Here is a 144,179-nt window from a genome sequence, read left to right as displayed (position 1 = left end):
TCAAGGGAGTAGCAATTGGGCATTGTGTGTGCACGCGTTGATATCCTATTCTTCAGTCTACTAATACAACATTCCTATACACATAATCCATACAGGGGTTTATTTATCAAGCTATTAATTTTATGCAAGCTAATAATAATAATAATAAGAATAGGGAAGTGGGGAATATGGGGAAAGGAAGAGTGCCCCTGGATACGATCCAGTTTATAGCTCAAAGGCAGGTACTCTGGATGGGAAAGATTAAGGAAATAGGGAGAAAAAGAAGTACAGGAGAAGAATAAAAGAGAAGGGCAGACCCTCTTGCGATATTAGATCGCTTAGATTTTTTTCCCTAAAAAACTTTCATTCATTTCATGAAAGGTAATCTGATAAGATCCATGACTATTTCGAAAAAAATTTTGCGGCTTCGGGGCAAATCCTCTTTCAATTTTCCATGTAATAAAATCTACACGTTAAACCGACAAAACAATTTTCAGGAGAAGCGCACACGATGAAATATATATTTATAGACCCAAATCCTACCAGCGCTTGTTGTAGATTCCCAAAGTGATTTGGAAGCTAGAATATACATTCGCTTGCTCTATTTCTCCATTTTTGTTATTCGGACGAGTTTGAGAAAAATATACTTAAAAGCAGAGGATTTGGTTTGGACTTTGTTGCTGCGAAGGCTTTTGCGAAGTAAGATTGGAATTTGCTCTGAAGTATTTGGGGAATTGTTTGTTTTGTTTTAGAAATTTTAGTGTTCGCTTTCATTCTTATTTTGTACTGTCTTTCCACGTCGCATGTTTTCATATTTTTTATTATATGAATATTGATGGAGTTTGCTGTCGTTTAGCATGGTAGAATGTCAAAAAGCAATTTACCTTTTCTCTCTAACAGTTGCTTTTCTCTAGCTCGTAAAATCCACTTTCAGGTGTTTCTTTCTCATGACGTAATATTTTAGGCGGATTAAAGATCACAAGATAAAATTCTACATCAAAGGGGAAAATAAGTTTGTTCCAAATGCAACGAAAAAGTACATAAATTTCGAATCCTTGTTAAGCAACCAGTTTTAATTTAATGATTCAATTCGAGCTAGGTATTGAAAGGAATGTGGCTCATGACGTAATATTTTAGGCTGATTAAAGATCACAAAATAATATTCCCCATCAAAAGGGCAAATAAGTTGGTTCCAAATGCAACGAAAAAGTACATAAATTTCGAATCTTGGTTAAGCAACCAGTTTTAATTTAATGATTCATTCCGGGCTAGGTATTGAAAGGAATGTGGCTTATGACGCAATATTTTAGGCTGATTAAAGATCACAAAATAATATTCCCCATCAAAGGGGAAAATAAGTTTGTTCCAAATGCCACGAAAAGGGCATAAAATTCGAATCCTGGTTAAGCAACCAGTTTTAATTTAATGATTCAATTCGAGCTAGGTATTAAAAGGAATGTGGCTCATGACGCAATATTTTAGGCTGATTAAAGATCACAAAATAATATTCCCCATCAAAGGGGAAAATAAGTTTGTTCCAAATGCCACGAAAAGTGCATAAATTTCGAATCCTGGTTAAGCAACCAGTTTTAATTTAATGATTCAATTCGAGCTAGGTATTAAAAGGAATGTGGCTCATGACGCAATATTTTAGGCTGATTAAAGATCACAAAATAATATTCCCCATCAAAGGGGAAAATAAGTTTGTTCCAAATGCAACGAAAAAGTACATAAATTTCGAATCCTGGTTAAGCAACCAGTTTTAATTTAATGATTCAATTCGGACTAGGTACTGAAAGGAATGTGGCGTTGACTCTACGATAATAAGCAGGTTGCATAATTAAACAACTGATGAGGCATTGCTATACGGAGCAGACAAGCATTGCAGTTTGCCATTTTCGTATTCAGCATTATGCATTGCATACAAAGCATATAAACATTGCATATTTGGCGTTTTCGTATTCAGCTTTATTCTTGATTCCTGGTTTCGAGATGAATGCACAACATGTTTGTGAGGGACGGTATTCATTAGGGTAGTGTTATTCATCATGAGTGACCTTGGCAGCTGCGACGGCAGTTGTCCTAAACTAGAATCATGTCAATTGATCTCTTGGTAATTTACCCATTGGTGGTAGTGATCGTTACAATTGTGTGTATTATGATTTTAGAAAAGGTTTAGCATTTCTCCATCATTATCATTGCCATTTTTCCCATGTTATTCTGTCATGATTATACGATTTGCTAAATTTTTGTTTTTCTATTGGTAGTTATATCCGGTTCAAAGCCTTGGCCATGTACAAGTAAGGTGGTTAATTATTCTTCTATATCGAACCATAGAACCTTGTACTTGAAAAAAAAAAAAAAAAATCTGGCACTGGCAAAAACTAGCACAACAACAGAGTCGTCCTCACCATAAGTTTTGCGTAAAAAGGAGAATGGATTGAGATGATATACTGTAGATAAAAAAAAGAAGATTGCCTTCGACACCTCGGGGACACCAATTTCTTTTTTTTTATATATATACTCCAGTGTAGCATCAAACATACAGTTCCTGGTTGTACCGTTTAGCCTATGTATGTAAATTATTTTTTTTTATTTAATGCCTCTGCTAGGTTCAAGATCTAGAAACATGGACATTTTCTTTGAAAAATATAATCCTAGATAGGAGTGCCACTGTTGATTGTCAGTAATTTAGTCTTATTGTGGTTAAGAATTATCACCTTTTATATTTTCTTTATATAAAAGGTGTTATTTTTAATAAAATAACATACATATACCGATATATATATATATATATATATATATATATATATATATATATATATATATATATATATATATATATATATGTGTGTGTGTACAGTTAAAACGAAGCCATAGCATGTATTCCTTGTATTAAATGTTATGCTGGTAGATAACTTGATATATGGGGCTTACTGCATATGTAACCTTGAATTTATATTGCGTTTCGAATATTAAAGTAGTCAAGTAGTTAGGGTAGGGTTGTTTTTGGTACAAGTTTGGACAAGGTCTGTTGGGAGGGGCAAAGGGGATAAAGGGGGATGTTTTGTTCCATAAAAAAAAGAGAAAAAGGACGAGTAGCCTGAAGATGTTAGTATCTGATTTGAGATGGATAAATAGAAGGGTGTGGCCATATTTTTTTAGGTATGGTTTAATGAGGTAGATATTTTTTTTTTAATGGAGTGAGGCGTTGAGACTTTGTAGAATAGGAAAATAAAGACAACACCATCTTTGGTAAGAATACAAGGAAAATTAATGCTAAGGCTGTCTCGGTGTATTGTGTCTCCTCTTGTCCCATTTTCCTTAAAACGAAATTGCTTCAGATTAAGGCTGTCTCGGTGTATTGTGTCCCATTTTCCTGACAACGAAATTGCTTCAGATTATATCTATATTTTAGATTATGTCTTTTACTTAATGGAATATAAAGATGTACTTCAGCTGGGAATGCACTAGATTTATGACTTATCTTTAAAACCACACGTCCTGTGATCGTTTAAGGGGTTCTCTTCAGAACACCTGTGCTGAGGTGATGAATATGACCTTGGTGTGTATCGAGGAAGAAATATCTAATGAACTTTTAAGTCTTTACGAGAGTAATTAATGCATAAGAACACGTCCTGCCTGTTCATACTAACACGCAACAACCTTTTCGAGTTGCCACAGTGTACTATAAATAAATAGCAACCAATTTCTAATCCATGAGTAACATATACCAGGCACTAGAGTATTTTTAATATCTGCATGATTAACGGATGCGTAACGTGTTGGTGTTTTAGAGTACTTATGATTAGCAGTATACAAAGATTCTTTCTTTTTTTTTTCATGGGATCGTTTTAGATTTTCTTTGATTTATACATTACCTTCGAAATCAACCTACTTTATAATGTTGTTGGCATTGTGAAGGTCGGTTGTTGATAGTATCAATGACTGGGTCAATTTTGTGGATGCTGATTGATGATGATAGTGATTGGAAAATTTGTGTGGATGATGTCAATGACTCGGATATTTGTGGATATCAATGACTGGGACATGTGTGGGGATGATGTCAATGACTCGGATATTTGTGGATATCAATGACTGGGACATGTGTGGGGATGATGTCAATGACTCGGATATTTGTGGATATCAAAGACTTGGACATGTGTGTGGATGATATCAATGACTGGGATATTTGTGGATATCAATGACTGGGGCATTTGTGTGGATGATCTCAATGACTGGGATATTTGTGGATGTCCGTTGTGGATGATATCGATGACCGAGATATTTGTGGATGATATCAATGACTGGGATATTTGTGGATGTCCGTTGTGGATGATATCAATGACTGGGATATTTATGGATGATATCAATGACTGGGATATTTGTGGATATCAACGACTGGGACATGTGTGTGGATGATATCAATGACTGGGATATTTGTGGATATCAATGACTGGGGCATTTGTGTGGATGATCTCAATGACTGGGATATTTGTGGATGTCCGTTGTGGATGATATCGATGACCGAGATATTTGTGGATGATATCAATGACTGGGATATTTGTGGATGTCCGTTGTGGATGATATCAATGACTGGGATATTTATGGATGATATCAATGACTGGGATATTTGTGGATATCAATGACTGGGACATGTGTGTGGATGATATCAATGACTGGGATATTTGTGGATGATATTAAAGACTGGGATATTTGTGGATGATATTAATGACTGGGATATTTGTGGATATCAATGACTGGGACATGTGTGTGGATGATATCAATGACTGGGATATTTGTGGATGATATTAAAGACTGGGATATTTGTGGAAGATATTAAAGACTGGGATATTTGTGGATGATATTAATGACTGGGATATTTGTGGATGATATTAAAGACTGGGATATTTGTGGATGATATTAATGACTGGGATATTTGTGGAAGATATTAAAGACTGGGATATTTGTGGATGATATTAAAGACTGGGATATTTGTGGATGATATTAATGACTGGGATATTTGTGGATATCAATGACTGGTACATGTGTGTGGATGATATCAATGACTGGGATATTTATGTGGATAATTTCAATGACTGGGATATTTGTGTGGATGATATCAATGACTGGGATATTTGTGGATATCAATGACTGGTACATGTGTGTGGATGATATCAATGACTGGGATATTTGTGTGGATAATTTCAATGACTGGGATATTTGTGTGGATGATATCAATGACTGGGATATTTATGTGGATAATTTCCATGACTGGGTTATTTGTATGGATAATTTCAATGACTGGAACATTTGTGTGGATGATTTCAATGACGTGGATATTTTTGGTTGTCAGTTGTGGATTGTGTCAATGACTGTGACATTTCTGTTATCTTTCTTCCACCTTACTGTCCAGCCTCTCAACTTTTACTTCACAGTGCCACTACGGGGGGTTCCCCAAGTTGCACTCGATCGCAGAATGGCTTTCCAGGTCACAGTGCCGAGTTATGTGACCCAAATTCATAAAGGAAATAAAATGAGATGTGTTTTAGGGTCTAAGTTGTAGAGTAGATGGCATTTTATGGTAATACATAAAACAGCTTTAAGTGGTTCTCTTCTTTTTGTACTTTTTTTTACCCTCTATAGTTTCAAGTCGTCACGAGCCAATATAAGAGAAGTTTAACCTTCAAAATTAACATGCCATGCTAAACCGCTTCGTTCTCGTTTATCTCTCAAAAGAAATATTCCATTTTTTGCACCCCTATACGAATTTGCAGGTTAGCGAGTCTTGTCACAGTGACATAATAAGAATTTTGTTGAGATTGTTTCTTTCTGCTCATACCGAGTTTCTCACCCGGCTGTTAATATGACAGGTGCTTACGTCGACTTAGTTTATGAGGTTAAGACACGTTCGGTGAAGGTCAAATGAACAGTAGAGTTGAGAAAGGGGAAGTACAGTTTATAGGATTTATTTTACGTTCGGGTTGCTTTGCTGGAGCCACGTACAGAGAAATCTTAAATTTTCAAACATTTTTTGTGCTTCTGTACTTCGAGAGAGGGGTAGAAAGGTAGTATTAAAATGAATTAGAGGATCAGACCTAAAAATACATGAGAGAGAGAGAGAGAGAGAGAGAGAGAGAGAGAGAGAGAGAGAGAGAGAGAGAGAGAGAGAGAGAGAGAGAGAGAGAGAGAGAGGTAGTATTAAAAAGGAATTAAAGGATCAGACCTAAAAATACATGAGAGAGAGAGAGAGAGAGAGAGAGAGAGAGAGAGAGAGAGAGAGAGAGAGAGAGAGAGAGAGAGAGAGAGAGAGAGAGAGAGAGTATTGAAAGGAATTAAAGGATCAGACTTAAAAATACGGGGGGAGAGAGAGAGAGAGAGAGAGAGAGAGAGAGAGAGAGAGAGAGAGAGAGAGACTATAGTTATAATACTAGTTGAAAGACTGATTTCAAATTGTGTTTCTTTTATGCCGCGTGAAATGTTCATGTATATCTTCTATTGTTTAGTTTAGTTAGTGTTAAAAGGGGGTAAAGAAGGGAAACCCGTGTAATGTGACGCACCAATATTTTCTATTTTAAGGAAAGCGGAATTCTTGTATAAAGGGAAGCCATATTACTGGCAACCGCAGTAGTTTCTTGTAGGAAATGTTTTGTAAGTAAGCTATCTCTTAATTATGTTTGGGGGATTACCGTATGTCCTTCATTTATGATTGCTAAATCCTTCGGTCAGTAGATCCAATTGAAGATGTGGATCACCTCTGTATTACAAACGTTGGGAATTTGATTATGTGATCCAATCCGTTTTGTCATTCATGAATGAAGGGATTTTGTAACGTTTGTATAACAGTGTGTGATGTCATGTAGCAAAATTTTATTTTTGGACGTTTTTAAGAAAAAAAATTGGGAATTATCCGAAAAACATTTTTATATTACTTTTTTTCATTTAATTTTCAGTTGATATTACTATATTTTATTTAATTTTCGGTGGATATTACTATTTTTTTAATTAATTTTCAGTGTATAATATTACTATTTTTTCATTCAATTTTCACTTGATATTACTATTTTTTATTCAATTTTCTGTTGATATTACTATTTTATTTATTACATTTTCACAGTGACTTGGGAAAAAATATTTAATGTGCCCATAAGTGATTAACTAGTGTTCATAATAAGTGCTTAACCTGAAGTGTTTGTCTTGGACATAACCTCAATTACATACCCATACCTGTTGGTGTTATAGAGAACGGAATGCCGTTGAAGAAATACATGCGTGCCCCGGTGGAGGAGGTACCCAGTATCAAGGGCAAGCTCGCCTTCTTCGAGAAACAGGGCAGAGGTAACGCCTGACAAGTGAACTGTCCCCCCCTTTTCGAGGAGCACCTGTTTTTTTTTTTTTTTTTTTTTTTAGTTTGATGTTGCTGTGTCTTGTTGGCAACGTTTATCTTTTTAACCTTTTAAAGCAATTCCCTCCATGTGGAAATTGGTAGTGTTTCAGAAGTCGTAGTATTTAGTTTTAAGATTAGATACTATAGTCAATTCTTTTTAGTGAGGCAGATTTGCCCCGACTCGAAGCATTCCCCTTTTATCTCGGAAAAGTATCCTGGTCGCTGATTGGTTGGACAAGATAATTCTAACCAATCAGATAGCAGGAAACTTTTCCGAGCTAAAAGGGCACCGCTGCGAGTCGGTGCTAATGCGCCTCATTAAAAAAAATTGAGTAGAGTTTATAGAATAGTCACAGTGGATGTAAATAAATTAATTTAGTAATTATTTATGGAATTAATATTACCCTAATGAGGAGAGGAAATGTACTTTTACTTTAGAATATGGATGTAACAGTTAGAAAAATGTTTAGGATAGAAAACGAGAACCATTACCAGTTTTCTTGGAGTTTGAATTTTAAAGAAAGTAATTGGATCATGTATTTTAAATGCACGACATTGTCGCTTTAAATTTTCCACTTATGGCTGTAAAGTTATTTCTCTGTTGGTAATTACCTTATATAAAATGTTGTGCAGGTATTGGTAAGTTTAAATGTATAAAATCTAGTAATGGTTAGATTACGGTTCTACTGAAAATGACTGATAAACCGTACAAATAAGTTTGAGAGATGGTAGCTCACTGACAGGAAATATATCATCATAATCCTGTTGTGTCGAGGAAATAACTTGAAATAGAAGTTTTTCTCTATTGAGGTTTTGTTTTCTCTTTCGTGGACCCATTGGTTTTATATAGCAATCCACCAACCCACTGATTGGCCCCCCTCTCGACAAATTGGCTTCCCAAAATTTTTCCCATTTCCTTTTTCTAAACACCAGCGATTCAATGGAAATCGGTTTTATTGGTAAATCCCACACCCAATTGGCACCCCCGAAATTCTAAAACCCAACATTTAAGCCCCGGAGGGAATGCTGGCCTCCGGGGAGACTATAGTCCATTTCTTTTAGTGATGCATATTTGCACCGACTCGTGGCGGTGCCCTTTTAGCTCGGAAAAGTTTCCGGATCGCTGATTGGTTGGACAAGATAATTCTAACCAATCAGCGATCAGGAAACTTTTCCGAGCTAAAAGGGCACCGCCGCGAGTCGGTGCAAATATGCATCGCTAAAAGAAATGGACTATAGTAAAAATATTTTCTATCAGCAAATGTTATTTATAGAACCGTAGTAAACCTGATGTACTTGAATGTTTAGTTTTACCCATTGTAGAAGAGGCTGCATTTGGATTGCATGTCTTAGATGTGGGTCTATGATTACTGCATTTGTTGGATACGCTTGTGATGTGATCAAACTGATAACTGAATGGCATTTTATTTATATTTCAAATATATTTGAATCATAGGCTTGAATTATGAATGTCTTTTTTCAGTACTTCTTCGATACGGTCGTTTGTTCATATTTTGAAATAAGATTTGCATCTTTGTAGAGAATGCCTTCCATTACTGTGTATGGTAGAATGTTCCCTCTTTGATAAAATTCTAATATAGTTTGCTTATATGTTTCAAGCTTGAATACATAGGTATAACGTTTGCATTTTCAGTGACAGGTACATTATTTCTGTCCGCTGACAAAGTTGGAGAATAATGTTGTAATTTGCAAAAAAAAAAAAATGTAAATTCTATGGTGGTTTGTCTCCACTTTTAAGTATTTTTTTTTATATTTTAATGCTTGTCCATTTATTATTTCCTTTGATGTTAGTTTATGCATTTTAGAAATAATTGCTGGCATGGTCATTAGGAATATCGGAATAATTTCGTATGCATTTGAACTAGCCGTGCTAGTTACTTAGTTCATAAAAGCATATTTACACATAAGTATATTTGTGATTACTAGCATTTTGTTCTTTGCCAAAAATAGAGATTATGTATTTAATCATTATTCTCACGTGCATTGTAGATTTACAGTGATATTCTTTCCTTTATTTTCATATCAAATGATATTTAGTGATCTCTTATTTGATCTTAGCTATAGTCCATTTCTTTTAGCGATGCAGATTTGCACCGACTCGCAGCGGTGCCCTTTTAGCTCGGAAAAGTTTCCTGATCGCTGATTGGTTGGACGAGATAATTCTAACCAATCAGCGATCAAGAAAATTTTCCGAGCTAAAAGGGCACCGCTGCGAGTCTGTGCAAATCTGCCTCGATAAAAGAAATGGACTATCGTCTATTCACATTTTTTTAAAGGACAGTTTCAAGGTTTGAGGGTTTTTAATAGACTAGCGGACAGGTATTTGAAATGTTGAGAGATTCAACACATTATATTATTTGTATATTATTTGTCTTGAAGTCCCATCGAAAAAAATAAAAATATGACTAACTTGTGCTTTTGTTTCGACAGAGGTTGTCTACGGCGCCATGATCCCCGAACCAGACTACAGCGATGATGAGAGTGAGATAAAGTCCACCAACATGGTCGCCAGAAACAACAAAGTTAATTCGTAAGTTTTTTCTCGATTGTCGTCGTAGTCGTAATTTAACTAGTAGAAATCTTACTTATTGAAAGGTATTCTTAGTTTAAGCAGTTTGCCGGACTTTAAATGTTGCGTATCTGCTAAACTTGACTGACTATAGTCAATTCTTTTTATTGAGGCAGATTTGCACCGACTCACAGGGGTGCCCTTTTAGCTCAGAAAAGTTTCCTGATCGCTGATTGGTTGGACAAGATAATTCTAACCAATCAGCGATCAGGAAACTTTTTCGAGCTAACAGGGCACCGCTGCGAGTCAGAGCAAATGTGCCTTATTAAAAAAAATGTGTATAGTCGGATGAACTTGTAAAACACTGTTATGTAGCGTATAATTGGATACTTTAAATTTATGTATCAAATATGTAAAATGCTCATAATTAAGAAAATTTAGCTATGATATGAGCAAAATAAATGCTCAGCTCATAAGAGCAGCAGAGACATATTTTGTCTGAAATTTTAATCCATCTTAAAAAAAACTCAGATTTTTAGAACTCGAAGTCGTTTTGCTGTAGGTCAGCTTTTGGTAAACTACATTAAAGCGGATTCAAATAGGATCACACTCTTTCAATTCGATAGAGATATGAGATAGTGAAAACAGGGCCAGATAAAAAAAAATATATATTTTTTTCCCTCCGATGTGGAATCGGATTTGTTTAAACTTGATGCAGAAGTGGGGTCATTATAGATGACTAAATTTTGATTTAATTATACTATAAATGTAGCAAGATGGTTTAGGTGAATAGTGGTGACCCCCCTGGACCTATTGTTATTCTTAGGATGAAAGCAATGAAGGAAAGTCAGTAGTGTTCATGTCAAGGTTAGTGAGATGGGTGGCTGACAATTCCATAATTGTTAAAATTTGTTCCAATGATTTTTATTGAGTATGAAATTTTAAAATCCCGAATTTTTAATTTATCATGTCTTTGGTTTGACATGAAAATAGTTTTGCTATAGATAAAGTTAACAATTTGTGTTATGTTGAGAAATTTAACATTATTTATTTGATTAAACATAAGTAAATCAACATTGTAAATTAAGGCTAGAAACATGAAGATTGTTACGATTTCTGTCATCTTCTCTCCACATCGTTTTAGCATTGTTTTATGTTTAAAAGTTTGGGAATCACGAATGTTGGTAATAACTGCAAAAAAAACCTGAAACGGTGTCTCCTTTCTCCGTTTTTGGCACTTTCTTGTTTTGCTGTAAAACTGTAAACATTCCCAAGATTTCCATCTCCATTTAGATTCTCTTCTGGAGATTTAGACACACTCGTTTTAACTGCAGTTGCATGTTGTTATGGCAGCTAAATTTTCTTAAAAACCAGCGATTATACATGCCCAATGTATTCACCTCCATTTTTAAGAAATGCCAAATTTTAAATGCCTAGATCTTTACTGGTTTGAAAGGTTTATCTATATAGAAGTGTAGGTTGCTTTAAAAGACTTTGCTGGAAATATTCACTTCAGTAGTTACCAGGTATTTTTATTTCATAATAGATTTCATTAAGATTGTCTATGATCTTCATTGCATTCCACTGTGTTGTCTTGCAATTGATTTATTTTTGAAGCTTGCCTGTTAATTTATCTGCAGAAGAATATTACGTATTATTTGTCACTGAAGACTAGTTATGCTAGTTAGGTTTTTTATTTTAGTTCTACCCTTGTAGATTTACAAATGGAAGCAGCTTATATATATATATTATATATATATATATATATATATATATATATATATATATATATAAAATTCCGATTTAGCATTGTATAGTTAATTCGCACCTCTCTACTTTTTTAAGTTTTTAAAATACTTGAGTTTAGTTAACCACTTCTCTTGAAGTATATTTATTTCCTTATTTCCTTTCCTAACTGGGCTATTTTCCCTGTTGTAGCCCTTGGGCTTATAGCATCTTGCTTTTCCAACTAAGGTTGTAGCTTAGCAAGTAATAATAATAATAATAAATAATAATAATAATAATTATCTGGTTTTCTTACGTTTGTATGTTGATGGTACAGTATAATTTATCAACATAATGATATTTCTCGAAACTAAGGAAAGAACACAAAAGAATATAGAGGAAAGTAATTATTCCCCTCCCTTTTAAAACAGTTACCCAAAATATTATGATAATCTATTTATAAGAGCCTGGATCACATGTAATTCTACTACACTAATGAACTCTAATTGTGAATGTTTTTCTTTGTCATGGCCAGACGTAAGTGATTTACAAAAATTCATGTATTGAAAAATTATAATTATCGACTAATAAAAAAATTACAGATAACCATTACTATATTTACAATACTAAGCCTTACATTTGGCAAAATTTCATAATAAGAAACCCATATAACCTTGCTGAATAAAAACACCATTAGGACCTGCTTTAAATACAGCTTAACTAGACCATTGAAATAAATATCTTGACTGGATATTCCAAAGGTTTAGTTCCTTCAAAATGAATAAAATAGATAAAATTTAGCAAATTAAATCGTTTTGTTAGAGCTTTACTAATTGGAATAGCTAAAACTGATGAGCATTTAAAATTTACAAAACCTTTCATAATGTCAATTTTAGTGTACTATGAACTTGGTCATGAGGGTTAGCCATTAAGTAAGCTTGTGGAAAAGGTATTTTTGCCTTTCTCAGACATGTTAATATCCTTTCTATATTATCATCAGCAAAGTGTCAGATACGATAATGTCCATTCCATATTGTCCTTTCTTAGCATTTGTACATCAGCTCATCCTTATATGGTGTTAAACAACACGTGAAATCAATTCTTCAGATTCTCTCAATGCTGTTTAGAATGGCACACTCTTCTTTAACTCAGATTAGGTCTAGGCCTTCATCTATCCTCATTTCTATGATTTCCTAGGCCTTCCTATATGTCCTCGTCTTGCCACTTACATACTGTACTTGCTGCTCTTGTGATAAAGATCACATCTCGTCCATACAGCTTCCTTTGGCCTTTTATTTTTCTTTATAGTTTCATGGCCACATCTCGTCATCAATTCATTCTTAAGCCTTCTGTACCCCAACCATGAATCTTATTATATTAAGGTCACCCTTGATCCAAATTTCCTAATTTTCTATGTCAGAGCTCATGCTTCTTTTACATAAAATAGTGCAGACCATATGTATCCATCATAGGTCTTTGCTGTCTTAATTATCATTAGTTGAATAGTATTTCATCCATGCTGCAGCCGCTTTCACTTCCCGTCCTCCCACCTGCCTCGCAATCCAGTCTCTCATTTGCAACAGAGTTGTTCTATCTTCACTAAGACCTGTCGTCTATTGCAGCAGGGGTCTTGTATCTCCTCTCGCCTCATTTGCTTTTGTTAAACATTTGGACAGTAAAATCTCTTTCAAATGTAGATTCTGTAATCCGAAGCACCTCTTGTGTAACCATTTGTTATATTTGGTACACAGTTAAGATTTGCCCCACCTTTCTCACATCAAATGCATAGCCACTTTCGTGAATGTATTTTCACCTTTTTTAACTTTCCAGTACAATAGCTTAATCTTGTTTGTCAATTTTCCGTGGTTTCCTTTAGCAGCTTCTTTTTGTGTATGCTGACTTTGTCCTTTCATTTCCATTCTACTATTTCACCATATTAAACATGTCTACCTCCTATCCCCAAGAGTCTGTGGTAAGGACTTGGTCATTTACTTGAAAGATGTTCCTTCCCGTAGGCCCTCGCCCTGGACTTTTGCAACTTCCTCAATTACTGTGGAAAACTGCAAAGGGTTCAGCATTGATTCTTGATGGATGAAAAATTGATATAAAACTTGTTCAGCACGCTTACCACAGTTTTCTCTTAATCCAGTATCACAGAAGAGTAACATTAACTTGTCTTTCTGGTATCCTTTGCCATTTTAATGGCCGTTTAATTATTACCTTATTGCTGTCATTCCAATATTCACTAAAATGTAAAATGTGTCTTCTTATTACCATATTTAAACAGCCCTTTTACTTGTTTTTGTAATGGCTGCCGCAACTTTACTAGGAGTTTCTTTTACTTGAATCTGTTTCGGTATTCCAAGAATCCTGCCCCTTGATGTAACACACAAGTAGATTTAAAATTGTGATAATTTTTAAGTTTAAGCTCATACCTGTTGCAGACTTATTGCTTTAACTGCATCTTAATTTTCTGTAATATTCATAAGAGCAGCGATAGTAAAGCTCTGTATCTATACCAGCCACCTTTCATTCACGAAAGGAGTACTGTATTTGAGAAGTTCCATTGTGAAATATTCAGGTGTTTCTTTATCCCTTGTAGGATTGCTTAAAATAGCAAAACTTTTCTATGAAGGTGAATTTTTAAATGAGGATCAGGTAAGATAAGATTGTAGACTGTAAAAACTGAGACTGTATTTCTTGATAATTAGATTAAGGAGTGTGACTGTGCCCCATTAGAACAATGCTATTATGGGGTCACTTCAAACTTTGATCTACATTTTTGTCTCAACCAATTTCTTTCGTTTAAAAAGCATTTGAATGAATTTTATGTTAAGAAAGAAAAAGGAAATTTTGGCTTTCTAAGAAAGAAAAAGGAAATTTTGGCTTTCTTTTATTTATTTTATCATTGTAAAGAAGACAATTTCAGTTGGGACTTTTTCATGTTAGTTTTTTTTTTTATTTTCAAAATGATTTTTCAGAATTTAGGCAATAAAATTCCCTGTCTTTTCATGAGAAAACAGACTTCAAATTATTTTTGTAGGGATATATTGAATAGACATTTGCATGTACAAGTATGGGCTTTTATGGGTAATTTTCCTCACCACATTATGCATCTTTCAGCATTATTATAACACAAATTGTAAATATACAAAGCCTATACTGTACAAAGAAATAAGAACATTGTGATGCCAACTCTATTTGTGACTGCCTAATCGAATATAAGAAAAGTGAAATCTTGTTCTTCCTGGTTCCTGGTTCCTTATTGTTCACCCCGCAAAGTAAGTTTGCGGGCACTCTATCTCTTTATAGATAGGTGCAAAGCTTCTAAGCTTATTCTTATTATTGTTATTAAGTTTATATCACCTGTGCATTAAATAAATTAATATCATAATGAGGTTCTCTATCTTTACTTTTATTCCCTTCTACTTTGAAATTGGATAGGATAACACCTTGCTATCATCAGTTTTGGCAACCTGTTGTGGTAATCAGTTTGGGCTTCCTAAACTCTTCTTTTATATTCATTGCCCTATCTATAAATGCAGCCAGATCTCTGCTAGGATTTTTCAGCATACCTAAACTTATTTCTACATTCTTTAGCTGTTCTAACTTTGGGCATAAAAATAAATGTTCGGTGGTGTCTTCTTCCTCTTTGCATAAATCACACAAATTGTCATCATATTTTCCCCTGAAATTTGCTTTTAAGTTGAGCATATTTAATCTTGCTTTCATCACAAGGGATGCCTTATCCAGATACATTTCTCTGATATAAGGTAGGAAATCATAGAAAATGGTAGAAATACGGTGTAAGGGATACAAAGATAAATAGCTCTCCTTGGAATTTTTGAAGAAAAAGTAAATAAATACGTACATAACCAGATCAGAAAATGGCTCCATACAGAAATGGGCACGTTTTTCCGAATATTCTACAAGGACTTTTAAGCAATAAAACATTGTTTTCATCTAAAATAAAATATATTTGAGACATGATTAAGTTCTCTTAGGAAAATAAGCAATAATCTGAATTTAAAAAATTCCAACCAAAGGTCGTGAGTAACACTCTTACATTATCTGGAAGTATTATAGCATAACTCTCTCATTCCCACCCCCCCCCCCCCTTTTTAGAACCCAGGCCTTAGTGCCTTGTGGCCCAAATTCAGAAATCCAACTCAATCACCCACTTAAGAATAATTGAACCTATCTGTGTGTATTGCATTGTCAACTTTTTGGCTTGAAAGCTTAATTTAGAACTTGAAGTATAGCTGGGGACTTTAGTTTATTGAATAATGGATACATTGTATTATAACCCATACAGGTACAGTACTGTATTACCCACCTGAAAGTGCAAATTGGGGGTGTTGTTAACTACAACAGTTTTGTATGATTAGTTCAAATAAGCTAAACTTGAAACTGATTTAAAAGGTAATCTTATCTATGAAACCTACTTGTTAAATTCAAACCTTGAACAGTTACCAAATTGGATGCAGTTTATATCATCATTAATATTACCAGCTAAGCTACAACTGTCCTCAGAAAAGCAGGATGCTATAAGCCCAAGGGCTCCAATAGGGAAAAAGAGCCCAGTAAGGAAAGGAAATAAACAAACTACAAGAGAAGTAATGAACAATCAAAATAAAATGTTTCAAGAACAGTAACAACATTAAAATAAAACTTTCATATATAAACTAAAAAATGGAAAACAAGAGGAAGAGAAATGAGATAGAAGTGTGCCTGTGTACCCTCAAGCAAGAGAACTCTACCCCAAGACAATGGAAGACAATGGTGCAGAAGCTATGGCATTACCCAAGTCTACAGAACATTTGTTTAATTTTGGAATGTCCTTAGAAGAGCTGCTTACAATGGCTAAAGTCTCTTCTACCCTAACCAAAAGGAAAACAGCCACTGAACAATTACAGTGCAGTAGTTAACCCCTTGAGTGAAGAAGAATTGTTTGGTAATCTCGGTGTTATCAGGTGTATGAGGACAAAGGAGAATGTGGAAAGAATAGGGCAAACTATTAGGTATATGTGTAGGCAAAGGAAAAATGAGCCATAACCAGTGAGGGGTATCTAATGTAGTACTTGGTTATTACCGTAGGTGTATATGGGTTTTGTATACCTACTGACAGTCATCATTTATTCATTTAAATTTATTACACTGGTTTCAGAATATTTTTAGTGAGTTTTGAGTACTGGGTATTCAGGAGTGCATTATTAAAAAATAGGCTTAATTTTACTTGTACAGGTATACATAATAAATTATACAGCATAGTAGTGTACTGTGTACAGGCAATCAAAGTACAGTACATCGTACTGTATTTTGAGGAAATTCTTGTGATTTTAATTCTTAATAGGTTTGATGACATGATTGAATACCATCTGTATTGCTTTCTGTATGGGCATTATTGCTAATAGTGACAGTTTCAGTATTATGAGGTTGGGAATGAGAAATAATCACTAACCAATCCCATGACAAGATTGGGTAATGGGTTAATTATTTTGGAGAAATAGTTAATTTTTACATGAGGAAATAACCTTCTATAAGGACATTTTATTGTAAATTATCTTTTTGTTATATTTCTTTCAGAACCAACAGTGATAAAGAACAGCAGAAACCTCCTCCACAGACTAATTCTAATGGGAGATTAGATGATAAGGGCCTCATTATGCCAAAGAAGCTAATCAACCCTTGTATGGAGTCATCGGAAAAGAAGAACCTTCACAGAGAACTCATGTTTAATCAAAAAATGTAAGTGACCTACACCTTTTTAATATTTATTAATATTAATTACAAGGTTTTGCTGTTTTCACTAGTTGTATAAAATTGAATCAGTCACCTAATTACATTTGTCATAATAAAGTATTTTCCTTCATGCATTTTGATATTGTCATGAAAGTTTATAACCCATTTTTTCAGGGGTGTTAAGGTTCTGAATCAAAAGACAGAATTGCAAAAGGCAATGGAAAAACATAATGATAAAAAGATTCTCAAAGAGCAAGAAAAGGAAAAGAAGTCTCAGTTAACACCTTTCCAAAAAGCCCTTGATGAACGAGCACAGAAGATTGAACAGGTTAGTGAAAAGTTGGTTTTATTAAAATTTTGGCCAAATTTTTTTCTATAACTCTGCGAAGTTATTTTATTACCAAGGGGTTACTAAATAAAACATTGTATTCCCTAATTTTATGCATACTTTGAAGTTTGTCCTATTGACAATATCTGATGTTTTTTTTTTTCAGAGTAGATTAACTATTCTAAATTAAGATATCATTTTATATATATCATGCAGTCATTTAATTTGTAACTTTTATCCCGTAATTAAATAGTCATACTCAACAGTAGTAGTTACATTTCATATTACAGTACACATGAAAAATTGACAAAAAATATTCTAAATTTTACGAAATAATGGCCACTTGCGATGTTGTTTTAATTTTCTAAAGGAGAAAACTGACAAATGTCATATGATGAAGATAAACTTGGTATAAAGGGTCTATTTGACAGATTGTACTACAATAATCAAAACAGGTAGATAGCAACTTCAACATTACAGTTATGCTCGCGTCTTTATGTACAGTAGTAGTTGTATAGTGTCTTAGAAGTGGATATGTTATTCCTAGTTTGATATTAACTATGCAGTTCAAGGACCTGTACTAATGAACTGGAAATTACAATGTACAAGTTAATAAGTGTAGGATGGAAAGAATAAATACATTCGTAATTTTTTTCTTTGTTTGCAATTAGTACTAGAGTTTACAGTATCATGAATTACATCAACCGTGCAAGGTTTGAAAATTATGCTAAGACTTATTCAGGGGATTGAATTGGTGTAGCCTCTTCATACGCATAAGCTGATACTGCCAGTTCTCTTTTCAAATCGGATTTTTCCTTTTGCATTGTGACAGGAAAAGCCTTTTTCCATTGTTTTCTATTTTGAATAATTTTTGCTTGAATTCCCATTTGGGTAAAGTCTTTGTCATTGCCATTTTTTCTTAAATATCAAGGCTTCCCTATTTTCATATCAATGTATTTTAATTTTTGAGATCTCCAACTATTATCCCGCTGCTGGTCAATACAATCTTAACTTTATTTGAAATATGATCATCCTACTACATCCCAGTCATGATTCTTATTCTGTACTGACAAATTTTCAAAAGAAACTTTGTCTTTTTTGTCATGCCTTATGTCTTGGCTGCATAGAATAGTATAGGCAATATGTACATCACAAATTTTTGTCGTTTACATCACACATTTTTGTTGTTTACTAATGGGATATTAGTCCCATTGTGTCTCCAAGGTAACAATTTTTTTTTTACCTCTTAATAGAGGGCCCCTTATGCCATAATATTGTGCTACTACTTCCCTACTTCCTCTCCCCTATTCATGTTAAACATTTGGGTTTTAGAAATCCTTCATACACTTATATTTTATACCCTAAATAACAGAGATGTACATTTCTTTATATGGTGCTGTAACTAACAGAAATACTCCTTATACTAAAGCCTCATAGGCAGTCTTTGCTTATTGGGAAGGTAGCATTGTCAGTGCATCACATGTAGAACACAGTAGGATTAACTACGGTATTGGGTCTTTGCAGCATCACTTCAGCCTCTAGATCTGCTCTTTTTATAACCTTTACTCTACCTCCATTTCAACTTGCTGTCCAACTTTTTTAGCTATCAATTCATAGTGAAATTATTGGATTCTCCACCCCCCCCCCTTCAATCAATATGAAATTATTGGATTCTCCACCCCCCCCCCTCAATCAATATTTTTCACCACTTGGTAGAAGCATTAGTTAATTAAATGTACAGTAATTAAGGGAGTTAAGGGAGTAGTAAAAAATAGAGGGTTGGGCATGAATATAAAGAGAGTTCTTTATGAGAAAGTGATTGTACCAACTGTGATGTATGGATCGGAGCTGTGGGGAATGAAAGTGATGGAGAGACAGAAATTGAATGTCTTTGTGATGAAGTCTCTAAGGAGTATGGCTGGTGTATCTCGAGTAGATAGGGTTAGGAGCGAAGTAGTGAGAGTGAGAACGGGTGTAAGAAATGAGTTAGCAGCTAGAGTGGATATGAATGTGTTGAGGTGGTTTGGCCATGTTGAGAGAATGGAAAACGGCTGTCTGCTAAAGAAGGTGCTGAATGCAAGAGTTGATGGGAGAATTACAAGAGGAAGGCCAAGGTTTGGGTGGATAGATGGAGTGAAGGAAGCTCTGGGTGATAGGAGGATAGATGTGAGAGAGGCAAGAGAGCGTGCTAGAAATAGGAATGAATGGCGAGCAATTGTGACGCAGTGCCGGTAGGCCCTGCTGCTTCCTCCGGTGCCTTGGATGACCGCGGAGGTAGCAGCAGTAGGGGATTCAGCGTTATGAAGCTTCATCTGTGGTGGATAACGGGGGAGGGTGGGCTGTGGCACCCTAGCAATACCCTCCGAACTCGGTTGAGTCCCTTGTCAGGCTGGGAGGAGCGTAGAGAGGAGAGGTCCCCTTTTTTGTTTCATTTGTTTGATGTCGGCTACCCCCCAAAATTGGGGAAGTGCCTTGGTATATGTATGTTCAGTAATTTCTTCTGCAACTGGGTATAATTGGTTTCTTAGTGGTTCAATGTAAATTGTATTAAATTCAAGATATCTATTTTAAACTAGAAAGTTTTGTACAGTATTCTATTTTATTCTGCTTTATATTCTAATTTATCTCCCTTCCTGCTTCCTTTCTTTAATTTTACTGCCCAGCCTCTTTCAACTCCCAAGTTCATAAATGCAATCCAATAAACACAGTTTACAGTAATAATACCTGTACAGTAGTCTGGTTGTCGTCCTTTTCCTACAGTAATGTAAAATTTTGTAACTCCATTTGGTGATGACCTTTAGTACCACAAAATCCTTGTGACTCGCTTGAAACAAAATTTGTAAGCTGGAATCAAGAGGAATAAGATGAACGATTTGATAAGAGAACTATAATTAAAGAGAAAATATTTACTGTAATCCTGAGAAGACGCCACCCTTTTTCTGGTCATAGTTAAATGATCTTTCACAAAATCTTAAACTAATGCTGTAGAAACCAGGCAAAACTGATCTAGTAGAACAATAGCCTCCTGGATAGTACAGTAGTAATGTGTTAGCCCTACCTTCGCGCTGGCAGTAGATCGATCCCAACCTGGGACAGAGTTTAAGCTCTACTGGGGAGATTACTGCTATGGTTGTTCACCACAAAGGGGAGAGTTTAGGCTTGCCCGGCTGAATTTTTGGTATGCTCTCTTTATATGATGCTGGAACAGAAACCATACATGTTTAACCTTTTTCTGCCAGTCCTGACCCTGTCAAGTTTCTTTATAATTCATTTAAAAAAACTGGTTCTGCACTTTTGATCATGGTGTTGCCAGTGATTCTGCCTTGAGAAATTAGCACTTAATTTTAAAAGATGACTCTGGAATGATAAATGTTTTCTCCATCACCATTTCCAATGTTGAAAATGCCTATTTGGTCCTATGTTATTTAAGTAGCAGGACAACATAAAAGAAGGATAAATGGCCAGATTAAAGAACATAACTTGTACTATCCACACAATCTAACAGCCCTAAACATTGCATCATTTAGAAAACTACTGGTGCAGCTAGCTGAAGAGCTCTAGTGCAGGATATCAGAGAAGGTGCATTAGAGGCTAAGTCAGCTTATTGGATTCACTCTGCTCTTCAATTTCATCAAAAGTAGAGAAAGTAGCATGTCAAGCCGCAGCCAGCAAGAATTTGATCAACTACTAGATCATAGAGGTAGTGGTTGGTATACTTGAGAACCTAATGATTGGCTCTTCCTTAGAAGATGGAAAGACTTCCAAGTAATAAATGTGATGAAATTGTCTGCCATATTACCAGAAATATGAGAACTTAAGAAAAAAAAATCTTTAATGTAAAAGGCTGCTTTCTTGAGTCATAATGGGAGGATTATGCTATTGCCATCTCAAGTCAGATTGACCGAGTCCTTATTTCTGTCATTTTTTTGAGAATTGCTATCCAATTAGAGAATTCCTTGGGAGTCCAGTGTGCCATGAATGCCACAGTGAATAAGGGGTAAATATGGACGATAGTATCTAAAGAACTGGTTTTTGGCCAAGAACAGCTTTATTGGAACAGAGCTTGGAGGTGAATCCAAATAGTGAGTTTTCAGTTAGTTATGGTTACACCAAGTAAAACCCAGTTTGAGTTAAGAGAAGGGGAGAGAGAAGAACAAGGGGATTTTAATATCTTGGACAAATCGTAAGTGTGAACACCAAATAACTATGGTCCCAACCAGACATGGACTCGGACCAGACATGATCCGAGTCCAACTAACTATTCCAGCTTAAAATCTCTTCCGATTCAACTTTTTTGGGTGGGTGTTACGCCCCAACGGGATGCTGGGCAGTGGTAGTAGAGACTGTGTGCATTAAATGGATTTTCTCTTGTGCCAAGTGTTAATTTGACTTGGGCTGCTGGCCTTCCTCCCTCTCTCACCTCAACCAGAGGTACAACAAGAGACTGAAAGGCGCATTTCTTCCCGCAAATCCACAAAAAACTCCGCTATTGCTGGAATAGTGGCATTGTGTGGAGAGATACCCCTTCCACGACACCAACCACAGAAGACTTTTCACTTTGCCTGGTAGACTGCTGCGGATGAGTTTCGCAGATGTCCAGACATCCTGACCGCAACTTATTATGAAAATCCTCTCTCAGAGAGGAGATGCTGGATAGTCTCCAGGCGTGAAGTCATAGCGAAGCTACGGCTTTGTGGAAGATGTTGGCATGTGGTTGCTTGAGCAGATTGTGCCGTGGAGGGAGTTCTCTCGGTAGCTCCGTTAGGAGTTGCAGAAGGTCTGGGAACCATACCGCGTGATGCTACAGCGGAGCTATAAGGGTCATTGAAAGATTGACCGATGTTCTGGTCTTGTTGAGCACCCTCCTCATCAGACAGAACAGGGGAAAGGCGTAAACGTTGATGTTGTCCCACCGTTGTTGGAAAGCATCTTGCCAGAGAGCCTTGGGGTCTGGGACTGGGGAGCAGTACAGCGGGAGCCTGAAGTTCAGGGCTGTTGCGAACAGATCCACAGTCGGAGAACCCCACAAAGTCAGGACTTTGTTGGCTACTAGATGATCCAAAGACCACTCGGTACTCACTATCTGAGACGCTCTGCTCAGATTGTCGGCGAGCACATTCCTTTTGCCTGGAATGAAGCGTGCCGATAGCAGTATTGAGTGGATTTCGGCCCATCTCAGTAACTCTACTGCTAGATGGGATAGCTGCTGCTAAAAAGTACCTCCTTGTTTGTTGATGTAAGCCACTACTGTGGTGTTGTCGCTCATCACCACCACAGAGTGACCCGCCAGGTATTGTTGGAACTGTTGAAGGGCCAGGAAGACGGCCTTCATCTCTAAGAGATTTATATGGAGATACTTTTCTGACTCTGACCACAGGCCTGAGGTTGTGTGGTGCAGTACGTGGGCCCCCCACTCTCTCTTTGAAGTGTCCGAAAACAGCATCAAATCCGGAGGGAGGACGAGAAGATCCACTCCTCTCCGTAGGTTCTCGTTTGCCACCCACCACCGGAAGTCCGTCAGTTCCGCAGTTCCCATAGGGATCAGGATGTCCGGGGAATCGTAACCTTGATTCCACCGGGACTTGAGTTGCCACTGGAGGGATCTCATCCTGAGGCGACCGTTGGGAACTAGACGAGCCAATGATGAAAGGTGACTGAGGAGACATAACCACGATTGGGCTGGAAGTTCTTCTCGTCTGAGAAAAGGGCTTGCGACCTTCCTCAGCCTTGCTATCCTGTCATCTGATGGGAAAGCTTTGTGGAGAATGGTGTCTATAACCATGCCTAGATATACCAGTCTTTGAGTGGGAAGCAGTGAGGACTTCTCGAGATTTACCAGTATCCCAGATCCTGGCAAAGTCTCAGAAGTTTGTCCCGGTGTTGAAGCAGGGATGACACCGAGTCTGCTAGGATTAGCCAGTCGTCCAGATAACGAAGGAGACGGATGCAAATCCTGTGTGCCCACGAAGATATTAGGGTGAACACTCTGGTGAAAACCTGTGGTGCTGTGGAGAGACCGAAGCACAGCACCTTGAACTGGTACTCTTTGTTGTCTAGGCTGAATCTTAAGTACTTCCTTGAAGACGGATGGACTGGGATCTGGAAGTACGCTTCCTTTAGATCCAGTGTACACATGAAGTCTTGCGGTCTCACTGCTAGTCTGCCGTCTGCATGCTGAACGGAGTTTGTTTGACAAACTTGCTCAGAGCTGAGAGGTCAATGACTGGTCTCCAGCATCTAGACGCCTTCTTTACAAGAAAGAGTCGACTGAAGAAGCCTGGAGACCCGTCGAGGACCTCTTGGAGAGCTCCCTTCTTCAACAGGGTCTGGACTTCTGCCCGAAGGGCTTGCCGATCCCATGGCTAAGGAGCTCAATGACACTGGATTCGTCGTCAGAGGAGGTAGAGATGTTGTGAACGGGACGCGATATCCCTGACTGATTACGGAAATTGTCCAGGAATCGGCCCCAAGTTGCTGCCACCTGTCTGAGCAACTTTGTAGGCATCCCCCCACTGGTGGACATGCAGGGGGACTGCCAATCCTAGTGTTTGCGGCCTCGGCTGCTCCCTCTAGGATTCTTACCTCCCCTGGAGGACTTTTTGACTTTCCTATCCTTGACAGGAAAGGGCTTAGACACCACTGTTTTCGCTGCTGTCAATGGTTTTGCGGTCTTAGTCGAACGGGACTGCTGGGGAGCTGGAGGCTTATAGGGCTTAGATGTCAGAGCCCTATGAAGGAGTGAGTCTTGGTGCTACTTCCTCCACCTTTCAGCGGCCTGTTTCACGTCCTTAGGCTCAAACAGGATCGTTCCTTCTATAGAAGAATGCCTGAGCCTATTGATCTCGGTGCTAGGGACCTTCTGATGGAATCTCTCAGCCACCGCATCCCGACGTTTCAGGATGGTGTTTGCCCACAAGTTCGAGACTTGGTGGGTCAGAAACTTGATCGTGCGAGTGCCTGAGAGAAGGAACGTCTCCACAGCTTTCCTGGTACGTTCTTTGGAAAAATCCTCAGAGCGTATCAGGATACCTAAGGTCCCTAACCAGATGTCCAGCCACGAAGTCGCTTGCATAGCACACTTCGCCACCTTCTCCTGGTTAAGGATCTAGGTTGCCGAGAACGAGACCTGCGGGTTGGAGAGTCTCTCAAGAGGGATTCCTCTGGTAAGCTCTTCCAACGAATGGTGGAGAGGAAGACCTAAACAAGGCTCCTCCAAGATCTCAAAGTACCTACTCTGCTGTACGCGAGGAGGTGGGAGGAGCTTGTTGCCGTCCCTGGAACGGTTGGAGGTGGACAACTCGGAGAGCTGAACAGCGATCTTGTCCCTGGTATTCTTAACCCCCTGAGACCAGGGCAGAACTGCACTGGCCTTAGATTGTTTCTGAGTACTGAATATGCGGTCCAAGACCGCATATTCTTGCTGTTCTCCTCCTGACGTCGGATTTGCAGCGAAGTTTTCTGTCCCCAAAGGCTCTTCTTGGGGAGAGTCGCGGACGTTCTCCCAGTGACTAGTTGGTTCCGTCCTTGGTCTTGTAGAGGACTTTGGTAAAGTCTTCGAGTCCTTCGACTCCTTCCTGGGAAGGATGTAGGACTCCAACAGGGAAGATGGCAAGCTCTTTCTAGACCCCACTTGGGAAGACTTCTCAGCGCGGGGCGGGGTTTCCCTCATTGATGCAATGGGGTAAAGTCTCACCTCATGTGATTCCCCTGAGGACGGGAAATACTCGTCCGACAGGAAAGGACAGAAAGTCTGGGGGAGTGAAGGAGCCTGCCTCGAAGGTTTACGTGGAGTCAACTTGGCCCTTGGAGAAGCTACCGCATCCGGAACTCCTCTTTTTCTCTTTTTCTCTTCAGATGGGTAGAGACAGCCAAGGATCTGTGCCCTAATTCAGAGAAAACAGGCTTGAATGCCTGTGTAACAGCTCTGATTAGTGCACCGAACCAAGGTTGTCGGCTGACAGACGCGCTGTCAGACACCCCCTCCGAAGGGACAGGGATCGAGGGATCCCTGGGAGGAGTTCCCAAAGGTGGGTTCGCCTGAAAAAGAATAGGGATCCTGGACCCCTCTGGATGTTTCCCCTCCACCGCAATACGCGCTGTTATGTGTTTGCGGGGAGGAGAATGCGGCGATGGTGACCTTGCCGTGCGTTGTCCAGCAGGGTATTGAAGCTCGCGCGATGGAGAATACCAGGGGTCGTGCGCGGGAGACTGATGGCGCACAGGAGCGCGCGCGGGAGACTGTGGGTGTATAGGTGAGCGCGCGGGAGAATATTCACAGGCGCATGGGAGCGGAGGATCAGAGCGTTGAACTCGCGGGCGCAAGCTCACGCACCCTTGAAGAAGCCGTAGGGCGAGCGTGCAGGAGAGATACCCCTGGCGCGTAGATGAAGTCTGTGTCGCTCGTGGGGGCGCATCAGGATAGTGGCGCGCAACTGCAGGAGAGGATGGGCGAGGGCGCGCGCGTATCGTTGTGGACGCGTGCAGGGGTCTGCGCGCTGGAGAAAGCTGGCGCGTAGGCGAGCGCTGGCGCGTTGGCGAGCGCTGGCGCGTTGGCGAGCGCTGGCGCGTTGGCGAGCGCTGGCGCGTTGGCGAGCGCTGGGGCGTGGAAGAAGTTAGAATAGACTTTCCCACAGCGGCCACATCCGAAGATCGTGGGCGCTCAGGAGAGATGACTGCTGTCTGAGGGCGCTGGAGCGCGGGAGAGCGCTGGCACGCAGGGGATTACTGACGCGCAGGGGAGCGCTGGCGCGCAGGAGAGCGCTGGCGCGCAGGAGAGCGCTGGCGCGCAGGTGAGGGATGGCTCATGGCTGGGTGTGGGCACACTTGCTCAGGCAAAGCCTGGCGCGCAGGAGAACGTGGGCGTGTATGCTCTGCTTTGCTGACATAGCGCGTGAGGGAAGTATGCGCGCGTACACCCTTAATGCCTTGTATTAGGGTTAGATGATGCCTGACGAGCATGAAGGTCAGGTTTCGTCGGCGCGTAGCACGCATCAGCACTCAGGAATGGTGACGGCAGGTCTGACGGGTGGAAGGTCGACGTGTCCTTTGAAAGGACGACCTTCCACCGAAGAGAATCGCGAACGATCCCTGAGAGGTCCAGGACCAAAGCAGGAACAGTCGGTGATCGCTGTCGAGGCTCCTCTACGGGGGACTGCAACGAAGATGTAGAGCCAAAGAGGCGTCTCCTCACCGCAGGTGAAGGAAGGCCTCTCTGGCGAAGAGGAAGGCGAGCCTTGCGACGAATGCGCCCTCTAGGGGCCATGGGATCAGCAAGCTGACCTTCGGCAGTCCTCCGAAGAGGAGTCTCTGTAAGTGAACTGAAACACCAGTAGGAGAGACTGTTGGACTTAGTTTCTCCCTCGTTGGTCAAACAGGAACGGGAGAAACTAAGCCTACAGCTACTGTGCGGTGTGAAGAGGTAGAGGTAGTAGGAGATACCGCATTGGATACCTCTGACACCACAACGTCGACAATCGACAGAGGATCAACCTCTGTCGGAGGCGGGGATTGCTGGACAGCAGCACCCAATCGGATGTAATGCTTCCTTGGAGGGCGAACCCTCGAGCCCCAAGGAAGACCAAAGCTGAAAAAGATGGGTTAGAGACAAATCCTCCCCCGGGGGGAGAGGTGGAGCTGCCTCGCTAGGGGAGGCAACCCCATCTCTCTAACCCCGAGTTCGGGAAACAGAACCACGGTCTACACTACCACTCGACAGTCTCTCGAAAGAGACCAACCGAGTGGGAGGTTCAGATGAGGTTTGAGCAACGGAAGAAGAGGTCTTGGGTTTTTCTCCTTTCAAAGAAACCTTCGAAGGAGAAATATCCCGTTTGGACTTCTTCTTCCGTCGCCGTGAAAACCTCTCCCACTGGGAGGTAAAAAAAAGCATTAATGGCTGCCAAGAGCAGCGAGGATGACAGCGGATACGTCCGACTACCATCCGAGCCGAGAGCAAAGTGAGTTCAAGCACAGGTGTGTGTAAGGGGGGGGGTAGCAAGCTACCCTCCCCTACCCCCGCTAACTAGCGGTGTGGGTAGTAAACCCTCGTTAAATTTTAATGGCTTGTCATTTCAGCTATGCCGAAAGTAATACCCCTATTAAATAGCGTGGTTTGTATTTGTTACGGAACAATTTCAACTTAGGTTATTACTTCATTGACATTGGCTCGAGTCTGCATTCAATTTTGGTATCCCTCACACAGATGATTTATTGACTTTTATGAAATGTTTGTATATTAAGAAACATGTTTTCTCTCTTGTGTAGCATAATGCAAATAAGGTAATGATGATAATACTGACTTACTGTACTTTTCAACAGATGGAGAAATCAGAGAGTAAAGAAGCTGAAAAGGTCCCTTCTTCTGAATTTGAAAAAATTCACGCTAAAGTTAGAGCCAAGATGGAAGTTCAGTAAAGCAAAGTTCCGTTTCCTTAAGGGGAAAAAGTGCGTGTGGAAGTGGACTTACTTGGACTCCCATAACTTCAACTCGAGAGTATTCTTCCAGACACCGAGTCTAATCAGACAGACAATAATCCTGTAAGGAGTCATTTTTCATTAAGTTTAGTCTTAAAAGGCTCCAAAATTGAGATGTTTAGTTTGTTAATGCATTACCGACCAGAGAGCTTTCACTCTAGAGTTTCTTTTATATAAATGAATATATATATATATAAATCACCCATTGTACAGATTTCACCAATTTCATCACGCCTTGCCTGTAGCCTGGTTTCTAGACCACTTTGTAATAATGCCTGGCATTCATTCCCATCTCACAAAATCTTTCATTTAAGTAGCAACACAGGGATTCTCTTATTATCATGTGGCAAGAGCAATAGCATTATGCCCTCAAGAAATTGAAAGCACAATTAGCATCTAATAATCAAAATGCACTCTGTCCATTTAATTCATTTGTGCTCCATAAATCGACAAAAAATAATTTTGTTGCACATTTTTCTCAGGATAGAGAGCATAAATTTACAAACCAGTGTGGTTGATTTCCGATGGAATCCAAGAATAGTAACATGAAAATGGAGGTATGGTATTTATTTGAACATTAAGTCAGATTGTCTGTGTTCATTATCTGTAGATTCTTTGCAGATATACCTTAATACAGTACTAACCTTTAAATGTCTTTCTTTTCTAAGTACAGTAATAAACATTTCTGTTACAGAGAATCTTTTCTTCTTATATCATTGTTAGTTTTAAGAATGTACAAGTGTAGAAATAAAGTAAGATTTAAACCGATTGTTTATATTCATATCCTTGAAACTTATGAGCGTTACTACGTTGCTTCCCACTATTTAGATGTGAACATAGGGAATCCCATGCATATCACCTAACCATAACCTATTTACTGCAGGTGGATGAGATCTCTATCCATAAAGGGAATTTTTGGGCTCGGTCATGTCGTCCTGATAGAAGGTTCCTTTAGGTAGGTAGCTTTCTAAGGGATATTTGCTACGGTGATACTCCCAGAGAATTAACCATAGGTCTCCAGAATTCTAACTCCTGGCGCGAGTATCCTTAATATATCTTTAAGGATATTGCATAAAATCGAGGGATGTATTTTTTGATATGACACATAGCAATCTTCACCCCGAATAGATTTAACTCTTTGAGGGGAAGAGTGGTGAACGAAACGAAAGGGAAGCCGTTATCAAGGTACCCGGTGGACTCCCTCCCTGTACTACTACGGCCCATCATTCATTTCAACTGTAGCATTTAAGCTAAGTGTGCTCCCACGTTTTTCTCGGTGTTGTTACGGTTTATCGGAATATTATCATGCAATCTCCAGCATCTTCATCCTCTGGAAAGTTGAGTATTTAATCTTTCCTGTGTATAATTTACAGCTCCCTTCTCACAGTTGAATTAGCATAATTTAGGTGTGTTAAGTGGAGCACAGCCATCCCCAGAGGCGGCCATTTTGTCGCAGGTATAATTCGATACGTTTCTCTTTTAGAGAAAAGAGGATAAACCCTTCTTCCCCCTGAGTGCCGCCATCCCAAGCGGCAACCCTATCTTTCGTCATAGCCATCGAGTAATTAACTCCGGCTTGACTTGGATAGTTTTTTACCGTCTATCTTCTTTGCCGAGTATCCCGGCTTCAAAGTATGACGGTAAGTTAGGGTGTATTGTCTTGCAGCCGGCAATGTCGCCGACAGGGGAATCGTGATTCCTCTGCCGCCCACGACGTTGTCGGTATGGGAAGCTATGCTTCCTTAGTTTACAACCGAAAGTAGACAGCATACCTGCTGCCGCCTTTCTCCTGGTAGACTATAAGACGTCTTATAACCGACAATGTCGCCGAAAAGGGAAATCTTATTCCTCTGCTGCCCACGACGGCTTCGGCACAGGAAGCCATGCTTCCTTGGTTTACAGCCGAAAGTAGACGGCATACTTGCCGTCACCTTTCTCCCTTGCAAATAAGACCCTTTTCCCTCCCCCCTCTGTCCTTTAGTGTTGGCCTAGCCGTCACAATATTCTTTTGGCTGCTATTCTACAATCATCCCGGCTTGCCAAGTTGACTGAGTTGCCGGCCGGGTTCCTACAAGCGGTGGTTGGGTTACCGCCTCGGCCAGCTCCCCCTTTTGTCCTTCCTTCACCGGAAGCGAATGCCCCGGGGGGAAGGCTGAGCCGGCCCTGACGGCTGCTGGTGGGCAACCCATTATACTGTTGAGAATTCTTCAGTCCTCTCTTGGACTGCAATCCACAAACCTTGCAACAGGCAGTACAGCCGGCGGCAAAAGTTGTGGCTGGATGGAGGCTAGAATCAAATGCATTCCTCCCCTTCCATTAGAACTCTCATTCTGGGAAGGAGGCAGTAGGCGGCAGTAGCCCTCCTACACTTCCAATTATTGTGCTAAACCATAATATGAAATCCTCCTTTCCATTCTTTCTCTCTCTCTATCAGTTAGTGCCGCCAGGCACTAGCCTAACCTCGGTAGTCCGGTAAAACTACAGTTTATGACAATACAGTAGCCAGTATATCAGCAGTGTATAATAATACAGCAGTTAGAAAACTACAGTATACAATAATACAGTAGTACAGTACAAGTATTTCTAACATATAAAGTGTATCCTTTCACAGTCCATTGTTGGGACCGTATAAAATGTTGAGGTGAAGTATTCCTTCAACACCCTAATGAATCCTTTGATCATCGGGACACTTATAAATCAAGTGGAGGAGTTAGTGTAAATATTCGGCTCTACGTAGGGGAGTTATTTCACTCTGTATTTTCCCTTATAGGGAAATTAAAATATTAATATTGACGGAGGTCACAGCAATTGCCTGGGAGAGGAAACAGGTATGTGTCTTTCCTATTTCCTTTCTAGCTTACTATCCTAAGCTATTAAATATAATAATAAGTATTACTATTTTAAATATGCATTTATATCAATGATATAAATAACCCTATATTCATTTCACCTTTTCTTTCCTTACAGGAGGAGCCAACGGTAAAGTGTGCAGTCGTGTTCTGCAACCACAAGAGTAAGGACTTTAGTGGGCAAACAATGTGCAGGTCTCATGCCCCCTGCTGCATCGTATCTGGATCCCTGAGGTACTGGGACCCGAAGGGTTGCTCAATCTGCTCAGCCCTGATGACCGAAAGATTTGGAGAAGATATCCCTGACACTACAGAGTCAAGGGGTACAGCAAGAAAAACTCTTCGGAGGTGGGTAAGAAGGTTCCAGAAGAACTCTCCAGGACCTTACCTACCTAATGAATCTTTGAGGTGGCTTCTGTTCCCTAAGGCCCAATCCAGTGCGGTTGTGCCCCAGGTACAGGTCAAGCCTCCCATCATCCAATTGACAGTGGACGCAGACATTAATAAGGCACTGGAAGGCATGGACATCCACCAGGAACGGATGTCGGAGGTGTCTACTGACACCGAAAAGGACCTTCTACAAGAAGACCCTGAAGAAGATGTGGTTCAACCACCTACAGAGGAAGATGGATCCGTGTCGACGGTAACTGGGGACCCTCAGTTTTCCGTGATGGCATATCAACCTGTGCCTTCAACCTCTTCGGCCCCAATTCCCCATCCGGATGTGCAGATTGGTAGGAGCGAAGCGCTCCTAGAGTCGATTCAGCAGATGATGACGGTGTTCTGGAAGGAACAGCAGGAGATTAAGCAAGATCTCATTGACGAAGAAAGAGGTAAGAGAAGGGAAACGCTCTGGCGCTTCCAGAGGCTTTGCTAAGCCTCTTAGAGTTTCTGACTTACCTCACTGCTCCAAAACCAACCCCTGGAGGTACACGGAGCACATGCCCATGATGAATGGGAAGCTCTATATCTCCAAGAAGTTGGGGGGCCAAACCCCTTGAAGATCTCCAATTCTGGCCTAGCTTTTCGGCATACCCAGATTGTTGCGTGAAACTGCGGGATGAACCAGCATCCCGTGAGGAGACGGAACCGAAGCAAGTCGTTGTCTTTGAGCATGACAAGGCACAGGCTATCCTGTCCAAGACCCTAAAGGGAGCTGGATATACCAACTACAAAGTCTCAGCATTGAGCAAGAGGCATCCTACCTCCAGACCTTTCCCATTCTCGGTGAAAGCTCTTGACTGTGTCATGAGAGCAGTCGATGCGGGCAAACCATGCCCAGTGCTAGAGGAATGTAAACCATTATCTCTAGCCATGCCTACCTGCGAGGAGAAGTGGCACGAAGTTCATCTAAGCTGGATCCGGAAATAGCAAGTCAGCAGTTCAATGAGAACCTTCCAAAGCTGCCAGAGCACCTTTTGAGAAGGGAACAGGAGACAAAAGAGAGACTAGCCACTTCTTTGTCTCATCAGAACTGCCTGGAAATGTGTGCAGGCCTTACCAACGCCCCAGACATGTACATGGTCTTAGCCAAGTATCACGTGGGTACCCTTGTGAAGGACTTGTATGCCTTCGTCAGGTCCAGAAGGGCCTGTAGAGAGCATGTGTTTGCCGCAACAACAGTCAAACACGAACCCAGGAAGCTGATCACTTCATGTATCTGGGGCAAGGATCTCTTCCCACAAGATGTGGTTCAGAAGGTTATTGCTAAAGCTGCCACGGAGAATAGGAACCTTCTCCAAAAGTGGGGCATGTCTTCCAAGAGGAAATCATCCTCAGACGGTGGTCCCCAACCTAAGAACAGGAAGACAAAGAAACCACGTAGACCTGCACAACTTCCGACCATGACCATGGCCACAGTGCCTCAAATGGTAGCTCAGCTGCAAACCACCTTCCAGATGGTCCCTCAGCAGCTAGTAGCTCAATCACCTGTGTTTAATCCAGGCTTTGAGAGGCACACAACTACCTTTCGACCCCACAAAGGTAGAGGCTCAAAAAGAGGTTTCTCAAGAAACCCCTCACGGGGTAGAGGAGGACGCGGTCACGGAAATAAATCCTCAGGAACCTCTCGGCAATGAGCACGTTTGTGTTCTCATTCGTGTAAGAACAGATGCATGTACTCTGGGACTGGAAACTTTTCATCTCATCTCCCAAACGAGGGAAGACCATATTAGGACCCCTTCCCCGAGTTGAACATTCTTGGTATGTACTGCACTGTGTTAACCCCAGGGAGAGAAATGGTAGAAGTCAACCGTGTATGACTCCTACCAATCGGTCCTGGATTTTTTCAATGATGTCTTCTACTTGTTAACTTCTCAAAATTGCAGCTAAGAAAATGGGGAAAGAACAACCAGATGATACGTTCTTAAAGCCTTTCCATGGTCAGGAAGACATTGAACGGAAGAAGAAAGGTGGCCCCATCCCTTCACAATCCGCAGCACCTGAACTCTTCCTCTGACAGAGTACCGGGAATGTCTAAAGAAAACCAACTTCCTTAGGCTTAGGTTGTGGTTGTAAGGCCACACACACAAGGGATAGAATGGCAACAGACATATCGCCTGACAGGAACAGGAATGTTGTATAATGGCAAGTAGCACAGAAAATTGTTCACAATTAAAGATATCAGGAAACATTATCTATCTTCTTCATCTTCTAATAATCTCCCTCGAATACAACAATCTGTCAGTACGTTTATTCAATCGGAAAGAAAAAATAAAAGCTTAAAACAGCCAGATTAAAAGGTACTGTATGTGTGTGCTAAACTGTGGCCAGAGTCAAAGTGAAGGTTGCTCTACTTGACAAGTTGGTGGGGTCTACCCTTCACCTGCCAGAAACAGTTTACCTTGTTAAAAATCTAAACAGCCATTCCAGCTTTGCTGAACTAATACTCCTATTAAAGGATAATGGTTTATATTCATGTAGGAATAAAGAAATATAGTCTGGGTATATCTGTGAACAGTTTACCATACAATAAACAAGATAGACAGGCAAATAATGATGGGGGCTCCTGGATCCATATGAGCATGCACAAAGCTACCTACAAGGTAATTTTCTATTTTTCATTAAATATAAGACTAATAAGCCTAAGATTTCACAAACTATAAAATTGGACAGAATTATAAGAAATGGGAACTTACTGAAGCCTACGACCTGGGAAACATGTGGCCTGACTTGGTATTGCCCTCAGGGCACGTATTCCTCCGCTAGGCCTATCATTATAGAAAATGGGAGTAGGGTAAACTACACAAAACTGGTCGTTTGAGAGGAGGTTCCAGGTAACTCCTAAGAAAGTGTTTCGAGGTAAGTCTATGTGTTGGAACAATATAAAATTGGAAAGAATTATAAGAAATGGGTTTGTGGTTTCTTATTTCAACTTCTATAAAAGTTGAATAAAATAAAATAAAAGTTAATACAAGTATTAAAAGGAAACTTGATAAACCAAAGTGAAATTACCGTAACTACCATCATTTGTGTATTTTTTCAATAACTGAAACAGATATTGACAACCATATATTTGTACATGTAACATAAAAGTCTATAAAAACAATTCAAAGTTATGCCGAAAAACCTTGATACAGTACAGTAGTAAGTGCTCAATATCACTTATAATAATTAACCAAATATTGTATCTGTAACAAAATTAATTGTTCAATGGACTCAATTCAAAGAAAAATAAAGATTTGCCTCATAAAAGCATCAAAATTCTATTCAAACTCGACTGTACGGTACACTTACAGTACTCGCCATAATGGTTAATGTTGCCTAGATTATTTCAATCATCAATTTAATGTTTTCCCATTTTTAATATTATAACCTTTTTTTTTTCAATTTTCTAGTTACTGTACTTAATCTGGAAAAAATTACAATCAGGATAAATTGAAGTTTAAAAATGAAATTATTTCAATACTTACCTGCAGTTCACCTAGCTTTCTTGCAGTTCATTTGTATAATGGAGATATCTATCATGAAAAATTAATTCCCAATTCTCCCTCTCCAATTGCCTTCCCCCAACTATACTTTGTAGCATACGTGGTGTTGTAAGACAACTCCAGCCGGCATGGGCATGCTTCCAAGTACACAAAGTCTACTCAACTCTGAAAACCTCTTGACATCATTAATCAGTGGGGAGGTAGGAGGGAATTAACTGAATCATAGGCCAATTTTAAAAACTCAAATTTTACTAATCAAATTAAATTTGTTTTCAATGCTCACATGCGGTTCACCTGGATGAATCCCACACTCTAAATGGGGTTGGTAAATGAAGGAAATAGATCAAACATAAAAACTGAACTTGAAAATGCTAGTCTTAAATTTCCAGCATCCCATGAATTTTTCAACAAAATAGTTTGTGAACCCTTCTCATCCTTTTGTAATACAACACAATACCAAATTGAGAAAGCAAAATAGCCATGATTGTGGAAACCATTGAAACTTTAAGGCATCATAACCAATACAAAATTACTCTATAATGTACACACATCCAAAATACAAACTTGCACTAGATCATGACTTTTAACAACCACAGGACCTGATGCTCAGCAATCTATATACGAACAATACTCTCTTAGATATTGCTTGGGAAACACATATTTGGTATGCCACTAAGCTGCTCCTGAAACATTTTCCAAAGAAAAATTTCTACAAAATCTAAAGGAAGTAGCAACACTTTTAATATCATAAACCATAAATTTCATGTCCCTCAAATGACCGCAATCCAATTCCATTTAAGCTTTGGTCACTAACACTTTAATAATGAAGGAAGCCTTTAACTTTTATTTGAATACTATCTGTCTATTCTCTGAATTACTACCCCCCCCCCTTACTCCCTAATGAGGGAATGTAGAAAAAATAGTTAGACTTTTTATTTTTAAATTCTTTACCCTAATATTTGACAAAGGAGTTACTACTGTCTAATCAATTGCAATGTCCAAATGCCTGAAAAGTATCTGCATTTCACTTATACGTTTAGCTGAAACCAAAGCCTACAGAAAAATTGTTTTGGTCCAAAGAGCCTTGAAGGCTAGGCCTTCGAATGACTCCAAATGGACACTTTTCAAATACAGTACTGAAATACAACATCCAACTTCCAACAACTGATCTGACAACTTGATTTTTTTCAATTGCAAAAGCTCTGAAAACCTCCAATTTAATACCCAATGATAATAAATCCAATCTGATATGCTTCAGGACAGTATTAAAAACTGGTCTAAAACCTTTGATAGCCAAAATAAAAAGTTTCTTCATAAAGGAACAACCAAAACTCGACAATATTGTTCAAACTGGTTCTAGTAACCAAAACTTTCCTCGATTTGTACCAATTAAAATACATATCACTACCACTCATACAAATTATTGGTAGACTGTCCTTTTAATATAGACAATCTAGAGGGATTCAAAAACTTTCCTTCTCAGGAAACAGTGGACAGCCTCTATGCAGTTAGTTGAAGCACGTGGGGACTTGTGTGAGTCACTTGTGAGAGAGATTGTCTGAGAAGATTGGTCTTGCAGGATAATCTGTTTGGGGCTATCCAGCAACAGAGCCCATAGATCAATAAAACACACTCCCACTCTAAGACCAAAAGGGAGCTATCAGTATTATCCTCCTGTTCACCAATACCCTGTTCTTCTTAACCACTGCTCAAATCACAGATAACAAGGGAAATGCATAAAAATCCACATTTGCCCATTCCTTCAAAATGGCATTCCTTTTCTACATAAAAATGCTTGGGTGTTGACAGAGAACCTAAAAGCAAGCGGGTAGATTATCCTGAAATTTTACCTATTGGTGCATTTTAGTATTTTTCATACATTAAAACCACTTTATTCACTGATTTGATAGTAAGAATGAATCTGGATTCTCCCCGTATTTAAGAGCCCCTATCACAAACCTCTTCAGAGAATAATTTGCTTTATTCTATCAAAGATTACTTGATAACCTAACACATTCTGAATATCTACATTTTAACTCTCATTGCTTCCCTTCCATCATAAAAAACTGAATAGAATACTGTACTAAAAAAGTAGAAATGGGTTGGGAGGAAATAACATGCAGTAATGGAAGTAAACAGCAACAAATCTACTGAAAGGGTACCCATGCCTAGTTGAGTGGTCATACAACACCACAAATGCTACAAGGGGTGAGGCACTTTGAGTGTGGGAGAAAGGGAATTTTTATTTTTTCAGACTGTGATAATAATGATCTTCAAGAAAGATGTTTGGTGAGCTGTAGGTGAGCTTCCTTGAAATAACTGAATTATTAATAACCGTAATTCAAAAGACTAACTTGAAAAATGGAAAAAAAAAATTATGTAAAGTAATGATTTGTATAAAGTGTGCTACAAATAACATGACCACAATACTGTAGTAAACTTAAACAATGATAATGTCTTCAAAGTATTGAAAAGAAAATATGAGAGCTAAGTAAATTATTCTACTCTTCATATCTAGCTACCAGTAGTTTGCAACATGAACATATAGCATATTGATATAAATATATATAAAAATAAATATATTATATATATATATATATATATATATATATATATATATATATATATATATATATATATATATATATATATATATCAAATCATATTAACCACTCTGAAATGAAGAAATGCACCCATTTCTATACCTGGATCATCCCAAATATCATTTTCTCCATTATCGGCTTCCATTATTTTCATTCCATCAAATAATCGTCCAAAACATGGAGAACTTACTTCATTATAATGCTTATAAGGATCACTACACTCCAGCTTCTTCAAACATAACCAACAGACATATGTACCGCATTGACAAGTAATCTTATTGCAACCTTCAACTTTCTGTTTGGAAAAAAAAATATATGAATTACAGAAGTACATGTACACTGTAAAATACATTACCCAAAAATAATACAAACAAAAATGAACACTGTGAGGGTTGCAATATAGCAATAAACTTTTAACCACATGGGGGATTTTGAATCAAAAGCATTTTGGCACACTGCATCAGTAAGTCTCTTTAAGGTGATAATCTAAAAGTTGAAATGCCTTGCGGATAACATAAAAAGAAATTAAAATACAAATCATAGAAACAATAGGCATCAGCTGTGTGATATCCATAGCAGGACTCTGAAACAATTCAAACAGCAGCTGACTGACCTGACCTGACCATCACTTACCACAATTTCCCTAAAACCAGTACGAGAGGCTTCGGTCATTCTTTATCGAAGTTCATGTTAAAAAGTATTATAAGTTACAAACTAAGAAATTTTTCACGTTAAAATATCCCTTTAAATTTAGATACATTCCTAGTTTCTTTAGTTAGAAAATTTAACCATCTGGCAACATGCAATTTTGCTATTTGATTAGTGTGTTATGTACAAGAGGAAGCCGTTGAAGACTAAATGAGGTACAGTAGTACAGTATGCCAAATTCAGTTTTAATCAAATGTATTATTTTGATATTTTTAGGTCACTTTGCTAATACAGTATCTTTAAAGTGTGAGCTTTTTTTTTTCTACTAAAGCTAACAATTTAATCTTTTCTTTACTGTAACTTACTGTACTCTCCTGGAACCACCCAGCCTAGCTACGTTCCCTGACTTTGCTGGAATGAATGTTTACTCAATGGCCCAGCAACCCAATTTACCTCTTGGATCTCACAATATTAAGTAAACATAGACCATTCAGTAAGAAGACAAAATCACCTGAAGCGGGGAGGAGGGACATATTGTGCCGTAGGGGTATCAAAATGAAAATTCTGTTGATAAAATTCTGTTAATTTCGATGAATATTTACTGGAGATTATATTGCTCATTACCATACTATTTTGATGGTGGGAAAATGTAATTGCAAAGCCCAAAACTGGATCCTTAAATTCTGAAACATGAATCAACCTGACTTCCAAATATTCCTATATCCTTTTCCAGGGAATGAACATAGCCTAATATAATAGTCAATCTTTCCTATCTAATTTACCCCAATAGAAAGTAAATGATATCCCTAACAAATATCCATCAAATAACCACACCTAAAAGGACTTTGAATTTGAAAACTGCTTTGTAAAACTATCAAATACTGAATAGTTTTAAACAATGTGATTTCAGACCTTCTACGTGTTCACCAATTTACTGGATTGTTATTTCTTTTTCCCAGGAAATAATCTCACTAGAAGAAGTCAGAAGGAGGTTCCTAGCTCTGAATCACTCCCTTTAAAACAACAAAGTTCTTTTAACACTTCCCATCTTCATTATAAAGGAATTATTCACTCACTTAACATACTGTAGTTCTGCTTTATTGCCAATATGTTGAAACTCCTACCAAACTCTAGCCATTTCTCCTCTACATCACTCCTCTGGAACCTTGTACATCATACACAATCCAAGGGACTCAACCTTCACCAGTGATATTGCAATTGTTACAAATCTATTTGGTCAATGTTGATAATCATATACAGTACGACTACAGCAAGGAGATTTTTTTCACTAAATCATTCGAAATAGAAATTACGTACAGCATAAATTTTACATAAAATAAAGTCAACCTTTACAACTTCATAATAAAATTCATGAAAAGGGGCTACTATAGAAACTAGATCTTTTCCCAACTATGGAAATCTTATTAACTTTCTTTACAACTTAATTTATTAATAAAAACCAAAATAAATTATCTAAATCAATATCCAGAAAATCTATAAAACTCTCCAATCAAATTACCTCACATTACAATGGAATAAAACTGTATAAATTTTAAATGGAAAACCAAATGATCAAGCTAATGATCCACCTAAGACTAATTTCTTTTATGCATAAAAACTAATAAGTAAAAACCGTATAAAAAAAACCATCAATTGACAATAGCTGATATTACCCATACACTACTGTAGTACAAGAAATATAGTCTGTATGCTGCAAAAGTTACCATATTCATTTATAAGAATTCCAATCTCAATAGCTCTCACTCTATTCAGGTAGTATTAATTGAAAACATCTAACCTTTAGATACATAAGTCAATACTGGATAGCCTAACACCAAAATTCATGTTGAAAATATCAAGAGGACAAACTTTTAAAAATCAAATCTAGACTATAGTGCCAGACATCACAATATTTTAAAGTAATTTGTATTTATCCTAATAATACAAATGTAAGTCCTTTGATAGAAGAATGCTTCCAGCAAAGCTGGATACAACTGAGCTCCAAATTTGACCTTAAACCTAGGATTTGTTGGGTGTTGAGACAGGAAGTAAAATTTAAATAATTCAGGTTTGTGTAGTTGGGAAAAATACAAATTGTATAGGAGCAGAAGTAATGACTCCTTTCAACCTCCTAACTACCTAGACATGAAGATGTGATGAGTGTTATGCTAGGCCACTACAAGGGACTGATAGATGGTTAAGGAAGTACTGTATGTATATCCATGTGAAGAACATGTCTGAATTTATGGTCATTTATGAGAAATGGGATTGCATACATTTTCACATTCTCCCCTTTGTCTGGGAGGATGGAGATGCTTCTAAACAAAACTTGTCTTATTATGAAAAGTTATTCAATCATCTGACTTATCTACATATACACCTAATCCAGTACAGTGGTAACGTGTTTGCCTAGCATTTCGCATGGCAAGAGATCGATCCCCGCCCAGGACCGTGAGTTTAAGCTATTTACTGGGGAAGCTACTGCTGTGGTAGGGCACCAAAGTGGGGGGTTGGGCTTGCCCGGCTGACGTTCTGGTGAGCATCTATTCTGATGGAACCGGAACTGAAACCAGTCACCTTTAACCTTTAGTCACCTTTAAATAACGGAGCAACTGCTGAAACCCAAGGATGGGGTGAAAACCTGAGTCATTCAAGTTACCCGCCTCACTTCCACCACCACACAATTCTTAGATGGTCAAAATAACTAATAAGTGGATTGGTAAGGGAAGGGGGTGCTTCAATGCCACCCACCAGTAACTAAAACATGGTGCAAATTATGTACTGTTAACAACAATTCTGGGTAATTCTCGGATACATTAAGGTATAAACACAAATGAATGCTATTAAGTGTTGTGACAGCATGTTAATTATAAACTAAAACAAGTGCATGCCTTTTACAATGGAGAAATTACCTTTGTAAATGATGAAAAGGGAAGCAACATTTGCATTTATACCTTAAAGAAACAGAGAATTACCAAGAATTGTTATGGTGATGCTATATGAGTTTCACCATATTGAGCTGACATGTGGTTGCAACTGTACCACCAACCATAGGCTAAGAGTGCAATATTCATCAATAAGTTTATAAAAATGTTGAACCTCCAGTTAAATGCCACATATGTTATGCATATGAAGTCAGGCTAACTGTGGCATATAACCATTAGATTAGGCATGCATACAGTACAGTATAGCCTATGCTAAGAACTGCATATGTTTAGCACAAGATTGCTGTCCTAATTGAAATTTTGTATTACAAGATACCAACCTAGGATTATACGGTACTCAACATTTCTGGATAAAAGCCTGTGTCCCATATACTGTATAATGTGGAGCAGTCATAAATGAACAAAACTATAGTGTACTTACCAGTCTGGGAGTATACAGTAGTACTGTACTAGTTTAGGAATGTATACATTTCAGGTTAGGAAATATACATACCAATTATGGAAGGAATATCCTAGGACTAAGTTACTCTTGCAATGTATCCACCTACTGTTCAAATAGTAAGAAAATTAAAGAAGCCAAAGGAATTAGCTTTTACCCCAACCTCAACTACAAAATAAAGATTTGTCAGTCTCTAATATCAAGTACCAGCTTGTAGCTAAGACTAGGCCTCGAATATTAGCCTAAGCCTATGGGGTTCACTTGAAATAGTCTTTGGCAAGACTTGAATTGTTGTATATGGTAACCATGGCCTAGTTAATTGTCCTAATGTGAATGGTAGCCTCCAAATGTAAGTCAGGGCAATAGACATATAAGTAAAATAAGAAAAAATATTACAGTACAGTATATACAGTATATCTAACCATTGCCACCATATACTGTATATAGTACCAGTACTGTAATGTTAATTCCTGTTTTTACTGATCAGTCTCATAGAGGCAAAGAACCTCATCAATGAATGTTCATAGGTCAGGGATCACCTCTGTTTTCAAGAATGTAGGACTTTTTCTCAGTGGGGACAGACCAGTCTCAAAAGGTCTGAGTTAGTTGTGGACTTCTAAACCACCTTCATGACACCATTTTGTTAAGACAAAACCATTGAACACAACTCATTTGTCAGCAAAACTGCCGAAAAAAAAGCAGTCATAGGATATGTTCTTAAATTTCTAGGACAGACTTCAGTGTACGGAAGATAGATTCACCAAAGGGAAGAGTGATCCGTGGACTGTCTTGTGAGACAAACATCAGATGTGGCACATTCAAAATGACGTCCATCACATGTCCGCCAATTACTACACCAAGGGGATTGGACCTTTACTATAGATCTAAAGGACACTTATTGGCATATCCCTATTGACCCCGGCTTCTGACTTTATCTAGGGTTTTGGCTTGTGCAAATTCCGTGATGCATATCCGACTCAATATTGCCCCAAGAGTGTTCACAAGACTAGTGAAGTCAGTGATCAGACTACAGTGGTTGCAGGGAGTTTAGGTCATTGCCTATTGGTTGACTGGCTAGTTTGGGTGGAGATTAAAGAACTAAGCCTCAGGTACACAAACCTAGTCTTATACATTCTTCAAGATCTAGGTTTCCTGATCAAATTCACAAAACCCAGACTAGTTTTAAGTAGAATATTTAGGTGGCTAAGTTTTCACTGGAATATGTCAAAGGCTACTCTAAACCTACCAAAAATATCTTAGCAAAGAATTCTGAGCAAGGTCAAATTCTTTCTTCAAAGGAGAGTCACCTCCAGATGGCAAATGGATATCTTGTGCCTTCTTCAGTTTGCTTCAATAATCAATTCAGTTTTGAAGAAATTTAGATGGGTGTGGAGAAGAACGGCACGGAAAGGTTGTTGAGACAATCAGGCACAGTTACCCAGTTACTACAAAAGAATTTTCAGGCCTCGAACCACAACAAAGGCCCTTTTCATGTCGGTACCATTGGTCCCTCTCCATGATCCTTCACACAGACACATCCTAGTAGGGTTAGGGAGGTCATTCTGAGGAGACCTAAGTGTTTGGGAAATGGTCCCCTCAGCTCACATCATTTCTTATTCTGACACTGAATATAGTAGCAGACACCTAGTCCACATAAAGCTCAGGTCTTTGTGCAATATAATCCCCGAATTCTTGGCTCCCTTTTTGGTTCACCTCTTTGAGTACAGGAAGCTGCCATCTACAAACCTGTCATACAAATCTGCACTGACAGAACCTCCCAAGCAGGCTTTTGATGTGGATTTAGGCTCAGAAATGTTTCACATTATTCAATTTTTTGCCTTACAATGACTATCTCCACAAATTCCTTCAGTATACTAGTCTCCTGATAGAGTGCATAAAGTTTTGTCAAATTTATATAATTCCTAATTTCCCTTAGTGTTATTACAGAAAACTACTTTTTTATAGCTTTAGCCACAGGGCCAAGAGTCAGTAAGCTTGCAGCATTAGGGAGAGATCAGAAGGTAGTCCACTTCAAAATACTGTACCAAGATCAAAAGCCCCTTCAACAGGGGCTACTCTAATAACCTTCCTTATGAAGAAATCTGATCTTCTCTAGTCCAAAAACCTACGATGTGAGAAAAATTGCTTCCTTGTTAGCATTCTTCACTAGTATAGTATGCACTTAAGGACATCCAGAGCTTTAAGGATTGATCTGGGCATGGGAGTTTAAAAGACACTACCTGAAATAAATCCAAGCAATGCAACATGGATTTGTGGTGCCTACAAGAGGAAATTGGATAGAAGAAGGGCTACATCACCCAGGCCATTCAGCAGAAGCATAACAATAGGCATCTAGCTTTTTCTAGTTTTTTCTTACGATGCGAGTGTCAGACTTATTAGTTTTCTTCTAATGATATGCATGGTTTAGTCGTTTGCTTGATTGTAGACAGATGTAGACAGATGTCTTTCATAGTTCACGAGTCTACTCAGTCATTGCTCTGGTATTAGTCCTTAAGAGACCACAAAGCACATTAACCTAAAAACAGTGGTTTTGATGACTAATTTTAGGGAGATGCTGTGTGGTCTCCAAGACCCTCCCTCCTTCCTAGCCTTATGTAGGCAGGGGAAGCATCTGATTCTCACTCTGAGTATGGAAGATGGCAGATTTGTCTCTAATATAGAATTGGTTCTCGGTGTTGATGTGTCATCAGTTGCCAGAGGATTTCAGCATTGGACATGCCTGAACCTGTAGGTCTCCCTTATGCACACTGAGTCAGTGCAGGAGAGAAAGTATTTCTTTGGTAATTTGTTGTACTGGATTACCTGTTCAAGCCTTTCACATGAAAGTCCTTGCAGACACAGTAATTCCACAAAAATTGGTTTTTCCTTTGTCAAAACCATTTTTAACTTTTAATGTCACATTGAGCAGTTGGCCCTGCTTTAGTTAATAGCTTATATTTCAAAGGGAAGATTCATGGAATTAATTTAAATATTGCCAGCACTATAAGATTTTAGGATTTTAAATTAGTGCTTGGGCCGAGCCAAGCATTAATTTTGTCATCATTGTTATTGCTGTTGTTATAATAAAAATAATGAAAATAAAAGCAGAAAATTTGAAACTACCTTATAAAACACAATACTGTACATGACTGTACCAGCAACTACATGTACTACATCTCACAAAGTAAAACATCAAATCAAGTACTCACCAAATATTTAAATGAAAGTTAAACAAAATATCTACTTCAAATATGTTATTTTGATTATAAAATAAATTTTTGAATATACTTACCCGGTGATTATAATAGCTGCAACTCTGTTGCTCGACAGAAAACTCTAAGGAAAAATTCGCCAGCGATCGCTACACAGGTAGGGGGTGTACCCAACAGCGCCATCTGTCGTCCAGATACCCAGTACTCATTGTAAACAAAGAACTCAATTTTCTCCTCGGTCCACTGCGTCTCTATTGGGGAGGAAGGGAGGGTCCTTTAATTTATAATCACCGGGTAAGTATATTCAAAAATTTATTTTATAATCAAAATAACATTTTTCAATATTTAACTTAGCCGGTGATTATAATAGCTGATTCACACCCAGGGGGGTGGGTAGAGACCAGCAAAATATGTTTACATCATTATGAGCTAAGAATTTTTATTTCATTTTAGAAGTTATCAAAATAACAAAAACAAAATAAATAGGTACCTGGTAAGGAAGTCGACTTGAACAATTACTCTGCCTTTTTAAGTATGTCTTCCTTACGGAGCCTCGCGATCCTCTTAGGATGCTGAGCGACCCCTAGGATCTGAAGTATCAAGGGTTGCAACCCATACAACAGGACCTCATCAAAACCCTTAATCTAGGCGCTCTCAAGAAATGACTTTGACCACCCGCCAAATCAACCAGGATGCAAAAGGCTTCTTAGCCTTCCGGACAACCCAAAAACAACATTTCAAGAGAAAGATTAAAAGGTTATGGAATTAGGGAATTGTAGTGGTTGAGCCCTCACCCACTACTGCACTCGCTGCTACGAATGGTCCCAGAGTGTAGCAGTCCTCGTAAAGAGACTGGACATCCTTAAGATAAAAAGACGCGAACACTGACTTGCTTCTCCAATAGGTTGCGTCCATTATACTTCGCAGAGATCTATTTTGTTTAAAGGCCACGGAAGTAGCGACAGCTCTAACTTCGTGTGTCCTTACCTTCAGCAAAACTTGGTCTTCCTCACTCAGATGGGAATGAGCTTCTCGTATTAACAGTCTGATAAAATAGGATAAAGCATTTTTTGACATAGGCAAAGATGGTTTCTTAACTGAACACCATAAAGCTTCAGACGGGCCTCGTAAAGGTTTAGTTCGTTTTAAATAGAACTTAAGAGCTCTTACAGGGCATAAGACTCTTTCTAGTTCATTTCCAACCATATTCGATAAGCTTGGAATATCGAACGATTTTGGCCAAGGTCGAGAAGGCAGCTCGTTTTTGGCTAGAAAACCAAGTTGTAGAGAACATGTAGCCGTTTCAGATGAGAATCCGATGTTCTTGCTGAAGGCATGAATCTCACTGACTCTTTTAGCTGTGGCTAAGCATACCAGGAAAAGAGTCTTTAAGGTGAGATCTTTCAGGGAGGCTGATTGTAGCGGCTCGAACCTGTCTGACATAAGGAATCTTAGTACCACGTCTAAATTCCAACCAGGTGTAACCAAACGACGCTCCTTCGTGGTCTCAAAAGACTTAAGGAGGTCCTGTAGATCTTTATTGTTGGAAAGATCTAAGCCTCTGTGACGGAAGACTGATGCCAACATGCTTCTGTAACCCTTGATAGTGGGAGCTGAAAGAGATCGTTCTTTCCTCAGATATAAGAGGAAGTCAGCTATTTGAGTTACAGAGGTACTGGTCGAGGATACGGATACTGACTTGCACCAGTTTCGGAAGATTTACCACTTCGATTGGTAGACTCTAAGGGTGGATGTTCTCCTTGCTCTAGCAATCGCTCTGGCTGCCTCCTTCGAAAAGCCTCTAGCTCTCGAGAGTCTTTCGATAGTCTGAAGGCAGTCAGACGAAGAGCGTGGAGGCCTTGGTGTACCTTCTTTACGTGTGGCTGACGTAGAAGGTCCACCCTTAGGGGAAGTGTTCTGGGAACGTCTACTAGCCATCGAAGTACCTCGGTGAACCATTCTCTCGCGGGCCAGAGGGAAGCAACTAGCGTCAACCTTGTCCCTTCGTGAGAGGCGAACTTCTGCAGTACCTTGTTGACAATCTTGAACGGAGGGAATGCATATAGATCTAGATGTGACCAATCTAGGAGAAAGGCATCTATATGAACTGCTGCTGGGTCCGGGATTGGTGAGCAAAATACTGGGAGCCTCTTGGTCATCGAGGTTGCGAAGAGATCTATGGTTGGCTGGCCCCAGGTGGCCCAAAGTCTCTTGCATACATCCTTGTGGAGGGTCCATTCTGTTGGAATTATTTGTCCCTTCCGACTGAGACAATCTGCCATGACATTCAAGTTGCCTTGGATGAACCTCGTTACTAGTGATATGTTTAGACCTTTTGACCAGGTGAGGAGGTCCCTTGCGATCTCGTACAACGTCAGAGAGTAGGTCCCTCCTTGCTTGGAGATGTACGCCAAAGCCGTGGTGTTGTCCGAGTTCACCTCCACCACTTTGCCTTGAAGGAGAGACCTGAAGCTTTTCAAGGCCAGATGTACTGCCAGTAGCTCCTTGCAGTTGATATGCATTGTCCTTTGACTCGAGTTCCAAATTCCCGAGCATTCCCGACCGTCTAATGTCGCACCCCAGCCTACGTCCGATGCGTCCGAGAAGAGAACGTGGTTGGGAGTCTGAACAGCCAGGGGAAGACCCTCTCTTAGGTTGATATTGTCCTTTCACCAAGTCAGACAAGACTTTATCTTTTCGGAAACTGGGATCGAGACCGCTTCTAGCGTCTTGTCCTTTTTCCAGTGAAAAGCTAGATGGTATTGAAGAGGACGGAGGTGTAGTCTTCCTAGTGACACAAATTGTTCCACGGATGACAGCGTCCCTACCAGACTCATCCACAGCCTGACTGAGCAGCGTTCCTTCTTCAGCATCTTCTGGATGGATAGCAGGGCTTGATCTATTCTGGGGGCTGATCGTCTTGTTGTTCAGCAACGTCCTCATCAGAGGGTTCCTCATCCGAAAACTTATGAGGAAACGGCAACGGAGTGGGCAACGTCTGGCTCGCTGAGTCCGGTCGCACTGGTGGATGCGTGACGGAGCCGGACGCAATATCATGGAACTGCCGCACAGTCTGTGAACTGTCAACAACCATGGGTGCGCGAGGAAGCACAGCGTCAACCCGAGACTGTCTAGACCGTCTGGGTTGTGCAGTCAACACCCTACCGGGTTGCTGAGGTTGACGCACTGCGTCAAAACAAGTCACCTCTGCTGGTTGTTGAACGTCCTGAACGTCAACAACCACCTCCGAGCGTCGCTTAACGTCAACGTGCGGCTGGCAACCCACACTGGGTCGCATCGGTGGAGGAACCACCTCAACTGGCAGACGCGAGTAGGTTACCTCAGCGTCAACAGGGCGCACAACCGACCGGTTGGAAGGTTGTTGGCCAGAAGGTTCGGCAGCAACCTTCTCTGCATTAAAGTCCTCTATCAAGGACGCAAGCTTGGACTGCATGTCTTGCAGCAAAGCCCATTTAGGGTCTACGGGAGCAGGTGTGGCAACAGACGGGGTTAGCGACTGAGGCGGTACCGTTTACCATCCCTGAAAGCCTTGTTATGCGTGACATAATTGTACAGCAAAACTTCAAAGGCTCGAAAACAGCTGTGAAGTTGACCTGTAAACAACTTGGAGCGTCTCCTGGCTAGGTGCCAGGGAGAGTCTACGAGAATTGAGAAGTCTATCTGGGCAGAGGCATGAACTCCCAAGCCGAGAATTTCTCTCGTGTCATATCAGACTCTCGCTCTATAAACCAGTTTAAAAGAAGGGAAAGCAAAGGCTGTATCCCCCAAACTCCTCCTGGTGAAAAACCAGTCGCCTAGCCAACGTAACGCTCTCTAGGAGAGCGAGAGAGCACTAGCTTAAAAACAACGGCTTCGAAGTAGCTAGGCCTAGTGTAAGCTCTGACGTTTAGGCGAACGAGGAGCAGCAGTTACAAAAAGATCCGGACAAAGATCCTTAAAAAAAAAAATCATCATGATTTAATTAAAGTCCATAGGAGGCTAAGCAGCTTTAGGCTCCTCTCCATCTGACAGAGTCCTCAAGGGAATATCAGTAGGAGGGAGAACAGCAACTTCCTCATCTACAGGAACCTTGTCCGATAAAAGTTGAGTCTCAAGCAAGGGAGAGACCTACCGTGGTGGCAATGCTTTACAAGCAGAGTCCACACTCACTGGTGCATTAGTAGCGGACCAGAACGCAACGTCATGTAACTGCTTGACAGTCTGTGAACTGTCAACAACTGAACTGTCAACCACAACAGGTGCGTGAGGACGCACAGCGTCCACTCAAGACTGCTTTGACTGCCTAGACTGAGCAGTCAAAACAACTCTAGAATGCGGAGGTTGACGCACAGCGTCAAAACAAGTCAACTCCGATTGTTAGTGAACGTCTAGAACGTCAACAGGAGCATCAGCAAGTGGCCTAACGTCCAAATGCGGCTGAAAAACCACACGAGACCGCATCGAGTGTGGTTCTAAACAACCTGACTGACGTGACTAAGCTACGCCAACGTCAACAGTAAGCACAAAGGAACGTTAGGTTGGCTGAAAGCCAGGATATCGATGAGATAAACGGCTAGACTCAACGGACTAATCGGTAGAATAGTCTTCCATAAGGGAGGCAAGCATATACTGCATGTCTTGCCATACAACCCATTAAGGATCAACGGAAATGGTTGTGGTAAGAGACGAGGGTAACGTCTGTGACCGCAACACTTTGCCTACAAAAAAAAAAGACTCTCGGAGTCTGTGTTACGCTTTTGTTAGGCGGCGAGCAGTTATCCGATGACTGCATAGGGTCAGAGCTGTCCTAATGGTTGTAACCAGGACGCTGGACCTGTCCTGAAAGGACTGACTTTCGCTTAAGGGCTTCGAAACCTTGTGACAGGTTTCTTATGCGAAAAGCCTTCGGATGACGAGGAGAAACAACGTCTCTCGTCTTATGGTAGGGGAGATCTTGGTAAGATACACCCGATACCATAGAGGGAAAAACGTCTGTTCGTTGGTCAAGGCCTCTCGAACCCATAAGTCGTTTGACATTACTTCTCCCCTGGGCTTGGGAGCATGTAAGAGGTCCCGGACTAGGTGAACGACAGGCACGAACAGACGAACCCTCGGACGCAACACTGTAACACTTTGCGCCTCGGACGCAACACTGTAACACTTTGCGCATATCACTTTATCACTTCGATTTTCTGTTTTGCACTTATTTCTACCTGAAACACGCAATTCTACCCTTCATTAAAAGGTAGTAATTGCGAAATCAGTCGTATAATGCAATCTCATTAATACAGTACCAGCAAAAAACAGAAAACATATTTTAAGATAAAAAAAAAAAAATCAGTGGCTGGGAAAGAGACTAAACACTAGTTCATATAACTACGTTTTCAATCTCTCACCGCACATAGCCTGGGGACGAGAATAAAAACCTAAAAACGTTTTATCCTTCCTCCCCGTACAGCGACTAGGGACGCGAGTAACACGAGAACAACGTTACCCGCTTGAACGGAACGTTTTCTCTCCTCTCTCTCCCTCCGTCTCTATCTCTATCTCTCTTTCTCTCTTGATTTCGCACCTAAGAGAAGAGCCCAATTATATTTCGTCAAAAAAACATGTTATTTGACTAAAGGAAAAAACTGAAAGGTTTTTCAAATAAAAAGTTCCTTTAAATTAGAATTTAAAACATTTAAGCTAAGAAAGAATGAACAAAACGTCAGAATCGATTTACTCTTACTACAAAGTGAAACCGTGATACACTCTCTCTCTATCGTAACGATAGAGCGCATGTTGAACGTCCTGAACGTCAACAACTGCGTAGCATAAAAAAACTAAACGTTAGTTCATCTTTGAAAACAGTACGAAGACTATCAAAGAAATTCTTTCATAAAATATTACATTTAAAAAGTTTTAAATCCTTAGCTCTTTAAAAGCTAATTACGATATAAAGGGCTCAACGTTGATTAACTTCGGTTTCCAAGTTAGGACCTCCTACTCTCAGGAAAGGTCTATATAAACAAAACATTAAAATTTATTTTTATATGTTTATAATAAATGGATAGTTAATCGAAGAGGCCTAATAAAGGCAGAGAGATATAAAATATATAGAGGAAAATCTATAACGTGATAAGATAATTACTAAAAGCCTAAACACACTTCCGTCTAAGGGAAGGGTCGGCCATTTAAAAGTGAAAGAAAGTCCATACTCTCTTTGTCACCATAATTAAATCTATCCAAAACGAGTTCAAGATTTAAGATGAAGATAAAACACCTGCATAGCGAAAGCTCAAAACTAGAATAAAGTACTTCACCAATTAGTTGTGAAAATACTCCAGTTTAGCAACAGCGAATAAGAGCGTCTTGTCGATAGCTCGACAGAGAGAAAATTGAGTTCTTTGTTTACAATGAGTACTGGGTATCTGGACGACAGATGGCGCTGTTGGGTACACCCCCTACCTGTGTAGCGATCGCTGGCGAATTTTTCCTTAGAGTTTTCTGTCGAGCAACAGAGTTGCAGCTATTATAATCACCGGCTAAGTTAAATATTGAAAATGCTAAATTACTGTAGCCTACTTATGAATCAGCATCACCACACTAAAATGGTACTAAAATGTTTAAATTCTACTCTACAACTTTAAATAGCATTAAAACAAGTAGAAATCAATAACAAAGTAAAGTTGACATGCATAAATCTATCTAAATACTGAGGTTTGATGGTAATGCTGATTTTGTTTGATGGTAATGCAGATTTTGAAATAACCTACTGTAGTTCCAAGATCTGCCTATTTGAATACTTTGCTTACAAGATAGAGTTCCGAAAGAATTTCAAGGCACTAACCCTTCAAAAATGATACAATGCAACTTCTTCAACATAATCCGTATCTGAAAATATTGGTTGATGGAGTTGAATCATATACTGTATATAAAAATAATTTCATACGAGGCATTTCACAACTTATTAAAATCTATTTTCTCAACCATCACTAATTCAGATTCATTTACTTTTTAATTTTGATATTTACTGTACAAATACAAACATTATTCCACATACTCATCTTATACAGTACTTCAATCACTATTTCTACTTATTATATTATCATATAAATACTACCGAGGCAAGGGACTAAAGCTTCATATTAGATACTGTCATTACAGTATCAAATATCAAGTGATACAGATACTGTAATCTAAATTTGCACCTACAATAAAGATTGATTACTTTTAAATAGGATATCAAGACCTGGTCTTTTTTTTATTGATGTCTGGAATTTCAGCCATATGGCCCAGTACTGAAACCTGGGAGGTATTCTAGACATATGAGCAACAGGACGACCTGCAGGTGCAAAATGGAAGACAGGAAGTGATAATGCAGGTGATGCAGAAGGGTAAAAATTATATACAATAATGGGATGAAGGAATACTACAGACTTTCAGTGAGGTACATTGTTACCACACCACTTCCATTGCCCGTATAGCATTCTAATAAATTTACAAGTATAAAAAAATTTTGTTTGTCATTTGTTCTTGATAAAATACACGTATCATAAAAATTAATTAGGATAAACATGTAAAAATATAGCCCACTATTTCATTTCCATGGCATAACCACAACCTAATGAGCAACAATACACAAATAAAACTATAATATACTTCAAACCACTCATTCTTGAAGATACAGTGCATGGATTTGAAGTCTCAACGTTGCTTTGAAAAGTTATGGTTAGTATATCCTGGAAAAAGTAATATTCTACATAAGTATTTACTGCATCCCTGTAATCATTAGTGTTGTCTCTCCTAAAATATATAGTAAAATACAAAAGCTAAAAAAAAATGGTCTCTATTCATCCAATTACCAAACAATGGACATAGGGTCTAAAACAAAAATATATTATGCATAATATTTATTTTCTTTAATATAAATAAAAGCCTCTGGGAAACTAAAATAAATAGAAAAGAACAAAAAAATGTATAACAAGAATCAAATACAAAATAAATTCGTTAGAAACTAAAACATCCCATAATAGATCTAGCAAAAATTTAAAAGGACCAAATTTGTAGATAAAGTTATGTATATTCAGTAAGAATTATAGATTTCTTTTTGGTTGAGAATTTTCAAATTACTGTATGCTAAATTTAGTATGAGGATATTTGCTTCTAAAATATAACCTCAAACAGCTGTAAAACCTCGTTTCCACCCAAATAAATGTTGCTCGATTTTTCTTTTTCATTCTCAGTGGTTGTAAAGTTAACTCAAGAAGCAAGACTGAGCTAACCATGCTATACTGCTATCAGAAAAGAAAAAACCTTGTATGCTTTACATACTTCCATCTTCAACCCTAATTATAATTACAATCATCTGAGTCACTATGTAGAAACATCTAGCATGCTAGAGGAATGTTATAAAATAAGAATAAAACTGGCAATTTTCTTTCCCATATTTTCTTTAAAGGAATAAATTAGACAAATATAAGAATAACTTACTGTGTAATGTAACTATGAGTTTTCCACAGGAAATATATACAATAAACAAAAGATTCTGGTTGATATCAACCCAATAATATGCATAGTATTTTTAATCTGAAATGTTCTGTTCCTGTGAAGTAAACAGGTTTCTCATTCTAATCAATGTATTCCTCCTGAGGCTTTAACATCTTCATTGGATATCAACCTCTGGCACTCTTCACTATTGCTACAGAACTTGTTTTAAGTAAAAATATGTTATTTCAAAAATATACAGATATCTTACAATTCTCTAATTCAGTATACACACACTCAGATTTCCAAACATAAAGCACAACCTTTCATTCATAAGAAGTGAGGAAAGTCTTTATACAGTAATGCAGTGTCATTATAAAATAAAACAAATATATAATTCCACACATAAAAACAAATAATTTAACATTGAGATGAAAGAGCAATAATATCACACACTATGACTTCAATCGAACAAACCACCGTCCTCATCGGAATCATCCCAGATGTCATCAAAGGGATCCACACCAGCAAAGAGTTGATTGAAGCAAGGCGAGTTCGGCTGATTGTAGTGCTCATAGGGACGACTCTTGTTCAACAGTGTCATACAGAGCCAGCAAAAATAAATGCTGCAATACTGACATGTCATCTTGTTGCAGCCATCAATCTTCTGTTAAAGGAACATTAAACAATAAACAGAAATACAAAACTATTGAAAGGATTGAAAGTTATACACCAAAAAGTTATTTACTATTTAATATACCGTCAACACTAATACAGTAATTTATATAGAGTTTGTAAAAAAATTACAAATGACAGCCTTCAATCTGCACCATCGTGTCTCTAGAGATTAAATTCCTCAACAGCTTTGATCATAGTAAACCTTTTCAACACTTTAATTACCAATTAGTGTACGGTGTTGTATTAGATATTTCAAATGGATTTGAGATTTGATGTTTGGACTTTTCATGCCAGAAAAATTATTTTAAATTTGTAGATATCTAGATTCAGATCTGCTTTCTGCAAACGATATGCATAAAAACTATAATATTGTACTATAAATACAAAAAAAAATATAAGTGTTAATTATTCAAAGGAATCCTGCTAAGACAGCAAGTCCTCTATCATTTCATTGACCTGAAAGAATTCCCTCATGCACAATCCATCATAGGTAAAGGCTTAATCCTTTCAAAGAAGTATAAAACAAACAAATCAGACTATAAACTAGCTTTAATTTCGCATAAACCTTTATAAAATGTAAAGATTATAAGGGTACTTGTGCTATACATTGATTTTTGGTACCTCCCAGCCAGCACTTGTGTAAATAAACATGGAAATACAATTAAAAAGAGGGAGGAATAGATCAAAAGTATCATACAAAACTAATGAAATACAGTTAAAAGTAAAAGTCTTCCTGCATTGTTTATAAGTACCGAAATAAAAATGAGCCTTAACAGCAAGTTATGACAATTATGTATACAATACAGGCTACCATAACTACAAGAGAAGCATCAGTGACAATATCCATTGCGAAAACAACAAAAATGTTATTTTCCTTAGTAAAATAAATTTTTGAATATACTTACCCGATGATCATATAGCTGCAACTCTGTTGCTCGACAGAAAAAACCTACGGGCGGAATACGCCAGCGATCGCTATACAGGTGGGGGTGTACATCAACAGCGCCATCTGTCAAAGGTACTCAAGTACTCGATGTCAACAAAGAACCAATTTTCTCCTCTGTCCACTGGGTCTCTATTGGGGAGGAAGGGTGGGTCCTTAAATTTATGATCATCGGGTAAGTATATTCAAAAATTTATTTTACTAAGGAAAATAACATTTTCCAATATCAAACTTACCCGATGATCATATAGCTGATTCACACCCAGGGGGGTGGGTAGAGACCAGCATTACATGTTGACATTATTATGAGCTAAGTATTCCGTATTTCATTTTAGCAGTTATTCAAAATAACAAGCATAAAATAAATAAGTACCTGGTAAGGAAGACGACTTGAACAATTACTCTGCCTTTTTAAGTACGTCTTCCTTACTGAGCCTCGCGATCCTCATAGGATGCTGAGCGACTCCTAGGAGCTGAAGTATGAAGGGTTGCAACCCATACTAAAGGTCCTCATCAAAACCTCTAATCTAGGCGCTTCTCAAGAAATGATTTTGACCACCCGCCAAATCAAGTAGGATGCGAAAGGCTTCTTAGCCTTCCGGACAACCCAAAAATATTTCAAGAGAAAGATTAAAAAGGTTCTGGAATTAGGGAATTGTAGTGGTGGAGCCCCCACCACTACTGCACTCGTTGCTACGAATGGTCCCAGAGTGTAGCAGTTCTCGTAAAGAGACTGGACATTCTTAAGATAAAAGACGCGAACACTGATTTGCTTTTCCAATAGGTTGCGTCGAATATACTTTGCAGAGATCTATTTTGTTCAAAGGCCACGGAAGTTGTGACAGCTCTAACTTCGTGTGTCCTTACCTTCAGCCAAGCTTGGTCTTCCTCATTCAGAAGGGAATGAGCTTCTCATATTAACAGTCTGATAAAATAGGATAAAGAATTCTCTGACATAGGCAAAGATGGATTCTTAACTGAACACCATAAAGCTTCAGACGGGCCTCGTAAAGGTTTTTAAAATAGAACTTAAGAGCTCTCACAGGACATAATACTCTTTCTAGTTCATTTCCAACCATACGATAAGTTTGGAATATCGAACGATATTGGTCAAGGCCGAGAAGGCAGCTCGTGTTTGGCTAGAAAACCAAGTTGTAGAACATGTAGCCGTTTCGGATGAGAATCCGATGTTCCTGCTGAAGGCATGAATCTCACTGACTCTTTTAGCTGTGGTTAAGCATATCAGGAAAAGAGTCTTAAAGGTGAGATCTTTCAGGGAGGCTGATTGAAGTGGTTCGAACCTGTCTGACATAAGGAATCTTAGAACCACGTCTAAATTCCAACCAGGTGTAACCAAACGACGCTCCTTCGTGGTCTCAAAAGACTTAAGGAGGTCCTGTAGATCTTTATTGTTGGAAAGATCTAAGCCTCTGTGACGGAAGACTGATGCCAACATGCTTCTGTAACCCTTGATAGTGGGAGCTGAAAGAGATCGTTCTTTCCTCAGATATAAGAGGAAGTCAGCTATTTGAGTTACAGAGGTACTGGTCGAGGATACGGATACTGACTTGCACCAGTTTCGGAAGATTTCCCACTTCGATTGGTAGACTCTAAGGGTGGATGTTCTCCTTGCTCTAGCAATCGCTCTGGTTGCCTCCTTCGAAAAATCTCTAGTTCTCGAGAGTCTTTCGATATTCTGAAGGCAGTCAGACGAAGAGCGTGGAGGCCTTGGAGTACCTTCTTTACGCGTGGCAGACGTAGCAGGTCCACCCTTAGGGGAAGTGTTCTGGGAACGTCTACTAGCCATCGAAGTACCTCGGTGAGTTATTCTCTCGCGGGCCAGAGGGAAGCAACTAGCGTCAACTTTGTCCCTTCGTGAGAGGCGAACTTCTGCAGTACCTTGTTGACAATCTAGAACGGAGGGAATGCATATAGATCTAGATGTGACCAATCTAGTAGAAAGGCATCTATATGAACTACTGCTGGGTCCGGGATAGGTGAGCAAAGTATTGGGAGCCTCTAGGTCATCGAGGTTGCGAAGAGATCTATGGTTGGCTGGCCCCAGGTGGCCCAAAGTCTCTTGCATACATCCTTGTGGAGGGTCCAATATGTTGGAATTATTTGTCCCTTCCTACTGAGACAATCTGCTATGACATTCAAGTTGCCTTGGATGAACCTCGTTACTAGTGAAAAGTCTAGACCTGTTGAACAGGAGAGGAGGTCTCTTGCGAACTCGTACCATGTCAGAGAGTAGGTCCCTCCTTGCTTGGAGATGTACGTCAAAGCAGGGTGTTGACCGTGTTCACCTCCACCACTTTGCCTTGAAGGAGAGACCTGAAGCTTTTCCAGGTCAGACGTACTGCCAGAAGCTTCTTGCAGTTGAAATGCATTGTCCTTTGACTCGAGTTCCATAATCCCGAGCATTCCCTACCGCCTAATGTCGCACCCCAGCCTACGTCCGATACGTCCGAGAAGAGAACGTGGTTGGGAGTCTGAACAGTCAGGGGAAGACCCTTTCAAAGGTTGATAAAGTCCTTTCACCAAGTCAGACCAGACTTTATCTTTCCGGAAACCGGGATCGAGACCGCTTCTAGCGTCTAGTCCTTTTCCAGTGAAAAGCTAGATGATACAGAAGAGGACGGAGGTGTAGTCTTCCAAGTGACACAAATTGAACCACGGATGACAGTGTCCTAACCAGACTCATCCACAGCCTGACAGGGCAGTGTTCCTTCTTCAGCATCTTCTGGATGGATAGCAGGGCTGGGGGTTGATCGTCTTGTTCAGCAATGTCCTCATCAGAGGGTTCCTCATCCGAAACTGATGAGGAAACGGCAACGGAGTGGGCAACGTCTGACTCGCTGAATCCGGTCGCACTGGTGGATGCGTGACGGAGCCGGACACAAGATCATGGTACTGCTGCACAGTCTGTGAACTGTCAACCATGGGGACGCGAGGAAGTACAGCGTCAACCCGAAACTGTGTAGACTGTCTGGGTTGTGCAGTCAACCCCCTACAGGGTTGCTGAGGTTGCCGCACTGCGTCACAACAAGTCATCTCTGCTGGTTGTTGAACGTCTTCCTAGTGACACACTGAACGTCCACAACCACCTCCGAGAGTCGCTTAACGTCAACGTGCGACTGGCAACCCACACTGGGTCGCACCGGTGGAGGAACCATCTCAACTGGCGGACGTGAGTAGGAAACCTCAGCGTCAACAGGGCGTACAACCAACCGGTAGGAAGGTTGTTGGCTAGAAGGTTCTTCTCCGTAAAAAATCCTCTAACAAGGACACAAGCTTGGACTGCATGTCTTGCAACAAAGCCCATTAGGGTCTATGGGAGCAGGTGTGGCAACAGACGGGGTTAGCGACTGAAGCGGAACCATTTACCATCCCTGGAAGCCTTGTTATGCTTTAATTAAAGTCCATAGGAGGTTAAGCAGCTTAAGGCTCCTCTCCAAATGACAGAGTCCTCAAGGGAATATCAGAAGGAGGGAGAACAGCACTTTCTCATCTACAGGAACCATGTCCGAGAAAAGCTAGGTTATCTCAGTGAGGGTCTCACTGGTGCAAAAGCAGCAGACCAGAAGGCAACGTTATGTAACTGCTTGACAGTCTGTGAACTGTCAAAAACTGAACTGTCAACCACAACAGGTGCGTGAGGACATACAGCACTGGTGCATTAGTAGCAGACCAGAAGGCAACGTCATGTAACTGCTTGACAGTCTGTGAGCTGGCAACAACCAAAGCTGTGTGGGGAAGTCTCAACTCCTGACTGACTAGTCTGCTACGGGTGAGTGGCGGTAACCACAGTGGGTTGCGGAGGCTGACACACCGTGTCAAAACACGGCAGCTTGTGGTAGCTCACGCACGGCAACGGAGTGCTCCGTGTGTCTGTGGGAGTCAGCATGCGTCTGGCAGGGTCGACTGCGCATGGGTGGAGGAGCTCTCACAACAAGAGTGTGGGAGCAGGCAGCCATGCTGGGCGCACAACCGTGGCAGGTTGTAGGCAAACGGGTGCATCGTCAACCTTCTCCGCAGTCGGAGTGTGGGAGCAGACAACAACCAAAGCGGAGTGGTGGTGCGTGGTGGGGACTGCCGTGGGTTGCGGAAACTAACGCATCGCGTCAAAACACGGCAGCTTGACTCCACCTTCCCACTGCTGATGCGGTAGCTCACGCATGTTAACGGAGGGAGCCGCACATTGGCTAACGTTAACATGCGTCTGGCAGGGTCGATTGCGCATCGGAGGTGGAGCTCTCCGCAGCCGGAGTGTGGGAGCAGGCAGCCTCAGCGTGAGCTGGGTGCACAACAGTGGCAGGTTGTAGGCTAACGAGAGCAGTGTCAACCTTCTCCGCACGAAACTCCTGCATAACCGCAGCTAACTGAGTCTGCATAGACTGCAGTAAAGACCACTTAGGGTCTACAAAAAACGGCAACAGACGGAGCTACTGTCCGTCGTGACTGAGGGTCTAAAACAGCTGGTGCGGCAACAGACGGAGTTACTGCCTGTTGCGGTACCACCTTGCCTCTCTTGGGAGGTGTGCAGTCGTCGGATGACTGCAGCGAGTCCGAACTGACCCAGTTGCTACACCTAGGCCGTTGGACTTGCGCGGAAGGGACCGACTTGCACTTAAAAGCTGCAAGATTTGGTCCATGGTTTCTTACGAGAAACCTCTTCCGCAGACGAGGAATAAATGGGCTCTATCGTCTTTGTGTGGGTGGGGCGATCTCACGTCGGCAAACGTGTGTAGATACGCCCGAAACCACGGAGGGAAAAACGTCTGTTCGTCGATCAAGGCCTGTGGAACCCATAAGTCGTTCGACATTACTTCTCCCCTGGGCTTGGGAGCTTGTAAGAGGTCCCGGACTAGGTGAACAACTGGCACGAACAGACGAACCCTCGGACGCAACACTGTAACACTTTGCGCATATCACTTTATCACTTTTGATTTTCTGTTTGCACTTATTTCACTGAAATCGAAACTTTAACTGATTTCTACCTGAAACACGCAATCCTATCCTTCATTAAAAGGTAGTCATTGCGAAAACAGTTTACAATGCAACAGAAAAACATAAATAAAGATAAAGAATTCAGTGGCTGGAAAAGAGACTAAACACTAGATCAAATAAACTACGTTTACAATCTCTCACCGCATAAAGCCTGGGAACAAGAATAAAACCCTAGAAACGTTTTACCTTCTTCCCCTACAGCGACTAGGGAGAAGAGTAAAAAACGAGAACAACGTTACCCGCTTGAACGAAACGTTTATTCTCCTCTCTCTCCCTCCGTCTCTATCTCTCTCTCTCTTCTCTCTTGAATTAGCACCTGAGAGAAGAGCCCAATTATATATCGTTAAAACATGTTATTTGCTAAAGGAAAAAACTGAAAGGTTTCCCAAATAAAAAGTTCCTTTATTTAGAATTTAAACTCTTTAAGCTAAGAAAGAATGAACGAAACGCTAGAATCGGTTTACTCTTACTGCAAAGTGAAACCGTGATAAACTCTCTCTCTATCGTAACGATAGAGCGCAAGTTGAACGTTCTGAACGTCAACAACTGCGGAGACTAAAAACTAAACGTTAGTTCATCTTTGAAAACAGTACGAGATTATCAAAGAAATTCTTCCATAAAACATTAAAATTAAAAAAGTATTAAATTCTTAAAGGTTAAATACGATAAAAACGGGCTCAATGTTAATTAACTTCGGTTCCAAATTAGGACCGCCTACTATTAGGAAAGGTCGCATATAAACAAACATAAAAATTTATTTTTATAAGTTTATAATAATTGGAAAGTTAACCGAAGAGGCCTAAAAAGGCGGAGAGATATAAATAAATGGATATATAACGGGTTAAGCAAAATTACCAAAAACCTAAACACACTTCCGTCTAAGGGAAGGGTCGGCCATTTAAAAGTGAAAGAGAGTCCATACTCTCTTCAACCATAATTAAATCTATCGAAAACGAATTCAAGTTTTGAAATGAAGATAAAACCCCTGCATAGCGAAAGCTCAAAACTGGAATAGTGTACTTCACCAAATCGTTGTGAAAACAAATCCAGTTAGGGACGGCGTATTTAGTAGGTCCTGCCATTGGCACGACAGAGGAAAAATTGGTTCTTTGTTGACATCGAGTACTTGAGTACCTTTGACAGATGGCGCTGTTGATGTACACCCCCACCTGTATAGCGATCGCTGGCGTATTCCGCCCGTAGGTTTTTTCTGTCGAGCAACAGAGTTGCAGCTATATGATCATCGGGTAAGTTTAATATTGGAAAAATTGATTCAAACTGAGCACACCAATAATATTAAATAAAACACATTTAACATTCAAACTTAATTACAATACCAGTTTATACAACATAAAAATTGTTTTAAGTAATTTATTTTCATTTCTAACTATATAAACTTTAGTCCTAGTAAGGAATATGTTTTTAGCATGAGCTAAAACAGCCATTTAAATCATAACAAGGTACAGTATTTCATGACAGGTGTCGACCAGGCAAAGATGTCACACCCTCTCACCTGTCAAAAGCTCTTCACTTCTGACCTTTTGGCTCAAAACTGAACGAGAGGGGGAGGGGGTTGAGGTTGGTTGTTTAATTTAAAGGCTTCAGGTTAGTATAGCTAGGAAAAATACAAACTACTTCAAAACTTCCCATTTGTTTTGAAGCATATACAAGACTTATGGCCTTAAAATGGGGAGACTCACTGATTGGTGGGTCAGAAGTCCCCTAGAACCAATATAGTTGGTTCTTTTTCCCTCTAGGAAATCTCGATCTACCTGGTCCCATACAGAGGTGAAGGAGATTATTTCAGCAACCTATCAGTCTATCATAGGGATGAATAGGCTGATAGGATCTGGCCTGTTCAAGAAGATTGGCGAGTGGTGAATGGCGAGATCCCTTCCCTCAAAGCATATGATGATCAACAGGTTGGTATATATTCCTCCATCCACCCCTTTGTCTAGGGAGGATGGGAGAGAACTTTCTTAGGTTATAAAGAATGGAGCTCAGAAATGTAGTTTACCTGCATTAAGTCAGATCCAACGAATAACACTGACTGCTTTGTCCACAAGACGGACAAAAAAAGTGGATGAGAAGAGCCAGTCATTCTGCCTTCATTCCAGACATATATCTATATGTTACCATAGACAAGATGCTTACCATCCCACATGAGACCTGGGCTTGCTACACAACTACTTGAGCAGCCACCACAAGACCAAGTGCAAAGGTGCCAAAGGACTTGTGGATACTCTTGTGGATTGAAGGCTGTGAAGGTGGTCTGGTGTATACACATCACAACCTTCAATACCTAGTTGACAAGATTCCTCTTGAAGGCAAGGGTGGGGCCTAACGCAACTTTGCAAATACCAATTCTAGCTGGTACTTCGACCCTCTCAGCAGTTGAAGCGTATTCAGCAGTTGAGGCGTATACATTACTTATGTCTGAGGTGACGGGTCTTCAGATAGCACTCTAGAGCACTTAAGAGACATAAACATCTCTCCATGTCACATGACACTTCACACAGAGAGGAGGATGGAAAAGGAATCAAACTTGGGGTCGTGCCGGTAGGTTCAGAGTTTTGGCCGCATAACCTGGCACCCCTTAGGACGGGAGACTAAGGCTGACAGACTGTGTTGCTAGTGTTAATTCATCACCGATGCTAAGGCAGCAGAGACACTCTCGAGAGCTAGAACCTAGACTGACGACCTTCTCAAAGGCTCAAATGAGTAGGGTGAGCCTTGAGAACAAGGGACACATACCCATCCACAGTGTGAGAACTCTCATGAGAAGAAGCCTATCCCATTCCATTAAAAGTGTAGGCTCAAGGCTAAGCAGTAGTCTTGACAGCAGTGACTGAGAGGACCTTCTCTCAATGAAGATAAATGAGGAAATCCACGATTTGCTCTAGAGATGATACAACAGTAGAAGAATCCCTTCTACAACATTAATAGGAGAGGATAACCTACTTTTCCTGGGAAAGTAGAGCCATAGGGAGTTCTCTTGGAATTTTGACAGGGAAGAATGGGATACCAATCAGCATAAGGCCATCTGGGAGTAACCAGAGTCAACCCGAGTCAAGGCATAATACACACAGTAGATTAGCAGATTTTACAGGGTTGAACAGAGGAAGGATAAACCATCTATGTGATTCTATGAGTGTTGGAAAGACTTCTAACATGGCCTATGGGACACGACCAGAGGAGAAAACACAAGGACTTTCCTGTTTAGCCGTGTGGCAAACAGTTCTATCTCCAGAGAACTCCATGAACCAGAGGCCTCTCTGTTATGAAGAGATTGTTCTGAACTTACTACCCTGAACTGGCAACTAAGTGTTTGCTAATCCATTCCTCTTGCCCAGAATGCATTTGGCTGACAAATCTATAACGTGGAATGCCGTTCCGGTGAGTATCCGCTTCGTCAGATTGCAGAAAGGGGCAGGAATGTGGCCCCTCCCTAGACGTAACCTACCACAGCGATGTTATTACAACAACTCCACTGAATGCCTCTTCAATGTTCTTGGAATGCCTGCAGTGCAAGAAAGGCTGCTAGCCTCCCATAATGTCAATTAGTAGATGCTTCTTGCTTTGACCACATTTCCGAGCACAGTTATTATTATAATTATTACTAGCTAAGCTACAACCCTAGTAGGAAAAGCAGGATGCTATAAGCCTAAGGGCTCCATTAGGGAAAATAGCCCAATGAGGAATGGAAATAAGGAAACATAGAATGATGTGTGTCTGAGTGTACCTTTAACCAGGTTGCATGTCCAGAGGTGGAGTGTCGAGTGGGACTCCCTATGAGGGTTTCCTTATTCACTTAACAGGTAAAATCATCCCATGCCCCCTGTTCCGCTGACACAGGAATGGATGGGAGATCACTGTGCTGAAGACAAGCGATTCTTCAAACACCTGCTTCTGAAATAAAACTAAAAATAGTGCCATCATAGTACGAGGCATCATGTCCAAGAATTTTGGCATGGATGAGCCTGCTATCCTTACCTCGAGCCTCAAACAGTATGGTTGGTATTGGCCAGTTAGCAGAAACTGTGTCAACCAAGTGTGACAAATACAGAGACGACAAAGAGTAGCCTCCCACTTTCGGGGCGTCGTTATACCTCCAAGAGGATAAAACATTCTTTTCTTCTCTCATCTTATTTTCAACTAAATTATCCAAATGTTGTTACCAATTATTATAAATCAAATTCTTAATGCAAGGTAGAAAAAAAAAATCACTACAGAGAATGGAATACCCTCTTGGTAGCAACTCAGATGCAGTATTCTTTGCCAGTAAATCTGCCCTCTCCTTTCCAGACAACCCTACGTGTGCTGGAACCCAGAAAAATAGAGCTGTTATACCTCTCAGTCCAATAATAAAAAGCCACTCTAAAATCTCTAAAACTAAATGGTTACTGGAATTAAAAACTTGTAAAGCTGGTAGGACACTTTTTGCATCACTAACAATGGTAAAATTGCCCTTATCTTTCAACACTACTTTGACAATAGCTGTTAGTATGCCATATAGTTCAGCAGTAAATAAAGAGGATACTAAAGTAAGTGCACCTTTACAATTGAAAGCACTATTATATACTACAAATCTGATGGAACTATCAGTAAAGGCTATATAAAAGTTGATTCTCTATGCTCTTCAACATGTTCCACAAAGAGCAACCTGGTTTCCAAGTCAGTCACGTTCTTTTTTATACCAATAAAATATTTACAAAAAGATATCTCTGGTAATTTCCATGGAGGGGGTTGATGACATCTTACATGGGAGCACTTTATTTCTAGCTATATCTAGACTGTCTACTAATAATGATTTTACCCGAAAACCATAAGGTTGAGGAGATTTTGGGTGCAACTCGAAATATCTACAACGCCTTACAAGGTTTGCAGTCTGATAGGCTAAAGAATTAGGAAGTCTTTGCATCCTAAACCAATAGCGAACAATAGAAGACTTTTGGTAAAGGTCTAAAGGTCCAGCGTCAACAAGAAGGCTTGGGATAGGCAAGGTTCTAAAGGCTCCTATGGCCAATCTGATACCAGTATGGTGTATAATATCTAAAATCTTTAATCAATTTGGGGTGGCTGAGGAATATATTTTCCAGTCATAGCTAATTTTTTAAAGAATTAAAGCCTTGTATAACTTTAAAAGTGTTTTGCAGTCTGCTCCCATAATGTATGGGGAAAAACTTTTAAAAGATTCAGAGCCTCAAGACATTTTACATTTAAGGCTTCAAGAGAAGAATCCATGTCAGCCTGCAATCAAATATTAATAAAAAAAAAAATCTAGCTTCACTTACACATGATCCATTAACATTTGATGTACTTATCCGGGTCTGGATGTACTACTCGAATACAAGAATTGGACAACAATGGTTTTGCTTGTCCTAAACTTAAATCCATTCATATCAGCCCAATGAATAATTTTATCAGTTGATTATCACAATCCCTAGATTGTGACAAAAGCAAAAATCAAACTCGATTATGTAGCAATTGTTCCTCAAAGGAGGCCAGGATCGGACACACGTTTAGATACATCCACATATGTATCCCATGACAGTGGGCCCAAGATACTACCAAGGTGAACATCTGACTGGACAGCTGAGGAGCATTACACGGTCCGGAGCACAGCCATGAACTGGTATATCGTACTGTAGAGAAAGAAGTGAAGGTACTTTCCATAAGACTGATGTACAGGTATTTGAAAGTACGCATCCTTTAGATCCACTGAAAGCTTGAAGTCTTCCTTTCTGATGGAACTTAACGTAGACCGTACTACTTCAATTGTGAACTATGTTTGACACACTAACTCATTCCGTGGCTAGAGCTCAATGACCGGGCTCGAGCCCCGAGATGACTCCTCCACCACGAAGAGTCGATTATAGAATCCAGGAGACTCGTCTCAAAAGTCTTTGAATGAAATCTTCTCGAACATTCTTCCTACCTCTGTCAGGCAAAATCAGAGTTCTTGGTAATATTGGAGGAATGGATGAGAACTACATCGCAGTGAGTAAGGCAAGGCAAAGGGCTGAAGAGCATAACAAGTGATTGTCCTGAAAGGCTCCTGCTACCCAAGATTTGGTCCCATACTTTCGTCAGTAAGAGAGGAGGAACAATGGCAACAGCATATCTGTCTTCTTCCCTTCCTTTCTTCCACCACTCCACTAACTAGAAGGAATAGGTTGGGTGTCTCGCAAGGGCTGTGCATGCACCGGCTCCTTCCATGAAGTTGTGTACGGAGGGGCCCAGAGAACTTCCTTGCTGAACCAGGAACTGAGAAGACCTTGACCTTGCCAAACCATGCACCAATAGGAACTTGAAAGACCAAGAGGCCTTCCTTACCGAACTACGCACCGACAAGTTCTGAAGCGACAGAGCTACTTCTGAGCTACCTGGTTTTGAGAATGGAGAGACTATGGCCTCGGTCTTCCTCAAAAATCCAGTAAACCTACTGGTTTGCTGACTGGTGCCAGAAAGGTAACTGCCTTCCCTAGAGACAGTATGAAATTCTTGTACTTTTCTAAACATTCCAACTTTGATAACACTGTTGACTTGACAGAATTGGTCAGTGACCCTGACCACTGGTCAAACCAGGAGACCGTTTGGAAGGTGGCCATGGTCGACAAACAATGGCTTTCCGGCTCAATAAAAGAGTAGGCTCGAGTCTCTCCAATGCGAGCGTCCCAATTAGTGCGCACACTAAAGTGTCAACTTGTTAAGGTGTTGACGCAGCAAGCTTGCTAAGAGCCTTTCTTCCTCAAGAGTGAAGAGGACAAGATCTTGTTTGACTGACTGGAAGTGAGAGAGTCCTTACAACCAAAGATCTGATTGTCAACTTGATCCATGGCCAAACTAGCCAGATCTAACCAGGGCAGCCCCATCCCAAGCCCTTGCAGGGCACCAAAGTCCTGCTCAATGACTGAGGCTCTCCCAGAAGGCAGAGTCCATGTCCCCTCCCTCCGACTGTTGAACCCATGAATAAATGAAAGGACGTAGAACTAGGAAACACTGACTCAGGATTGTCTGCCTCCATCAGCACCAGTTCATGGTTAGCTGTCCTGGGAGCAGACGAATCCTGAGTACGATACCCCCCAAGCTGGGGAAGAAGGTATGGCAAATTGCTCGGGCGATTCATTCCCGACCCCCAAAATAATACACTTGTTCTGTTCCTAGGACAGAACTGGCAATGTAATCAGGGACTGAAGAAGGTTGACAACAGCCTTCCTTAGATCAAAATTTTCATCAGGGATATGCACAAACGAAGAAAAGTCTCTATCTTCCGATGAGGTGCAATGAACACTAGGGGAACCATATATGCCATCGGAACCTGGAAAGCCCGCCGAAGTAGCTTTGACGGCTCCTTGCTCCTGACACACTCCCTGGGGACCAAGCTAGGGGGCATAAGTGCAAGACAGGCAGTGGCATACCTTGTTAATTTCAATAGCCGTTCCAGTTGTTGTTGAAAACATATTCCCTACTTGAAAGACAGTAAGGTTTAGTCAGAACAATTGAATCTCTCTTCATCTTCTCAAGCTTACATGCCTTTATTCTATCACTTTTACTTTTCTACAATTTTACGCATTCTCCCCTATTCCTGTACATGATGATCTCTTCTACCAAAGATATGTATTTCAAATTACCTTTTTTCATCATAGTACCTTTTATTTCTGAACCTCTCATTCCACGTTTTAATTTTTTCTTTCTATTATCCTTAAATCCCCCCAAAACTACATGCTGTCCTTTTTATACCATCATGAAATTTCAAAAACTTCTATAATCCTAGACCCTTCATTGTTGAAGCAGATGTACGTCAGAGAGTGAATGAAGGTTGCAAAGTGTTGGGGGCAGTTAAGGGAGTAGTAAAAAATAGAGGGTTGGGCATGAATGTAAAGAGAGTTCTATATGAGAAAGTGATTGTACCAACTGTGATGTATGGATCGGAGTTGTGGGGAATGAAAGTGATGGAGAGACAGAAACTGAATGTGTTTGAGATGAAGTGTCTGAGGAGTACGGCTGGTGTATCTCGAGTAGATAGGGTTAGGAACGAAGTGGTGAGAGTGAGAACGGGTGTAAGAAATGAGTTAGCAGCTAGAGTGGATACGAATGTGTTGAGGTGGTTTGGCCATGTTGAGAGAATGGAAAATGGCTGTCTGCTAAAGAAGGTGATGAATGCAAAAGTTGATGGGAGAAGTACAAGAGGAAGGCCAAGGTTTGGTTGGTTGGATGGAGTGAAGAAAGCTCTGGGTGATAGGAGGATAGATGTGAGAGAGGCAAGAGAGCGTGCTAGAAATAGGAATGAATGGTGAGCGATTGTGACGCAGTTCCGGTAGGCCCTGCTGCTTCCTCCGGTGCCTTAGATGACCGCAGAGGTAGCAGCAGTAGGGGATTCAGCATTATGAAGCTTCATCTGTGGTGGATAACGTGGGAGGGTGGGTTGTGGCACCCTAGCAGCACCAGCTGAACTCGGTTGAGTCCCTTGTCAGGCTGGGAGGAACGTAGAGAGTAGAGGTCCCCTTTTTTGTTTTTGTTTCATTTGTTGATGTCGGCTACACCCAAAATTGGGGGAAGTGCCTTGGTATATGTATGTATGTATATCACAGCACATTTCCAAAATACTTTCTCCATTCACAATTATTTCAGTACATCAATCCCTATGTCATCTTCTTCTCAATTCAAACCAGACAACACGACCATCTTTGTACATTCTTCAAACCTAGCCGGGCAAAGATAAAAACTCTTCTATAAACATTCTCTCCCACTCTTATTCTTTTTCTATTCCTGGATGATATTTACTAAATAATCATAAATTTAATCCTGGTACACTCAGTCTCACACATTCAATCCATGACCTAAGCTGTTTGCTGTTTCATTTTCAGACAATACAAACCACACCTTCCAGGTATTACATACACAGTACAATCACTCTTTGTCATTTCCATTCCTTCATATTCTGGTCTTTCATTTTCAACTCATTAAGCCTCAAAACATTCACTTTTTATTGGACAAAGTGGGTTGAATTATTTCAGATCATTTTTTGTTCAAAGACAGACCTAAATAGATATATGTTTCAAGTTGGAAGGAACAACAAGAATTAGTTAAGAAAAGCATATTAAGAGAAAAATGGATGAATTGTGGGGTAAGGTTTAAATGGAAAGAAAGAATTAAAAAGCTAGTGAAATCCCATCATGGGGTCTTAAGACCACCAGGTAGTGTTTGGGGATATATAAGAGCAGGAAGATAGAACAAAGAAGAATAGTAAAATGAGACACTAAAGCAACTAGTTAAGAAAAAAAAAGGATATTTCATGGGCAGTTGCATGGCAAAAGAAGAGGTATACGGGAGGTTAGATATATTAGTCGAGAAGGAACTGAGAATGAGAGCACAGAATGAAATTGAAGAATACAGGTTTGAGAATGCTTTGGAAAGTAACTGTTGTAGATGCAAGGATGGTATTAGTCACGGCCACCCATACTAGATTGGTTTGCTGTAAGCGATCAGATGAAAATCTCCAACCATCCAATCCGCACTGGCCAGCGTGGTGATGATAACAGGCCTAACCCAAGACATGAACTAACATGTCTGAGGCCTTTGTCCTACAGTGGACTATAAAACTGGAAATGGCTACATTTGTTGTTTTGTGTAGTAATTTTCTAAACTATTAAGTATTTTGTAGAAGGGGAAATGGTCAAAAGCTTTTGAAGATGGAAAATGAAAAGTGCGTGCTAAGATAACTATGATTTGAAGTTCAGAAAAAACATGCCTAAGCAGGTAGGCTAACTATGGGTATAGTTTTACATACATATTAATGTACATATCAAGCCAAATGAAATATACTATGTCCAATTGCAGTCCATCAGATGGGCACACTGACAGGCAAGATTATTGCACTCACAAGGGTAATAACACTGGTATGCTGTTGGTGGTATCAATCCAGCCATTCATCACCATAGTGTCAACAGCACTTAACCCTTTTACCCCCAGGCTATTTGGAAATTTCCAACCCTTAACCCCCAAGGGGTTGTTTTTTTCCCAGCACATTTTGCAGTATATATTTTTTTTTTAAATTGCTCTAACAGCCTTAATTTTTGTCATAGAGAGGTCAGGTTGGTCTCATTCTCTTGGAAAATGCCTGAATTTTCTCAAAAAATTATCAAATGCCTGAATTTTCTCAAAAAATTATCAAAAATATGAACAAAAAATATTTATAGCATTTTTTTGCGAGGACGTACCAGTACGTCCATGGGGGTAAAGGGATGGCTTTTGTGAAACGTACCAGTACGTCCTTTGGGGGTAAAAGGGTTAAGTACAGTATATAATCATGCTTGCATGAGGAATGAAGCAAACGCCCTTCACGGCTTCCAATCAGACTACAAAGGGAGTGGTCATGTAGATTTTTACATCAAGTTTCCTAGCTAGTTATATGTTTTCATGTGTTATTTCTATTTTCCATTGTGAATTATTCATTTTTACAGTATTTTATTTGTAAAATTGGTCATAAGTTGTTCAATAATTACTATTAAAAACTTGAAAAATAAGTGTAGTGTATTTTTGAACGTGTGGAAAGCATCAAGTGAATTCCCCTATTTTCTATGAGAAAGTAGTATGGTTTTCGAGCATTTTGGGTTACGAGCTTGCTCCTGGAACAGGTTAAACTCATATACCGAGGTACTACTGTACATTTGAATTATCATCCCAAAAATTATAATTTATACATACAATAATTTGGTCAAGAATAATTTTTTGAATTATCAAACATACAAAAAGTACCGGTAACCTAATTCAGTTTTGTAGCAGATCTGAATTAACTGAAATCCTGTTATTCAATCACAAATTTCATAATCTATATACTGTACACAAGAATATTTGGGATACGACTTTAATGGCACTTCCAATCACTGACAATCATAAATCTTTTGTCTCCAAAATGTTAGATGTAAATATCATACAAAATTCACTAGATAATGAAGCAAAACCTTTAATTACAATAAAACACACTCCAATTTACAAATACTGTAACAACAGATGGTCTCCAGTATTAATGTCGTCATAGGTTTGTCTCAATGTCCCCTCATTTACTGTGCCTGCACAATATTGTATACAGTACAGGTATACAATTTCTATGAAACTTATACAGTATTCATTGTTGCATGCATAATTCAATTAAATGGTTAAACCTTCACTAAGAAAAAATATATTAACAAACATTTTAGTAATTCATTGCCAATAAAAACTACAAGCAAGCAAGAAATTAATATTACACTAACAAAAAGCAGCTAACCATATAATGCAGTAAATCCAAGGTAATATCATACGACATGAAAGCAAACACAAAACTACAAGCTAGAGTTGGTAAACATCAATTACAATTGTTTATAAGCTAAGCAGGTGCAAAGCAGGAACCCATACACAAAACCTATTTTAAAACGATTATTTGTGACAAATAAAAACTTGCTATCCTTTAAATGAAACTCATTGCACTCTTAATAATCTTAAAACACAATTCCAATAACAAAATCTGTTATTTCTAGACTGTACTCGCCTGATGTTCATATTGCTTCTCTCTCGAAGCTCGGCTCATATTGATCTTTACCCTAAAAAACCAAAACATTTCCATTTTTTTCCTTACAATAGACTTAGGGGTTTCGTATAATACTGACGATATAGCAACTAATGGCAATAACTGTCTCGAAGTCAAAACTAATTACTATCATCTTGAGGCCACTAACCAGTGAGGAGGAGGGTGGGCATGTACATGAACATCTGGTAAATATAGTTATAACAAATCTAATCAGAAAAATTCCATTTATTTCTATGAACCTTCCCTAATCCTCATACATACAGTATTGCAATGAAGTCTTCAAAAATAGATAATTGTCCAGATATGAAAGAATCCCAATTCCCAGAATCCTAGTGTTGACTTGAGGGTCGTGAGACTGAAACACATGCACTTGAATTGGTAGACGTTTGAACAATTCTCGAACCAACGTATTTCTATAATTTAGATTAATTGGTATGCGAAAGTAGGCCACTGTTAGGTTTACTAAAACCATCCAATCTCCTTTGTTTACTACCCATAGGACAATGGGTGCTTCCATTGAAAAATTAGTGAGAACTGAAAACATGTCGGGGTTCAAAATAACTAAAACTGTTCTCCAACCTTCTGATACTTTGGGGATTAGGAATAACCCGTAATAAAAACTATGGGTTCAAGACCTCTTCTATCACATCTACGGGTTCAATATCTCTTCTACCACATCATTTTCCAAGAGTTTCAGAATCTCTATTTTCAAAACCTGAGCCTTTGATGTATTAGATAAATAACACAAAAATGGTATTAGTTCTTGGCCATGGGGAGAGTCAAGGCTAAAAGGAATCCACTAGACTTTTCATTCAGATCTTCCCAGACTGTAACGTACTGTACATAGTACTAAGCATGCAGTTATTTCCCACAGTCTTGCCTTCTCCATCATAAGGCTCGATACTACGCAGTATTCTAGATTTATTCTAGCTGTGACCAGATTGAGGAATGATCTCCCTAATCGGGCAGTTGAATCAGTGGAACTTCAGAAGTTCAAATTTGCAGTAAATGGATTTATGTTGAACAGGTTAACATAAGTCTTTCTTCATTATTTATATATGAAAGATCTATTTTAACATTACTGACCTTAAGATATTTTATATTTTTATTCAATACCTCTCATATATAGTTTATCTATTTCCTTATTTCCGTTCCTCTCTAAGCTATTTTCCCTGTTGGGCTTGTAACATGCTGGTTTTCCCACTAAGGTTGTAGCTTAGCTAGTAATAATATTAATCATAATCAATTACCCTGCTAGCTCCTTTCATTACTTTGCTAGAGGCATTGTCTATTGAAAGGAAAGACAATTGGAAACTTCTTTTTTTTTTAATTATAAGGATAAATGTTGATAAATCGAGCTTCTAGAAAAGAGGCATTACGAACATCAGATGAAAACAGAAATAAAAAAATTTCACTTTTAAATTTAAGATTACAATCTTTATAACAAAACTTCCTTCTTTATTCATCCCTTTCAATCACATAAAGGGCTTAGTTTTGAGAAATCAACACACCAGGCTCATCAAATCAGAATATAGTTATGAGAAAAATTCTCCCCACAAAGTCAACTGCCATACCTGTAGTATAAACACATCTTTACCCATTTCTTTTGGAACCCAAACACTGCTAACATCACTAGTTGATATAGTGGTGTATTGTTCCAAGTACTGTACCTTCATCTAGGTATTTCATCAATAAATTTCTACTGTATTACCATTATAATTATTTTTTTCCTGTAGTAGAACCCTCATCATATACTCCAAGCTTAATAGTTCTATTGTATGAACATTAAGCTGTGGTACAGCATAGTCAACCCTTTTACCCCCGGGGTATTTGGAAATTTCCAACCCTTAACCCCCAGGGGGTTATTTTTTTCCCAGCACATTTTGCAGTATATATTTTTTAAATTACTCTAACAGCCTTAATTTTTGTCACAGAGAGGTCAGGTTGGTCTCATTCTCTTGGAAAATGCCTGAATTTTCTCAAAAAATTAACAAAAAATATGAAAAACAAATTTTTATAGCATTTTTTTGCAAGGACGTACCGGTACGTCCATGGGGGTAAAGGGATGGCTTTTGTGAAACGTACCAGTACGTCCTTTTGGGGGTAAAAGGGTTAACATCATAATGGGGAGAAAAAACAAATACAGTAGTGGCAACTTTAACCTTCAAATTTACGGTAAGCAATATGCTTTGATTATTCAAGGTTAAGAGGGGTAAAAGGGATTTGATTTATGATTCATAAAATGTTTGGCCCGAAGCCAAACGCCAGAGCCGCAAGGCCATTCAGAGCATATATATCTTTTAGTATAGAATATAAGTATATAAATAAAAGTAAAACATAATTAAATTAAATCTATACAACCCGTTAAAACTTAAAATCACAATAAAACCATAAATCTTTAACTCATAAAAAATACCAATTTCTCTTAAAATCTGTAAAACTTGCTCTACTGAGGCACTCGCCTAAAATTTCCCCAAGGGACATATTGATTAAACGATTTTTCCTAAGTTGACATCTAAAAACAGTACAGGACACTAAAATGTGTTCAACGGTTATATCTACTTGGCAAGCAGAGCATCGAGGAGCCTGCCTATCCGCCCCATCTGCCATCAGATACCTAAGAGTATAATGTGTGTGCCCTATACGTAAACGTGTTAAAACAATTCTAGATCTTCTGTCCACCTGTAAATGTGACTATGATTGGACAGAAGTCCTAATTGACTTTAATTTAAAATTATCATTTAAATTAGACCAGTGGGCCTGCCACTGGTCTCAACAATAAAACCTAATACTACTTTTAAAATCGGAAACTGGGACACCCATGCTGGAAATGTGATTAAGCCTAGTTGCTGCCTTAGCTGCAACATCGGCTCGCTCATTTCCTACAATTCCAACATGGGATGGAACCCACCAAAAGGGAGAGAAAAGAATTCCTTGGTCAAGTAGGCCACTGTACCCCATTTTACATTAGGATGTATCAATGTAAGTACTGCTAACAAGATTGTTAGCCAAAATTGAAACATCTATTTTGAACTTAGACATAGTCTACGTTTGAGAAGGCAGGTTAAGTTAGAAAGTACAGTATTGTATTATTGTTAGTACCGATGGCAAATTTTCAAAGCAAGGCAACCGCTTGGGGGAGGGCAAGTTAAATCCATGTGATTACCACCGACACATTTTTTAGTTAAAATATTTAACTTTTTTTTTTTTTTTATATCTAAAATTTTATCACAGCTACAACTGGCCCAGGCCAACCAAAGAGCACAACTTGGAAAACATCAATTTATTTATATCTTTGGACAGGTTTCATCTGCTACAGAAGTACTTAATCTGAAGTTGTAAAATACTTCAGTACTTCAGGCATCTTACAGTGATTCCCTTGTTATACTGCAATAATATTCACGCGACTTCTTTTCTTTCCATATTAGACTTGTCATTCCTTTTACAGTTACTTATTCGACAGTAACCAACAGTTCGCCTGTATTTTTCCTCTATCAATTAACCCTTTTCACAATTTTCAAACGTATTTGTAGTGTTATTTGGATGTAGATATTCAGAAGAAATCTAAAACAAATCTCCAAACCTATTTACAATTAAGTGTTCATCATTAGTTATCCAACTTTATCGTAAATCATTTCAATGTGCTGTACTTAAGATTTGGATTTACAGAATTATGCCACATTGCCCAGTACTGAGGCCAAAGGGGTCATTCAGCATTGAGGTGCAATGGGGGAAACCTTACGGTTGCACTACGAAGAAAAAAGTTGAAAGAGCTTGGACAGAAAAATGAAAGAAAGAAAATAGAAAAGAAGGTGAACTAAAAGAAGAATAAGTGGGTGCACCTGGGGGTATAAAGATGTGGCCAAAACCATCTACTAATACCTACAGTGTCCAAAGTCAGGTGTACTGATAGTAGATAAGAAGTTGGTCAAGGCCCCAACCACCTGTTGAGAAACTACCACTGGTGTTATTGGGTCCTTTGATGAGTTGGGTAGTATTGTATAACATTGGACCCCTCTCTAGTTATGGCTCTTGTTTCCTTTGCTTACATGTAAATGGAATTAGTATATTCTTTATACATTCTCCTCTTTCCTAACACACTTGTCAACACCAAGCAAACTATACCATTCTTCTACACTCAAGTGGTTAACTTCTGTAGCTATTCAGGGCTTTTACACTTACTATGGGTAGAAGAGACTTTAGCTATAGTAAGCAGCTCTTTTAGGCGGTTATTCTAAAATTAAAACAAGGTTCTCGTCTTGATTAGAGTTCTCTTATTTAAGGATACACACAGGTACACTGTTCTATAAGTTTTCTGTTCCTCTTGATATTTTAAACAATGTGTTGGACAGGGTTAATAAAAGGGCTAAGGATGCATTATGATTTATCAAGAAGTTACCTCTTCCTTATGTGTTCATTCATCTTCCTCTATGGCATTAATTTCCAAAACTATTGTTATTATCCTTCCTTCACTCAAAGTGGCTATCCTGGAGGGTACTAACCCTTGCCCGATTTGTTGGTTATCACACTGACATTTGCATTGACCTTCCCTGTATATAATTGTGCACATAATGTTTCTTTTTATAAATATTGTTAAGTTTATTTTCTAGTATGATGAGACATTTCTATTGTTTTTCATTCTTATTCTGTCGAGATGTTGAGCAAAACCCAGGACGTGTGTCCAAGACTGTCAATGTCGTCTAATATATTGCAACATTTGTGGACTACAAGGCAATATAAGAGACATTCTCATAAAAGGCACTCGTCTGAGCTGCTTATTACAGGTTTTAAGAAACCTTTCCTATATTAAACCGAGTACCCTGCTTCTCACATAAACGTGGATATCATGAGATTCAAGTCAGGGAAGTTTGTGACAGGCATAACAAATTTTGTGTTCCATCTATCAAAATCCAGACTTGAACATTTCTATCTTCAATCTTCTTCTCACCACTATGGCTAAGAAACAAAGTGATAGAAAGGACTCCTCTTTTGTGCTTGTTGACGATTTTAATGATCACGATAGGGAATGGTTAAATTTCATTTCTCCTACGGAACTCCATAGCATAAAAGCTTTTGACTTTGTGTGTGAATCAGGCTAAGCATATCACTCATGAGTGACGCTACTCACAAGTCTGCTAATTGCTTGGACTCGGTATACACTGATTTCCATTAACAAGCAAGGTTGGTTCTCCAATTGGGACGCCTATCAATTCCTTGGTTTCCTTAATAATTATGACTGAGCAGCCTGACCATAATGTGTCATACTCTTGTAAAATATATATGAAATCTAAAGAAAACTACAGCAGAATGGCATTTTGAATAATCTCTAGCACTTGAATTAGTCACAATTGTATAAAGGGGTCGAGCCTGTTGTTCTAAATGAAAAACTGATCAACATAATTATAGACATACAGTATTCCTTCTCATGTCATAAAATACCAAATCAAGAACAAACCCTATTCCAATGATGATTGTAGACATGCTTATTTGGAGAGAGTAGGCTTATCATCTCAGGAAAAGTAATAAATCAGAATTGACTTGAAATTACCATACAGTATTCAGCTATAAGCTATTGCTCTTTCTTTTATGCTTCAAGTGAAGGAAAAAAATCATTTGGCCATAAAATAAGTCCCATTCTGGTAAAACCTAAGAACAAATAGTGGGCTACCCTTAAATCTGCATTCTTTGGTGTACATTTGACATTTCCTCCTATGCTTAAACCAGATAGCTGTCACTCACAGTCCAAAGGAAAAGTCAACCCCTTTGGCTGATATGTTGACAGTAAGACAGTAACCAGAGTATCAAGATACTCAATCTTCTGCAATCCTGTTTTCCTGAAGTTAAACTTACTAGTTTAATTCTTTGGTCCCATGAAATTAAAACACTTTAACTAGACCTTGATGCTTATGGAGGTGTAGACCAAAACAGTATTATTCCTTTGCTTTTCTATAAAAATTGCAGATTTCTTAGCTCCTACGTTGTCTGCTAATTTATGCAAGTCCAGATAAAGAAATGCATTGCACTTGTTGAAAAATTGGAAAAGTTGCCCCATTACATAAATGTATTTGTGGTAGTTCTAGCCTGCTGATTCAGTCAAACTTCTAAAACTGTCTAAATCAGTAATGGTGAAACTGTTCTCTAGTTTGCCATTAGCTTTTGCAAAGGCCTTGAAGTGATGTCCTTCTTCCTTCGTAAAATTTCCAATGATGTACAGAAATCCATTGATTGTGGTCAGGGAATTTGATTTTAGTGTTGCCTTTGGCTGTGTTAATCATGAAGGACTCATTTTCAAACTTAAACAACTGGGAGTATGTTAGTCTTGTCTTAGGATCATTATTGAATTTTCAAGTGATAGACTACAACAAATACAGTAGCAGTTGATGGGCACTATGGTTAATATAGAAATGTAATACTGTATTTGGAATTCCTCAGGGTAGTCTTCTGTGCCAATTTCTTGTCATACCATATAAACATAACTATGTTGTTTAACCTAATTACAAGCTTTTGGCATATGCAGATGATGCTACTCTCTCTGCATCAATTCCCTCTCCTGAATGTACCCATGTGGTTGCTGAATACACTCCACTACTGTACATCTGATCCCATTTCAAGAAATGGAATGATCTTCCTAATCGGGTAGTTGAATCAGAACTTCAAAAGTTCAAAGTTGGAGCGAATGTTTTTATGTTGACCAGGCTAACATGAGTCTTTTTATAGTTTATATATGACATATCTGTTTTTGACTTTGTTAATAGTTTATATATGACATATCTATTTTGACGTTGTTACCGTTTTTAGAACGATTTATTGTTAATTTGTTCTCATCATTTATTTATTTCCTTATTTCCTTTCCTCATTGGGCTATTTTTCCCTATTGGAGCCCTTGGGCTTATAGGATCTTGCTTTTCCAACTAGGGTTGTAGCTTGGCTGGTTATAACAACAATAATAATAATAATAATTCATACAAATGTGCACAGGCTATTTAAGTAACCATACACAGCTAATATGCATCATTCTACTAAAAAAAAAAAAATTGAGCTTTAAATCTTACTCATGTACCTTAACCTTCCTTAAAACACAGGAGGTTTACAAGAAAAGAAAATAACAATTGTTACTCTTATTCATGCATAAGACATCACTATCTTTCAAGTAGGTATGAAGTTATTTTTATTAAACTTCTAATGATATTCATGTAACATTGAATATTTAAGTACAGTACAGTACTCAGGAAGAGCATGTAATAAATACCCCTATCTGTTGGCAGTAATTTTCCCCCCACATGGTTAGCAGAGCATAAGCACTTTAGCAACCCACAGGGATTGTTTCTGTTCTCCCTTTACAATTGGATATCTTTCTGCCAAGGAGGCTAAGCTTGAATGAAAATTCAATCTAGAAACATAAACTCTAATCAGGAATGTAGTTACCTTGTACAATAAGGTCTTTACTGGAAATGAAATACAAAGGAAAAAAGTTTACTAACATAATACAATACTGTCAGTTAAATGACTTAAAGACCAGCTGCTGAAGGTGGCATAGACATTTTCTTTACTATACCAATGGTCACAATAAAAATTGAAGCCCATTGGCAATTTAATTTTTTCTATTTTCCACAAGGTTTCCTTCAACAGGATATTTTCGCCATCATATTTAGCGTCTGCATTCAGTAAGTATTGTAGTATGTGCATTAAATTCCTTAATCCTTTCACATTAAAAATAGAGCACTTTACAGTACTAAATAGTACACTTCAGCAAAAGAAACGTTTATGTAATTTTGAAGGCATTAACCTCCTTTGATATAAAAACTTCGATTCTGCATATTCCCTTCAGTTATAATATTTGCTTATTCTTCATTATGTAGAAGCTTAAAAAGCAAGTCCAAGTACATAATAAAAATAGGATTCTTCATTTTTAAAGATAGACTGATGAAACAAATGCAAATTGCATTTTTATTTTAATTTACATGTTAAATATCTTCTGAGAAAGTATTCATATCATTAATAGGTTTAATTCCTTCTGGGTCTTCCTCTTGCAGTACTTTCATCAGCTACGAAGATTATTTCTGGTGAAATTTGTTTGTCTTCTAAGCTGACAAATCCCAACATGGTTTCTTCTTGCAACCAGCTTGTCAATCTTGATTGTCTTTCATTGGAATTCTGATTACCAAATCAATAGTGTTTATATAAAAACATTCCTTGTTTCTCCAGTCGAAAACAAACTTATTTTCCTCACCACATGTTGAAGCATGGGGAACTCCTTACTGAATAGTGCATATAGGGATCATCTAACCTGATAATCCACATGCATCGCCAACAGAAGATAACAGTACAACGCCAACATATCATTTTGTTGCAACCATCAATCTTCTGTGAGAGGAAAATTGAATAAAAGATCACTTGAAAGTAGACAACAGGCGAATATCCTTACGGTCAGCCAATTTCTAATTGTGTGTGTTCAATTAGTTTTGTTCTTTTTCAAGCATTTTGTCACATTCTACCCTAACTAAAAATGAATCCACTTTACTGCAAAATAATGATTTTTTCAAGTATGAAATCCCCCTTAACTAAGAGTATACAAACTTACAATCTCTCCATAAAATACACAAAGATATGTGATTGCATTCACTACTGGAATAGGAAAAACAAAGCTGTGAGAGTGCAAGCATGACTGGAATTATTTGCAAGTACAAGGAAGAGAGGATAGTTTGTGTGTTCCTTTTAAAAAAATTATTAAAAAAAGGTTGATCAGCAGCTGAAAGGTTGGCCAATCTCCATGATTATTTTTGACAAGTTAAAAAATCTAGATTGTTCATTCTCAGTAATGACAAACTAAAATATGAAATAACCAAAATCAAGAGAAGAGTAAATTTTTCAATGGATTCTATCATTTCACGAACGATGGTCCTAAACGAGTTTTTAAATTGAATTTAGTTACTTCAATATATACCCGGAATCAAAATGCTATTCATTCACAATTTCAAGCGTGCTATGGCCAAAACAAAAAACAAAACAAACATTTTGCTAATGATGCATGTAAAACATACTGTTTCTGCCAGAGAGAGGTGGTTGGAATCAAACAGTCGTGTAAACCTTATTTGTGAAGATATTGAAACACCATCCAGTACATTTAAAATCCACAGAAGAAATATTTACACTAACTACCAATGAACCTTAAGAGAGTTATTAGATCCTTTGACTGGCCAGATAAAAATAAAATGGATCCCTCATTGGTTACAGCTCAATTTTACTTCGCTTACACATACACCACATAGTCTAGACTATTCTTTACACATTCTCCTATTTCCTCATACACCTGACAACACCATGATAACTACCCTGTAATTGTTCACTGGCTACTTTCCACTTGGTAAGGGTAGAAGAGACTATTTAGCTATGGTTAGCAATTCTTCTAGGAGGACACTCCAAAATCTCTTGTTTGAGGGTACACTCAGGCACACTGTTCTATTTGTTTACTTCTTTCCTTTCCTCACTATGCTATTTTCCCTCTAGGCATCCTTGGGCTTATAGCATTTTGCTTTTCCAACTAGGGTTAAAGCTTAGCTAGTAATAATAATAATAAAAATGGATGTATCCCTTTGAACTTTGAAAACCAAAGATTTAGGCCTCAAGTTCAAAAGTTACAGTCGTAAAATTTTTATTTTGCCGGACTGTTTATATATTATTTTGGCCCCATTTTGTCCAACAACTTCATTTTAGAAGTATGCATAACACAAGTATGAAATCTCCTGTACTATTCAAAATTCATCACCATCATCAAATTCCTATTTGACCTTGAATTTTCATGTGTGACCTTGAAATATTTTTCTTTTAAGAAGCCTGAATTATGATAATTGAAAAACCAGTGGTACAAATTGATGGTACCTGTAAAACAATGCCATTATACGACAATAATAAATGACCAAAAGAATACAGAACTCCTCTTAGAAAGGTTGGGTGCGCAATGTATTCACCCGTCAATCTTCAAGATAGTGCACTTTTAGTGGAAAATCTCATCTGGGCCAGGTTTTACACCATTTCTCCAAAATACGGAAGGAAATTCTTAAGGTAAATCTGGTTTACAGTACTACAATACAGATGGTACTACAGGTTCTCTGACGTTTCCCCTCAGCCTTAGCTACCATTTCCTTTTCATCAATTACTCCATTGTTTTTCTCAACTAGATATTTAACTTTTAGAACTACTGTATGTAAATCTTGTTCTTTCAATCCTTACTTGAGAATAGCTTATTTGATAGAGTACTAATAATGTCAAGTCAAGTGCCCTACTGGCAGAACACTATCTTCATGTTCCTCTCGGTGTCTTAAGGGGACCAACCACCAAGTTTTTCTTTAATATTTTTTCAGACATAAAAAAATTAGTTACTTAGGGTGTGGGAGGAAACCATACTGTATAACAACCCGAGAAGTTTCATTCAATTATCTTGATAAATAATGGAGATATAGCTCTTCTTTTTCATTATGATGTCATCTTAACTACATCATCTGCATCGGTAAGTTGAACAGATGGATCATTCGTAAGGTTTATTTGGGTATACCCACAATAATCAAAAAGTTTTTCACTGTACGTCTGACAGCCACACACATCTAAAAATGTTATTTTCATTAGTAAAATAAATTTTTGAATATACTTACCCGATAATCATGTAGCTGTCAACTCTGTTGCCGACAGAAATCTACGGTCGGGATACGCCAGCGATCGCTATACAGGTGGGGGTGAACACCACAGCGCCATCTGTGGTCAGGTACTCCAGTACTTCTTGTTGACACCACCTCAATTTTTTCCTCGGTCCACTGGTTCTCTATGGGGAGGAAGGGTGGGTCAATTAAATCATGATTATCGGGTAAGTATATTCAAAAATTTATTTTACTAATGAAAATAACATTTTTCAATATTAATCTTACCCGATAATCATGTAGCTGATTCACACCCAGGGTGGTGGGTGGAGACCAGCATACATGTTAACAAAGAAGCTAAGTATCCCGTATTTTATTTTATTAGTTATTCAAAAATAACATAAAATAAATAAGTACCTGGTAAGGAAGACGACTTGAACCATTACTCTGCCTTTATTAAGTACGTCTTTCTTACTGAGCGTAGCGGTCCTCTTAGGATGCTGAACGACTCTTAGGTGCTGAAGTATAAAGGGCTGCAACCCATACTAAAGGACCTCATCACAACCTTTAACCTCGGCGCTTCTCAAGAAAGAATTGACCACCCGCCAAATCAACAAGGATGTGGAAGGCTTCTTAGCCGACCGTACAACCCATAAAAAGTATTCAAGAGAAAGGTTAAAAAGGTTATGGGATTATGGGAATGTAGTGGCTGAGCCCCCGCCTACTACTGCATTCGTTGCTACGAATGGTCCCAGGGTGTAGCAGTTCTCGTAAAGAGACTGGACATCTTTGAGATAGAATGATGCGAACACTGACTTGCTTCTCCAATAGGTTGCATCCATAACACTCTGCAGAGAACGGTTCTGTTTGAGGGCCACTGAAGTAGCCACAGCTCTCACTTCATGTGTCCTTACCTTCAGCAAAGCAAGGTCTTCTTCCTTCAGATGAGAATGTGCTTCCCTAATCAGGAGCCTGAATAGGTAAGAAACTGAGTTCTTAGACCTTGGAAGAGAAGGCTTCTTGATAGCACACCATAAGGCTTCTGATTGTCCTCGTAAAGGTTATGACCTTTTTAGATAGTACCTAAGAGCTCTAACTGGGCAAAGTACTCTCTCCAGTTCGTCCCCCACCAAGTTGGACAGGCTTGGGATCTCGAACGACTTAGGCCAAGGACGTGAAGGAAGCTCGTTTTAGCAAAAAACCGAGCTGCAAGGAACATGTAGCCGTTTCAGATGTGAAAACTATGTTCCTGCTGAAGGCGTGGATCTCACTTACTCTTTTAGCTGTTGTCAAGCACACGAGGAAAAGAGTTTTTAATGTGAGGTCCTTAAAAGAGGCTGATTGGAGAGGTTCAAATCTTGATGACATAAGGAACCTTAGGACCACGTCTAGATTCCAGCCTGGAGTGGACAACCGACGTTCCTTTGAGGTCTTAAAAGACCTAAGGAGGTCCTGTAGATCTTTGTTGGTGGAAAGATCCAAGCCTCTGTGGCGGAAAACCGCTGCCAACATACTTCTGTAACCCTTAATCGTAGGAGCTGAAAGGGATCTTACGTTCCTTAGATGTAACAGGAAGTCAGCAATCTGGGTTACAGTGGTACTGGATGAGGAAACTGCATTGGCCTTGTACCAGCTTCGGAAGACTTCCCCTTTAGACTGATAGACTCTGAGAGTGGATGTCCTCCTTGCTCTGGCAATCGCTCTGGCTGCCTCCTTCGAAAAGCCCCTAGCTCTTGAGAGTCTTTCGAAAGTCTGAAGGCAGTCAGACGAAGAGCGTGGAGGTTTGGATGTACCTTCTTTACGTGAGGTAGACGTAGAAGGTCCACTCCTAGAGGAAGAGTCCTGGGAATGTCGACCAGCCATTGCAGTACCTCTATGAACCATTCTCTCGCGGGCCAGAGCGGAGCCAACCAACGTCAGCCGTGTCCCTTTGCGAGAGGCGAACTTCTGAAGTACCCTGTTGACAATCTTGAACGGCGGGAATGCATACAGGTCGAGATGGGACCAATCCAGCAGAAAAGCATCCACGTGAACTGCTGCTGGGTCTGGAATCGGAGAACAATACAACGGGAGCCTCTAGGTTATCGAGGTAGCGAACAGATCTATGGTTGGCTGACCCCACAGGGCCCAAAGTCTGCTGCAAACATTCTTGTGAAGGGTCCACTCTGTGGGGATGACCTGACCCTTCCGGCTAAGGCGATCTGCCATGACATTCATATCGCCCTGAATGAACCTCGTTACCAGCGTGAGCTTTCGATCTTTTAACCAGATGAGGAGGTCCCTTGCGATCTAGAACAACTTCCACGAATGAGTCCCTCCCTGCTTGGAGATGTAAGCCAAGGCTGTGGTGTTGTCAGAGTCCACCTCCACCACCTTGTTAAGCTGGAAGGACTTGAAGTTTATCAAGGCCAGATGAACCGCCAACAGCTCCTTGCAATAGATGTGAAGTGTCCTTAGCTCCTGATTCCATGTTCCCGAGCATTCCTGTCCGTCCAAAGTCGCACCCCAGCCGGGTCTGATGCGTCAGAGAAGAGACGGCGGTCGGGTTTCTGAACAGCCAAAGGTAGACTTCCTTGAGAAGAAAGCTGTTCTTTCACCACGTGAGAGTAGACCTCCTCTCTTCGGAAACAGGAACTGAGATCGTCTCTAGCGTCATGTCCTTTATCCAGTGAGCCGCTAGATGATACTGAAGGGGGGGAGGTGGGGTCTCCCTAACTCGATGAACAGGGCCAGCGATGAAAGTGTCCCTGTTAGACTCATCCACTACCTGACTGAGCATCGGTTCCTTCTCAGCATGCTCTGGATGCAATCTAGGGCTTAGTATATCTTTGGGGCCGACGGAAAAGCCCGAAAAGCTCGACTCTGAAGATCCATACCCAGGTAGACAATGGTCTGGGATGGGACGAGCTGGGACTCCTCAAAATTGACCAGGAGGCCCAGTTCCTTGGTCAGATCCATAGTCCATCTGAGAATCTCCAGACAGCGACGACTTGTGGGAGCTCTTAAAAGCTAGTCGTCTGACGGAGCCGGACACAAGATCATGGTACTGCTGCACAGTCTGTGAACTGTCAACCATGGGGAAGCGAGGAAGTACAGTGACAACCCGAAGCTGTCTAGACTGTCTGGGTCGTACAGACAACTCCTTATCGGGTTGCTGAGGTTGCCGCACTGCGTCACAACAAGTCACTTCTGCTGGTTGTTGAACGTCTTCCCAGTGACACACTGACTCCGTAAACAAAAAATCCTCTAACAAGGACTAAGCTTGGACTGCATGTCTTGCAACACAGCTCAAGGTCTATGGGAGCAGGTGTGGTAACAGACGGGGTTAGCGACTGAAGTGGAACCATTACCCTCCCTGGAAGCATGCTATGCTTAAATAAAAGTCCATAGGAGGCTAAGCAGCTAAAGGCTCCTCTCCAAATGACAGAGTCCTCAAGGGAAAATCAGAAGGAGGGAGAATAGCACTTTCTCATCTACAGGAACCATATCCGAGAAAAGCTAAGTTCTCTCAGTGAGGGTTTCACTGGTGCAAAAGCAGCAGACTAGAAGGCAACGTTATGAAACTGCTTGACAGTCTAGTGAGTTGGCAACAACCAAAGATGTGTGACTGAGAAGCATGCGGTAAGGTATGCAGAGCATGCTGTATGCAGAGCATGCTGTATGTAGAGCATGCTGTAAGGTAAGCAGAGCATGTTGCATGGCGTGCGGCTTATGCTGCATGGGATGAGGCTCATGCTGCATGGGATGAGGCTCATGCTGCATGGTATGAGACTCATGCTGCATGGGATGAGGCTCAAGCTGCAAGGGATGAGGCTCAAGCTGCAAGGGATGAGGCTTATGCCGCATGCGTTGAGGAGGATGCCGCATAGTATGAGGCTCCTGCCTCATGGGTTGAGGCGGTTGCCGCATAGCATGAGGCTCCTGCCTCATGGTTTGAGGAGGATGCCGCATAGCATGAGGCTCCTCATAGCATGAGACTCCTGCCTCATGGGTTGAGGAGGATGCCGCATAGCATGAGGCTCCTGCCTCATGGGTTGAGGAGGATGCCGCATAGCATGAGGCTGCCTCATGGGTAGAGGAGGATGTCGCATAGCATGAGGCTCCTGCCTCATGGGTTGAGGAGGATGCCGCATAGCATGAGGCTCCTGCCTCATGGTTTGAGGAGGATGCCGCATAGCATGAGGCTCCTGAGAGGTTCCTGCCTCAAGAGTTGCGTCTGCCTCAAGGGTTGAGGAGGTAGCTGCGCAGAGAGAGGCTCATGCTGTGAAGAATGCGGTTGCTGCATGCGTTGAGGCGGCTGCCTCATAGCATGAGGTTCCTCAAGAGTTGAGGCTCTTGCCTCAAGAGTTGAGGTTCTTGCCTCAAGAGTGGAGGTGGCTGCCTCAAGAGTTGAGGTTCTTGCCTCAAGAGTGGAGGTGGCTGCCGCAAGAGTTGAGGTTGCTGCCTCAAGGATGGTGGAGGTTGCCGCAACGCAAGAGGTTGCTGCCTCGAGGATGGAGGAGGTTGTCGCAACACATGAAGCTCCTGCCTCAAGGGTAGAGGAGGTTGCTGCAAAGCATAAGACTCCTGCCTCAAGTGTTGAGGAGGTTGCCGCATAGCAAGAGGCTCCTGCCTCAAGGAAAGTGGAGGTTGCTGCACAGCGCTGGTATCTGGCAACTCCCAATGCGGCAGCTCACGCGTGGAGGTAGGTTGAGGAACCTCAACATCATACGTCTGGCAGGGTGGACTGCGCAGAGGTGGAGTTGAGGCGGCTGCCTCATGAGCGCTCGCAGGAGGAGGTGTGCTAACCTTCTCTGCCTGAAACTCCTGCATCAACACCGCAAGCTGAGACTGCATTGTCAGCAGCATAGACCACTAGAGTTAAGAAAGACAACAACAAACGGAGCTACTGTCCGTTGAAACTGAGGGTCTAAAACAGCTGGTGCGGCAACAGACGGAGTACTGTCTGTTGCGATACCACCTTGCCTCTCTGGGAGGTGTGCAGTTGTCGTACTGCAGCAAGTCCGAACTGACCCAGTGCTAATGGCACCACCTAGGAGTTGGACTTGCGCGGAAGGGACCGACTTGCACTTAAAAGCTGCAAGATTTGGTCCATGGTTTCTGCGAGAAACCTCTTCCGCAGACGAGGAATAAAAGGGCTCTCTCGTCTTTGTGTGGGTGGGGTGATCACGTCGGCTACGTGAGTTGGTAACACCCGAAACCACGGAGGGAAACGTCTGTTCGTCGATCAAGGCCTGCTGAACCCATAAGTCCTTTGACATTACTTCTCCCCTGGGCTTGGGAGCTTGTAAGAGGTCCCAGACTAGGCGAACAACTGGCACGAACAGACGAACCCTCGAACGCAACACTGTAACACTTTGCGCTTATCACTTTATCACTTTTGATTTTCTGTTTGCACTTATTTCACTGAACTCGAAACTTTAAGTGGTTTGTACCTGAAACACGCAATTCTATCCTTCATTAAAAGTTAGTAATTGCGAAAACAGTATTACAATGTAACAGAAAAACATAATGAAAGATAAATAATTCAGTGGCTGGAAAAGAGACTAAACACTAGATCAAATAAACTACGTTTAAAATCTCTCACCGCATAAAGCCTGAGAACAAGAATAAAACTCTAGAAACGTTTACCTTCTTCCCCTAAAGAGACTAGGGAGAAGAGCAAAAACGATAACAACGTTACCCGCTTGAACGAAACGTTTATCCTCCTCTCTCTCCCTCCGTCTCTATCTCTCTCTCTCTCTCTCTCTTGACTTAGCACCTGAGAGAAGAGCCCAATTATATATATCGTTAAAACATATTATTGTTAAAGGAAAAAAAAAACTGAAAGATTTCCCAAAATAAAAGTTCCTTTATTAGAATTAAAACCATTTAAGCTAAGAAAGAATGAACAAAACGCTAGAATCGGTTTACTCTTACTGCAACGTGACACCGTGATAGACTCTCTCTCTATCGTAACGATAGAGCGCAAGTTGAACGTTCTGAACGTCAACAACTGCAGAGACAAAACAAAACGTTAGTTCAACTTTGAAAACAGTACAAGACTATCAAAGAAATTCTTTCAAAAACATTAAAATAGCATAATATGTTAACAGGTAAAAACGAAATGACGGGCTCAATGTTAATTAACTTCGGTTCCAAGAAAAGACCGCCTACTATTAGGAAAGGTCGAATATAAACAAATATAAAAATTAATTTTAATAAGTTTATAATAAAAGGAAGTTAATCAAAGAGGCCTATAAAAGGCGGAGAGATATAAAATAAATCTATAACTTTGTTAAGCAAAATTAAGAGAGTCTATACTCTCTTCGACACCAACACTTCCGTCTAAGGGAAGGGTCGGCCATTTAAAAGTGAAAGAGAGTTCATACTCTCTTCGTACCAAAATTAAATCAAAAATTAAATCAAATTAATTCCAAAAACTTGCTAAGCTAATGATATAGCTTCCTGAATAGCGAAGGCTAAACTCTAGAGCAAATACATCACCAAATCGTGAGCAATAACTCCAGAATCAACAGCGTATCCATGTAGGTCTAGCCGGAGGCACGACAGAGGAAAAAATTGAGGTGGTGTTGACAAGAAGTACTGGAGTACCTGACCACAGATGGCGCTGTGGTGTTCACCCCCACCTGTATAGCGATCGCTGGCGTATCCCAACCGTAGATTTCTGTCGGCAACAGAGTTGACAGCTACATGATTATCGGGTAAGATTAATATTGAAAACTAAGTTGCCATACCAACCTTTACAAAACTACAATGCAGCTCACTTGAGCCCTTATTACTTCAGTTACCCCATGGATATGTGAGAGTAATCATATCCTTTTGTTTACTTTCATGAACACAGTCGTTCTGCATGTTTTTATAAGTCTTTTACCTTATTTAGAATTGCAATAATATGTCAAAACAATAAACACACCAAGTAACAGAAGACATCTTCATTTAGCATAAAAATGAAAAAAAAAGTCTAACTCTGATGCGCCATGGCATACAGGGCAAAGTATTAGATCATACACCACTAAAAGGGCAGGGAACCAGGAGCCACAATGCAAGAATCAGCAATGCGATTGATAGAATATATAACCTACTTCGAATTGCACCACAGTTAAGGTAATTTTTATGTTACTATAATTTTTTGAAGAGGAAAACTAAAATTGCATTAAAAATCTCTAGATGCTCATAACTCATTAACATATTTCTCCTCATAAAATCAAATAAATCTGTTACTCATTATCCTATTCCATAAATTAATACGATATATCATCATAAAGTGGAGAAAAAATATTTTTTATCAGAACAGCTTCTTGTTAACGGGTAAATTTTTTAACAAAATATTTAGATTTTAAAAATTTTATAAAAAAATCTGTAAAATTTATAAATTCCATTCTGACAAAAACGTATGTATAAAAAAGTTGTCACGTTACAATCTTTACAACAATTAATGTGATATCTTTTAAACTAATACAAACTTTAAAAACTCAAAAAATCACATTTTATTAAAAACAATGACAAAATTTTAGCATGAAGAAAACATAATCTATAAGTCTTTTGAGGCAAATCTTAGTAGGTTTTTGCTCTACTTCCTCCAATTCGAAAATTTTGACTAACTGCTCCTATACAAAAGATACGGGTATGAAATTCTAATGATCTTTTAAAACTAATGTGTGTCCTAATTCTTGTACAGTATGTAGATATGTGTTGTACGTCAAGGTAAGTGAACTCTCCAATCATAAGAATTCCACAAAACCCTATAACTCAGCATGTTGTTGTAGCAAGATTGCATTTTGATAGCGAGGGGTGTTTAGTTGCCTTTGGACGCTTGAGTAGACGAGGCTCTCACCTGAGAGGGTAGCTGTGTACGGTGTACTTACAAACGAACCTTTTGTAATAAATGAAGAAAACCCATATTCCGACGTCTCATTATCCATCTACATGGGACATGTTACAATAATAAAATCAAGATACTGAATGTTTGTGCAGCACTAAAAATAATCAATAAAAACCGTTCCAAAACATACGAGAAAGAATACATGCACAAAAACTAAACATAATCTAGTCAATGGTCTTCCATGAAAATTTTTTCTTGTTTACTATGCAAGATCTCAAGCTCATTACAACCAATTGCTATTCTGACCAAGTCCACCCACATCCCTATCTTATCCTTCACAACACTTAACTCAAATCTGTTTGAATTTCAATTAGTTATATGCTGAGCTCATGGATGGTAGTCTCAACTCAACTTTAATAACTATTTTTCCCAAAGATATTTGTGAAACTTACATATTAAGGTATGGGAATAATTATTAATGCAATGTATTTACCTGTTAATTCTAGACTAACTATCAACCACACAAGACTGTCTTTTTATTTTCTTAAAAGCTGTTATTCAAGCTATTTAATTTTCCCTTTTCCTTTATTAAAGATTTGTATAAAATCTGAACAACATAATTTTCTATAGTGCCTATGATATCATAATAGAAAAATATGTTAGAAACTGTTCCCATTGTTATTTTAAAAACACAAAGATTTGCTTTTTGAAAATCTTGAAATACAATATAAAAAAGACTTACCACTATGCCTATTCAGGCATACATGTTAACCTTGAAAACAAAAAGACGCATACCAAAGGAACGAAAAAGTCTTACAAAGCTACTTCTAAATAAAATGCATGCATCCAAATGAAATATAAAATACAACTCTACACTATTACCATGCTTTTCAAGCTACTACAGCCTCATAACTTTACAAGCTACTACAGCCTCATGCAAAAGTTATATCTCAATGTTGCAGTAACAAAATTACTTACCTCAATCTTGGCTCCACATTTGGGACAGCTCTTTGAATTCTGTTCCAAGTAACTCATCGACAGATACTCATCCTTTAAGGAACTTATATACTTCCTTCCATACCGCTCTTCCAAACCTCGCTTAACTTCATGGTCCCCGTTCAAGTATGATTCCATGATATCTTTCAGCTCACCCTTTCTTAAACGACAAGGTTCGACTCCATGCCAGCCATACCTGCACAAAGAATGGGATGAAAATGAGAACACATTAAAATATTCCCCGTATACAGTACTGTACCTACAAAAGCCCCCTGCATATCTCATATGGTTTATTCACTTTTTTTGTCACATTTACATTACAGAATTTGTCAGCATATACAATAAACTGCAGCTGATTTTTTGGGATATTTTCTGGAAAAATATTTTTCATGATTCTTTAAGAATGTTAAAATATAATAATATGTAAAAATCTAAACACTGAAGAAAGGAGAAGCCTAACTTATTCTCCCCATTTATGCAACCGAACACAGTAAACTAGCTAAAATTCTGGTAATGTGCAATTTAGCTTATTCAGCAGGACTTTTCCCACATTTTCCCAAGATCAGGAGTAATTACCAATATGATAAGTGTCAAAATTGAGATGGTGTGGACATGAAGCAAGGATGGGTGAATAGGAAAGTGTGGAGAGGCCTTGTGTGGAACCTGTTGGGGGTGGGAGGTTTTTTATTAAAGGAATGGGGATTTACCGGCCCCATTACAATGGATTACTGTAGTTGGCTATATAAAGTGGAGGAAGATCTGGAGACAGGTTAGGTGCATAAGATTTTTTCAATAAAAAAAGGAGTTTTGACGATGGAATGTCTAAAAAGAAATAAATTGTATATCGTTAAGATTTAAATATTCATTATACTTTCTGTATATTCATTCTCATCTAACATGAATTTATTTATTCTATATATTGCGCTAAAAATTAAGCCTCAGGGGTAGGTCTAGCCTCCATTACTCTTCTATAATTAATTGAATTATATACAACAGGAATATTGATGCATATGTTTAGAAGAGTGAGAGAGCCACAAGCAGACAAATATGTACGATCCATCATGTGCGTTCGAGTTATTTGTTCTCATATGTTTTAAAATTACTCTAAGACTTTTTTTTCTTGCAGTTTCTACATGCTCTTTATTATCTAAAGAAATTTAAATCTTTTATTCTCTACTTACATAAATATATAAAAAGTATCCTAAAAGATTTTGTATAAGGCTAGCTATTCTCATATTTTTCATATCTAAAAAAAAAAATCTTAAGAAAAGTGCTCAGCTGGACTTTTTCAAAAATATTTTTTCAACAATTCCATGTAATAATTAAGCATTATCATAAATCATACCGACATCATTGACAGAAACATACCAAACACTAAACTATGGTAAAACAAACAAAATAAATTGCATACAAAACAACAACCTAAATACCATACCTGCAAAGTCCACAAAAGACAAACTTGCACGATGGGCAATGTCCTTGCCGATCTTCAATTGTAACGGGGTACTGGCAATGTATACGCGGACAAACTTGTATATCGCCAAGCGAGGACAAGGTTGAATTCAATAACATCTCTTCCCAGCGTTGATATAAGTTTTCCGGAACTAACTCTTGGACCTAGTAAAGCGTAAAATTTCCAATGAATAAAATAGCAAAAAAATCATGGAAATGAAATTGACCATAACCAGATAAACAGTTTCTGGCAAGACTAATTTAATATAATATACTTTTCTAATGTAAATGCATAAGTTGAAAAAAAAATACCTGAAAAATTCCTAATGTCAATAATACATGTTACAAAACTCAATTAAATTAGTTAACTATTACCAATGGCAGGAATCTCTGAGGAATAAAAAAATCATTGGTTAACCACAGCTAATCATTTACACGACTGTCGGGGTATTAGGAATGAATGACACCAGAAAGAAAATAGCCAATTCATAATCTGGGGAACAAATATGAATTAGAAGGATCATCACATCTACAGTCATCAAGTCCCCATGCTCCTCTCATATCTTCAAATCATGACTATTGTGTATGCTCTAAAGGTAATCTGTGCCTTTCTTACCTACAAAAACAAAGCTGGTACCTAATAATATATACAAGCATTCCTAGACTGCCTTATAAAGTCTCCATTATACATCACCATTAATGCTTTTATATAAGATTTTCCCACAAAGGAATTAGAATTTTACAAGAATTTGAGCCATTCTTTTACTATTTTGAATTTTTTGGAATGGAAGTGAATTATCATTTAGGGCTATATGGCCCAGCACTGGGACCAGGGAGGCCATTCACCACACACCACACTAAGGGAGAAACCAGTTGTCCTATTTAGTAAAAACCAAGAGGTACAGTACTGATTGGCATTCAGCCCCACTTTTATAACTTCCCCTTCTCTAACTATGGGGTTATCTGCCCCATTCACATTAAAAGTCTAAGCCAGCACAAACTTTGAAATTCCAGTCTCTGAACATACTTTTTTTTTCAATTTAATTATTTTTGGTAAAATCTTTCCTGTGTTCTTGCACTTTTTCAAACAAATTTCCAGTTAAGAGTGTTTCTACAACAAAGAGCTGACCTCGCTGTCCAAAGTCTGAAACCAACGAATCATATCTGTAATACCAAATTATACTGGAGGCAGCACAACTGAAGCAATAACAAATTCTCATAACCTCTACTACCCACAGTTCTGACTTTATCTCCTGTCACAATCTCAGGTAATTCTGGAGATAAACTTTACCTGTAAAAGAATAGTCATTGGGTAGCAGTACCATGCTTTCCTCCTTCTAACCCTTTTGCCAAATGACTTTGCTAAAGTATTCACCTTTACTTGGCCAGGAAAGCACTGAGGGAAGAAGAGGATTTCCTCAAAGGTATGACTGGTGTCCACCTCTGCCTCAACTTTGGGAGTGTGTCTCCTAGCTATTGGATTCTTTAAGTCTCTCTCAACAGCTGTCTTGAAAATGGCAACAAGCTCAAGATGTAAAATACTGTCATCCTCACCGCTGTGAAGGTCAACTTCTCTCAGAGCTACTCAAAAATGCTCTCTGGAAACATAAATGGGTCAGGAGGCTCAGTTACCTTATGATTCCAGAAGTCCGATGGAGGAAAAAAGGGGGGATCAGAAAGTTAAGCCCTTATGTACCATGTCGCACTTTTAAATTAGCATCACAGAGTAGATATGTCCTTGTTCTAATATACGTAATAGATAATGGGAAGAGGAGTACCACCATCCTTTTGGCCTTGGTAACACTATCCAATGACTTGTACCAGTCCATTGTCTCTAATATTTATCAGCATGAAGGAACCCAAAAATAAAAGAAAAGAGGTAGTGCATGCTTTGCTATCACCTCTATAGCCAAGGAGATATTACAAGCCTGCAATTACAGCCTCGTATCTTGTTAAACACTGAGGCAGGAACGAAAACAAGGGGCACTCATGGCTTGGTCGATCATACCATATGCTTGTTTCTCTATACTAAGCCACAAAACAGAGGTACTGACTAAGACAGTAATGGCCAGCAGCAAACTGAACAAGTGCTTGGTAGGTAATCTTAAATGCATTTGTTCCCAAGTTCAGTAGCTGAAGACAAACATGTACAGCATAAATCTGTTTTTGTGACCGAGATGTTTTAATCCCATTAATGATGATGTATAGTCTAATCTTTGTATATGTATAGTAGATTAATGTTAATTTGTAATTATATTTATTGAAATTTTTTAATGTAAAATTTGTGGTCAATAAAAATTTATCTTCTATCTATCTATCTATCTATCTATCTATCTATCTATCTATCTATCTATACTGTAAAGTATACAAACAGAAAGAATAAAAGCAACTATGGTCCTAATTGCACCATCATTAACACACTATAGGCTTCATAAATTTACCAAATCATAATAGACGATAACTGTGTTAGCTTAATCAAAAACCTCTTACCTTCCTTTCTCAATATTGGTTTGAAATTTCTAATATCAATGTTTCGATTTCTAGAATTTCATAAAAAATTATATGTATATTTTCAATTTCTATTATTTCACAAGTGTGATCAATTAATTACCATAAACTGAATCAAACAAGACAAATGATAGTAAATCTGTATAATGATAAAACAAGATGAAAGATTCTCAAATTAAGAACAGAGCTATCTTCTATAGATATATGGTTTACTGGCAACAAAGGAGCAGTTGAAAAACTAATACAGTACCTAGAATAATCCACTGACCACAGAAACTAAACCAAGTTCAACAAAGTAAAGAATATGTGTGTATTGTTAACTTTTGCATATGTTATTAATTGCTGTAGCCACTACTGACTCTGGAGTAACTTGGGGTCTTCCTACGTTCAGTTTACCAGCATTGCACTGTAAAAGTATCACAAAAAATAGTACAGTAATTGATGGTAGCTTAGCCTACAACCTTGTTGAATGTCTTATCCATGGGAATCATGATATTTTAATTATAAAATAAATTTTTGAATATACTTACCCGGTGAATATATAATAGCTGCAACTCTGTTGCTCGACAGACAAAAAACAGTAAAAACTCGCCAGCGATCGCTATACAGGTTGCGGGTGTGCCCACCAGCGCCAACTGTCGGCCAGATACCACTCTCTCGATGTAAACAAAGACTCAATTTCTTCTCATCCCACTGCGTCTCTATTGGGGAGGAAGGGAGGGTCGTTTAATTTATATATTCACCGGGTAAGTATATTCAAAAATTTATTTTATAATTAAAATATAATTTTTAAATATTTAACTTAGCCGGTGAATATATAATAGCTGATTCACACCCAAGGAGGTGGGTAGAGACCAGTTAAATATGTTTACATCGTATAAGCTAAGAGTTTTTTATTTCATTTTGACAGTTATCAATATAACAAAACCAAAATAAATAGGTACCTGGTAAGGAAGTCGACTTAGACGATTACTCTGCCTTGTAAGTACGTCTTCCTTACGGAGCCCCGCGATCCTCTTAGGATGCTGACAAACCCCCAGGAGCTGAAGTATCAAGGGCTGCAACCCATACAACAGGACCTCATCAAACCCCTAATCTGGGCGCTCTCAAGAAATGACTTTGACCACCCGCCAAATCAACCAGGATGCGAAAGGCTTCTTAGCCTTCCGGACAACCCATAAAATCAACATTAAAACATTTCAAGAGACAGATAAAAAGGATATGGAATTAGGGAATTGTAGTGGTTGAGCCCTCACCCACTACTGCACTCGCTGCTACGAATGGTCCCAGTGTGTAGCAGTTCTCGTAAAGAGACTGGACATCTTTCAAGTAAAATGACGCGAACACTGACTTGCTTCTCCAATAGGTTGCGTCCATTATACTTTGCAGAGATCTATTTTGCTTAAAGGCCACGGAAGTTGCTACAGCTCTAACCTCGTGCGTCTTAACCTTAAGCAAAGATCGGTCTTCCTCACTCAGATATGAATGAGCTTCTCGTATTAACAATCTGATAAAGTATGACAAAGCATTCTTTGACATAGGCAAGGATGGTTTCTTAACCGAACACCATAAAGCTTCAGATTGGCCTCGTAAAGGTTTAGTACGAGCTAAGTAGAACTTAAGAGCTCTAACAGGGCATAAGACTCTTTCTAGTTCATTGCCTACGATCTCCGATAAGCTGGGAATATCGAAAGATTTAGGCCAAGGACGAGAAGGTAGCTCATTTTTGGCTAGAAAACCAAGTTGCAGAGAACAAGTAGCTTTTTCTGACGAAAATCCGATGTTCTTGCTGAAGGCATGAATCTCACTGACTCTTTTAGCCGAGGCTAAGCATACCAGGAAAAGAGTCTTAAGAGTGAGATCTTTCAGGGAGGCTGACTGTAAAGGCTCAAACCTGTCTGACATGAGGAATCTTAGGACCACGTCTAAATTCCACCCAGGAGTAGCCAAACAACGCTCCTTAGTGGTCTCGAAAGACTTAAGGAGGTCTTGCAGATCTTTATTGTTGGAAAGATCTAAGCCTCTATGCCGGAAGACCGATGCCAACATGCTTCTGTAGCCCTTGATAGTGGGAGCTGAAAGGGATCGTCCTTTTCTCAGGTATAAGAGAAAATCAGCTATTTGGGCTACAGAGGTACTGGTCGAGGATACAGAAACTGACTTGCACCAGTCTCGGAAGACTTCCCACTTCGATTGGTAGACTCTAATGGTAGACGCTCTCCTTGCTCTAGCAATCGCACTGGCTGCCTCCTTCGAAAAGCCTCTAGCTCTCGAGAGTCTTTCGATAGTCTGAAGGCAGTCAGACGAAGAGCGTGGAGACTTTGGTGTACCTTCTTTACGTGTGGCTGACGTAGAAGGTCTACTCTTAGAGGAAGACTTCTGGGAACGTCTACTAACCATCGAAGTACCTCGGTGAACCATTCTCTCGCGGGCCAGAGGGGAGCAACTAACGTCAACCTTGTCCCTTCGTGAGAGGCGAACTTCTGCAGTACCTTGTTGACAATCTTGAATGGTGGGAATGCGTAAAGATCCAGATGTGACCAATCTAGGAGGAAGGCATCTATATGTATTGCTGCTGGGTCCGGGACTGGAGAGCAATAGATTGGAAGCCTCTTGGTCAGCGAGGTTGCAAAGAGATCTATAGTGGGTTGACCCCAAGTCGCCCAAAGTCTCTTGCACACATCCTTGTGGAGGGTCCATTCGGTTGGAATTACCTGACCTTTCCGACTGAGACAATCTGCTAGGACGTTCAAGTCGCCCTGGATGAACCTCGTTACTAGGGAGATGCCTCGATCTTTTGACCAGATGAGCAGGTCCCTTGCGATCTCGTACAACGTCAGTGAGTGGGTACCTCCCTGTTTGGAGATGTACGCCAAGGCCGTGGTGTTGTCTGAGTTTACTTCCACCACTTTGCCTCGAAGGAGATACTCGAAGCTTCTCAAGGCCAGATGAACCGCCAAAAGCTCCTTGCAGTTGATATGCATGCTCCTCTGACTCGAGTTCCACAGACCTGAGCATTCCCGACCGTCCAGCGTCACGCCCCAGCCCAAGTCCGATGCGTCCGAGAAGAGAACGTGGTTGGGTATCTGAACTGCCAGGGGAAGACCCTCTCTTAGACTGATATTGTCCTTCCACCAAGTCAGACCAGACTTTATCTTTTCGGAAATCGGGATCGAGACCGCCTCTAGCGTCTTGTCCTTTTTCCAGTGAAAAGCCAGATGGAATTGAAGAGGACGGAGGTGTAGTCTTCCTAGTGATACAAATTGCTCCAGGGATGACAGCGTCCCTACCAGACTCATCCACAGCCTGACTGAGCAGCGTTCTTTCTTCAGCATCTTCTGGATGGAGAGCAGGGCTTGATCTATTCTGGGGGCCGACGGAAAAGCCCGAAAAGCTTGACTGTGAATCTCCATCCCTAAATACAGAATAGTTTGGGATGGGACCAGCTGCGACTTTTCCAAATTGACTAGGAGTCCCAATTCCTTGGTCAGATCTAGAGTCCAATTGAGATCCTTCAGACAGCGACGACTGGAAGAGGCTCTGAGAAGCCAGTCGTCCAAATAAAGGGAGGCTCGGATGTCCGATAAGTGGAGGAATTTCGCCACATTCCTCATCAGCCTCGTAAACACGAGAGGAGCTGTGCTTAGGCCAAAGCAAAGGGCCCGAAACTGGTAAACCACATCTTCGAAGACGAATCTCAGAAAGGGTTGGGAGTCTGAGTGAATGGGGATGTGGAAGTAGGCGTCCCTTAGGTCTAGAGAGACCATCCAGTCTTCCTTTCTGACCGCTGCTAAGACTGACTTTGTGGTCTCCATGGAAAACTTCGTCTTTGTGACAAAGACATTCAGAGCACTGACGTCTAGCACCGGTCTCCAACCTCCTGTCTTCTTTGATACTAGGAAGAGACGGTTGTAAAACCCCGGTGATTGAAGGTCCGAGACTTTGACCACCGCTCCCTTCTCTAGCAAAAGAGACACTTCCAGTTTCAGGGCTTGTCTCTTTTCTTCCTCTCTGTACCTGGGAGAGAGATCGATGGGGGACGTCGCTAGAGGGGGTTTGCGTACAAAAGGGATTTTGTACCCCTCTCTGAGCAACCTCACAGATTGTTGATCTGCGCCTCTCTTCTCCCAGGCTTGCCAGAAGTTCTTGAGTCTGGCTCCTACTGCTGTCTGAAGTTGCGGGCAGTCAGACTCTGCCCTTAGAGGACTTGGATCCTTTCCTCTTCCCTCGCTTCCCTTCGGCACGAGCACCTCCCCTGCTGGAGGCTCTGCCACGAAAGGGCGGGATAAATCGAGACGCTGGAGTGTCTATCCTCGGTCTAGCAGACAACGTAGGCAAAGGGGGAGCTTCGCGAGCCAAGGACGCAACTAGATCGTGGGTGTCCTTCTGTACTAAAGACAAGGCAATTTCCTTAATCAAGACTTCAGGAAATAGGCACTTGGACAAGGGCGCAAAGAGTAGCTCAGATCTTTGGCATGGCGTCACTCCAGCAGACAGGAAAGAACATAGAGACTCTCGTTTCTTCAGGACACCGGACGTGAATGAAGCGGCAAGTTCGTTGGACCCATCACGGACGGCCTTGTCCATGCAGGACATAATGAGTAAGGAAACATCCTTGTCCGCAGAAGAGATTTTCCTACTCAGGGCTCCTAAACACCAGTCTAGGAAGTTAAAGACTTCGAAAGCCCTAAATATACCTTTAAGAAGGTGGTCCAGGTCCGATGGTGACCAACAAATCTTCGAGCGTCTCATGGCAAGGCGGCGGGGAAAGTCTACAAGACTTGAGAAGTCGCCCTGGGCAGAGGCAGGAACTCCCAAGCCGAGAACTTCTCCCGTGGCATACCAGACGCTCGATCTAGACGAGAGTTTAGATGGGGGGAAGGCAAATGCTGTCTTCCCTAAACTCTTCTTGGTCTCTAACCAATCGCCCAACAGCCGCAAAGCTCTCTTGGATGAGCGAGAGAGAACGAGTTTAGTAAAGGCAGGCACGGAAGCAGGAACGCCTAATACAAACTCTGACGGCGGCGAACGAGGAGCCACAGAAACAAAGTGGTCAGGGAACAACTCCTTAAACACAGCCATGACTTTTCTAAAGTCCAAGGATGGTTGAGCTGCCTTAGGCTCATCAAGTTCTGAAGGTTGATCCTCTTGTGGTTCAGCAACGTCCTCATCTGACAGTTCCTCATCCGATAACTGATGAGAAAACGGCAAAGGAGTGGGCAACGTTTGACTCGCCGAGTCCGGTCGCACTGGTGCATGCGTGACGGAGCCGGACGCAGCGTCATGGAACTGCTGAACAGTCTGGGAACTGTCAACAACCATAGGTGCGCGAGGACGCACAGCGTCCACCCGAGACTGTTTAGACCGTCTGGGTTGTGCAGTCAACACCATACCGGGTTGCGGAGGTTGACGCACCGCGTCAAAACAAGTCACCTCTGATGGTTGATGAACGTCCTGAACGTCAACCACCACCTCCGTGCGTTGCCTAACGTCAACGTGCGGCTGGAAACCCACACTGGGTCGCATCGGTGGAGGTACTACCCCAACTGGTTGACGCGAGAAAGCTACCTCAACGTCAACAGGACGCACAACAGACCGCTTGGATGGTTGTTGGCCAGAAGGTTCAGCGGCAACCTTCTCCACATTGAAGTCCTCCATCAAGGACGCAAGCTTGGACTGCATGTCCTGCAGTAACACCCATTTAGGGTCTACGGAAGCAGGTGCGGCAACAGACGGGGTGAGCGACTGAGGCGGCACAACTTTGCCTCTCTTAGGCGGCGAGCTGTCATCCGATGACGGCAACGGGTCCGAACTGTCCCAGTGGCTACAACCGGGACGTTGGACTTGTCCTGAAGGGACCGACTTACGTTTCAAAGGTCTGGAAACCTTGGTCCAAGGTTTCTTACGAGAAACACCTTCGGACGACGAGGTAAAAATGGGCTCTCTCGTCTTACGTTGGTATGGGCGATCTTGGGGAGATACGCCTGATACCATAGAGGGAACGTCTGTTCGCTGATCAAGGCCTCTCGAACCCATGAGTCGTACGACATTGCTTCTCCCCTGGGCTTGGGAGCTTGCAAGAGGTCCCGGACTAGGAGGACGACAGGCACGAACAGACGAACCCTCAAGCGCAACACTGTTCACAACACTTTGAGAAACACTAGGCACTTGAACACTTTCCGCCGCGGCACTTTGGCACTTTAGTTCCTTTACGTCCGCCATGAGTTGATTCCGGTCACTTGCTAGGGCCTCAACTCTCTCCCCCAAGGCATGAATAGCACGCATCATGTCTGCCATCGACGGTTCCTGAGTGCTAGGAGGGGGTTTAGGAACAACCACTACAGGGGAAGGATTAGGTTCAGGGGCATGTGGAGAGGAAAAATCTACCGACCTAGAAGAACTTCTCCTTACCCTATCTCTCTCTAGTCTGCGTGTATATTTCTCAAATTCGATAAAATCGAATTCCGAAAGGCCCACGCATTCCTCACACCGATCTTCCAATTGACAGGTTTTACCCCGACAATTGGAACAAACAGTGTGAGGGTCGAGAGAAGCCTTTGGAAGACGCCTATGACAGTCCCTAGCATTACATTTTCTGAACTTGGGAACTTGTGAAAGGTCAGCCATTTTGAATTAGTCAAGGGAAAATTCTAAAAAACGATCTAAGTCATCAACAATTAATCCGATCCAAAAAAGAGTTCAAGGATTTATTTGAAGAAAAACACCTGTACTGCGAAAGCTCAAACCAAATTAAAGTACTTCACCAAATATGATGTGAAAAAACTCCAGGTTCAACAGCGAGCAAAGTACGTCTTGTCGACACGTCGACAGAGAAGAAATTGAGTCTTTGTTTACATCGAGAGAGTGGTATCTGGCCGACAGTTGGCGCTGGTGGGCACACCCGCAACCTGTATAGCGATCACTGGCGAGTTTTTACTGTTTTTTGTCTGTCGAGCAACAGAGTTGCAGCTATTATATATTCACCGGCTAAGTTTAATATTTAAAAAAAAGTTATTCACAAAATTCTTAATTCTTTAGGGCTGAGGTGCCTATATTCCTACTGAATTCTGGGAGGAACAGCCGCTTATAATCTATGGGGTTATGATGAAATAATACTGTACTTTGAGTATTGTACTTCTCAAGCACTTTCAACTTGAATAACACAGAAGCAAAGTTACTTAGCATAAGCTAACTCCTTAAATACATACATACATACATACATATACCAAGGCACTTCCCCAATTTTGGGGGGTAGCTGACATCAACAAATGAAACAAAAACAAAAAGGGGACCTCTACTCTCTACGTTCCTCCCAGCCTGACAAGGGACTCAACAGAGCTCAGATGGTACTGCTAGGGTGCCACAGTCCACCCTCCCCCATTATCCACCACAGATAAAGCTTCATATTGCTGAATCCCCTACTGCTGCTACCTCCGCGGTCATCTAAGGCACCGGAGGAAGCAGCAGGACCCCTTAAATAAAAGCAACTAACTAACAATACAGCAGTTGAAAACAAACCACACACAGTAATGATAAATAAACCCACTGCTTTTCACCTTCAGCCACAGAAAAGTCTGTTCTCAAGCACATTTGTATCAAAATAAATACAGATCTATCTATTTAAGTTATGAGTATGCAAATAAGTACTGCACTGTATATATATGTATATGATCTATACAGGTCCACACATATACTGCATAGGTCTTAAACAATATATAAATAATATAACAATATCAAAATCAATTTAAATTCTTTACTATAGATTTTTTTTATGTTCAGCAAGTTTTATGGCTATAAGCTCTCAAGTAGGAGAAAAAAAAAGGCTTGTTTAAATTACATTAAATTAATATCAAAAACAAAATTCTTACCTGTTTTGGGTTGGCCTCAGACTCACATTTATCTTCTGGACATCTGAGAAACTTTATGTTACCTTCACTGATTTGTATCTCAAAGTAAGATGCCATACACTCCTTGCAATATACGTGTCTACAAGGCCAAAACTCAAGGCAATTTGCACCAGACTTGTCCATGAAGCAAACTTTACATTCAAAGTTCCTGGTGTCAAAGAATTTTTTTCTCATCTCTTCATCGTAGTCTCTGAGAAGTTTCAATAAGTTTGTCTTTGGGGCTATGTCTTGAATAGTTCTGCTGTCATAATTCTGACTATTCTGTCTCGACACTATCAAACTGATTGCCCCGGTTACAGCACTATTCCTATCACTCTCACTATCTACACCATCTACACTACAAAGTTGAGCTCTTGCTTCATCCTCAGGCACGATACCATTATCCTGGTTTGTATCTGGACTGTTTTGTGCAATACAGATTGAGGATTGCCTTACAGGTTTAATGGTTTCCACATTTAAAATGTCTGAGATCCCCAGAAGATTAAGAGTTTCATCCTTAAGGAACTGGGACCATGTAAACATGATGACATCACCTTTGTTTTCTTCCCATAGTCGATCTAGTTCCTGGCAGAGTTGCGTTAACTGTAAGTAAATACAAATAAATGGGTAATTATCAGCGTAGAGAAAAACGTGACTTACATTTACAAAAATATTCAACCTCAGTCTTTCAAATTAAAAAGTTTTCTAGAGAAAAAACATTTCCAGATGGTCTAGAGGTGAATATCTCTTGCATTTTAGCCATCTTTGTCTATGTAAACTGGGGCTTTCATAAGGTCTTCAGCTGATATTAACATAATAAATTCAGTGATTTGATTAAATAGTAATAATAAATGTCCCAAGAAACTAAGAAATAAAATCCCAAAAAAATATAATTGTAAAATAGTATATTTAACTGACCTTCCATCAAAATTACATAAAAATTGTCTTCTGATACAAGTCAAGTCAAGGACTAAACATGGCTCAGTTCTTGAGATATGATCATAGGTACCAATCACTAAAACATACCTTTGTTGTCTCAACCAGTTTCATAAACCTATGGTCCAATTATTGATCAGCAATTTTAATTTAGTGGTCCTTACATAAATGCTACCCCCAATACACATTCATAATTAGTTTCAAATAATCAATGTTAGTTTTTTGTGTTACCCATTTAGCCTCTACATGAACTGCCTCTTGAGGTTTACTTTTCAATCACTCTGTTTTTCTCTGAAGTTGATACTAATTTTTTCTGTTCCCTTTGGGGTCTTCTCAGTGAACTGTCTCTAACCTCTTTTAACTTTAACATTGTTCCAACTTTCCCTTGTCTCTGACAAACATATTCTCTGGGAAACACTGCAAGGATAGAAATGTGACACGGCTTGGTTAAACTACTTAATGATCACAATAATCCTCCAGTAAGGGCTCACAGTCATTCTTCACATCCCTTAGCCAAGTTTTATCTTTCTAATTGAGTCTGACAACACAGTGAATAAGAGCATAAAGATCACTGGGAAGATGAAGTTTGCCTAACACAAGAACACCTCTCAATTCTAGAAAAACCATAAAATGACTTTAGACAATGACCAAAGATTGAAACCCACAGATGATTTGTGCAGAGCAATCTAGAAATGTAATCGAGTTTATAAGCACATACTTTTGGATAACAAAAGGCATTGTCATCAATTCCTAATCACTATGTCCCGAACTGCAAAAAACAAAGACAACCACTACTCCTTCAGTGGAAATAGAAGTTACTTTACTGAACAAAAACGACAAAGACATTACACCACCTGACAAAGTTCCTGCAAAAGTAGTGCTTTCAGAAAAGTGAAGGGGAGAGAAAGGTAAGAGTCACGCAAATCCTATCAATTGGTCTTCACTGGGGTTCTTCGATTGCATCTTTTATATGTTCTTCTTCCAGGAGTAGCAGTGAAGACTCGCTGACGAAGGTGAAGTGAGGAGGAACTTGCTGTTCTCCTTCTAAGGGGTGTGTCCAGGCAGATGACGACATTCCAATGGGGAAAGAGATGACAGGAATTCTATGAAGAGACAACTCAACCAGGTGATGAAAGTATAGTGCCTTTCCAAAAACAGGAAGACACTGACAGAAAGAAGGGTGGTGCCCCTCCCCATCACACTCGAAGGCAGCAGAATCTCCTCTCTTCGTCGGAGCACAAAGATGTCCAATGAAAGCCAACTTCCTCAAGGTTACGTTGACGTCAACAGGCCACAATTGCGAGAGAATAAACAGCAAACAGAAATGTAGTTTGACTGGCGAAAGAATGTGGACATAGGCAAGTTGCACAAACAACTGTCACCTATATATAGTCATCGGGGAAACTGAAAAACCTCTTCTCCTTAATATCCCTCTCACATGACCATCTGCTGACAAAATTACCAAAAAGTATACTATTAAAACAGTCAAGTGACTACGCCAGAAATAGGTCTATACCAGGGAGCTGAAGAATAAGTGGGAGCTCAGTGGCCCGTTGGATGAGAGAGGCTCCCTTACCACCCAGCTGTAACTACTGCCAACTCGGTGAAGTTTTAACAGCAGTATCCAGCCTTGCTGAAAGCAGACTCCTATTAAAGGATAAGGGTTTGTATACATGTAAGTACAATTGAGACCATTATACCCATCCATTTGGATGAGATGCGAGATACATACTCCACTGCAACATCATAACTGCTTGTAAAAAATATAAAATGAGCACTACGTCAAGACCATATTTCCTCTTCGGTGTGAAAAAAAAATCATTTGTTGATTAACAAAAAGCTTGAAAATAAATTTGTTTCACTTTATCTGATAATCATCCAACTCCTATCTTTAAGGTTACCAAATTCTTTAATTGTTAAATAATAGGAAAGATAGCTCCCCGATAAATAAAACTTGAATTTCCACCAATGTCCAATAATAAAAGTTATACACTTGATAGGGGTCATCCACACTACATCTTTACCAAGATTGTTCATCTAATCTTGATAGATCATAAAAACATGAAAACTCACAAACACAAAAGGCATGGGCAGAAACACAACTTTCCTTTAACGGAAGAGGTAATGATTTCCTTCATCTATACAGTATTAAAATCATGACAATAAACCAAACCCTGAAATGTCACACACACACACACACAAAAAAAAGGGAAAAAAAATAATCATTTCCATTTCTAGGGAGACAGACAATTCAATAAAGATGGGCTTGTAATGTACTGTACTTGCTTTTGGAGATATTTGTTACCTTAGGTGGAAACACTATACAGTACTGGAGTGACAATAAACCTTATAGAAAACTTACCAGTGCTCTAAAAAATGCAATAACTATTACTCACTTCCTTATAACGTAAGGATTCCAGAGCTACAGTACTTACTTGTGCTCTATTCAACCACTTGCAAGAGAGAGTAAATGAAGGTGGCAAAGTTGATGGATACGTCGGAGGAAAAGTAAAATGAACATATAACGGCGGCAAATGTTCCACACAGTGTTTCTCTTCATGGCCCACACCTGAAATTAAAAGGGCATGAAAGAAATTTTAGGATGTATTTACCATTTCTATCAGTGAGATATTAATGTTTTCAAAATTAATTTTAGTTTCTATGTCATTGCAGAATTGATTTCATTATGCAAAAACTGTTAATTTTAATGGCAGCTTTTTACTTGCTTCTGTGAAAAAAAAAAATAGAGGCATCACAGTTGAACACAAATATAACATGACAAATTTATAAATAATTTGTATTTTTCTTAACTATACAAAACTGAGTCCTTTACTATAAGGGTAGAAATACACCAAAACCCGAGTCCTTTACAATAGGAGTAGAAATACAGCAAAAGCTAGAACATGGCAATTAAAAATCTTATTCCCGGTGCAAATGTACCAGTCTGCAGTTAACTGGCCGGCCGCTAGAAGGCCACCATGTATATACATCAGTCAACCAGTGATCCCAAGCACTTTGACTGTAGCCAGGGCTTCCTTCGGGGTAGTGATGTCAGGCAAGTGTGAGTAAAGGACTCGGGTTTGTACAATTAGGAAAAATACAAATAATTCTACAATTTGTCATTTGTTCCTACACAATAATACAAACCATCATCCTTTATTATGGGAGACTTATCCTTAGGAGGGAAGAAGTCACCTTCCAACTGGCTGGAATTTTACCCGGGAGCCGAAGATTTTTCCCGTTAGGCAGAAGAATCCTGGCTCCTTACACCTCATGAACCATCTTGTAAGAGGACTAGGACACAACCTGTGTTTCAAAGTACTTGGTTGGGCATCAACCTTTGTGGTGTATCCAGACAGACATGATGATAAGGCTATAATATAGATCAGTGAGTTTGCCTGGAAACAAGAAACTCCTCCCTCGAAATGAGAGGAAAAGACTCCCTTATGACAATCATAAGGTAGCCGAGAGCTGGGTGAACTTACCTCTGCTTGCTTCAGGACGAGTCCAGGTAGTGAGGATCTCGATGCTGTATCCCAAGAAAGGGGAAGATTGAAAGATATAAAAATGACAAATTTGGAAGTAATTTGTGTTTTTCCTAACGATACAAACCTGTAGCTATTTCTATGGGTATTACTTTCGGCAAAGCTGAATGAAGAGTCATTAGCAGTTTAGCGAGGATTAACCACCCACCAGCTAGTTAGAGGGGGTGGGGGTAGTAGCTACCCCTCTCACTCGCACACCTGTGTTTGTAATTCACTTTTCTTGGAGGTAGGACTCCAAGGGGGACTGGTTCTGAGGGCCATTTTGTAATTTGTTCCACAACTAAAATACAATCCAATACTATTTATAGGGGTTGACTCACTCATTAGGAGGGTGGAAGTCGCTGCCAATTTGGCTTTTGGCTCTGGCCTGGGGGTTCCCCCTTATATGTGTTACTACATAGTAGGTGGAAACCATACACCTCGCTAAAACCTTTCTATGCATGGTCTGCAGCCTACACAAGTTGTGTGTTTGTGATACAGTACTAGCAATGTGACTATCAAGGTAAGAGTTCTTCCGAGATATAGGAATTGTCCGAGGTCACCAAGACATACCCAATATCCCCCTCCCCGGGGTATAGGGACGTAACAATATTGATACAATACCAGGTTACACAAGCGAACAATGGTTTACCCGCAGTTGGTTAAGGTCAGATTTGCAGAGGACCCTGGATGCTAATTTTCCCAAGAGAAGGGAGGATGAAGGAAAGAAAAGAGCCAGTCATTATTATTCATTCAATCAGACTAAAACCAGGTAACCAATGACCTCAACTTCCTGCTACTTGTCCTTCAAGGAGCTTGAGGTGTTAAAACCAGTTGTTGTGCAGCCACCACAGGACCGATATTGAACATATCGAGTCTCATGTGGCTTACCTCTTGCAGGTAATGGGCGGTGAAGGTCGTTTGACGCTTCACACGCCCGCTTGTAGAACCTGCACCATAGAGTAGTTACGTTTGAAGACCAGGGACGTAGCAATGCCCATGACATTGTGTACTCTGGGTCGACGTGTCGGGGGAGGATCTGGATTTAGTGCGAGTCAATGACCTTGCGAATCCAAGCAGAGATGGTGTTCTTCATGATCCTCCTCTGGACCTTCCCCGTGCTGATGAAGAGTGCTGGTACACCGGGGTGCACTGCTGATGTTCTTTTGAGGTAGTACCTCAAACTCCTTACTAAACATAAGTAGCAGTTGATCTGGATTATCGGTTACAGAACGGAGACTCGTTATCCGGAAGGAATTGAATCTAGGATCCGTTACCCGCGGATTTTGAGTCTTTGCAACAAAATCAGGGACGAAGCTAAAGCTTACCACTCCTCATCCCCTTGAATGGGCGATGTCATACGAGAGACACGAGAGACCATGAAGTTCGATAACTCTTTTGGACGAAGCCAAGGCAAGTAGGAACACCGTCTTCAACATGAAGTGGTGATCTGTTTGTTAGTAGGCTATGGGAACAAGATTCTATTTACTGTAAACATGAACATAATATAGTTATTTCCAATCCTATTTTTTTAACAAGTATATGGTAAATCATTACCTAAAGAGGATCACCTGAAACCAAAATAGAATAAAAGATCCAAATCAATCTAAACTTACCATTTTCCTTAATCTGCATTTCAACCAGGGTAAAATCTGGTGGCAGATCTAAACTGATTGCTAGCTCACCGCCCTTTCTGATTTGCTCTTCATCTTGATCTTGTGCTAATGTAAAACCATCCAAGTAGATACTTGCCAATGCAAGCAATTCATCATCTTGCTCCTCTGCATCAAGAGACATAGTCTTCACCTCTGTTGACATACAAAAAGATTACAGTAAATAATTAACTTTATGGTATATGGTAATACATAATTCTTAATACTACAGTGATATGATAATAAATATTGAAATGTTAGATTCCCACCAATTTCATAAACTTCATTTATATTTTCTAATTTTTGTTAGCACATTTCATTTAAGGCAAATCCTCATGTCATGTGTTGTGAGGTCATCAAAAAACCAAACATTAAACATTTACTTTCTCATAACTGAAATAATGTAACCAAGTCTTTACTCCTTCGAAGCATGTTATGTATTTGTGCTTAGAAAAATATCTGCAGTGAATAGTTTCCTCAAAGACTGCTGTCACATACCACGCAGAATAATATTGGTAATCCCATACAGTACTGTACTGTAATTTACTCCAGGTTCATAGAAATCAACAAGAATTACTGTACGAAAAAAAAATTTTCAATGAGATTTACTTTTATATTTACATGGAAATCACATTAATATGTTATTTTCATTAGTAAAATAAATTTTTGAATATACTTACCCGATAATCATGTAGCTGTCAACTCTGTTGCCGACAGAAATCTACGGTCGGGATACGCCAGCGATCGCTATACAGGTGGGGGTGAACACCACAGCGCCATCTGTGGTCAGGTACTCTAGTACTTCTTGTCAACACCACCTCAATTTTTTCCTCGGTCCACTGGTTCTCTATGGGGAGGAAGGGTGGGTCAATTAAATCATGATTATCGGGTAAGTATATTCAAAAATTTATTTTACTAATGAAAATAACATTTTTCAATATTAATCTTACCCGATAATCATGTAGCTGATTCACACCCAGGGTGGTGGGTGGAGACCAGCATACATGTTAACACAGAAGCTAAGTATCCCGTATTTTATTTTATTAGTTATTCAAAAATAACATAAAATAAATAAGTACCTGGTAAGGAAGACGACTTGAACCATTACTCTGCCTTTATTAAGTACGTCTTTCTTACTGAGCGTAGCGGTCCTCTTAGGATGCTGAACGACTCTTAGGTGCTGAAGTATAAAGGGCTGCAACCCATACTAAAGGACCTCATCACAACCTTTAACCTCGGCGCTTCTCAAGAAAGAATTGACCACCCGCCAAATCAACAAGGATGTGGAAGGCTTCTTAGCCAACCGTACAACCCATAAAAAGTATTCAAGAGAAAGGTTAAAAAGGTTATGGGATTATGGGAATGTAGTGGCTGAGCCCCCGCCTACTACTGCATTCGTTGCTACGAATGGTCCCAGGGTGTAGCAGTTCTCGTAAAGAGACTGGACATCTATGAGATAGAATGATGCGAACACTGACTTGCTTCTCCAATAGGTTGCATCCATAACACTCTGCAGAGAACGGTTCTGTTTGAGGGCCACTGAAGTAGCCACAGCTCTCACTTCATGTGTCCTTACCTTCAGCAAAGCAAGGTCTTCTTCCTTCAGATGAGAATGTGCTTCCCTAATCAGGAGCCTGAATAGGTAAGAAACTGAGTTCTTAGACCTTGGAAGAGAAGGCTTCTTGATAGCCCACCATAAGGCTTCTGATTGTCTTCGTAAAGGTTATGACCTTTTTAGATAGTACCTAAGAGCTCTAACTGGGCAAAGTACTCTCTCCAGTTCGTCCCCCACCAAGTTGGACAGGCTTGGGATCTCGAACGACTTAGGCCAAGGACGTGAAGGAAGCTCGTTTTAGCAAAAAACCGAGCTGCAAGGAACATGTAGCCGTTTCAGATGTGAAAACTATGTTCCTGCTGAAGGCGTGGATCTCACTTACTCTTTTAGCTGTTGTCAAGCACACGAGGAAAAGAGTTTTTAATGTGAGGTCCTTAAAAGAGGCTGATTGGAGAGGTTCAAATCTTGATGACATAAGGAACCTTAGGACCACGTCTAGATTCCAGCCTGGAGTGGACAACCGACGTTCCTTTGAGGTCTTAAAAGACCTAAGGAGGTCCTGTAGATCTTTGTTGGTGGAAAGATCCAAGCCTCTGTGGCGGAAAACCGCTGCCAACATACTTCTGTAACCCTTAATCGTAGGAGCTGAAAGGGATCTTACGTTCCTTAGATGTAACAGGAAGTCAGCAATCTGGGTTACAGTGGTACTGGATGAGGAAACTGCATTGGCCTTGTACCAGCTTCGGAAGACTTCCCCTTTAGACTGATAGACTCTGAGAGTGGATGTCCTCCTTGCTCTGGCAATCGCTCTGGCTGCCTCCTTCGAAAAGCCCCTAGCTCTTGAGAGTCTTTCGAAAGTCTGAAGGCAGTCAGACGAAGAGCGTGGAGGTTTGGATGTACCTTCTTTACGTGAGGTAGACGTAGAAGGTCCACTCCTAGAGGAAGAGTCCTGGGAATGTCGACCAGCCATTGCAGTACCTCTATGAACCATTCTCTCGCGGGCCAGAGCGGAGCCAACCAACGTCAGCCGTGTCCCTTTGCGAGAGGCGAACTTCTGAAGTACCCTGTTGACAATCTTGAACGGCGGGAATGCATACAGGTCGAGATGGGACCAATCCAGCAGAAAAGCATCCACGTGAACCGCTGCTGGGTCTGGAATCGGAGAACAATACAACGGGAGCCTCTAGGTTATCGAGGTAGTGAACAGATCTATGGTTGGCTGACCCCACAGGGCCCAAAGTCTGCTGCAAACATTCTTGTGAAGGGTCCACTCTGTGGGGATGACCTGACCCTTCCGGCTAAGGCGATCTGCCATGACATTCATATCGCCCTGAATGAACCTCGTTACCAGCGTGAGCTTTCGATCTTTTAACCAGATGAGGAGGTCCCTTGCGATCTAGAACAACTTCCACGAATGAGTCCCTCCCTGCTTGGAGATGTAAGCCAAGGCTGTGGTGTAGTCAGAGTCCACCTCCACCACCTTGTTAAGCTGGAGGGACTTGAAGTTTATCAAGGTCAGATGAACCGCCAACAGCTCCTTGCAATAGATGTGAAGTGTCCTTAGCTCCTGATTCCATGTTCCCGAGCATTCCTGTCCGTCCAAAGTCGCACCCCAGCCCGTGTCTGATGCGTCAGAGAAGAGACGGCGGTCGGGTCTCTGAACAGCCAAAGGTAGACTTCCTTGAGAAGAAAGCTGTTCTTTCACCACGTGAGAGTAGACCTCCTCTCTTCGGAAACAGGAACTGAGATCGTCTCTAGCGTCATGTCCTTTATCCAGTGAGCCGCTAGATGATACTGAAGGGGGGGAGGTGGGGTCTCCCTAACTCGATGAACAGTGCCAGCGATGAAAGTGTCCCTGTTAGACTCATCCACTACCTGACTGAGCATCGGTTCCTTCTCAGCATGCTCTGGATGCAATCTAGGGCTTAGTATATCTTTGGGGCCGACGGAAAAGCCCGAAAAGCTCGACTCTGAAGATCCATACCCAGGTAGACAATGGTCTGGGATGGGACGAGCTGGGACTCCTCAAAATTGACCAGGAGGCCCAGTTCCTTGGTCAGATCCATAGTCCATCTGAGAATCTCCAGACAGCGACGACTTGTGGGAGCTCTTAAAAGCTAGTCGTCTGACGGAGCCGGACACAAGATCATGGTACTGCTGCACAGTCTGTGAACTGTCAACCATGGGGAAGCGAGGAAGTACAGTGACAACCCGAAGCTGTCTAGACTGTCTGGGTCGTACAGACAACTCCTTATCGGGTTGCTGAGGTTGCCGCACTGCGTCACAACAAGACACTTCTGCTGGTTGTTGAACGTCTTCCCAGTGACACACTGACTCCGTAAACAAAAAATCCTCTAACAAGGACTAAGCTTGGACTGCATGTCTTGCAACACAGCTCAAGGTCTATGGGAGCAGGTGTGGTAACAGACGGGGTTAGCGACTGAAGTGGAACCATTACCCTCCCTGGAAGCATGCTATGCTTAAATAAAAGTCCATAGGAGGCTAAGCAGCTAAAGGCTCCTCTCCAAATGACAGAGTCCTCAAGGGAAAATCAGAAGGAGGGAGAATAGCACTTTCTCATCTACAGGAACCATATCCGAGAAAAGCTAAGTTCTCTCAGTGAGGGTTTCACTGGTGCAAAAGCAGCAGACTAGAAGGCAACGTTATGAAACTGCTTGACAGTCTAGTGAGTTGGCAACAACCAAAGATGTGTGACTGAGAAGCATGCGGTAAGGTATGCAGAGCATGCTGTATGTAGAGCATGCTGTATGTAGAGCATGCTGTAAGGTAAGCAGAGCATGTTGCATGGCGTGCGGCTTATGCTGCATGGGATGAGGCTCATGCTGCATGGGATGAGGCTCATGCTGCATGGTATGAGACTCATGCTGCATGGGATGAGGCTCAAGCTGCAAGGGATGAGGCTTATGCCGCATGCGTTGAGGAGGATGCCGCATAGTATGAGGCTCCTGCCTCATGGGTTGAGGCGGTTGCCGCATAGCATGAGGCTTTTGCCTCATGGTTTGAGGAGGATGCCGCATAGCCTGAGGCTCCTCATAAGCATGAAGCTGCCTCATGGGTAGAGGAGGATTTTTTAAAGAAATCTGAACCTGACACTAATCTAGCTGTCCGAGGATTTACCTGGTGAGACATCAGTCTCTTTACCAGCGAGTTTTACCAGATTTCCCCGGGCCACCACGAGACACAATTGGTAGTAATTCATTCAAATTACCCCTAATGAGTCAATATGGATAAATATCAACACAACATCGTGTTCAAATAGAAATAAATTTCTACCTCATACTTGGGATCGAACGCTAGCCCCTTCTAATGAAAGGCCAGGTCGAAACCAACCATGCCACGAGAGCCCATTCAAGAGTTGAGGTTCTTGCCTCAAGAGTGGAGGTGGCTGCCGCAAGAGTTGAGGTTGCTGCCTCAAGGATGGTGGAGGTGGCTGCCGCAAGAGTTGAGGTTGCTGCCTCAAGGATGGTGGAGGTTGCCGCAACGCAAGAGGTTGCTGCATAGCGCTGGTATCTGGCAACTCCCAGTGCGGCAGCTCACGCGTGGAGGTAGGTTGAGGAACCTCAACCTCATACGTCTGGCAGGGTGGACTGCGCAGAGGTGGAGTTGAGGTTGCTGCCTCGAGGATGGTGGAGGTTGTCGCACCGCAAGAGGTAGCTGCCTCGAGGATGGTTGTAATGCAAGATACTCCTGCCTCAAGGGTAGAGGAGGTTGTAAGGCATAAGGCTCCTGCCCCCATTGTTGAGGAGGTTGCTGCGTGGTAAGAGGCTCCTGCCTCAAGGAAAGTGGAGGTTGCTGCACAGCGCTGGTATCTGGCAACTCCCAACGCGGCAGCTCACACATGGAGGTAGCTTGAGGAACCTCAACCTCCTACGTCTGGCAGATTGTACTGCGCAGAGGAGGAGGTGTATTAACCTTCTCTGCCTGAAACTCCCGCATCAACACCGCAAGCTGCGACTGCATTGTCAGCAGCATAGACCACTAGAGTTAGAGAAAGACAACAACAAACGGAGCTACTGTCCGTTGAAACTGAGGGTCTAAAACAGCTGGTGCGGCAACAGACGGAGTTACTGTCTGTTGCGATACCACCGTGCCTCTCTGGGAGGTGTGCAGTTGTCGTACTGCAGCAAGTCCGAACTGACCCAGTGCTACAGGCACCACCTAGGAGTTGGACTTGCGCGGAAGGGACCGACTTGCACTTAAAAGCTGCAAGATTTGGTCCATGGTTTCTGCGAGAAACCTCTTCCGCAGACGAGGAATAAATGGGCTCTCTCGTCTTTGTGTGGGTGGGGTGATCACGTCGGCTACGTGAGTTGGTTACACCCGAAACCACGGAGGGAAACGTCTGTTCGTCGATCAAGGCCTGCTGAACCCATAAGTCCTTCGACATTACTTCTCCCCTGGGCTTGGGAGCTTGTAAGAGGTCCCAGACTAGGCGAACAACTGGCACGAACAGACGAACCCTCGAACGCAACACTGTAACACTTTGCGTGTATCACTTTATCACTTTTGATTTTCTGTTTGCACTTATTTCACTGAACTCGAAACTTTAAGTGGTTTGTACCTGAAACACGCAATTCTATCCTTCATTAAAAGTTAGTAATTGCGAAAACAGTATTACAATGTAACAGAAAAACATAATGAAAGATAAATAATTCAGTGGCTGGAAAAGAGATTAAACACTAGATCAAATAAACTACGTTTAAAATCTCTCACCGCATAAAGTCTGAGAACAAGAATAAAACTCTAGAAACGTTTACCTTCTTCCCCTAAAGAGACTAGGGAGAAGAGCAAAAACGATAACAACGATACCCGCTTGAACGAAACGTTTATCCTCCTCTCTCTCCCTCCGTCTCTATCTCTCTCTCTCTCTTGACTTAGCACCTGAGAGAAGAGCCCAATTATATATATCGTTAAAACATATTATTGTTAAAGGAAAAAAACTGAAAGGTTTCCCAAATAAAAATTTCCTTTATTAGAATAGAACCATTTAAGCTAAGAAAGAATGAACAAAACGCTAGAATCGGTTTACTCTTACTGCAACGTGACACCGTGATAGACTCTCTCTCTATCGTAACGATAGAGCGCAAATTGAACGTTCTGAACGTCAACAACTGCAGAGACAAAACAAAACGTTAGTTCAACTTTGAAAACAGTACAAGACTATCAAAGAAATTCTTTCAAAAACATTAAAATGGCATAATATGTTAACAGGTAAAAACGAAATGACGGGCTCAAAGTTAATTAACTTCGGTTCCAAGAAAAGACCGCCTACTATTAGGAAAGGTCGAATATAAACAAATATAAAAATTAATTTTAATAAGTTTATAATAAAAGGAAGTTAATCAAAGAGGCCTATAAAAGGCGGAGAGATATAAAATAAATCTATAACTTTGTTAAGCAAAATTAAGAGAGACTATACTCTCTTCGACACCAACACTTCCGTCTAAGGGAAGGGTCGGCCATTTAAAAGTGAGAGAGAGTTCATACTCTCTTCGTACCAAAATTAAATCAAAAATTAAATCAAATTAATTCCAAAAACTTGCTAAGCTAATGATATAGCTTCCTGAATAGCGAAGGCTAAACTCTAGAGCAAATACATCACCAAATCGTGAGCAATAACTCCAGAATCAACAGCGTATCCATGTAGGTCTAGCCGGAGGCACGACAGAGGAAAAATTGAGGTGGTGTTGACAAGAAGTACTAGAGTACCTGACCACAGATGGCGCTGTGGTGTTCACCCCCACCTGTATAGCGATCGCTGGCGTATCCCGACCGTAGATTTCTGTCGGCAACAGAGTTGACAGCTACATGATTATCGGGTAAGATTAATATTGAAAAATTATGAAGTGTACAAAATGCAAGCTTCTCAACCTTTATATACGAATTTTATCTTATATCTTTCAGTCAACAGGCTCATACAGTACAGTACTTTGAAATTAGCAATGTGACTCGAGGGTAAAATTCACCAAATTAAACGAGAAATTCATATTAAAAAGAATACCAAAAGGTATTAGAGGACCTGGTACAGTATAGTTAAGGTGTATCAAAACAAATTTCCTGAACAACATTGCAATGTAAATCAAATTTATCATCCTAGTGTATATATCTATTACTAGTTAATCGTTAGTATTTTTCATTAAGAGAATGTTAAAACTAGACATAACTCGTCTATCGGTCATTGCTAACAACAATCGAACCGAATGAAAAAAAGGTTAGCATAAAAATCTCATCCCTTCACCTCATTCATTTTTAAACAAACAACAGACTAGCTAATTAATGGTATGATGTACAAACTTACATGGCTGAGCCAAAGTTATCCTTGCTTATGTTGCAGTAAATGCAGTTAATGCTATATAAAGAACCAGCTTTAAAAAATCATGAGTTTTTTTAAGTAATTTGTACTTTTACTAATACGTAATACAAACATGAGTCCTTTAATAGGAGTATGATTTCAACAAAGGTACTGTAGTTATAACTACCAACGGGTGATGGGGAAGCTTCGCCCACCCATCAGTCACCAAGTCAAGAACTGTAGTTAGGAATTTTTGGCCATTGTCTTTTAATAGGGCGCTAACCTTTAAAAAGGAAAAAGTCCCTATGAACTAGCTGGATCAACTGTCCCCTAAATTGTCAGGGCACCTGGTCCTGTAGAGGAACAAAGGTGTTAACTTTGCCAACCTCCTACATCTGTGCATAGGGATACTACCTCTCAGGGTCTGCTGATGCAATTGTCTGATGAGAAAATCTAGCTACAATGTTTATCAGCACGCCCAAGTACTTCACCCTCTGCTTAGGCTTAACTTGACTTTTCCCAATTTACCACAACCCCTAGATTGTGACAAAAGGAGAGCAGTTGGTCTTGATCTTGAAGTAACAGACTCTTAGAAAAATTTGGGAACAGCCACTCATTGAGATATAGTACCTCAACAGAGCTACCCTGTTCAAGGGGCCCAGGAGTCAACACTCTTGTGAAAACTTGGGGAGAGGGGGACAGTCCAAGACACAGGACTTTGAACTGATACAATACTCCTTTGAGGATGAAGAGGAGGCACTACTGTAGGACTGATGGACAGATACATACATAAATATACCAAGGCACTTCCCCTAATTTTGGGAGGTAGCCGACATCAAACAAATGAAAAAAAAATGGAACCTTTCCTCACTACGCTCCTCCCAGCCTGACGAGGGACTCAACCGAGTTCGGCTGGTACTGCTAGGGTGCCACAGCCCACCTGTTATCCACCACAGATGAAGCTTCATAACGCTGAATCCCCTACTGCTGCTACCTCCGCGGTCATCCAAGGCAACCGGAGGAAGAAGCAGGGCCTACTGGAACTGCGTTATAATTGCTCGCCATTCATTCCTATTTCTAGCACGCTCTCTTGCCTCTATCCCATCTATCCTCCTACCACCCAGAGCTTTCTTCACTCCATCCATACACCCAAACCTTGACCTTCCTCTTGTACTTCTCCTATCAACTCTTGCATTCATCGCCTTCTTTAGCAGACAGCCATTTTCCATTCTCTTAACATAGCCAAACCACCTCAACACATTCATATCCACTCTAGCTGCTGACTCATTTCTTACACCCGTTCTCACCCTAACTACTTCGTTTCTAACTCTATCTACTTGAGATACACCAGCCGTATTCCTCATACACTTCATCTCAAACACATTCAATTTCTGTCTCTCCGTCACTTTCATTCCCCACAACTCCGATCCAGTTGGCACAATCACTTTCTCATACAAAACTTTCTTTACAGATATTTAGAAATATTATCCTCTCTAATGGCAGACCACACAGTATTTGCCGTCTCCATGCTGAGCAGTTATCAGACCACTCTTGAACAACTTTGAGCACACTTTTCTCCTCCACTATTTTCACCCTTGCTGCCAAAGCTAACGCTTCCAGCAATTTTAAAAGTAAAGGCAGAAATGCCACTCCACCAAAGTTTAAGTGAGGGGAGGTTGACGATCTTCGAAGGGTATACATCCCAAAAGACTTCTACAACTAAGTGCCCATTGGCCTGACAGACTTCTCCTCACTCGTTGCAACTAGAAGAGGGGAAGGCCAACTTCAGCTCCCTTTCCTTTCTTCCTACCTCTACTGACTCTTCTGAACCTGTCAGCTGGGCATAAATGGGTAGAGCACTGTCTGCACCTTTCCTAGAGCAACTTGAAGCCTCAATCAGACTTTGGAAGCAGCCAGAGCTTTCTTCAAAATAATCCTGAAGGCATGGCAGAAACCAAAGGTCTCGGGTCACATCTTTCAAAGGGCCTGGACCCCTAAAGGTAATTGAAGGAAGAATGAGGGAGTCACGTCTAGCATTCCTCCACTTCTCCATTGCTGCTTAGATGTCCTTCTGAGGAAAGAAATGTGTAGCCTTCTGCACAAGGCCATTACCCAATGCCAACATCACCTACTGTCTAACTTATCAGGAGAATTGGGAAACATCCACATTCCTTCTCTTCAGGAGCCATTTGGCCCATTGGTTACCCGACTCGTGTTTAAAAAAGGTTGCCACCTTTGGACAGGACAGAACCAACTTCTTGTACTTCACCAACATCTTGGGATGAAGTAGGCGACTACAACAGACTACTGGTTAATCCAAGAAGCCATCTACAGGTTAGCCATGGAAGAGGTTTCCTTGGCAGCAGACTTAAGAATGGAAAAGAACGTGCCTTTTGTCCTGAGTTTCTTCAAGGCAATCCAGTTTTCACAACAGTAAATGGAGGATCAACAGGATGAGGTCTACAGGCTCACACTATCAGGAATGTAGAATTTCCTTTTTCAAGAAGGTGAGCTCAAGATAGGGACTGGCGAAATCTAACGAGGCCCTTTGCGTCAATAGGTGTAGGAGGAGATGATGACGATGATGAGGTTGTCCTGGTTACAAAAACCCTTCTCATAAAATTATTTTCATTTGTTTTAAACATGAAAAAGCTACTGATAACTTGGTTTGTAATTATAAATGGTGTTAAGTGCCTAGACTGATTGTGGTAGATACTATATAGTAAAGGAAAACATCATACTGCAACGACTAAGAAATGGCCCCGTTGCTGCTATTGTTTTTTTACTACTATGTGATTTTCCCTTTTTTTTATTTAAGGACAATTTTGACCCATAGAAAACAGTCTCCTTCATTAATCACCTCCTATACCACAACCTCCCAGGTAAGAAAGGACACAGCATCCCAAGTTAAGTAGGAACCTTAGATCCCAAGTTAAGTGGGAACCCTAGATCCCAAGTTAAGTGGGAACCCTAGATCCCAAGTTAAGTGGGAACCTTAGATCCCAAGTTAAGTGGGAACCTTAGATCCCAAGTTAAGTGGGAACCTTAAGATACCAAGTTAAATGGGAACCTTAGATCCAAAGTTAAGTGAGAACCTTAGATCCCAAGTTAGGTGGGAACCTTAGATTAGGTCATATTCCTATGTATATTCACCTGGTAAAATTGGTTCTCAGGCATGAAAATACATCTAGAAATGAAAATGGCAGCCATCTTCTAATGCTAAAGGAAATGCAAAATTCAAAAATTGATTTTAAGTGACGAAATATTTTTAGCGACAAACAATACATATAAGAAAGTTATTTGGCAATAAGAGCATCGAGAAGATATGAATAAATTTATCGCAATATATACAGGTGAATGTTAATATTTACCAATTTTTAGCCTCAGAAAATGATCATATACATTCATTACCCTTTTAAGGTCTGCTATGGATCAGCAAAAAGATTGTGCAAAAAGGGTAATCACTCGGTCGCAGCAGTGACACAACCTGTTACTAGAAAGAAAGGATGGGGGGTTCGGTTTACCAATGATTGTGCATAGGTAAAGATTCGTGCCACAAAAAAAAAGGAGGCAAATACCTCGTCAAGTTAAGAGCCCTGTCTTAGGGAAAGACAGGTCAAGGCTGGGAGCGTTTGTGCATCATCAACCAGTTCCTCCCGTGTAGATTTAAAATGGAGAAATCAACTAACCTAATCTTTCCCCCTAACCTAACCTACAAGCCGTGCCCTTACCTACTAAACCTAACAGGAGGGCTAACGCCCCCTGCGACCCCCCTTGCACTGCCGTATTCTAAGTTAGCCGTAATCATACATACAGGTGGCCGCTATCATACATACACCCCCAAGGATGTAACTTGCATGTTTTCCTGTTCCTCCAAACAGAGATGTATGTATGATGATGGATATAATCCATATTTCCCTTATTTTCAAACCTATCGCTAAAAATACAGCAGTCTAAAGGGGGTCGCAGGAGGGTTAGGTAAGTAGGTAAGGACACGGCTTGTATGTTAGGTTAGATGGTGTCCTACGCAAGCCGGAGGTCCTGTCTGTCATTATAAGAAGGCACCCTGGTCCCTAGCTGCTCACTCAGCAAAATAGGTTTGCGGCCATTCTATCAATTAACAGACAGGAGCAAAGTAGCTAAGCTTATACTTGGTAATGTGAATTATTATTTTTTTCTGTAACCATACATAATAGTTGATGAAAATTTGGTATGTTCCAGTGGGACGTTTGCATACTTCTAAGCTTAACGATTTCCCATAAAAATGAAGATAGGAATCGTTCGAAACAAGCACATGAAAACTAAAAGGTAGATAAAACTTTGAAATATACCTGACCGAAACTAAAAATTCACAAATTAGGATATAGCGGCTTATCCTACGATAGGACATGCCAGATAGATCTAACAAAAACAAAGGTTGCTTTTACAGAAAGTACACTTGAACTAAACTGGGCTACTTAATTTACCCTTAATTTTACGTAATTACTCTTATAAGCTGATTTACCACAATGTCACACCACAAAATAAGAATAATCCAGAATGGCCTAGTAATAGTCTCCTACAATGCTGACGTTTATGCTAAACTTGACTGTCACTATCAACATACAACAGCGGCTTTACAAATAAACCTTAATAATAAACATACATTTCAGAAAGCATTGTTATTTCAGAAGGAATTAACTAAGATATACTCACATAAGGCACATAAGACTTACCTAAATATCAGCAGCTGATATTCTTCGTGATTTCTTAGCCGACTACAGTTACAGTATATAAGGTGAGCTCGATAATTTGCTCACTTATATGCAATGTGGTAACCACAAGAAGGCCCACATAAGTTGCGTTCTATATAGCAATAATATGCATATATATGTTTACTCACTAAAATTACGAAATAAGTCATATATTTTTGTAAATTATACATTTCTTACATTATATTTTATTAAATTACTATCATATAATTAAAATTATTGACAATCTATAACTTTATTAAGTGCATATTTTATCAATAACCTTATTTTTAAAAACAAAACGAAGCTATATCGTCGCTATTTGACATAGCTGACATAATCATGAGCAAAATCAAAACATTTCAATACATTATGAAAGAAAGAACCATTGCAACACATTACGGACTCGATTAACAAAACACTTTACTTACATTTAGCAATTACATATAACAATTGGAATAATTAAAGTGTAACCTGTATTCTTTTATTCATTAAATTTCAGTAATGTATGGTATGGTAGCTGTCAATACTTTGCGCAATACTTAGGAATGCGTGACATACTTTTTTTCTTTTCATTTAAAAAGAAAGTCAATAGCGCTAGTTAGCCACTGTCATTATATAGAGTAGCATGACAAAACATTACAAAAGTAATGGAATTGAATACTGTAGGAAACGAAGTAGTCTACCTGCTTCTTGAAAGAATAAGAGTATGTGGATGAGGAGAGATTTCCAAAGCTTCCTTAGAGAACTTACGAAAGAGTTGATGACTCCCATTAAGCTTTTTTTAAGTGGAAGCTAAACTGTGAGAATATCAAACCAGGATGAGTTCTGGTCTGTTTTGATATTTCTATAAAATATTCGTATGATTACAATAAGGGGGAAAAAGCAATGGATCAAAACTTGTATTATTATTATTATTATTATTATTATTATTATTATTATTATTATTATTATTATTATTATTATTATTACATGCTAAGCTACAACCCTAGTTGGAAAAGCAGGAGGCAATGACCCCAGGGGCTCCAACAGGGAAAACAGCCCAGCAAGAGATCTCTAACCCAAGACAGTGGAAGGCCTTGGTACAGAGGCTATGGCACTACCCAAGACCAGAGAACAGTAGTTTGATTTTGGAGTGTCCTCCTAGAAGAGCTGCTTACCATAGCTAAAGAGTCCCTTCTACCCTTACCAAGAGGAAATTAGCCATTGAACAAATACTGTGTAATAATTAAGCCATTGAGCAAAGAAGAATTGTTTGGTAATCTCAGTGTTGTCATGTGTATGAGGAAAGAGGAGAATGTGTAAAGAATACCAGGCTATTCGGTGTGTGTGTGTGTGTGTGTGTGTGTGTGTGTGTGTGTGTGTGTGTGTGTAGGCAAAGGGAAAATGAACAGTAACCAGAGAGACTGCTCCAATGTAGTACTGCCTGGCCAGTCAAAGGACTCAGAAACTCTCTAGCAGTAGTATTTCAACGGGTGTCTTGTGCCTTAACCAATCTACTACCTACACAATTAGAAGCTGGGGTTAAGCTACAGAGATCAATAGGAAGTTTCCACATTACGAAATAATCTGACCGAAATTTGAGGGCTCATGTTGCTGACATCATAATTATATACAGACATCCTTAACGTAAAGATCAAGCAATTTCATTAACTAAAACGATATGTTTGGCAAAAGTGAATGTTATAAGAGCACTTAGCCCCGAGAATGAAAGTGCGGTGTTCAAAATCTCCTTTCTGCTGAAATTTCCAAATTTGCCTGACCGATTTTGTTTCCCAAGCCTGATGCCCGTCTTAGTTATATGAAGTGCCTTGTATCCTTTGGAGAACATCCTACAACTCTCCTCTTTTTCGTATATCGCAAACTCGTCTTCCTTTGCTTCAGTTTATTATTTTCGAAGGCTTACTAAGAATTGACATTATAATAGAGATCTAGTACACTTTTCGGATTCGGTAATTGATCCTAGGTTAAAAATTTACTCAGAATGTTTATATATGAACTGGATAAAAGAACGAATGATTGGACAATATCATGACTCCTTGTACAAGAGAAATACTATTACAAAGCCTGTTCGGAGAAAAGTCGAGAAGTTAAAGGTTATGGTACTATAGACAAAGGACTGATAAAAGAAAAGACAGGTTATCAAAGATCACTATACCTTAGCTGTTTCATCATATACTTGTATTCGAAGACGAAATGCTATCGCTGTAAGGGTTAAGGGAGGATGGCTTGATCAACCGCTCAGATATTTCAAAAAGGGAAGAAAACACATACAAACACACGCACACATACATTACTGTCAGAAAAGTTCTCGTTCTCTTCTCTTATAGAAAGAAACAGTTGGGGAGAAATCTAATTAATTTATTTTTCCATATGAAGTGGAAAGATAGATGAAAGGATTTAATTCTTAACTTTCTTAGGTATCAAAAATAATATTCATCAAAACAGTACTAACCGTGACCCTAACTTTAAGGGCACTTTCATGATTAAAATATCAACTCTCTCTCTCTCTCTCTCTCTCTCTCTCTCTCTCTCTCTCTCTCTCTCTCTCTCTCTCTCTCTCTCTCTCTCTCTCTCTCTCTCTCTCTCTCCATTAGTAATGCAATCATAGCATTGGTATCCTTAATTGATATTTTCTTAGAGTGCGATGTGAGTGTGCCTGTTGAAATTACTTCGCCAAAAGTAGAACGCCAGTTTCTCTGAGAGTTTAAGATAATAACGATGCGAATACTAATAATAGGAATAGTAAAAAGAAATGTAATTATGTTAGTAATGATATCAATAAGCATAATTACTATAATAAACACCTTTCCGTGAAACTTGAAATGTGAGAGGTCTCACATAATAATAATAATAATAATAATAATAATAATAATAATAATAATAATAATAATAATAAGCCCATGGAAATGAATACTTTGGCCAATGAACTACGATAATGGAAATGAATTGACAGTTGTAAGGAATCGTGAATCCCAAAATAAGAAATTGATATTTAATCATGAAAGATTTGATAGGGAAAAGGAATATGTTTTGGAAATGTTTCAAGGAAAAACGAGCTTGAAGGAGATGTAGGCCTATATGAAGTGGCGGAAGAGAGCCGGAGAATTCATAGATGTGAAAAGATAATTAGAAAATAAGGAAAGCAAGGAATGAAGAGAGTCAGAAAGTAAAGGAACATAAAAATAGTAGAAAACAGGAATTTAACAAAAAAAATAAATGCTTTAAAGCTCTAGGAAAAAAACTGATAGATGAATGTATTATGAAGGAATAGGCTTAAGAACAAGTTACATGACCCTGGTGCTGATAAAACAGCCATCTTGGGCAATGTTGAAACGGTGAAGAATGGAAGAGAAAGAAATGGAGGAAGTGGAAGGCATACAACATAATACAATGAAAGGAATGATAAAACAGCCATCTTGGCCAATGTTGAAACGGTGAAGAATGAAAGAGAAAGAAATGAAGGAAGTGGAAGGCATACAACATAATACAATGAAAGGAATGATGAAACAACCATCGACAATAGGGATATGGCCGGTAGAAAACAAGATTAAATATAAAATCATTTTGTTGTTCACAATATAGTAACTAGGTAATAGGTTCGCCAGGGCACCAGCCGCCCGTTGAGATATTACCGCTAGAGAGTTATGGGGTCCTTTAACTACCCAGACAGTACTACATTGGATCCTTCTTCCTGGTTACGGTTCATTTTCCCTTTGCCTAGACATACACCAAATAGTCTGGCCTATTCTTTACAGACTCTCCTCTGACCTCATACAACTGACAACACTGTGATCATCAAACAATTCTTCTTCACTCAAGGGGTTAACTACTGCACTGTAATTGTTCAGTGGCTACCTTCCTCTTGGTAAGGGTAGAAAAGACTCTTTAGTTATGGTAAGCAGCTCTTCTAGGGGAAGGACACTCCAAAATCAAACCATTCTTCTCTAGTCTTAGGTAGTGCCATGGCCTCTGTACCATGGTCATCCACTGTCTTGGGTTAGAGTTCTCTTGCTTGAAGGTACACTCGGGCACACTATTCTATTTTATTTCTCTTCTTCTAGTTTTGGTTGAAGTTTTTATAGTTTGAGAAATATTTATTCGAATATTGTTACTGTTCTTAAGATATTTTATTTTTCCTTGTTTCCTTTCCTCACTGGGCTATTTTCCCTGTTGGAACCCCTGGGCTTATAGCATCCTGCTTTTCCAATTAGGGTTGTAGCTTGGCAAGTAATAATAATAATAATAATAATAATAATAATAATAATAATAATAATAATACTGAAGAAAAGATAGCAGTGAAAGAGATCAAAGCAAGATTAGATTATTCAAACCGAGATATTTGGGTCAGAGGCCAAAAAAAAAATACATTTACTTACTTGCATATGGATGCAGGGGGGCTAATCCAAAAACGTAAATAACAAGGACTAACAAAGCGCATCAAAGGCTATGGCTTAGTATATAATAACTAGCGCACGGACTCAACCCTTCCCAACTCACCCGTCCCTAACTACAACCGTAGCCACCGTAAGAGACAACCAGCTGATTCGGCAATTTGTGGGAGATTGTTTCAGAGTATGTCTCTCTGGGTACCTTATCTCACCAGGGTATGGCTACTCTCTCTCTTTCCCCCTACCCAAGGGACGGGGAGTGTGACATATATATATATATATATATATATATATATATATATATATATATATATATATATATATATATACATATATATATAAATATATATATATATATATATATATATATATATGTATATATATATACATATATATATATGTATATATATATATATATATATATATATATATATATATATATATATATATTATTATTATTATTATTAATAGCCAAGCTACAACCCTAATTGGAAAAGCAAGATGCTATAAGCCCAAGGGCTCCAACAGGGAAAAAATAGCCCAGTGAGGAAAGGAAATAAGGAAATAAATAAATGATGAGAATGAATTAACAATATATCATTCTAAAAACAGTAACAACGCCAAAATAGATATGTCATATATAAACTATTAACAACGTCAAAAACAGAAATGTCATATATAAACTAAAAAAAAAAAAAAAAAGACTCATTTCAGCTTGGTCAACATAAAAACATTTGCTCCAACTTTGAACTTTTGAAGTTCTACTGATTCAACTACCCGATTAGGAAGATCATTCCACAACTTGATCTTCCTACATGGGATATAGCAATGGGGATAATGGAGGTATTCAGGGAGACGGAAGTGCTGTCAGGTTAGGTTGCAGCTGTTAGGGCCCGGCCAGACCAAGCGCGGCTAGTGGCGAGGTTAGCGGCAAGAGGTTAGGGCGGCAAATTGAAACCTTAGCTATCTTATGTAGGTGGCCAGATAGCGAGGCGTATTCAATTTGCCGCCCTAACCTCTTGCCGCTAACCTCGCCGCTAGCCGCACTTGGTCTGGCGGCTGGCCGAGCCTTCCCGCACCTCCTATCTGGCCACCTACATAAGATACCTAAGGTTTCAATTTGCCGCCATAACCTCTTGCCGCTAACCTCGCCGCTAGCTGTGCTTGGTCTGGCCGAGCCCTTAGCGATGTCCTGTCCGCATGTAGCCTACAAAACGATTTACACCTGTTGTCCTGATCTAGTAGTGTGACGTCATGTGACTGTGCATCGTGGGACAAGGAATAGGAAAACCATATTTACAGAACATATAACTTCTAAGTTTGGAATATTTGTTACCCAAGTACATGTATGCTGAAGATTAAGCTGTTTCCCAGCAGGAGTGAGTGTTCGTATTCAACACAGTTAATGGTGATGCATAAGTTTTAAGATTCCTCATCTCTCTTAATATCAGTTGGAGGAAGTAATATCTATTTCAAGTCTAGTTAATCTCGTCAGACTCCACACCATCGCCTTCTTTACATCCTATTCTTCTACTTCTTGATGGTCAAGGTATGTCCACTAGATCACCGACAGTGTCGTTAACAGTGGTTTGTTAAATGAGGGATACTCACCAAGTTCAAAGTTGTGATTTCATCCCCAGGCCAGTGTGCCAGCATCAAGGAGATGGTAGAATGGTGATTCATCAACAATCACAAAGGGTGTCGTACAAGTTAGTGTTTCACATAATCATTTTGAATTGAATTAGTAATATTAGAGCAATAGATAAGATCTTTTGCTAACGTTGTGTACTTCTGAGGACGTTATCTTTAAGCGTTGAATTAGATCCAGACCAGGATGATAGACCTAGCATTTGCTAAGGCATAATTTAGATTGTAGGTTAATTCATGAGTTAATAAAAATGGTTGTTTCCAAAGTTTAGTACCCAGGGAACAAATGTATCAAACACTCAGATTATCAGTTACAGTATAACTTCAGTCATACACTAATTACGATTTATTTGATTTTTTTTTTTTATAATACTAACCATGGCAGCTATGCAATGAGACATCCGTAAAATTATTTCGATATATGAAAGCGATTCGTCGTCTTTAAACGTAAACTATTGTGTAAAACGTCGACTTGCATTAAAATAAATGCAAAAGTACGGCCTACACAAAGAAAGGAAAATAATCTCTTGGATTACGCTCAGAGAATAATGAACTTGAGAATGACTAGGATTGTAACTTAGCTTATAATAATAATAATAATAATAATAATAATAATAATAATAATAATAATAATAATAATAATAATAATAATATGCAGTACACCTAATACTACTTCTGCTGCTATTTCTACTAAATTTTCTATTATTTGATTAATTTCTGGAGCTTGTTGGTATATATTTTAGTTTATGACAAAGTAAAGAGAATTTATTCCTAAAATTTCATGTTGACAGATAGATTGGTATGATACATGCGTAAACAATTTACCTACCCGTAATTGTGTTTACAAAAATTGTAAACAATTTAGTCTAACTCATTCTCATTACATTTTTGTTCGATTCAACTTCCGTCAAATTAACGTTACAATTTTTAGGTATATCAGTTTATGGTATGGCTACAGTACACACACATATACTCTCTCTCTCTCTCTCTCTCTCTCTCTCTCTCTCTCTCTCTCTCTCTCTCTCTCTCTCTCTCTCTCTCTCATCGTTTTGAATGCCCGTTTGAGTTCGATCACGGACAGAAGCAAAATTAATGCAAATTTGTTTCCTTAAAAACCTCATGCCATAAAGAACCGAGTGGCTAATATCATCTAAAGTCAGTTTCCCTTAAGGACAGAATTATCATTATTATTGTTGTTGATGTTGTTGTTGATAAACAGAATAAACAGAATGAATATTTGATTTAGCCATTAATTCACAGATTTTAAGCATTTGTTTGTGAATCGGGAAAGTTATTTGTCTTTTTTCATTTTATATATATATATATATATATATATATATATATATATATATATATAAATATATATATATATATATATATATATATATATACATATATATATGTATATATATATATATATATATATATATATATATATATATATATATATATACATATATATATGTATATATATACATATATATATATGTATATATATACATATATATATATATGTATATATATATACATATATATATGTATATATATATATATATATATATATATATATATATATATATATTAAAAGAAGCACGGTAAAATGAGGCAAACCAAATTCCAAATCTAATTATCTAAAATCATAAGGAAAATTCATTCAAATCTTTCTAAAAAAATCCATTGATATAATAAAGGGAAGGAAGATTAAATCAACATGATAGAGACTTATTACAGAAGAGCTTGGAAAGAGAGAGAGAGAGAGAGAGAGAGAGAGAGAGAGAGAGAGAGAGAGAGAGAGAGAGAGAGAGAGAGAGAGAGAGAGATGGGTGTGCATGTGTGTAGGAGAAATCAGCTATAAACAAATCAGCGTGGAAAAACGGAAAGGAAGAAAGTATGCCTGCCAAGCTTTTCATAATTCATATCACTGCGCAGTTGGAACATCTTGCAAGCTCTGAAATTCTTATTATTATTATGGCGGCGTCACAGGAGAACGATTATAAGGTCTTATACTCACCTCGAGGATGGCTTCTCTTCCAAAATATTCTTCTTCTTCTTATTCTTCTTTGTCTGCATCTTTTCCCACTTTGTGGGGTCGATGTTTCTGGCCAGCGTTCTCCATCTACCTCTGTCCCACACTTCATCATATATATGCCCTAGCATTAATTCACGATTATAAGGTCTTAAACTTACCTCGAATAATGCTGAGGATGGCTTCTCTTCCAAAATATTCTTCTTCTTCTTCTTCTTCTTTGTCAGCATCTTTTCCCACTTTATGTGGGGTCGATGTTTCTGGCCAGCGTTCTCCATCTACCTCTGCCCCACACTTCATCATATATATGCCCTAGCATTAATTCTAATCGCACAATTTCCAGTGGCCATATTGTTTTTGGAGAATTTTTCATGGCCGGATGCCTTTCCTGCCGCCAACCCTCCCCATTTACCCGGGCTTGGGACCGGCACCAAGTTGTGGCCGGTGTGACGGACTGAACGATCCCCCGGTCTCAGAATTCTCCTTGACATTGTATAATGGTTCTTTTCTGCCATTAGCTCGCTTCGCTCGCATGAAAATAAAACATCAAGCTCGTATGTACTGGCAAGCGGTAATGTTGAGTTGCGCACGCTAACATTACAGGAAAATAAAACATCAACCTCGTATGCACTGGCAAACGGTAATGTTCGCGCATGCGCAGATTATCAAGGAGAATTCTGAGACCGGGGGATCGTTCAGACTGTCACACCGGCACCAAGTTGAGGCTGGCTTGCCCCCCTCAGTATTCTTTAATCCTTGGGTCCTTTTGTTGAATGATCTGGGAGATGAAATATCAAACGTCCTTCCCGTGTAAGATTTAACCAAATATATCGATGACAAACCAATTAAAGACGAGTACATTTTCTCTTATTTTCATAAGACTATCTAAAAACCATTATGATTGCATTGAATGGCAATGAATATCACAAAACTAGAAACAATCTGATATCTGTTTTAAGTTCTTGATGAAACTAAAACAAAAGATAAACATCACTAAAAGTTTCGAAATGAAAATGTTACTCAAAATGTAACTGCAATATTTCTGTTTCTGCGTCTGTAGAGAATAATAATAATAATAATAATAATAATAATAATAATAATAATAATAATAATAATAATAATAATAATAATAATAATAATAATAATAACGCAATTACGTGGTAATGTAACAAAATTGCCACTCTCCGCTTGATAGAGCAAGCCATTTAACCGGAGGAACACTTGAGAATACAGTCAGGAAAAATGACTGCAATTATAAAAATAGTTACCACATTTTGTAACTGTTGTCTCTAGAAAAAGATATATCTTTCATAATAGACGCAAGAACAGTAACACATACTCAAATGATAAGAGTAAATATGAATCTTTGTAGTTTTTCTCTTTGGAAGTTCATAATTACAATCCCGTTATGAATAATTGTTCACAAACTAAGTTTAAAGGTTTAAAGGTCACTCATGAATGGCAGAGGCAAGGGACAGTGACATTGCCCTAGCAATTAGGACAATGCCCTAGAGACTGACCATATTATATGATCAACGCCCTAGCCTCCTCTCCTACCAAGCTAGGACCAGGGAGGACCAGGCAGTGGCTGCTGATGACTCAGCAGATAGACCTATAGGCTCCTCCAAACCCCCAACCTTAGCTCACAAGGATGGTAAGGCTGCAGACACTAATGGCACTAGCGAGTCTGAGCGGGACTCGAACCCCCGTCTGGCAAATACCAGACAGAGACGTTACCAATCAGGCCACAATAACAGAAGCTTCACGATAAAACATTACACATATACAGGGAGAGATAGACCTTTAATGTGGTTATAGTTTATATAGGAAATATTTATTCTAATGTTGTTATTATTCTTAAAATATTTTATTTTAATTGTAAATTACTTCTCTTAATTCCTTGTTTCCTTTCCTCGCTGGTCTATTTTCCCTGGTGGAGCCTCTGGGCTTATAGCATCCTCTTTTCCCAACTAGGGTTGTAGCTTAGCAAGTAATGATAATAATGATAACAACAACAACAACAACAACAACAATAATAATAATAATAATAATAATAATAATAATAATAATAATAATAATAATAATAACAACAGATCACGGATATCAAGATACATTCACTACTGCTGAGAATTTTTCAAACATCATGGTTAGACTGGATTGATTCCGACACAATAATCACATATAAACAGCAATAAAGTTTTTATATAATTCGTCTTGGTGCTGTAGTGGCAAACTATTTGACTACGGTCAATTCTTTTTAGTGAGTTAGATTTGCACAGACTCGCAGGGGTGCCCTTTTAGCTCGGAAAAGTTTCCTGATCGCTGATTGGTTGGACAAGATGATTCTAACCAATCAGATATCAGGAAACTTTTTCCGAGCTAAAAGGGCACCGCTGCGAGTCGTTGCAAATATGCCTCATTAAAAAAAAAAATGAGTATAGGTCTGACCCCTTGTGTTGGTTTCAAAATCGCATATCAAGATTACTGGCGCCCAGTCGCTTACTCCCCAACGATTATGGGCGCACAATATGTGTATGTGCAGAGCGCTGCAATCTGGAGAAATTTCAACATTATTATTTACATCCTACACAGACACCATTTCTGAATTCTAACGCTTCCGTTATAAAGAGCTACTTTAAACCATTAATTCAGGTCAGTCCAATTGTTGGGAGACAGTTCCCTTCTCTCTTCCTCTCTGCAATTGTAATTTTGCAGCTCACGATGGTACTAAAGGCCAACTAATTTCAAAAGGGCCAAATTTAAGGCTTTTGGCCTGAAAAGGGCCAACTGGCAACCCTGGGTTCGAAGTTGGTCATAAAATGGACAAGACTGGTTGAATTATTTCTGTGAACTAGTGCCACAACGACAATAGCCATTGACACTGGAAATAAACAGGAAGATCGGTTCCTTTATTTAGCAATGAATAAGTTTGTCAGCTGAATCGATCAGACAATTTAGCAGTTCAACCGATCATACAATTTCGAAATAACTTGGTCAGTTGAACCGATCAGACAATTTAGCGATAACTTGGTCAGTTGAACCAATCAGACAATTTAGCAATAACTTGGTCAGTTGAACCGATCAGACAATTTAGCAATAACTTGGTCAGTTGAAAGGATCAGATAATTTAGCAATGAATAATTTGGTCAGTTGAAAGGATCAGATAATCTAGCAATGAATAACTTGGTCAGTTGAAAGGGTCAGATAATTCAGCAATGAATAACTTGATCAGTTGAAAGAATTAGATAATTTAGCAATGTACAACTTGATCAGTTGAAACTTTAAGGGAATTTACCAATGAGTTACTTTATCGGATGAAATGATCAGATAATCTAGCAATGAATAACTTGATCAGTTGAAACTTTAAGGGAATTTACCAATGAGTTACTTTATCGGATGAAATGATCAGATAATCTAGCAATGAATAACTTGATCAGTTGAAACGATAAGGGAATTTACCAATGAATAACTTTGTCAGTTGAAAGGATCAGATAATTAGCAATGTATAACTTGATCAGTTGAAACGATAAGGGAATTTACCAATGAATAACTTTGTCAGTTGAAAGGATCAGATGAATTAGCAATGAATAACTTGACCCGTTAAAAGGATCAGATAATTTAGCAATGTATAGCTTAATCAGTTGAAACGATAAGGGAATTTATCAATGAATTACTTTGTCAGTTGAAAAGATCAGATAATCTAGCAATGAATAACTTGACCAGTTAAAAGGATCAGATAATTTAGCAATGTATAGCTTAATCAGTTGAAACGATAAGGGAATTTACCAATGCATAACTTTGTCAGATGAAAGGATCACATAATTTAGCAATGTATAACTTGATCAGTTGAAACGATGAAGGAATTTATCAATGAATTCTTTTTCAGATGAAAGGATCAGACACTCATTATTGCATGTATATTTACTTGTCCTGTAGGTGAATTACTTATCTGTCAAACCCAGCTACGTCGATCACCCTACAAAATCTCTTAGGCTAGAACTTCTAGCATACTGAGTGGTATTGAGCCTTATGATGGGGAGAGCAAGGCGGTTAGACTTAATTGCATATCTAATTCTAAGTTATGGATAGCACACTTTAGGAAGACCTGAATTCAAAGGACAGTCAGTATTATGAAAAACCTTATGCAACTTGCATAAAGAACTAACTGAACTTCAGTACCTGAGATTAATATCCAGATTAGGAATAAGAAACTTAATTCTAAACTTTGTAGATACTATGCACTCAGTGCAAATGGTAGTGTAGTAAGTGATTTAGCCTTCTGGGAGCGTTCTAAACGTCGTAGGACCTGTCTGAACAAAGACCTAGCAGTGATTTTAGCTTTCTGGAAGCGTTCTAAACATTGTAGGGCTTGTCTGAACAAAGACCTAGCAGTGATTTTAGCTTTCTGGAAGCGTTCTAAACATTGTAGGGCTTGTCTGAACAAAGACCTAGCAGTGATTTTAGCTTTCTGGAAGCGTTCTAAACATTGTAGGGCTTGTCTGAACAAAGACCTAGCAGTGATTTTAGCTTTCTGGAAGCGTTCTAAACATTGTAGGGCTTGTCTGAACAAAGACCTAGCAGTGATTTTAGCTTTCTGGAAGCGTTCTAAACATTGTAGGGACTGTCTGAGCAAAGATCTAGCAGTGATTTTAGCTTTCTAAACATTGTAGGGCCTGTCTGAACAGAGGTCTAGCAGTGATTTTAGCTTTCTGGAAGCGTTCTAAACGTTGTAGGGACTGTCTGAACAAAGATCTAGCAGTCGTTTTAGCTTAATAGATAGGGATTTTTGTCCAATAAATTAAGATGAGAGTCAGAAGCTGAAGACCAAAAACAGCAGAAAATTATCCAAATGATGGTAAACTGAAAGAATTAATAAGAAATTCCCCCAAGATAGATTAATCACCAAAATTCTTAAAAGACTTTCTCAATATGCTATTTTACCTTACAGAAAAAGGACGAATATATGAATAAAAACACAAAATTGAAAAATCACGTTAACTTGTTTGTAAAGAAATTCCGTAAACGAATGAGTGAAAAATTGAATGGATACGTTATAGAAAAGCTGCAATAGGAAAGGAATGTCTTTCCAACTAGGGTTGTTGTTTAGCTAATAAGAATAAGAATTATGATAATAATGATGATGATGATGATGGTGATAATGATAATGATGATGATGAAAATAGTAAAACTGCAATAGGAAAGGAATGTCTTTCCAACTAGGGTTGTTGTTTAGCTAATAAGAATAAGAATTATGATAATAATGATGATGATGATGATGGTGATAATGATAATGATAATGATAATGATGATGATGATGATGAAAATAGTAAAACTGCAATAGGAAAGGAATGCCTTTTCAACTAGGGTTGTTGCTTAGCTAATAAGAATAATGATAATGATAATGATAATGATAATGATAATGATATCTATTTACCTTAAGAAACAGGAACCCCTAACGCTTCACTGAAAATGATAAAAGAAAGAATTAATAGATATATAGGCACAAAAATAAAACTTTTATGAAACATACTTTTGAAATATTTTTTCACTCTGCTGTTAAGATATTGATGAATGTATGTGTGAGGTATAAGAAACACAAGTTTGGTTAATTTATCCCTCTGGTGTTTAAAATATTGATGAATAGATCAGTATGTCTGTGGTAGGCTATCAAAGGCTGTTAGTAAAATAACTCAAAGAGTTCATGAAAATGGAAAATAATCACGGCAATTTTTATATACATAAGGTATGAAGCTATACGAAGTATATCAACCATCTAAAAAATGGTACTTAAAGGAACCAATATAGAATAAATTGATTTTTTTTTGTATCTATATAACAATTAATTATCTAAACCTTTTGTATTCCGTATGAATTCATTTGTATAACCTTTCATATAGAGAAATGAACAATATCATTTTTAATATGTACTAAATGTCTTTCTATACTTTATTTTGTATTACTTTGTATAACCTTCATTATATACTGTAGTTGTGAACAGTATTTTTAATATGTTCTTAGATGTCTGTCTATACTTAGTTTTTACTCTTGGCATAACATAATTACAATGTAGATGTAAACAATACTACTGTTACCATGTACTCAAATGTCTGACGCCAATGGGCGCAATAAATTGATTAAAACAAAATAACATTTTAGTCCCCAAAATGAAAATCTAAGATAATAAAAGATGCCTTCTTACTTTATTTGAAATCGCTGGAGCCACTTGAATATTTTCGTACGAGTCTAGTTTGCAGAATCATATAAAAATATATTTTGTTCGTGTGAATTAGCAAGCACAGTTCCCTTACGTCAAGAGACCTCGCGCACCTGGATAAGCTAATCGTGCTTAATTAATTGAACACTCTAAATTTAATTTAGTTATCGTCTAAATGTTGCCTGTATAAAAGTACATACTCACACGCACACAAAAGTTCGTAAGGATGTTTTCCCATGTCTTTGCTCCTATCTTGGTCCATGGGTCCATCACATATAACACTCTGAATACAAGGACAACGGAGGTTAGGCATGAGTTTCCGGTACCTTGTGCACTGTAATTATATGGCTTAGACTTATCAACTTTACAAAATATGATGACTATGGCACATTTTATACTTTAAGCTGTAGGTTATGGTTCCAGGATAGGTATTCATACTTTAAATTTTATACTGAAGTGAAAGCAACGTAACCAAGCTTTCACTCAGCAGACGACAAAAGAGTGATGGGATCACCTTTTCATGTACATTTTCCCAAGAATGGCAATATATGTTTATTTAGTTCTGCAGTCATTCAATTTCTAGTATCTCTAATAAACTGAATTAGTTATTAAATCAAGTTGGCATTATTTCAACACAAGTTCTTGCAAGCACAAGCATTCAGTAAACACAAGAAAATAAAATAAAATGATTTAATCTCAACTAGTCATCCCTTAAGTTTTCCCGTTTTCTTTTTCAATGGAGGATTTGTTTTGATCCTCAGCTGATTGGTCGATGTCAACAAAGAAATGCATCCGAAATCGTATAGTTCCGCAGTTCTTACCTCTAAAACACCTTGTTTTACACTAGTAGATGCATATTGCGTACCACACTTTATTGACAAATCGTCAATGAAACTAAAAAACAGATGCACCAACAAAGACAACTAATAAATTCAATAATACATGTTTGTAGATCGCATTAACATTATACCTAAACACTGCCAGACGATGACGAAATGCCATGCCCCGATTTTATGAAATAAGTAATAGGATCTAAGAGACTAAGATTAACATTTTTCCAAAATTGAAACAGTCTGTGCTCTTTTTGTAAGACTTGAAGACAGCATCGATATTAAGAAAAGAAATATAAAAAATAGAAATTCTGTAAATAAATTGGTAACGTTCCCGTTTTCTTTCCCGCAACCCAGGGGTTTCTGCCATCATGTGCGCAGCTCGAAGAAGACGAAGCTCAGTGTTATTGTTGTACCTTTGAAGTGTAGACATGTTCTCGTGGAAGTCCGCCATTCTAAGGCTATGGCCTTTCAAAAGTGAAAATTCTGATCCATCTCCCGCGAAACCCGACACACGGAAGTTAAATCGCGTATTGGGTCCATGGGAAGCATATATGGTCACCTTACAGTCAATTCTTATATGGGAACGACCTGGAACAAGCGCTGTAGCTGTGGTAGCGGTGAACGTTCTTTTTTGGTGAGTAGCTTACACAGGTTAATGGAGGATGAGTTGACCCAGCTTGGGTCACGACAGTGATTGTATTGCTAACAGTAGGCTAGAGTTAGTGTTGACCCAAATGCTAGATATTACGACACTGTCTATTGATTGGAGGGTTGAAGTCTTCGTGGAGCTACCGTAGACTAGTCCTGTAGTTTTCCCTAGACCTACGTAGTTTTAAAACAATTTTAGCCATTTTGCACCTTGCTAGCCACATGTAGTCAAGATGTTTTTTTGCAACCTTCCTCCTTACAAATACTGACACCTTGACCTTTTACCAAAATAGCAATGGGAAAATTAGAAGTGTGAAATTTATATGCTAACCTGTAAGGCACACCAATTTATACTATGGTAGATAAATAGCCAAATGATTTGGTGTACTGTACTCTTCTAATGTGTTGATAGTCTTAGCTATTCCTATTGTTGACCCAGGGTACTTTAATCTTATGTTAAAGCTCTTGTTAATATACAGCAAATGGCTCTATTTAGATAATCTGAATATTTCTTGTTAATGGTTCTACCAAAGGGAGAAAGTTTCTCTTCTTCCATACAAGGAGACCACACTTAAGCATCAGATCAGGTATAGCAATGGCAAGATGTGTTTTGAGGTAGCTAAAGGTATAGCAGTAAAAAAGTTTTGTTCTGTTTAAAATTTTTCATTTACTTCATTTTTAATGTTTTATATGTATTTGTCAAATCAATTGTTTGGTTCTGATCTTGACAATTCGAGAGTGATGTTTGTGGTTGATATGAATCAACGTTTGAAAGATGAATACTAATAAAAAAAAAGAAAATTTCTAGTCTAGGCTTATAATGTCCTTCATATAGGCCTATACTTGAAGCCCTTTGTTCTACAGTGGGATAGTAATGGCTGCTGATGGTGATAGGCCTAGGCCTATATACTGTATGTTCATAAATATTTTGTAATTTACAACATTATTCTATTGAAAAAAATACCATAATATTATTCACCTTTAAAAAGTGTTTTTCATTTTTATAAAGTGGTTATGATTGCAACAGATTTTATAACTTTTGTTTTTGTTATCAAGCATGTTGTTATCGAACTGCTTGGATGAAATGCAGTCTTAGTTGGACTGTTATTTTATTTAGTGCTCAGTATTGCTTTATTGTAATTGTATTCATAGTCATACAAATATAAATTAATAACACATTTAAGATAAAGGTTAGTACTACATAAGAATATGCAAGATCACAATACTATTGTTGTCAAATTATAAACAAGTGTTTGGTATTATACTGTTGATAGAACTTAATGCTGTTCCATTGTATTACACCACCTCATTTGTTTGTTTACATACTTTTAATATACTTTGTAGGCCTATAGTGTCAAAGGAAACCCACCATTATCTTAGTTCAGTATACTGTAGCACTGTTCTTGAATTGTCAACAGTTTGAAATAAATACAAAGTGATTAAGTTGAATTATAGTTTACTCAAAATTTGATTCGCTATAACTTCTTTTATACATTACTGTAAGAATTTTAGATGCTTCTAAGTCATATTAAATATCATTGTAACTGATCCAGGAATTGAGAATGGTTTGGTATTTAAGAAAGCTCTTAATATTGGAACATTTTAGTTAGACAGCTGGTTGTGTATGACCTTATTTAAATGCTGCTGAGAAGCTCACAGTTGTGGCTATCATAGTGGGAATTGGTTAAAGATTAAACCTTGAGCAATATTATAAAGTCACTTTAGTATGTGCAGTATTGAAGGCTAGGACATATACTTTGTTAGTTCACAAAAATACATTGATTTCATCTGTATTTTTGCTAATGTGCTTTTACTTAAAATGTAGTCGTAGGCAGCCCATCATTATTATTGTACGTATGACACAGATAGACGTTCTTGTACATGGACAGTGATAATGATGCTCAAGACAGATCCAAGCAGTAAGTTTGCTTTGGTATCCAGCAACTTCAATCATTAGAATCATGTGAAAAAATTACTTGCTTAACACCCATTTTACAGAAAATTTCATAAATTGCCATGAAAGTCTTTACATTGGCTGTGTCATGTCTTAATTTTCTAATGTTATGCCTACTCGCTGGGGCTAGCTACCCTTTATATAGAGAAATGACATACAGCTTAACCTAACCCCTGGCCAGACTAAATACCTACTAATTCCTATTGATGAATAACGCCAACAGTAGTGATGAATTAGTGCCAAGCAGAAGCTCTAGTCAAGCTCAGTGAACAGTATCCTTCTGGGTAGGAATTTACCTCTAATCCCCCCTTCCCACTTAGCCCCTTTAGACTTGCATAGAAGTTTGTCTGCTATATAATTCTATGACACAGCTTTCAATTGCTCTGGTGCAGTTTAGGAACGATGGTCACTTAAAAATCCTCCTCAACCTTGTTCCCCTTAATGGGGTAGTACCATCAGTGCTGCTCCTTGGGGGTGTACAGTAGGTATTACTTAAGTGTCTTTGCTGCATAACGTTGTTCCTGAGCTGCCCTTTCTTCATATCTTTGTACTTCATATTTGTTCCGGCTTCAGTTTCTACATATTGTTGTCTAGCTTTTAACTTAAACTTCATATTGTAACTACAGGGTTCCTTCCCAGTTGCGTTTGGTTGCTGAAGGGCCTCACAGGCACCAGAGCTAGGCTATGTAGCCCAAATTAATCATTGTAGTCTTCAACCTTTTTTTAAGTATGACTGTGGTAGTTACAAGGATGCTTTCTAACTACTGTATATCAAACCCAAACATTGTTCTACATGCCCTATCGTTGTATGAATCCTCCAATTTGATCTTAAGTTAAACATTTGATGTGTTAACTGTAAGGTTTGCATTCATCCTTAAATTGCCAAAGGCACATCTTATTCATCTCTCCTTCAACCTTTGCTAAATGTTATTATAACTATGGGTCTTACAGGGCCTGATGTTTTAATCACTGCTTGCCGATTAACTCTCTCACTGCTTCTTTCATTCCTACAAATTAACTGATGTTTTCACTATTCATGCTTGGCCTATATTGTTTGTATGGGTGTTTGTTTTTGTTTATGATTCAAGTAAGTTCAGAGCAAGGTTGACTGTACACTATATAGCAGTTTTTAAAGACAATTGTAGTTTACCAACATTCTGATACAACTGTTGCTCTAAGCAAGATTCTATCCTAAATTATTTTGTAGCTAATACAATATTTATTTTAACTGTGGCTATCATAGAATAAAAAATTGTATGGTTTGAAGGACTGTAAGAGTATAAGCACAGAAATGGGCATGAATGCACCATATCAGTACTTGATAAAATAGCAACTATTGGAAAAAAACCTTTTCTACTTCTCGGGTAAAATTGAACATGACAGAAATATAGTCGTCAAAATGCTAGAGGATGTACAGTACACCTCTTCAATGTGAAAACTGCTGTTTAAATGATTAGAGACATGCATTTTACTTTCTTTAGTTGTTTTTTTTTTTTTTTTTTTTTTTTTTTTTTTTTTTTTTTTTTTTTTTCTTTTTTTTTTTTTGTAAATATAATAATAATTCACATCAAGGCATTATTGCATATAGGCTATCCACTATGTGATACTGTATAATGTTAATGACGTGTGTAATATGGGTGACTTCAATGATTATGTTCATTCTTTCAATGCTGCAATAGGTTGCTCAAAAGTTGAAATGCATTCTCCTTACGTATATATGGTACAATACATCCCCATGTGAATACAGCTTTAGATGCTTCAGGAATAACCAATTTTTTTGCATTTCTTCTTTTTTTTGGTCAGGTCAGGTTATTGAATTAGTATTTGGGTTTATAGGTAGTAGGTTGGCCTGGGCACCAGCCGTCCTTTGAGATACTACTGCTAGAAAGTTATGGGGTCTTTTGACTGGCCAGAAAATACTATGTTGGATCCTTCTCACTAGTTACGGTTTATTTTCCCTTTGCCTACACACACACTGAATAGTCTGACCTATTCTTTACATATTCTCCTCAGTCCTCATACACCTGACAACACTGAGATTACAACCAATTCTTTTTTCTCTCAAGAGGTTAACTATCGCACTGTAATTGTTCGGTGGCCAATTTCCTCTTGGTAAGGGTAGAAGAGACTCTTTAGCTTTGGTAAGCAGCTCTTCTAGGAGAAGGACACTCCAAAATCAAACCATTGTTCTCTAGTCTTGGTTAGTGCCATAGCCTCTGTACCATGGTCTTCCCCTGTCTTGGGTTAGAGTTCTCTTGCTTGAAGGTACATTCGGGCGCACTATTCTATCCTATTTCTCTTCCTCTTGTTATGTTAGAGTTTGTATAGTTTATATAGGAGATATTTATTTGAATGTTGTTACTCTTCTTAAGATATTTTATTTTTCCTTGTTTCCTTTCCACACTGAGCTATTTTCCCTGTTGGAGCCCCTGTGCTTATAGCATTCTGCTTTTCCAACTAGGGTTGTAGCTTAGCAAGTAATAATAATAATTGTATATGATGCCTCTATGGGAGAAGTTTAAAAAAAAATATTACAAATTATCATATAATTGGATCTCCTTTTCCAATGCTCTTCCATGTCTTATGACTTTCTAGGTCCTTCATGTGTCTGCCTTGAAATATAGAGAAGCCATTTATCCTAATGTTTGTACAATGCTGAATTTGATTCTTTTTCAAAATTTTCTTTTAAAGTGTATTTTGTTTGTTTTGTGTTGATATTCTTGATTCTCAATATACAAACCTACACAATTTGTGATTTCCTTTTTCTGAATTAGCATTACACCTATGGATTTGATGTACTGTATATTACTGTAGTATTCATTGGGCAGAATGCCTTTACTTGTATTCTGTTAAGGAGCCATGTGTTCTGGAGCACTTTTATTGCCTTTAGCTACTGATGAAGTATGGTGCAGCCTTCACGAAGTTTTAGGCTGTTGACGCTTTGAAGTATAGTTGGGGAATTAGTTGTGTTTTTTCAAACTACCATGTAATCTTTATTTTAATATTTAGCCTATGTACTTTAACTGATATATTTTTATTTTTTTTAATCATTCTTATTTTTATTTATTGTATTAAAATTTATAGCATATATTACTTTTCCATATAGATATTAGCTCAAGTTGAATGATAATAGGATAATTGAAAAAAAAATGTAATTTCAAGTAATATTTACTTGTAGCTATGTTCTGTTTTTAAAAGTATGTGCAATAGTTGGATGTAACGTTTCTTGTTATCTGATAATTTATTTCTTAAACCATGTTGCACTAACATTACCAGGGTAGTTTACCATCTTATATGATTTTATAATACTGTGCAGGTACATTAGCAGGCCATAAAATTGGATATTACTTAATAATAAAGTTCATTGATAGAGCATTTATGATCTTGACAAAGTGACAGTTCTCTTGGACTTACCCCAAATTTTTTATTATTTGTGAATGCAGTGTACTTTTGAAACTTTGTCAATATGCTATACTGTATTGTATATATATGCTATATAGTGTATGTTTTCCTCATTTTTTTCAATATTGGCTTATCGACGTAAATCATACAGTTAAAAATAGTCAGGCTTATATTAAGCCTATTTTTTACAGTACATCATTAATTATTCTTTTTAAGAGGTGTTCAGAAGGCAAAGATTTTGAAATAGGGATTGTTACAATATGTATTTGCGATATAAGACGCTGAATCGTTGTTGTCAGGTGTTCCCCTGAACTGTATCCCCTTTATAGGATAAAAAATTTAGTTATGTGCTTAGAAAAATATTGTAAATTCTGCTATTGGCTTTTACAGGGTATGGTTCCAAGATCTCCAAGCTTGTAGATTTCTTTTACCCACAAAAAAAAATTAGCAGTACTGTATATATATACAAAAATCACACTGTTCTTAATGTAGCAAACAAGGTCACTCAGTACCCTAAGACCCTGAGAGGATAAGCTTATCTTTGTGACACTGCCACTTGTATAATTTTTCTTGAAGAAATACAGTAGTCAATTAGAAATGCCCATCTCACTTATTGTTGTTATTATTAGTCTGTTAGAAACACTTGTCCCACAATCCATGAGTCAGGAGTTTGAGCCCGACTTATTATTATTATTAATACCCAAGCTGCAATCCAAATTAAAGGCAATAATTACTTTCCACTTAGTAAGAGTAGAAGAGACTTTAGCAATGGTAAGCAGCTCTTCTAGGAAAAGGTCTCTCCTAAATTACCATTGTTCTCTAGTCTTGGGTAGTGTCATAGCCTCTTTACCATGGTCTTCCACTGTCTTGGGTTAGGTTTCTCTTTCTGCTTGAGGGTACATTCAGGTACATTATTGTATCTCTTTCCTTATTTACTTCACATAGCCTATTTTACCCTGTTGAGCCCTTATGCTTATAGCATCCTGTTTTTCCAACCAGGGTTGTAGCTTAGCTAGTAGTAATAATTACAATTAAGCAAAACGCTCCAATAGGGATAGGAGTCCAGTGTGCAAATGATGCAAAGAATAAATAATGAAAAAAAAATCAAATTCCTTTTAGAATATATTAAGGTCGGTTAAAACGTTAATTAGATGAATTATTTACTGTATAAACTTCGAAATGATACATGTTATCCCTGTTCAACTGAAAACCATTTGCAGCAAGTTTGAAAAAGTCAACTTAAATAGTTTTCAGCAGTCCTCAGTCCCCATCCTTGTGAATTTATGAATGGGGTTTTGTGGAACCAATAGGTCTGCATGTGGTGTTTTCAATTATTATTACTTGCTAAGTTACAACCCTGGTTGGAAAAGCAGGATGCTACAAGCCCAACGGCTCCAACAGGGAAAATAGCCCAGTGAGGAAAGGAAACAAGGAAAAATAAAGATTTAGGAAGAGTAACAACATTAAAATAAATATCTCCTATAGAAACTATAACAAAACAAGAGGAAGAGAAACAAGATAGAGCAGCATGCCCGAGTGTACCCTCAAGCAAGAGAACTCTAACCCAAGACAGTGGAAGACCATGGTACAGAGGCTAT

At 39.3% G+C, this 144,179-nt stretch overlaps 3 protein-coding genes across 5 annotated transcripts in view; 2 read left to right on the top strand and 1 right to left on the bottom strand.

The window, feature by feature from the left end:
• LOC137634436 (uncharacterized) overlaps nt 1–28,929 on the top strand; it is a 429,001-nt gene extending 400,072 nt beyond the window's left edge. Inside the window, exons 5-8 of the mRNA XM_068366834.1 lie at nt 9,818–9,917; nt 17,208–17,369; nt 17,538–17,691; nt 28,006–28,929. Of these exons, the coding sequence (XP_068222935.1) occupies nt 9,818–9,917; nt 17,208–17,369; nt 17,538–17,691; nt 28,006–28,101 (512 nt within the window). The 3' untranslated portion in view covers nt 28,102–28,929. The remainder of the gene's footprint in view (nt 1–9,817; nt 9,918–17,207; nt 17,370–17,537; nt 17,692–28,005) is intronic.
• Nucleotides 28,930–53,247: 24,318 nt separating this feature from the next.
• Nucleotides 53,248–120,205, bottom strand: LOC137634456 (E3 ubiquitin-protein ligase RNF14-like). 2 transcript variants are annotated; one of them, XM_068366857.1, is made up of 7 exons: nt 120,108–120,159; nt 108,833–109,024; nt 106,128–106,261; nt 102,739–103,359; nt 92,346–92,527; nt 90,893–91,106; nt 53,248–53,922 (listed from the first exon to the last, which is right to left on the bottom strand). In XM_068366857.1, exons 1-7 carry the CDS (start codon nt 120,142–120,144, stop codon nt 53,719–53,721), a joined length of 1,584 nt encoding a protein of 527 aa, XP_068222958.1. In that variant the 5' UTR covers nt 120,145–120,159; the 3' UTR covers nt 53,248–53,718. The 2 variants fall into 2 exon arrangements, with proteins under 2 accessions (XP_068222958.1, XP_068222959.1); XM_068366858.1 differs by lacking the exon at nt 53,248–53,922 and adding an exon at nt 78,848–79,822 and having other exon boundaries at nt 120,108–120,205.
• Nucleotides 120,206–136,962: 16,757 nt separating this feature from the next.
• LOC137634291 (reticulophagy regulator 3) overlaps nt 136,963–144,179 on the top strand; it is a 107,531-nt gene continuing 100,314 nt past the window's right edge. The window contains exon 1 of one of the 2 annotated variants that reach the window (XM_068366620.1): nt 136,963–137,211. In XM_068366620.1, coding sequence (XP_068222721.1) covers nt 137,006–137,211 — 206 coding nt within the window. In that variant the 5' untranslated portion in view covers nt 136,963–137,005. The remainder of the gene's footprint in view (nt 137,212–144,179) is intronic. The other variant, XM_068366621.1, reaches the window with a different exon arrangement.

Source organism: Palaemon carinicauda, chromosome 44 (assembly GCF_036898095.1).
Source record: "Palaemon carinicauda isolate YSFRI2023 chromosome 44, ASM3689809v2, whole genome shotgun sequence".
In the NCBI taxonomy this organism is placed as follows: domain Eukaryota; kingdom Metazoa; phylum Arthropoda; class Malacostraca; order Decapoda; family Palaemonidae; genus Palaemon; species Palaemon carinicauda.
Note: the sequence above shows the minus strand (reverse complement) of the source record. Positions and strands in the feature narration are given on the sequence as shown.

Excerpts from the sequence above, each read along its gene's own strand:
- LOC137634456 (XM_068366857.1), bottom strand. The coding sequence starts at position 120,144 with ATGAATGTATATGATCATTTTCTGAGGCTAAAAATTG. Across the intron at positions 106,262-108,832 it reads AATGCAGATTAAGGAAAATG|GTGTGGGCCATGAAGAGAAA; the intron begins GTAAGTTTAGAT and ends TTTTAATTTCAG. Across the intron at positions 53,923-90,892 it reads AATGTGGAGCCAAGATTGAG|AAGATTGATGGCTGCAACAA; the intron begins GTAAGTAATTTT and ends TTCCTTTAACAG.